General features: G+C 40.0%; 1 protein-coding gene and 1 pseudogene across 11 annotated transcripts; one reads left to right on the top strand and one right to left on the bottom strand.

The window, feature by feature from the left end:
- Positions 1–7,025: 7,025 nt before the first annotated feature.
- Positions 7,026–103,481, bottom strand: FERMT2 (FERM domain containing kindlin 2). Of its 11 annotated transcripts, XM_065548815.2 has the most exons (18): positions 103,318–103,481; positions 102,806–102,971; positions 71,627–71,860; positions 44,930–45,064; positions 32,725–32,757; positions 32,170–32,395; positions 31,963–32,065; positions 29,223–29,330; positions 25,577–25,711; positions 24,228–24,277; positions 22,887–23,011; positions 14,529–14,635; positions 14,175–14,396; positions 11,014–11,037; positions 10,456–10,476; positions 9,787–9,911; positions 9,331–9,472; positions 7,026–8,287 (listed from the first exon to the last, which is right to left on the bottom strand). In XM_065548815.2, the coding sequence occupies exons 2-18, from the start codon at positions 102,960–102,962 to the stop codon at positions 8,114–8,116; spliced, it is 2,121 nt and encodes a 706-aa protein (XP_065404887.1). In that variant the 5' UTR covers positions 102,963–102,971; positions 103,318–103,481; the 3' UTR covers positions 7,026–8,113. The 11 variants fall into 11 exon arrangements, with proteins under 11 accessions (XP_065404887.1, XP_065404889.1, XP_065404888.1 ...); XM_065548817.2 differs by lacking the exon at positions 32,725–32,757; XM_065548816.2 differs by lacking the exon at positions 11,014–11,037.
- On the top strand, positions 55,064–57,376 carry LOC102126576 (large ribosomal subunit protein uL6 pseudogene; annotated as a pseudogene).
- Positions 103,482–111,210: the final 7,729 nt, after the last annotated feature.

The raw sequence follows: 111,210 nt of genomic DNA on the forward strand, positions 1-111,210 counted from the left end.
ATGTTGGCCAGGCGGGTCTTGAATTCTTGACCTCATGATCCACCTGCCTCGCCCCCTCCAGCGTGCTGGGATTACAGGCATGAGCCACCGCACCCGGCCAAACCAGGGGCATTTGAAAAGCAAAACAAAATAGATTCTAGGTGTTTTCAAGATTCTTTGCTATGCGGCAGCAGTCTTTAACTTTCCTATACTGTTGTCTTCATGTTTATACATCTATAAAGCACTTTCATATAGTGAAAGTGTAGGATGATTTCTTGAGAATCAACATCATTTTTAGAATTCCTATTTGATAAAGTTAGCATTTATGGAAGGCCTGGGTCTAGAGTACAGGAATGCCTTTAATATCCAGGCTGCAAGAGAAGGTGTCTGGTAAGCTCCTTGACTCCTCAGCCATGACTTGGGTCATTTAGTAACATTCGTGTTGACCTTTCCTTTTCTTTTCTTTTTTTTTTTTTTTGAGACGGAGTCTCGCTCTGTCGCCCAGGCTGGAGTGCAGTGGCATGATCTCGACTCACTGCAAGCTCCGCCTCCTGGGTTCACGCCATTCTCCTGCCTCAGCCTCCTGTGTAGCTGGGACTACAGGCGCCCGCCACCATGCCCGGCTAATTTTTTTTTTGTATTTTAGTGGAGACGGGGTTTCACCGTGTTAGTCAGGATGGTCTCGATCTCCTGACCTCATGATCCGCCCGTCTCGGCCTCCCAAAGTGCTGGGATTACGGGCGTGAGCCACCGCGCCCGGCCGACCTTTTCATACAATGCATGACAATGCTGTGATCTGTATACTGACCAGATCTTTGAGCTTAGAGTTGATTTTCTAATAGAGCTGATAGGTCTGTTCTTGTCTATTGTCTCTTATGGGATTTACAGGATAGTGGTACAGCCTGTGAGTATGAAACAGAGAACAAAGCCAACTGGACCACAAGGGGACCGAACCCCTGACCCTGGGCTCATTACTCCATTCTTAAACCACGGCAGCTAAATAGTCAATTAGAGGTTCACTTGGCAGCAGAGGCCAGAGCCATGTGCTGATCTTATCCAGGCTCAGGAAAGCACATCAAAAGAGCAGAGTGGCAGCTGTCAAGAGCAAGACTCATGTCCATTAGGCTGCAGTGACTTTTAAAAGACACTAAGAGTCTTTTAAAATTACAGAACCACCAAGAGTCTTTTAAAAATACAGTAGTTTTCTACATAATAGAAAAAAATGTTTTTTTAAGAAAAAATTTAAAAATCTTGGACATTAAAATAGTTTAATCATATTATGTATCTTCTGCATCTAGATGTTTTCGTTCAGCATCAGATTGAGATTCATCCGTGTTGTTTTGTGCATTGGCATTTTATTCATTGCTGTTTTGATTCCATCTTAGGACTGGATTATAATTTAGTCTATTGTTGAGACATTTGATTGTTCCTAGTTTCTTCCTGTTATAAGTTGTGTGCTTTGCATATTCTTGTGCTTGTCTCCTGGTGTGTATGGGCAGGAGTTTCCCCAGGGTGTTTGTAAACCTTGCGGTGGAATTTCATGGGGGTAGGATAAATATAATTTTACCAGATGATGTCAAAGTGTTTCTGAAGTGCTCTGTTCCAATTTATACTCCCACCAACAATATGTATTCCAATGATCCCATACTTGATAGTCAGATTTAAAATATTTTACTAATATGGGTAGATCTGAAACTGTACTTTAATTGTACTTAAAATTTATTTCTCCCATATTTTCCAGAATACTAGTGAAGTTGAACAGGTTTTCATGTATTTATTGGCCATTTCAGGTTTCTTCTCTTGTGAAATAGCGAATGTTTTGTCCATTTCTCGTTTGATTGATCTGTGTGCGGGTTCATTTTCTGGATACCAATTCTTTGTCAATTATGTGTTGCAAATATCCTCTCAATTGGACTTGCCTTTTACTCTCTACAGCAGCTTCATAGTTCTCATTAATGTAATCAGTTTGTACTATTTGTGCCTCAACACAAAATATCTTTCCCCAATGTCATATAAATGATCTGTCATCTTTTAAAAGTTGTGTGGTTTTGCCGTTCACATCCAAGACTTTGACCCATTTGGAATCGATTTGGACTTCTACATATAGGTATGAGGTTGTAGTCCAAATTCTTGCTTTGTAAAGATAAGCACCAGCACCATTCACCCGGAAGCCCTTTTGTTTTGTCCCAATCTGCATGGCCAGCTCTGAGAAACCAAGTGTCTGTATGTGCGCAGATATATTCTGGAGTTTCTGTTTGAATTCTCTAGTTGTTTTATTGATCTCTGTGCCAACGCTACACTTTCAATATACTTTACACTACTTGTTATCTAGTAAGGCGAGTCCCCTCACCTATTGTTTAGGAATGTTTTGGCTATCCTGGCCCCTTGCTCTTCTGTTTTCCCAGTGTTCCTTCTAATTGGATTTATAATATGGCCAGCAAGACATAAACAAGGTTGTTTAAATACACCGACCCGTAAACCTGACAGTAAATGTGTTCACTTGAATCTCACTTGTCATAAAGGTCACAAAATTGAGATCTGAGATGAGAATTTTATGCTCAGACCTCCTCTTTATCATGCAGTATCTGCAAACCGTATTAATACAGATACGATTTTAAACTTGTTTGGTTGGCTGTGCCGTTTTTAATCACAAATTTAATTAACATTGAACTTGGACCACTTCCCTGAGCAGTAAGACAGATAATGCCTGGCCAGTGAAGCCACATGAGACTATAATTAGATTTCATGAAACAATGGTCTCAAATTATTTTAAGTGCTTGTAATTTTTAGTAATATGCAGGCCCATGAACAAACATCAAAAGGGAAACCCAATTGAGTGTGTGTGTGAGTGTGTGTGTGTGTGTGTGTGTGTGTGTGTGTGTGTCTGCTGATAACTGTTTCTTTAGGGAATTTTAATGTACACATTCAGCCTGGGAAACTTTGTACTGTTTATTAAATAAAGCAGAGAAAACAAGAGAGGATCAACACAGCAGGAAATAAGGTCACCAGATAAGGCTTTTTGGCTACTGCTTCCTGTTCTGGGTAGCTCTGCAATTCACTCTGAGAATTTTACTCCCTTTACCCAGATTGCAAATTTCCCATTTCCTGTCACTTATCTCTGCCACCTCCCTCATTCTTGAGCTGCCAGACCAAAACAGTTCAAACAGATAAAGGCACAGTTAATTTGTTGAAGAGAACAGAGCTCTCCAGTAAACAACTTTTTCCTGGATCTTACTTTGTAGAGATGACTGGAAATATATCAGCAGAGTAAGAGTTGGATCAGCTTATTGTACTATGTTCATTAGGTCTACACCAATGTAGCAAGTCAACTCATCCTTGCCTTTCTTCCACCATTTATAGGACAAAAAGAGGTGACGATGCAATAGCTCCAAAAACATTTTGTGAGTGATGGATTTTTAACTCAGTGTATGTTTTTAGAATTAAGGAGAGAGAAGATGGCAGCTATGCAGGGTTATCCATTCAGTATCAGTGATGTGTGGTATGTCACAAAGGGATGGATTTCAGAAAGCCCTATGCTCAGACTTTCTGAATTATTGAAGTGATGAGTGAAGACGTTAACATGTTTTAAGTGATGAGTGTAAAACAGCTGTATCATTTATCAAACTTAGTTATAAGGGTGGCTGTGCACAGTGGCTCATGCCTGTAATCCCAGTGCTTTGGGAGGCTGAAGAGGGAGGATCATCTGAGGTCAGGAGTTTGAGACCAGCCTGGCCAACAAGGCGAAACCCTGTCTCTACTAAAAATACAAAAATTAGTCAGGCGTGGTGGTGGGTGCCTGTAATCCCATGTACTCAGGAGGCTGAAGCAGGAGAACTGCTTGAACCCAGGAGGTGGAGGTTGCAGTGAGCTGAGATTGCACCACTGCACTCCACCCTGGGCGAGAGTGACACTGTTTCAAAAACAAGCCCAAAATGAAAAAACTTAGTTTTAAGGAATAGATATTATGATCTCACTGCATCACTAACTGATCATTAAAAGCATCTTAAATAAGATTCAACATTTTTTTAAAAAGTAGAAATACAGTATACAGAATAACAGTATAGTCTGTGACATACTTGCTTTTTGTCCTCTGTAAGAGTAGAGGGTCAAGAATGGCAAGTAGCTTTTCCTTGATAAAGTTCGTGTCTCTAGCTCCTTGACTTTGAAAGTTCAAGGCATGTAAAATACAATTTGTACTGAGTTGAGATTACTGATTAACTACGTCACCATCAGGGGCTTCCAGCAGGTTTTTTTTTTTTTTTTTTTTTTTGAGATGGAGTCTCACTCTGTCGCCCAGGCTGGAGTGCAGTGGCGCAATCTCAGTTCACTGCAACCTCCACCTCCTGGGTTCAAGCCATTCTCTTGCCTCAGCCTCCTGAGTAGTTGGGGCTAATTTTTGTATTTTTAGTAGAGACGGGGTTTCACCATGTTGGCCAGGATGGTCTCAATCTTTTGACCTCGGCCTCCCAAAGTGCTGGGATTACAGGCGTGAGCCACCGTGCCCGGCCAGGGGCTTCCAGCAGGTTTCTAACCTGCTGATCTAAGGTAAAAAGTTGGATGGGAGCTAGGTTGGGGTCCTGTCACCAGTGCTTTCATATCCACATGAGCTTGAGTCACATGGAGCAGAAAGCTGAACCTAGGTCTCTGAGTCCCAGCTGGTGTTCTCACAGACCTATGTTCTCTCTAGAGAGGTCACTACTAATGGTGTTCTCAGAATTCATGTAAGGTTTGTTTTTACTACTACTAGATAGGAAGATGATTGGCCTTGGCAGTAATCATAGATGTCTGACTTTAAACAGGTCAGTTGGCCTCCTCTAGCTTCATCTATAAAATGATGAGGCTGGACTGTATGCATCCTTGAGAGAATATGAGTACTTAGCATGCTTCCTATTGCATAGTTGGTGTCCAAAAAAAAAGAGTTAGTTTGCTCTGTATTAAACTATACTGAGGCTACACAAACTCTTAGTTCTAATAATAATTCCTTTGGTTATTTGGTTTGGTTAATAATTTTGTTATTTCCAAAATAACCATCATTATATTCAATAAACCCATGTGTAAGTGATCCTAAGTAGGAACCATAGCACTGAGATCCAGTCCTCAAGGATGTAATGATTTGGATACTCTAGTTCCACAGAAGGACCAAATTCAACCAAATCCTCAAACATGTAATAATTTGTTAGGGGCGACATGATATACTCAACCATAATAAGGATGATCACTCTTTAGTTCCGCAGAAGGACCAAATTCAATGGCAGTTCAGAAGAGGAAGAGAGTTTTTTGGCTGCAAGGAAACTTGAAAGTGTTTATAGAAGAAAGAACACTTGAGTTTTTTTCTTTTTTTTTTTTTGGGATGGAGTCTCACTTTGTCACCCAGGCTGGAGTGCAGTGGTGAAATCTTGGCTCACTGTAACCTCCGCCTCCTGGGTTCAAGCGATACTCCTGCCTTAGCCTCCCAAGTAGCTGGGACTACAGGTGCGCACTACCATGCCCGACTAATTTTTCTATTTTTAGTAGAGACGGGGTTTCATCATGTTGGCCAGGATGGTCTTGATCTCTTGACCTCATGATCCTCCTACCTCAGCCCCCAAAGTGCTGGGATTACAGGCATAAGCCACTATGCCTGGCTTTTTTTTTTTTTTTGAGATGGAGTGTTACTCTGTTGCCCAGACTGGAGTGCAGTGGCACAATCTCAACTCGCTGCAACCTCCACCTCCCAGGTTCAAGCAATTCTCCTGCCTCAGACTCCCCAGTAGCTGGGATTACAAGTGTGTGCCACCATGCCCAGCTAATTTTTGTATTTCTAGTAGAGACGGGGTTTCACCATCTTGACCAGGATGGTCTTGAACTCCTGACCTCGTGACCTACCTACCTCAGGCTCCCAAAATGCTGGGATTACAGGTGTGACCCACTGTGCCAGGCCCACTTGACCTTTTTCTAAAATGCTAGACAGATGAGGTGTAGACAGGTACAAACTGTACGAAGGTCCAGGACTAGACATTCCAGACTTGGGGAATGATAGGGAGATGGGATGAGTGCAAAGTGGAGAATGTGAGCTGCCCAGCTGGACTGCAATGCAGATTGTTGGGAGATAAGGATGAAAATGTGGGCTGGGAAACCATACAAAACCTCTGAGCACTTTACTTTGGCTTTTATCCTGTAGGCAATAAGAAGTCATTAGAGCTGAAATGCAGTCAGTGCTATGTTGGGGCTGGATTAATCTCAAAATCACTGGGAGGGCAGCAGGGCAAACTAGAAGTGGGGCAATCAGCACAGAGGCTATTCTCACTTGCGTGGAGGCCATGGGACTAGAAAGCACTTGAATAGGTGTGGTTTCAATGAATGTTTTGGGGCTTTCGGTAGGTGACATGCAAGTTGCTGAATATTCAAGTTGGTGACTTGCACAGTCACTTACTAAAGATGAGGAAAGGGAGTATATTTTAAAATGTTTAGTGGAAAGGTGCTCTTAAATTTTGGAGCAAGGCCTGTTATGGCTTTAGAGTGCAAAGAAAAGTCATGGAGAATGTGATCTCAGCCTTGTCTTAAGATGGTGCCACACTACAGCAGGCACAGGACAAAGAACTGAATTTGGATGATGGTGGCAGCAATAACAAAAGATGCAAGGCTGTGTGAGGGGAAAATCAGGAATTGGTCTACATGCAAAGGGTAAAGGACTAAAAAGTCTTGAGTCTTGAATGATGACAGCAGTAATGACTGGCAGTAAATTCGTAAACGTATTTTTTTTTGTAAAACAAGAATAATTTTGTTATTTAAAACAAATTCTGCCACAGCCAACTTCTATTTATAAGTACATTTCTAACATTTAGGTATTACACATTCATTTTTAAGTGTTAAGAAAATGAGGGCTTTTCAATTGAGGCGAAAGACTATCTTTGAGATAAAGTGTGTCTATCTGGCGATGATGTGGAATACTAACCCGTTGTTCTCACAAAATAACAACATGTAGGCAAAGCATTTCCAAAAGGCAGAAGTTCATTTCTACTAAATTGATACTATGTAAACATTAAAAACAAGTACAAAAATAACTATTAAATAAAAGTTTTGCTTTTATTTAAAATAAAATGCATTTATACAGTCTTTGAACCATGGATTATTGAACAATACTGGTAATCCACCTCTCCCTCGCACCCTTTTGGGCTATGTGAGCTAGGAATTTTCTGACTAGCACCAATACAGATTGTAACAGCGCAACAGACTAGAACATGGCCAGTCCAGGCATTAGAGTTAAGGACATTGTGGCAAATCATCATAATGAAGTCATTCTTAATTTAGTAGATATTAAAACTGCACATTAATTATATCTCTTAAAGGCATTTAATTAATGCAGAGATGCTACATTTAAGCCATTTGCTAGTTGTGAGTAGTTTTTAAAAAACTGTACAATTTTATAAAATTTGTGTTTGTACATTAGTTACACAAAATGCATACTTCATAGAACTTTACTTCATATTGTAATGCAAAGAGTTGCATATTTTAGGCAGACAGTGATTATGCTGGTGAATACTAAAAGTGTAATACAATATGGTGTAAAAATAAAAACACAAGACAATATACATAACATGCTTATTCAAGGACAAAAACAAATCAAGCACGACAGACTAATAGCATTTTCCTTCAAGGTCAAACACAATGACATTATTAAACATCAGGCCTCCTGCAGGCCTGATTTATTTGGGGGTGAGGGGAAGGAATTAAATGGCTACCAGAAGTAGGATATTTTAAAACATGATATCAAATTAAACATACATTAAAACACATGCATTAGACATGATAAATAGAGTTCATATAGGTTAAGGCCTGGATAGCTTTAAAATAGATGGCTTGTTTCTTACAGTTTGGCTAGCTTAAATCAGTGATGGTCTGTTCCTGATTTGCCCACTATTTCAGTTTTAAATTCATGGCCCTAAGGAATGTGTGCCAAATTCAAGTTTATTATATCCTGATAGATTAATAGTCGTGCTTGTTTAGTGCACATATTAACTGGTCTGGTAAGGCAAAGAAGTTTTCATGATAAAACGATAAATTTCAAGCTTACTTTATTAAGCAGCATATAACAAACAGCTTTTAAAGTTAAATATTGTTATGGCCGTGGAGTTTCATTAAACAGTATTTCTATTCACACCCAACCACTGGTAAGTTTGTAGAACATCTCTTCATCTAAACTCTCATTTTGGTCTTTTGCACGTGTTGAGAGAAATATGTAGCCACCAATGAATTCATGAACCACTTTGCAATCTACTTCAGTACAAATGAAGGACAATCGTACTTCATCTGCAAACTCTACGGTGACCTGGAACAAAGACAAGAATCATCAGTGCTGTCCCGAATGCCAGGTGGCGGGGTCCACACAAAACGACTCACACAACTACTGCGCTACTTAAAGCCGGTCCCATCAGAAAACACTTGTTGATCCTCAAATAATTAGTCTGTTTAAAACCTAAACTAGTAATGCCTTTAAGTCCCAAAGAAGAAGTTAAGTTTATTGCCCTTCCCCTACCCTTTTTTAAGTTTTCATGTTCTGAAAAGGAAGACTAGGAATGCAAGGGTTTTAGGTCATTCAGTTCTCAAATGGTCTCTGACGATTCAATTAACGAGAATGCCTCTCTTCAAGTCCTGGAGGAAAGCCTCCTTCCTGTGTTTTAATATTTGCTTCAGCTATTTAAACTTTAGGTATCACGTTTGAGTATTTCAGAAATATAAGATTCTTTGAAGTAACATGAATTGATACAATAAATCCAATATGATCCTAAACCAAATGACTTATTAGTAAAAGATTGTTCAATTTAAATGATATTTGTGTACTCCAAGACCAGGGGCAACATGATGTACAGTGGTAAATGTGCCAGGTTTTTAAGCCTAAAGCATCTGAGTTTGAAATGACTCTGTAGTTACTTTGTGCGTGGTCATAGACAATGGTGGCCCTCAAGCCTCTATATTGCAGTGTCTTCATTTGTAACGTACGGTAATCCAACTACCTTAAAAGGCTGTGATGAGGTTTTGAGATGGGGTACTAATGTAAGCCTCCAGTATCATGTCTGGCACAGGGTAGGCATTCAACAAATAGTAGTTGCTATTTCGGAGTAGAAGGGCTTTATCCATTACAGAAAGACAAAAAGGGCAACATTCTAAGCAAATTATATGCTTAGAATTTTAGTAACTGGGCTAATTATGAAATAGGCAAATTTAAGTGAGAAATGAATAGTCAACCATGGTCTGTCTGTACTTTAAGAGGTGGTGGTACAAACAATCATCAGAATTTATAGGCCTTTTTATTCCTAATATGCTAATTTGTATCAGAAGAACTATATTCAAGTAACATTGGGACGAGTTTACCATTTTGATTTCCCAGTTGACATTCCACTGTTTCATGTTGCTGAAACGCCATGTTTTAATTGCATCTCCGGTGCTGGCATCCATCCGAATCAGTCTGTTGTATGCAATTCCAATAAGTTCTTCTTTTTTGCCCCCTTGGAACCTATAATATTTAAGAAAAGAACAGTTACAACATGTCGTGGGGGAACATGTTGGACTGCTTTTCTTCAAGGTAAGTGTTCTCCAACCCTAAAAGAGTGCTATTCCCTTAGTAGTAAAACAAACACAATTATCTTGAATTTTTAATGTAGAAATTAAAAGCTTACAAAATACATTCTAACAGTCTTTGAATTCTACTGTAATATGAGTTAATGGGTCTACATAGGTATGCTTTAAATGTTTAATATCTAATTACATGACATAGATGAAGCAAAAATGCAGATTAAGGTTTACACATAGATGCTTAGAACCACTGACCTTGCAATGAAGTGTGTGATGCCAAATTCAGGTAATGACTGCCAAGCTTGAATAAATCTCATCTTGGCTTCAATTAGACTCATCTGAGCTACATTCTGATGGGCCTCCAAGATTCTCGCTGTTATCTAAACATGATTAAACATCACCTTTACCATTGAACATTATTCTCTCATGGGACAATCGAGACAAAAGATCAAAAGATTGAATTACGTACCCCGTACCCCAAAATCACATTGTAAGAGTTGAAATCAAAATATCTGAAGCTACATTTGGAAATTTTAATAATTATTATATAATGATTTTTCAAAATAAGTCTTAATTTCAGTTTTCATATATCAACAAAAAGTACTATTAGGAGTACACAGTTGCCACACTTGAGACATATTTCAAATGCATACAGATAATGGTACTACTATTATAGAACAGCACATTCTAATCCACATATAGATGAGTTTTAATTAAATTTAGCACTATGTCTATAATCAGAATGAATACCTGGAATACAAGTTTCTAGCAGGATTATCTGTTAGCAGCTTTAAGGTACTTGAAATCACCGTAATCATTTTTATTTTAAATTTCACTACGGGAGTAAATTCCATGAGGGAAGGTTGTGGCTATGAATTTTTTTTTATTCTTCTTTTTCTTTTTTGGTAAATATGGAGAACTTACCAAATCTCTTACATAGCCTGGCTGTAGATGGCAATGCGAGGAAAGAAAAAGGAAGCAGAAAGAAAAAAAAAGGCAATCAGAAAAAATGGCAATGAAGCAAAGAAAAAGTTGCGGTCACCTGCAAACCAAAATTCCAGCCAAAAGTCATGCAAAAAACTACTTTAGGTAGAAACCAAGCAAAGTAAATGCAAGAATGAAAAATGAAAATGAGGAAGCAGCAATTACTTTCCATTTAGAACACTGAGAAACACTCCACATTATTTTAGAATGTTAAATGTTACTAAAGAACCTAAGGGTAGAAATTTGTAGGGAGAAAATAAAAAGAGCAAATATTTCTTTCCCCCTACATCATGTACCCAGTTCTCACTGGTTAGGATAAAGCCAATTATTTTAGTAGCAAAATAAAAGTATTCAAAAGCCTTTAAAGTATTCTCAGATTTAGTCAGATAATATGATCCATGCACTGCTTTTCAGAAATAAGAATTTGAAGGCATAAAATAAGTGCAGTGCCCATCTGTTTTTTTTTTTTTACACAAGAAAAGCAAACCCCTCAGTTACCATGTGTTTTTTGCATCCTTTTTCCTGGAAGGGAAAATAAAGAGATGCCGTATACTACATGAGGAATTTCGGCTTTATGGCATTAGTCATTTCCATTTAGATTAACATAAATCAACATATAGAATAATTCTTCAAAATTTAAAAAGCCAGTTTGAGAGTCATATTTGTTTAAAAATACCCATAGAGTATTTAGTTAATATATGTATAATTGAAGGGAATTAAAGTAGGTTAAATACAACAGGTTATTTTGATAGACCCAAAAGAAAACTACCAGTCGATATGCCCTGGAAGGGAAGAATGTCCTTGTGGCCTGCACATCTTCCTACAGACTCCAGAATGCAACTGGATATAGCTTAATAATTACTGAGCACTACGTCCAGTGTGACTAGTGTGGTGTCTGACACACAGTAGCAACTAAGCTTCTGAGGATCACTACTTACTAGGCGCCAGGGCAGTAATATCTGGAAACAATTTTCTTTTTTTCCTGAGACAGAGTTTCACTCTTATTGCCCAGGCTGGAGTGTGATGGCTCACTGCAACCTCCGCCTCCCAGGTACAGGCGATTCTCCTGCCTCAGCCTCCCCAGTAGCTGGCATTATAGGCATGCACACCACCATGCCTGGCTAATTTTTGTATTTTTAGTAGAGATGGGGTTTCACCATGTTGGCCAGGCTGGTCTCAAACTCTTGACCTCAAGTGATCCGCCTGCCTCGGCCTCTCAAAGTGCTGGGATTACAGGCGTGAGCCACTGTGCCTGGCCAACAATTTGTAAGTCTATTCCAGCAAAGTGTGGTGGCTCACGCCTGTAATCCCAGTGCTTTGGGAGGCCAAGGCAGGCGGATCACTTGAGCTCAAGAGTTTGAGACCAGCCTAAGCAACATAGCGAGAGCTCGTCTCTACAAAAAATACAAAAATTAGCCTGGAGTGGCAGTGTGTGCCTGTGGTTCTAGTTACTAGGGAGGCTGAGGTAGGAGGATTGCTTGAGCCTGGGAGATGGAGGCTGCAGTGAGCTTGAGCTATGATGGTGCCACCGCACTCCAGCCTGGGAGACAGGGCAAGACTCTGCCTCAAAAATAACAAAATACACACCAAAAACCTAACCTATCACTCTGGTGAGAGAAAGTAGGGTTAAAAATGTGCATTTGATTAGATGGCAACATGAAAGGCAAGGCCAGAAGGATCTTTAACCATGGACCACACACAAACTGTCCTCCTGTCAGTTAAAGATGAATCCTCATCTTTGTTCTCAGGAGAATTTTCAGTTGATAGTTTCTAGTCAAGAACTATCATTTAAAAGGCCTCTGAGAAAACAAATAGTTGACAGTGAAAATAATGTGTGTGGCCGGGCGCGGTGGCTCAAGCCTGTAATCCCAGCACTTTGGGAGGCCGAGACGGGCGGATCACGAGGTCAGGAGATCGAGACCATCCTGGGTAACACAGTGAAACCCCGTCTCTACTAAAAATACAAAAACTTAGCCGGGCGAGGTGGCAGGCGCCTCTAGTCCCAGCTACTCGGGAGGCTGAGGCAGGAGAATGGCGTGAACCCGGGAGGCGGAGCTTGCAGTGAGCTGAGATCCGGCCACTGCACTCCAGCCTGGGTGACAGAGCGAGACTCCGTCTCAAAAAAAAAAAAAAAAAAAAAAAAAAAAAAAAAAAAGAAAATAATGTGTGGCAGTTCTCGTTTAAGCTCGTCTATCTCCCTGATACCTTACTGTGAAATGATAAAACTGGTCATAAAACAGGTTTGAAATTACTTATTGCCTTTGAAGGCAAATATATTCACTTTTAGAAACAAGATTCTGTATAATTTTAAAATGAAATAACTACGAATATGAAAAATGAAATTAGCACTTGCTTTACTTTCCCTTTTTAACTTACAATCTACATTCCACACAGTTCCCCAGGGCAGCATTTCCTCCATTCCTTACTACTCCCACATCATATGACCATGGGATAAACAATTTCTAGGCTTACACAACCTCTGAGACTTAAAGACAAATACTCTGTGATTAAAACCTCTGAACATTTAGGTAGAAATAATTTCAGACCCATATAATCAATATTATATTTAAAGTTAAGGAATTAATAAGTGTTCTGGGCATTTCATTGAGCCTTTTCAGTATGTTTTAAAATTACTCCTTAACAAAGATTAAAGCACAATTAGATAAAAACAAAATATTTATTTTAAAGGTCTTCATCCCCCCCACCCCCAAATTGAAGCCTTTTCCTTTTATGGCATGATGTTGGGTGCAGGGAATACCAGGGCCTATCCCAAGTGAAATTCCCCTGTAAAGGACTTTTATGTTGTACCAAAGAACCATTTTCCTAAGTAGCAACCCTTTTATGGTATTAATTTCCAAAGAAAAGAATTCTAAACAGAGTGGACAAAAGCAAATTTCAATGAAAATTTACCAAACTGTGTAACTATGTATAAAATTTTGGTTAGGTTCTGACTGATAATGTTAAGAAAAGACACAGCTAAAAATATACTCTTGTAAAGTTTCATTCTAAAGTTGGAAAAGCCCATTTCAACAATAGTTGGTATTATGAATTTTGTTGGGAAATGCTGGCTGCACTTTACGTCACATTTACTTAATTATATAAGGAATAAAATTAAATAAATTAAGGAATGCAAAGCATTGAGACCATATTCAATTCCCTAAAATGTCTGAAAGAACATCATCATGTTAACAGAATGATTTCTGCAAGTTGTTTAGAGTAAGTTCTCAACTATTCTGCCTCCTTATTAAAATGATAAAGATTTGTTTTAAATGACCAATTTAAACTTGACTAAAGGTTACTTTATTTCCTACAGGTTGAGTATCCATTATCCAAAATTCTTGGGACCAGAAGTGTTTTGGGTTTCAGATATTTTTGGATTTTGGAATATTTGTATTACACTTACCGGTTGAGGATCCCAAATCTGAAATCCAAAATGTGCCAATGAGCATTTGAGAGTCATGTTGGCACTCAAAAAGTTTCAGATTTTGTAGGATTTCAGAAGTTCCAATTAGGGATACTCTTATCTGTATTTTATATTCTAACCACCTGACACAATATTAAGACGAAAAAGTGTTGTTTAAGAGGGGAAAAACAAGGTTATGTATAAAATTATAAGAACAAACCAGCAGAAAACAGATGAAGTAAAATGAAGCAAGTACCTGCTTGTTCTTATACTTTTTTAGATAGCGGGGAGACACCAAACATTCAGGATTTATATCAGTCGTGATCTGCTCTGGTATTAACTGAGGATCTGGGTTTAAATGCTGCATCTTCAGAAAGGAAAGAATATTTTGAACTTCTAAGTTGTAAGAACTGTCCGCCATGGTCTTGCCTTTGGAGGCTAATCTGCAGGCTGCCATCCAATGTGCATACTGTTTTTCCTGGAGAAAAGAAATACTGATGTGTGCAGTGTATCACGAGACAGGTCTTTCAAGTATAAAATATAAGGATGACTGGTCAACTCATTTAGAAATCCAAGAAAATTGAAGTGTATTTTTAACTGAAAGACTTACATTGTCACAACGAAGCCAGATTTCATTCATGCCCTCTGCAACTGGAATCAGGAGTTTAATGTTAAATTTTTGGCCTGAAATGTTTACATCTGGGGTAACTTCACATCCTGTAACAAAAAATTTTTAATTATCAAAATGGCTAAATTTACTTTTAAGAAATCTCAAGTCAATATAAGCAGCTCTCATTTTGTGGCATCTTAACATGTTGGATTTTGCCATAGTATTTTATGAAGGCATCTGCTGCAGAAGGTAATATACACATTTGCTTGGGAAGCTGGAATGAAAATAAGCCGGGCATGGTGGCTCATGCCTGTAATCCCAGCCCTTTGGGAGGCTGAGGTGGGTGGATCACCTGAGGTCAGGAGTTTGAGACCAGCTGACCAAATGGTGAAACCATGTCTCCACTGAGTACAAAAAATGACTGAGGTCAGGAGATGGAGACCATCCTGGCTAACACACGATGAAACCCCATCTTTACTAAAACTACAAAAAACTTAGCGGGCACCTGTAGTCCCAGCTACTCGGGAGGCAGAGGCAGAATGGCGTGAACCTGGGAGGGGGAGCCTGCAGTGAGCGGAGATGCGCCATTGCACTCCAGCCTGGGCGACAGAGCGAGACTCCGTCTCAAACAAAACAAAACAAAAACAAACAAAAAATTAGCCAGGCATGACGGTGGACACCTGTAATCCCAGCTACTTGGGAGGCTGAAGCAGGAGAATCACTTGAACCCGGCAGGTGGAGGTTGCAGTGAGCTGAGATCGTGCCGTTGCACTCCAGCCTGGGCAACAAAAGCAAAACTGTGTCTCTTAAACAAACAAACAAACAAAAAAACAAACAAAAACTCTATTCAGAATTTCACTTTGTAGGAGGCTTTACAGAAGGCAGTGCAGATTTACTGAACTGGGTGTTAGATGATGGCATAACAGCTGGCATAAACAAGTAGTAACAGTATAATAAATACAGCAACGTAGAGCTCTGCAGAGAGACGTGGGTTCCAGACTTTTCTTTGTCACTTATTAATAATTATGGGCCATTTAACTTATCTAAGTCTACATTTCCTGACCTTGAACTCTACCTCACAGGGATGATTTAAGGATAAATAAGATAATACACATGTCGAAGCTTCCTAAAGCTTATTCCAATTGTCTGAGAATGACATGAACAAAGCACAGTGTCATACGATCATGCAATAGGCTCGATGAGGAAAATTTTAAACTGTTAGTAGGGCTTGCCTTTTCAATTCCTCTTGGCACAGAACATAAGAAGATCATACACACTCCATATCCAGAAGAACAAATGTTAAAATTGTCATTTTCCCCCTCTACATAAATATTTTAGTATTAAATAAAAACACTTTAAATAAAGGATGAGGCCCTCTTTATTCTCCTCCCTAGCAACTCGTACCATGAATTTGGTAGATTCCCCCCTGCCCTTTGTTTTCTTTTTAAAATATTTCTACACACAAATGTCTTCTTTTATATCTCCTTTTATACAGGCTTTAGAATGATGAGAACGTGTGTGACAAACTGTTAAACGTGCAAAGTTGAAACAGTTGTTTGAAAGTACACAATCTTTTGCACAAGTATCATTAATAATTCAAGAGGATTTACGTATACAATTCCATAATAATTAGGCCTCTTTTAAAAAAACAAAACTAAACAGGGAGAGACAAAGTGGGTGGTAACTCAGGCACTAGTGTAGGCTCAGAGGCCTACACTGGGCCACATCTCAAACACCCATTCCATGCCACCTCAGCTACCTACTTCCACGGCAACCACTGGACTTCCTCAGTTACCCAATTAGTGTACTTCTGAAAGGTGAAATGCAAACAGCCGATTCTGATCACAATCTCTAATCCTAACTCTCATCAAACTCTTTCAGGAACCCTATCCTGAAACCCCTCCACTTTCTCCCCAACAGCAACAGAAGGAAGCAACAGCTCCCTCCTTCCCAATCCAGCCTGGACCACATTCACTGGACATCAACTCCAACGGCCGAGACTCACTGTCTTCACATTATACATTCTCCTAGTAAAATCTGTCCCCTAGGTAAATAAATCCCTCTATCTCTTCCTTGCCTATACTCAGGCTGCTTAGCACTGCAAGACGGGAAGGAGCAAGTAAAAAAGGTTTCACTAGAGATTCATGGATACCAACCTCAACTGGGCCCTTTATGCTTGCATCCTTCTGTGCTTATACAGACATTTTCAACAATGCCTACTTCAAATCTTCTCAGACATCCTACAATGTCACCTAGTCTCAAGGGACAACTCCACCTCTTATGTCTCCAAGAAAATGAAAGCCACCAGAAGTTAAGTCCATCCATTTCCTGCCACCCTAGAAGATAAACTGAGCTGTCCTTGCTTCCACACAGTGCGAGAGGCATCCCTCCTCCTCCAGCTTTCCTATCCAAGTGGGCTGAGTTCATTACCATCCCAGGAACCCTGCTCCACCACCGAGATCCTCTCTCTCAGACACCAGATTTCCTTCTTCCTACTGCCACATTTCCATCAGCATTTCATTTCCTCGAATCTCTCCCATCTTATACCACAACATACCTCCCTTTTCTGTTACCTCTTTCCCCCTTCCTTGTCATAGATAAGGTTCATTAAAAAGCTTTGTCTCCTCTCTTTTTTTTTTTAATAGAGACAGCGGTTTCACCATGTTGCCCAGGCTGTTCTCAAACTCCTGGTCTCAAGCAATCCACCACCGGCCTTGGCCTCCCAAAATGTTGAGATTACTAGCATGAGCTACCGTGCCCATCTCTTATCTACTTCTCAATGATTGTACTTTGGCTCTATACTCAATAAACCACTGAAGTCTACTCAGTTTGTTCTTGTCAAGGTCACGAACCACATGGCTAGATACTATGCTGGCCTAACTACCTTACTTTACTACAATATCGGACACTGTTAACTACTCTGTCCTTTTGAAATGACTTTTATGTTAGCTTTCATCATACCTCATTGCCACAGTCTTCCTATGCGTTTTTTTTTTTCGTTTCCTTTGCAAGGTCCCGTTCTTCTAACCTGCCCTGTCTCTTAAACATGCGTGATCTGCAGGGTTCTGTTCTTCATCTTGTCTTCTCACATTTACAGACCACCATTCCAGTGGCTGCACTTACCATTACTGCTAACTGCTATCCTATCAGCATCTGGAGCATGTGCATCTTTCCCCAACCCAATGTCTACAGGCTAGCTCCAAACAGATATCCCATAGGCACCTCAAATTCAAAATATCCCCACATTAAACTCATGTTTTCCCCCAAACCCAGCTCGCTCCTCTACATTCTTATCTCAGTATCACACTATCCACTCAATGCACAAGTCAGAAAAATGACCCCACTTCGACCTCCTCCCAAATAAATCACCCAGACTATTGACCAAACTTCCTCAGTATCTATTCAGTCTGCCCCTTTTCTCATCTCATGTTGATTATCTTAATTTGGATTACTATCATCTCTCTAAAATGACTCCTCTGCACTGTAACTGGTATAAATATGGATCTTGTCATTTTTGTGTTAATATTTTCAGTGACATGTCACTGCTGCCAGTTCAAAAAACAATCTCCTTACCATTTTTATCATCTAATGTCTGCCAGTTTCTTCTGCGACTATCTCTCATGTTAGCAGGAATCACATTCAATAGCTATTAAGGAAGTATTCATCCTTTCCCTTAAATTCTATATTCCAGCAGCACAAAACTCTCTGCAGTTGCTGGTGCTTTTCTTTAGGCTTTTTTTTTTTTTTGAGATGGGGTCTGGCTATGTTGCCCAGGTTGGTCTTTAACTCTTGGGCTCAAGTGATGCTCCCACCTCAGCCTCCTGAGTAGCTGGAATTACAGGCATGTGCCACTGTGCCTGGCTCTCTATCCCCAATGAAGTCTCTCCATCTTCACTGAAGGTTAAGTTATAGAGCACCCTTACCCCTTGCTCCTTTCCTTACTTTCCAAAGTACTATTTATTACGCCAATTGCAATTTTATCTCCCCAACATGCTCTAAACCACCTTGAGGATTGGGAGTGTAAGTGGTTCTCCCTTGTATCTCTAGTACCCAGTAGTTTGTGGCACAGAAGTTCACTTAGTATTAGCTGAAATGAATTTTTAGAACTTTGCATTTTAGATCTCTATGAAGCCTTGGCATCCAGTCTAACACTCTCATTTCTCAGAAGAAGATATTATAGGCCCAGATATGCTATCTTTCCAAAATCACAGATCTAAACCAGGTGTAGTGGTGTACACCTCCAGTGTCAGCTACTCGGGAGGCTGAGGTGGAGGGATCACTTGAGCCCAAGAGTTGGAGATAAGCATGTACAACACAGTTTCAAAAAATGAAACAACAAAAATCACAGGGCTTGTTTAGTGGAAGAGCAGCATCTAGGCCATTTGATTCTTGGTCAAGGTGTTATCAGTGTGGTGGTGCCCGTGATGAGTGTGATGATCAGTGTGATGAGTCCTTTCAGAGGACTTGGGAACAGCGGGATGAAAACTGAGAACAACTTACACACTTATTATCTCCATGCCAGGACTTGACCTCTCAGTTATACAGAAAGAAGGTTAAGATGTAACAGGGACAGTGAGAACAGAGGCCAGAAGACAGATCTAGTCTCAAAGTCAACAGTGATCATTTATGCTGGTCCTGGGCCGCTGAAGAGGGAAGCAGGAGAAGGCTGCGGTGGATCCTGAGGGCAGCAAAGAATGACTGACACCCAAAAGTGAAATGCCCGTGACTGAGGGAGGAAGGCAGTGAGCCTAATTAAGAGTTTCAGGTAAATTACAGAATTCCAACATGTGGGAAGAGCAATTCTCTACCCAGCACTGAGTTTTTCTATTTTTTTTTTTTTAATTTGTGTAACTTTAAAAGCAACAGTTTAAGTGACTACTAGGCAGAGCTCACGTACTAGGGTACAGATTTCAACATTGTGTTGAAATACAGTAAATCTATCCTAATGTACGATATACAGTCATACACTGCATAAAAGCATTTCAGTAAACAACAAACTGCATATATGACAGCGACAGTGCCTTCATAAGGCTATAATGGAACTGAAAAATTCCTACTGCCTAGTGACACTGTAGCTGTCATAATATCATAGCTCACATCTGTGTAAAAACTATTCTGCTGCCAGTCACAGAAAAATGCAGCAAGTACAATTACAAATAGTACATAATACCTGATAATGATAAATGACTGTGTTACTGGTTTATGTATTTACTATGCTATTCTTTTTATCATTATTTTACAATGTACTTCTACTTAAATAAAAAAGTTAACTGTAAAACAGCCTCAGACAGGTCTTCAGGGGGATTCCAGAAGAAGGCATTGTTACCAGAGGAAATGACAGCTCCATGCTTGTTACTCCCCCTGAAGACCTTCCAGTGAGACAGGATGCAGAGGTGAAAGACAGTGATAATGATGAACCGGATCTCGTGGAGGTCTAGACTAATGTGTGTGCCTGTGATTTAAGCTAACAAAAGGTTAAAAAAAATTAAAAATCTAAATATAAAAAAAGCACATAGAATATAAAGAAAATATTTTTGTGTAGCTGTACAATGTTTAAGCTAAGTGTCATGAGAAAAGGGTCACGATGTTAAAAGTTGTTTCTAAAGTTACAGTAAGCAAAGATTTGAAGAAAGAAGATTACTGAAGTTTTAAAATAAATTTCATGCAGCCTAAGTATACAGTATTTATAAAGTCTACAGTAGTGTATAGTAATGTCCTAGGCCTTCACATTCACTCACCACCCACTCACACCCAGAGCAACTTCCAGTCCTGCAAGCTCCATTCATGGAAACTGCTTTATACAAGTGTACCTTTTTTTTTTTTTTTTTGAGACAGAATTTCACTCTTGTTGCCTAGGCTGGAGTGCAATGGTGTGATCTCGGCTCACTGCAACCTCTGCCTCCCAGGTTCAAGCGATTCTCCTGCCTCAGCCTCCCAAGTAGCTGGGATTACTGGCACGTGCCACCATGCCCGGCTAATTCTGTATTTTTAGTAGAGACGGGTTGGTCAGGTTGGTCTCCAACTTCCGACCTCAGGTGATCGCCAGCCTCGGCCTCCCAAAGTGCTGGGATTACAGGCATGAGCCACCATGCTCATCCAAGTTGTACCTTTTCTAGATTTAAATATGTTTAGATAACAAATACTACTGTGTTACAGTTGTCTACAGTATTCAGTACAGTAAAATGCTATACAGGTTGTAGCCTAGGAGCAATCAGCTAAACCATACGCCTAGGGTGCAGTCGGCTATACCCTACAGCCTAGGTGTGCAGTCAGCTATACCATCTTGGTTTGTGTAAGTACACATACTCCATAATACTCACACAATGACAAGATTGCCTGCTGACACATTTCTCAGAATGTATCGCTACTGTTAAATGATACACGACGGTACCAAGTACAATTTAGAAATATGAATCAGGAAAAGCACCTTTGTGTTTTAAGTGTTAAATGAAATTGTTTTGGGAGTCATTTTTGTGAAATCAGTCTGAAGCCCTTTTCCTTGGTGCTGTTGTCCACATCTGAGTACTTCGAGTTAGGCATATACGGCCTTACCTACAAAAATATGTGTATGTACAATGTACCTAAAGAAGAGATGGGCTGGGCCACTAGAAATAACTCTGAACTGGCTTGCCAAGGGTGGTGCAACCTTTGCTATTATCAAGCTGGTGAGAAACCAGGAGGCTATGGCTGCAGGTGTTAGCTCCAGCGCCTAGAAATACCTCCTTCCTTTCATTTTCTGTGTCTTAACTCTATTCCGAATTCAAGTCTCCCATGAATGCATCTGACTAGGATCTAAGTCTCACTGGAAATGAGTCTAGAAAGTGTATTTTAGTTTTTTAGTCTTTGCTCTAAGGGAAGATACAGTAAGAGGACTATGGAACAGACAGTGAGGAGCCAGCCGATTGACTGCATCATCCAAAAGGCATGCCAGGTGCCAAGGGTGTGTGCTCACGGGAGAGTGGTCCTCAGGGGATACAGCTTTCTGGAGGAAGTGGTATCTAAACTGAAGCGAACCAGGTGATTTTATTGAAAAGTATTACCCCAAGTGAGAGGCTCATTAGCGCTCTGCAAAGAAATTACAGCAGCAGAATGCCATCTATCTGCAGAAGAACCAGACTAATCTGGAGAGGAAATTCGCCTACCATCTGAGCCAGGCCATCATCAGATGAAAAAAGTGAAGGAGAAGTACAAAGAACCAACAGAAGAAATCAATGAAATAGGAAATTAAGCTGTAGCTCATAGACCTTACTGAAGAAAAGGAAAAACAAAATCCAAAACAAAGCCAATAGCTTAGCCTTCATCCAGGCTTAGCCCAGGCTGTAGGAAGCAGGCCTGCCACAAATGCCCTGAGGGAAAGGAAATGAGCAACCCAAATACCAGCCCCTAGTTCTGAGATAGCTTTGGATTTGAAAAGACAGGACAAGAGGAAACCAAGGAGACTCAAGGTGTCAGCTAGAAGCCTCCGAGGAATATCCTGGAGTGGCCTCAGAAGCCAGGCTGAGAGCAAAGAAAAAACTGTGTGAGGAAGAGGTGTTGGGGAAGGGGAAGAGGAAGGGAAGGACTTGCCCAAACCCTGAAAGTGTCAGCGACCCTACTGGCGAGCCAGGAAAATTCAGAGGCTGAGGACCCTGAGTGGGACCAGCCTGTCATCAGGGAGGGTGAGGAAGAGCAGGATGTTGAAGATGAAAGCCCAGGGATGACTACAACGTGGCTGAAAATAAGGCAGAATCCAAAACAGACAAGGAGGCAGTCCCTGCAGAATAAGGAAACTCTAAATGTCCTTAATGCTGAAGCTGGAAAGACAACATACGCTTACTTGACAAGCTAGAAATGCAGAATCAGCTGGGTGTGGTGGCTCACACATGTAATCGCAGCACTCTGGGAGGCTAAGGTGGGCAGATCAATTGAAGCCAGGTGTTCGAGACCAGTCTGGCCAACATGATGAAACCTTGTAGCTGGGTGTGGTGGTGTACACCTGTAATCCCAGCTACTGGGAAGGCTGAGGCACGAAAATCGCTTGAACCCAGGAGGCAGAAGTAACAGTGAGCCAAGATCATGCCACTGCACTCCAGCCTGGGCAACAGAGCAAGACTCCCTCTCAAAAAACAAAAAGAAAAGTTGAGTCATACATTTCAGGTCAGGTCTGCACAAACAGATTACAACGAAATATTTATTGGAATTGAATACTTCAAAACTGTGAAAAGTACTATGTAAAAAAGACATATCTAAACATTTTTAAAGTACCCAAAGGAGTAAAGAAATTGATTTTTAAAAAACCTGTTTATCCCAGCAAGTGGCTCATTGACTATGAGGCCAATGGGGATGCCACCATCAACAGCCGTGACAGGCTCTCCTTACCCCTGAGGTTCATCTGATGAGCTGGCGTGCCACTGGATTCTTCTTTGCTCTTATAACAAGAAATGGATGTGTCTTTGAAGGTGCACCAATATTGCTTGTAACCTTTCAAAGTCAGCTTTTTTGGCCTATGTATCAAACAGAATTAACAACAAAATCACTTTGAAGTAACTTTATTGACGCTATATTAGCAAAGTTTCACAATATTAAGTCTGGGGTCAAGTTTTACACGTGCTGACATCGATCCCCCTTCGTCAGTGTCTTAGAGTCAGTGCTGCTGTTACTGGATGTGAGCCTCCCTTCTCAATCTACTCTAGAAGATCACACAAACAGCGTGCCTGTGTTCCAGTATTCTGCAGCCGTAGTCATCACATCACTGACCAGGAGGTCACATGGGAAGGGCAGGAAAAGAAAGGTGAAGTAAATGTCAGTAATTGGAAGATTCCTAAATCCTGTAATTACCTGCAGGTTTATGGGTGTCTGCAGAGTTGCCTTGGGGCCTCTATAAAGATGCAAGTTTACCTGGCAGGACTGAAAGTGGGGGAAGTGCTGCTTTCTCCAGGGTAAATTCCAATGGTGACATTAACTTGCCACTCCAATGTCAAACACAGAAGGAAGATGACAGAGCAGTCATGAGGGTGTGTAAGGACCTTAAGGTGCAGGTAGATGAGAAATGTGTCAAGGGGGAAGGAGAAAGGGTAGCGTAGTGGCATCTGAAATCATGCCCTTATCTCAGAAATGTTCCATATTTTGAACTGTTGTTATGTTCAGCTACGGTAAATGTTTTATTCTAGAGTAGTTTTATCTTATATAGTAGAAAACAGTATTTTCCACGTCACCTCCTTTCCTTTTTTTCCTCTCTGCCTTAATGCCGAGCTCTCTTGATTCTGGGCAATGCAGCTGGATAGAGTGTTTACAAATCTTGATCAGATATACTAGAACTTCATATACAATGTTCCATGAACAAATGAACAGAGTTCAATAGAATCTTGCGCTCTGAACGAGGAAATAATCGCTGGCAGTAACACAGTTCGTTATGTACTGCTTCCAACTGAGGCCCAGAGGGGCTGTGCCACTGTATTACTGTTTCAGCATCTGTATGATGCAATCTAGGTTTCACAATCTTTTTTTAAAAGAAAAATGTTTATCTGATAAAAGAATGAGCATTGTGATTTTAATTTCGTAAAAGTGGTTATTTTCTCTCATGGTAATTTGGTGTTCACCTAACTGGTAAATCCGTTTACAGTAGATGTGTTAGTCAAACTTACAGTTAGTTTCAATGTGACCATAACTATAAAACTGACAGTCATTAATATTTGGAATCCCTCCTCTTTTTGTACTTACTTGAAAACTTTAATATAGTCAGCAAGTTCAGGAATGGAAGTAATGTCACCCTAGGAGAGAGTTAAATCCTTTTTTATTTTTTTTAAATATTTCAAATTCTTTCTAACATTTGGTATCTGATATCAAGAACTAGCTTACTTAATGAACAGAACGACATAAAATACAGATGATAAAGATTTTAACACAATCACATTACATGGTCTTATGGACCATATTCTTGGTACAAAGGCATTTTCAAATAGCATAAAAGGTTAACAAAATTTTCATCAAAATGGCAATTGATACAACTCATAAGAATGTTATCTTTAATACCGCTGAAACTAGCTGCATCTAAATCTGCACACTGTAAAAGGCCCAAAGTGTTTCTTCAGCAGTAACTAATCCCTATACTTAAAAACCAAACCCAGCATTTCACAATTTTCCCGAGATCTATTTTTTTCTTTTTGTAATATTTCTTTTTTTTTTTTTTTTTTTAAGGCAGAGTCTCGCTCTGTCGCCCAGGCTGGAGTGCAGTGGCGCGATCTCGGCTCACGGCAAGCTCCGCCTCCCGGGTTCCCGCCATTCTCCTGCCTCAGCCTCCCGAGTAGCTGGGACTACAGGTGCCGCCACCACGCCCGGCTAATTTTTTTGTATTTTTAGTGGAGACAGGGTTTCTTCATTGTGTTAGCCAGGATGGTCTCGATCTCCTGACCTCGTGATCCGCCCGTCTCGGCCTCCCAAAGTGCTGGGATTACAGGCTTGAGCCACCGCGCCCGGCCTCTTTTTGTAATATTTCAAATGTGCACATCACTAAGTGGATTTTTACCATGACTTGAGATTATTTTCCTCTGCAGAAATGTCTTCTCACCACTTGTAGAAGAATTTGCAGAGTATTAGAGTATTAGATATATTCTAACTGTGTTGAATGCACTAGAGACGAATACATTATTATTTTAGAAACAAACAAACTTCCCAGCGGTGGCAGGAGCACTGCTTAAGGCCAGGACTTTGAGATCAGACTAGACAACACAGTCAGACCCCATCTCTAAAAAAATTAAAAATTTAGCCAGGTGTGGTGGTGCATGCTTGTAGTCTCAGCTACTCAGGAGGCTGAGGCAGGAAATGGCTTGAGCCCTGGAGTTTGAGGATGCAGTGACCACTGCACTCCAGCCTGAGCAACAGAGCAAGACCCTGTCTCAAAACAAAACCACCACTTTCCTCAAAGTTCCTGAAAAATTAACATCTGATTTCTCTCTCTAAAGCATTAAATATTTCTCTCCACCACCCCCCAAATACTTTGAACCTAAATCCACAAAATGGAATGCATCAATTCAAGCTAAATTAATAGGTAAAAAAAAGATTCATCCTACCAAAATTGTTGACGTTTTACCCCCTTCCAAAGTAATCTCCAGGTCTGAAAGGGCAGCATCAACTTCATCAACTTCTTTGTCACTGTTGTTCAAATGATTCTCTGACGTCATGATTGACAGCTTATTGATATGATACTGAAACCAGAATTATTTTATTAAAATAATTGCTATAACTGTAAAACTCTAAGACGAAATTACTATCTGAATCTATATTTAATGTTTTTCAGTACCTAATTGGAAAAGACAGAAGCGTCTGGGAATAGAATGAAAGGAAATAAAGGGCATGGCACCTGAAATCAATATCCTAAACCTGCTAATATTTTTTTTTTTTTTCAGACGGAGTCTCGCTCTGTAGCCCCAGCTGGAGTGCAGTGGCCGGATCTCAGCTCACTGCAAGCTCCGCCTCCCAGGTTTACGCCATTCTCCTGCCTCAGCCTCCCGAGTAGCTGGGACTACAGGCGCCCGCCACCTCGCCCGGCTAGTTTTTTGTATTTTTTAGTAGAGACCGGGTTTCACAGTGTTCGCCAGGATGGTCTCGATCTCCTGACCTCGTGATCCGCCCGTCTCGGCCTCCCAAAGTGCTGGGATTACAGGCTTGAGCCACCGCGCCCGGCCTGCTAATAAATATTTATCCAAAAGACGTAGGGTCTTTGGACACATACCAATGAATTCATCGTTTGGGGGCCCTTAGACTTAAGGGAGTTAACTGTCCTCAACTCTATTTCACATTAACAGAGATTTGACTTTTTTTTTTTTTTTCATTGTAATCTTCCCTGTGTCTATAACAGGGCCTGTTATCAAGAAATATTGAATAGACATATAGAATATGCATAAGGTCTTTTGTAGAAACGGATGAACACTGAATGCTGTACATTGCTCCTATTACCCAGGAGAAAGTCATCATTACTATGTCAAAAGCTAAAGCTCCACCTTTTCCCCATCCTCGATTCAATGCTCTGTATTCTCATATGTAAGAATGTTTGTACATGAGTACGCACATGGATACCCACATATACGTGGGTGGGGAGGGGTGAAGAGAGAGCAGTCAGTAGTGGTGACTACTCATATGTAGGCAGGAAAATTTTGGGATACAGAATAGTTATTGATTTTAAATATACTTCAGTAAGTGACTTAGAACCAATATTCATAATCTAATAGATTTTTATGTTAAACCTTAAGTCTTCTACAAAGGTCAGCAGAACCTTTAAATCTTAATCAGTTACCTTTCAAAGCAACAAATGGTGCTCCAAATGTCTGAAGTATTCATTTAATACATTCATTTCATGGGAGCATTTAGTGAACTAATCTGAGGCCACTTACCAATGTTCTTCTGTGTTTTAAGGTTTAGTGACTGGTAATGAATAGTCTCTGGCTACTTCAATTGTGCTGAAATGAGATCTTACAATGGTAGAAATGTCCATGTTCATAAATTATGGAAAATGAGGTAGAGGTTGAGGTCCTCAGGTCCCAAATGTCAGAGTATATTAAGAACCAGGTGAAGAACTGGTCAAAAATACAGATCCTTAGGTTTACTCCAGAGATCCTGATTCAGGAAGTCTGGGGTCCAGCCTGGAATCTGCATTTTTACTCACTGCTCTGGGTAATTCTGATGCAAAATGTCCTTATGAGTCATACTGGAGAAATCCTGGCTGTGAATGGCACTTAAAAAATCCAGCTTTGCTTTCAAAAGTGCAAGGGATATCTTAAATTTCTTAATACATACTCTGACCTAAATGCTTTAAAAACAATGTGACTAATTCATCTACTTTACTTTTTATCCCCACCTTCTTGTTTTTATTATTTTGCTTCTTTTTACTATCGTAAATTTACTTTACACAATGATCCAGATGTCCCAAGGAGAGCATACTTCAGAGTACAGGCTCTGTCTGAAAGAAAAAATACTACGCATCTCCTCCTCACCATACTTTCAGTTTCCTTATTCTGATGCTAGATGGTTTCATACAACCTTAGGGTCAGTCTCTGAGAAAGCCTCTAACAACTCAAGGTATCTGTATGCCAAAATACTCTCATTAAATCTAGATTCTAAAATGGTCTTGGAGGGCTATGGTTTTGAGCCCATTCCACTTCCATGAACTGAAACCTATGGTCTTCTCCTGAGGTGTTCTTTCTGTACTGATACAGAATGTCCACGATACATTTGGTGAGGTGGGCTGCAGAATCATGTCATTCTTGTGAGAACACCACTGTGTGTACTCTCATTTTACAAACACGTTTTGAGCACCGACTATGTGCCACGCATATAACAGGCATCTGTTGGTTTTTAAAACAACCATAAACATGACTATTTAATACAAAAATAAAGCAACAGTATAAAATCTGTGGTCTTTCACACATATTTTACAGGTATTATTATTCTATCATTGGCAAAACCTCCACTAGAAAATCATGAGCCTGTATCAAAGTGAGAAGGATGCAGGAAGAAGGCCATAACCAGGTAAGGGGACTCCCAACAAACTGCTCCAGAATTTAATTCAAGAAATTCGCCAGAGAGTCAGAATTATCTGGAAACACAATACAGGATCCTAATTGGCTCATTAAGCAAGTCCCTAGAAAATAACTGAAAATATCTGTCACCTGGGATTTTCCTTGTCTACGCTTCTTTGCCACTCTTTTCATTACGTAAACTAAGGTGAAAATTAGCTGTTCTTGCTTTATTTATTTATTTATTTTGGCTAATCTCACTCCCCATTCTTGCTTTCTAATGGCAACTTTTTGAGTCACAACTGAAAACTTTTCTGGATGCCTAAAAGAAGGCATCCAGAAGACTGAGAGCATTTTTGTGTTCTAAAGAAAAACAAAATCCTTTCTACAGTGAAAAGTTCTTCAGCTGAATGTCAACTCTGCTTCCTGTACTTCTGTTATTTATAGAACACCAACTTCATCAGGACTTTAGGCTGAACCTAGAATCCCGTCATAACCAGGAATACTTGCCAAAGCATTACTCGGGTATCTGAAATTTAAGAAAGATAAATTAATTTGGTCACCAGACCTCAGTATCTGTAAGAATGTGGACGTGTGGATGCTACCTTAAAGTTATTAATGAAGTGGATAATTTTTAAATAAGCTCCCCTATAATTCTGAAGGAGGTGGCATGTAAGAACCACATATGAAAAAACTGGTTTAATCTAAGGAGGCTTGTCAGTTATCTACTTAAGAATTATCACTGTAGAAAAAGGTTTGGTTCCACTAGTCTCTCTAAATCTTATCACCTAAAAGTATTGCTGTGCTACAGCCCATTTTATCATGTGTTGTATCATCCCCAGCTATTTATGAAATTATGTAGGTAAGCTTCAGATTAGATTTCAGAAATCTGATTTTTAATAAATATTTTCTTTCCAAGGAAAAACTGAGGAGCTTTGAGCAGATATATATTTAGGGGTGAGAGGATAATTTTTTTCCTACAAAATAGAGAAAAGTACTTAAGTATACCACTAAACTCTTGGAAAAGATAAAAAAATCAAACTAAAATGTATTTGTTTTGCTTTCCTAAGTGTCTGCTCACTTTCTTAATGGCAAAAATTCTGTCTTGTGAATTGTTACTGGAATTACTATTCCACTTTACTGTTTAAAAATACCTCCCTACCCTTTACCCGAATAGGTCCCATTTCCTAGACCTTTCAACTACCTGCAGGGCTGCAAACATCATCATTTCTTCTTCTGTGCATTCAATTTCTTCCAGGAGAATGGCCCATTTGGCCTGCTCGTAAAGCTGATTGATTCTGATTGCATCATACTGCAGCAAGAGAAACAGTTATTTTGTAATATATAACCTTTACCATGGAAAAATTTCAAACTCTGAATATTCAATTGATAAGAAAAATTTAATACTTTTTTTTTCCTGGGATTTTAATTTACAACCAAGAATTTTTATTTACAATCAAGTATTATTAGAAGGATACCTATAGGGTCAGTCATGCATATATATGCCCACATCTAATTTTCTGTTAAAAATGACATTAAAGGCCAGGCACAGTGGCTCACGCCTGTAATCCCAGCACTTTGGGAGGCCGAGGCAGGGGGATCACGAGATCAGGAGATCAAGACCATCCTGGCTAACACGGTGAAACCCTGTCTCTACTAAAACTACAAAAAAAAAATTAGCTGGGTGTGGTGGCGGGTGCCTATAGTCCCAGCTACTCGGGAGACTGAGGCAGGAGAATGGCGTGAACCTGGGAGGGGGAGGTGGCAGTGAGCCGAGATCGCACCACTGCACTCCAGCCTGGGTGACAGAGCAAGACTCCGTCTCAAAAAAAAAAAAAAAAAAAAGACATTAAAATATGACAGAGAATAATTGATTTTCCTGTATTGAAAGTAGATCCTGTATGTTATTTTTCAGGGAAATAACCACTAGACATTATAGCCTTTAACATAAGAAATCTAATTTGATGACATTAAAGTAAGGCAGAACTACCAATTATTTTTCAGGGTCGTTACTGCAACTTGCCATACTAAAATGTAATCAGAAAGCAAATTATTTTGGGGAACATTTTGTTCACTGTGGAGAAGCATACCCAGATAAAGTGGCAAGTCCGTGGAAACAGCAGTTATTTTAAGTATGCAAAATACAGGGCAAATATACTTGTGGAAAATGTTTACTTATATGTTATTCAATTATCCATTTAATTATATAAATAAAAGTCAACAGTAATGCCTTAAGAATACTATAGATTTGAGTATTCCTTATCCAGAATGCTTGAGACCTTCTGTTTTGAATTTAGAATTTGTATAGATGTTGGAATATTCCATTATACCAGTTGAGTGTGCCTAACATAGAAATCCAAAATGAGCATATCCTTTCAGCATCATGTCAGCCCTCACAAGTTTTAGCTTGTGGAGCACTCTACATTTTCAAATTAGGAATGCTCAACATGTGTTTTAGAATGTTGACAAAATACATCTCCACTCCCCTCACAAATGTTAACTATTCCCAAAGTAGCTTTGGCTTTACTAAAAGTAGATAAGATGTGGCCTGAAAATGAATTAAAATTATTTTCTATAATTTTATTATAGAGATTTTACTGTTGTATAAAGAATTACTTAAGCATATAATAAAAGATGATAAACATAACATTAAAATCTAGACTACAGTCTAAACATGAAAAGGATGAGAGGGTAGCCAAGATAGGTTTTTACCCCCAGGCTGAAAGAGAAGTAGAAGATTCAAACCTCTGTGCCAAGTGTTTTCCACGGGGGAAAAAAGCTCCAGATATTTATAGCAAAGTTAAATCTTACCAGAAAAGTGAAGTACTATGGTAGCAGAGATAATACCAATCATAGTAAAGACAAATAACAGTGTTTGCCTGTTACAGAGGAAAAATATGTAGACCTAAGAAAAATTTGGCTGGGCATGGTGGCTCAGGCCGGTAGTCCCAGCACTTTGGGAGGCTGAGGCAGGAGGATGACTTCAGCCCAGGAGTTTTGAGACCGGCTTGGATGAAAAAGTGAGACTCTGTCTCTACAGAAAATAAAGTTAGCCAGGTATGGCTGGGTGAGCCTGCAGTCCCAGCTACTTGGGAGGCTGACGTGGGAGAATGGCTTGAGTCCAGGACTTTGAGGTTGCAGTGAGCCATGATCATGCCACTGCATCCAGCCTGGGGGACAGAATGAGACCCTGTCTCAAGAAAAAACCTTTTTTTTGAAGCAACATCTTTTGGCACATAATTAGTAATCTAAAAGTAATTGAAAAGGTAATCTTTCTGAAACTTTTCTTTTACTTAAATAGAGTTGAAGAGAGGTCTTAAATTTTAAAAATGAACTTTGCCAATTCTTTTTTTGTTTGTTTGTTTGAGATGGAGTCTTGCCCTGTTGCCTAGGTGGGAGTGCAGTGGCACAATCTCCGCTCACTGCAAGCTCCACCTTCCAGGTTCAAGCGATTCTCCTTCCTCAGCCTCCCGAGTAGCTGGCATTACCAGCGCGCGCCACCATGTCTGGCTAATTTTTGTATTTTTAGTAGAGACGGGTGGGCTCTCAAAGTGCTAAGATTACAGGCGTGAGCCACCGCATCCGGCCTAAACTTTGTCAATTCTATAGTACCAAACGAGTACCTTTAAAATACAAATCATGCCACACTAAGAGCTTAGAGATTAAAAAAAACAAAAACAAAAACAAAAAAAACCAAAACCAAATCAACCAAAAGTTTCATTATCTTAATAACAACAATAAAAAAGGTTTAGTTATGCTGCCAACCTACTAAAATAGAAGTACTTAAAATACAAATACCTTTGCCTAAAGGTTTGGGTTTTTAATAATTATTCAAGATTTCCTATATACAAATAATTCCTTATTCCACCAACTTCCAAAAACAAACATCCATATGAACAAAACAAATAAATAGGGGAAAAAAGATCCCTTTAAACCCTCGGTACCTTTGGATTCAAATCAAAAAAGCTGTAATACTTGAATCGGAGCAGTAAGGCCTCATTTTCCTTCACATCTTGTTCCATGAGAGATCTTGAGGAATCAAGCCATCTGGACAAATTAAGAATAGTGGAAGAAAACAACATAGAATTAAGACAACATTTCTACCTCTAGTTGGATAAGAAATTCAATTTTATCTATATCTTAAAACTTACCCTTGGTTGATTTTTGCTTTATCAAGAAGAGCTTGAGGTTTGAACATTTTTGCCAAGATTTCTGGTGACGTGATTGGTTGACTGACAGCAAGTATACCAGGATTGCCTTCTGACAAAGCACTGTCACCAAACCAAGCAGAAGTTGGTGACAAAGGGCTTCCATCATGAGCATCGTAAGTGGGGGTCATTGTTTTACTATACAGTCCTGGGCTTGAATATATACTTCCTGAGAAGTAACATGAAAAACAGGTAGTAAGTATGCAGTACAGAATCTTAGTTTTCAATAATAACACATACTATGACAGAAAGCACATTGTGAAACAAAAGTTTTATTCTGAAAGGAAAGCTTAGTATATTATTTTACCTGTTATGAGAACATGTGTAATTAATTCTCCTTTTATAACATTAAAATACGTATTAACAAAGCCTTAAGAATATAATTAAGTTGGCAGAAATTTTGGGGGAAAAAAATCAGTTCAAGAGAATTAGAAAATAAGGATATAGCTGAAGCAGACAGACCAACATTTTTTGTCTTTAAATTGTGGCAAGGCTCACCTTTCAGAGGGCCAATGTAAAGAACATCAGTGCCTACAGGAAAGGAAAGAAAGGAATTCAGAAGGTAAAGGAAAGGCAACAACAGAGGACAGAAACAAAAGAATGAAAAGAAAATGAGAAAAAGAAAAAACAGATTTTCCCTAATTGTGAATCATAAACTGAAATACACATTTCAAGTGGATTTCAGAGTACACATTTCAAGTGGATTTAAGAGAACCTTAGAAGCTACAACCTAAGTAAACCAGGTTTTTTTTGGTTCAACTTAAAAGAATGAAGTTGTGCTCTAGTCAAGCACATAGTGACAAACATGTCTACAACTTTTACCACCATTTGAAATCCATATAATTTTAAGGTAACACAATAGAACTGAATTCATTCATATAGATTAAAAATAATTTTATGGTAATGTCTTCTCAGTGAATAAACAGGTTTCAACAGATTTACGAATAAAGTATTTTTTTAAGTTCTAGGATACAACAAATAAAGTATTAATGCAAAAGAGTAGATAAAAGTTTGCCCTAGAAAGAGTCTAACAGAGATATATTTAATAGTCAAATCCCAAAAGGAAGGGATATTGCCTTATTTATCTTCTGATTTCTTAGTATTAGGGCTAGGCATATAGTAGAGGCTACATAAATAACTATTTGTTACATTAGTCAACTGATGGTATGTGCTTATTTAAACTACAAAAATTAAGGAGATGAATTTAAGGCATTTAAAAATGTTCAGAATGACATTAAGTACAAGCAGCTCCCCCAAGTCCTAGCTCTGTTAAATTATAATTTGTCCTGTAGTCATAATTTTTCAAAAGAAAATGTGTAATAGGTATAACACTGTTCAACAATGTACAGAAAATGGCTTTTCCATTCCCTAAATTTAGGGTTAAGCTTAGGAATCCATCTCCTTTACTACTTTTTTTTTTTTTTTTTTTTTTTTGAGACGGAGTCTCCCTCTGTTGCCCAGGCTGTAGTGCAGTGGTGCAATCTGGCTCACTGCAAGCTCCGCCTCCCGGGTTCACACCATTCTCCTGCCTCAGCCTCCTGAGTAGCTGGGACTACAGGTGCCCGCCACCACGCCCGGCTACTTTTTTGTATTTTTAGTAGAGATGGGGTTTCACTATGGTCTTGATCTCCTGACCTTGTGATCCGCCTGCCTCGGCTTCGCAAAGTGCTGGGATTACAGGGGTGAGCCACTGCGCCTGGCCCTTTCTTACTATTTTATAACTCTTCTCCCCATGCAATGATAGAAACACTACCTGTGAAAAAGTGGTGCTAATGCTAGAGATTTTTGTAGCTGTCATGACCTAGTCTAGGAAGCAAAGGCAAAGTTAAAAAAAAAAAGTGTTTACTGAAAATATGTAATCTCTTGCTAGACACAGGATATTTGATTTGATGTCCCTGACATGTGTTCTTCCAATGTTAGTACTAAAAACACTTGTAAAATCCAGGCCGGGTGTGGTGGCTCACGCCTGTAATCTCAGCACCTTGGGAGGCCGAGGCGGGTGAATCACTTGAGGTCAGGAGTTCGAGACCAGCCTGGCCAACATGGTGAAAATAGGAAAATTAGCCAGGAGTGGTGGTGCATGCTATTCGGGAGGCGAGGGCTGCAGTGAGCCAAGATTGAGCCAATGCATTCCAGCCTAGGCAACAAAGACTGACTCTATCTCAAAAAACAACAACAAAAAACCCTCTAAAATCCGAACACTGTTAATCCTAAAACACAAAGCAAAGCTGTGAATTCTTTATCAGCATTTGAAGAACACCGGGATAGTTAGTCCTGGGGCTTTAAAAGTTAGATCCTTAAACTAGACAGGTATTTTTCAAAATTAAAATTGTGTGACACCTTTTGAAAGGATTAATTGGGCACCCCACACTTATAAATGGGTTCAACACATTACTCCAACTCAGTTGGGCAAAGGGTATTTCTGCTACAGAGTGTGCGCATGTAGATAAAGTGTGAAAAAACATTAACTTCTAGGCAAAGTCTTGTTTATTTCAAAGATCTGTTAAATCTGTTACAAAGAATGTCAGAATACTGAAAATGTGCACCTGGTGTGCTTATAATTCCTATCCAAAACTGAGTCAAGTTAGAATGGACAATTTGCTTTATAAAGTTTCTAATATAGAAAAGATACTCCCCCTAAATCACTGATAATGGTTTGGATCTGTTTCCCTGCCCAAATCGCATGTCTAATTGTAATCCCCAATGTTGGAGGAGAGGCCTGGTGGGAGGTGACTGGCTCACAGGGGTGGAGTTCTCATAATGGTTTTGCACCATCCCCCCTTGGTACTGTATAGTGAGTGACTTCTCATGAGATCTGGTTGTTTAAAAGTACGTGGCACCTCCCCCCTCCTACCCCTACCTCCTGCTCCAGCCACGTGAAGGGCTGGCTCCTCCTCTGCCTTCCACTGTAATTGTAAGTTTCCTGAGGCCTCCCCAGGAACTGATGCCACTATGCTTCCTGGACAGCCTGCAGAACTGTGAGCCAATTAAACCTCTTTTCTTCTAAGTTACCAAGTCTCAGGTATTTCCTTATAGCAATTCTAGAAGGAACAAATACAGTCACACATTTAATAGAATCAGCCACCCTCCCAAATCTCCCTTTCAACTTCCTACAGTTTGTATCTTCTTCAATTCATACTTAATCACTTCATTGTTCTTATTTGTTCTGTAGGCACTATGTGATAATAACTCACTTAGTGTTCACAACAACTCTATTATTCTCACTTCAGAGGAGGAAACTGAGGCAAAGCACGGTTAAATAACTTGTTCAAGGTCAAGAGCAAGTAGGGTGCAGCCAAGCTATAAATCAGCTGGTCTGGGCAGGCGCGGTGGCTCAAGCCTGTAATCCCAGCACTTTGGGAGGCCGAGATGGGTGGATTGCCTGATGTCAGGAGTTTGAGACCAGCCTGGCCAACGTGGTGAAGCCCCGCCTCTACTAAAAAAAAAAAAAAAAAAATTAGCCAGGCGCGGTGGCGGCATGCCTGTAATACCAGCTACTTGGGAGGCTGAGGCAGGAGAATCGCTTGAACTCGGGAGGCGGAGGTTGCAATAAGAGATTGCACCATTGCACTCCAGCCTGGGTGACAAGAGTGAAACTCTGTCTCAAAACAAACCAACCAACCAACCAACCAACCAACCAACCAACCAACCAACCCACCCAGCCAGTCTGCCCGTAGGGCTACACACTGCCTCCATGTACTATAACGTATGTAAGCCATTCCCAATTCTGTTACTATTAAGGTGGCTCACGCCTGTAAATCCCAGCACTTTGGGAGGTTGAGGCGGGCGGATCACCTGAGGTCAGGAGTTCAAGACCAGCCTGGCCAACAAGGTGAAACTCTGTCTCTACTAAAAATATAAAAAATAAGCTGGGTGTGGTGGTGCATACCTATAGTCGCAGCTACTTGGGAGGCTGAGGCAGGAGAATCGCTTGAACCCAGGAGACGGAGGTTGCAGTGAGCTGAGATCACGCCACTGCACTCCAGCCTGGGTTACAGGGCGAGACTTTGTCTCAAAAAAAAAAAAAAAATTCTGTTACTAATGTCATTATTGCAAACCAATGCTTCGATAAACATTTGTGTAGTTATTTCCCAATTCTAGCAGCACTGCTGGGTCAGAGGGTATGGGTATTTTAAATTCCTCAGTCGCGGTTCAGAGAGAATCCCAACTAAGTTGTTTTCCTGAATGCCTGGTTTAAAATACATCTGAGGCAGAAAACTAGTAAAGACTCAGATAAAGTAGCAGATTTAGCAACAAAATATGAGCTTACTAAACAACATGGAAAGAGAACTTAAAAACTATGAGGAGGAGAAATAAAGAGTTCAAAAAGCACTACAGTCTGAGTCCACCTACTGTAGATATTTAAAACCCGATATAATCAAACTCCTAAATATTGCTATATTTTAACACAGTAAAATTTACCTGATTATAAATTACATATTTTTAAAAAGAGTACTAAAGCAATAAATTTTACAAAATTTTCACCAAAATACCTATCTTATACCATATTTTATTAAAAGGATTTTTATGGTATTATTTTTATATTTTGAGAAAATTTTCCCAAGCAAGAGTAAACCTAGAACTATAAAGTAAATGGCTAACAGATATAAGACCACATAAAAATGTAAAACAATATGGTTTTTTTTTTTTAAAAAAGGCCACAAACAAAATGCCAGTATATAAAGGGAAGTAACACATTAAAATTTTAATATCGGTAAAAACAAAAATATAAATTAAACAAAAAATCTATCATTTGAAAATAGAATAGAAATGGCTAATAAACATATAAATTACTAAACTATCCTAGTATTTATCAGGGAAATGCAAAATAACTGAGATACTATTTATTGTCAAACTGGCAAAATACAGATTTACAACATTTCAATATTGAGCAGAATGTAGGAAACGAGGCATTTTCATATACTGCTGATGGAAGTACAAACCACAGAAACTTTCTGGAGAGAGAGAGAGAGAGAGAGAATGTATGTGATATAGTATATAGATATATATGTATCTACACATACAGGTATTTTTTTAGAGATAGGGTCTCGCTCTGTTGCCCAGGCTGAAATGCAGTGGTGTGAGCACCCAGGTTGAACTCCTGGGCTCAGGAGATCCTCCTGTCTCAGCCTCCCAAGTAGCTAGGACTACAGGTCACACCACAATGCCCAGCTCTGGGATACATGTGACAGAAAAATTAGATACCACCTAGGTAGAAAAACAGATAAATACAGTTTTTACATAGGTAAAACTCTGAAGTCATTTATAAGAACTACGGAGACTTCTCTGCTTTGACACAAATCACCAAAACATTGAGCACCAAAAATCAAATTGCAGAGCATTAAATACATATTAGGATCTCATTTATGTTATTAAAATAAGACTAGATATGCAAATCTTACACCCGCATGTGTGTATAAACACACAGAAAGGGTATTGTTGAGCTGGACTCCAAACTTACAATCTCGTTATATGTAGTAATCAAGAAATGGCTCCCTCTTGAGAAGGAGTAGCCAGGGAATAAGTTTAAAAGGAACTCACCTTAAGTTTAATAAATTGTTTATATTACTTGAGTTTATGATAAAAGAGACTGTATTAATGTATAAATTTTGTAATTAAAAAATATGAGGTCCAGCCAGGTGTGGTAGCTCACGCCTGTAATCCCAGCACTTTGGGAGGCCGAGGCGGGCGGATCACGAGGTCAGGAGATCAAGACCATCTTGGCTAACAAGGTGAAACCCCATCTCTACCAAAATCACAAAAATTAGCAGGGTGTGGTAGCGGGCGCCTGTAGTCCCAGCCACTCGGGAGGCTGAGGCAGGAGAATGGCATGAACCCAGGAGGTGGAGCTTGCAGTGAGCCGAGATCGCACCACTGCACTCCAGCCTGGGCAACAGAGCAAGACTCCATCTCAAAAAAAAAAAAAAAAAAGAGGTCCATCAGCATGTATCATTGAGTAAGAAAACACAATGTGTGTATAACACAGTCCCACTTTTGTTAGAAAAAAAATACGTAATTATGTAATATTTGAATATTTAACCATGTGATACTTTTGTACTTAAAAGAATAGTTTTTAAAAAAATGTTTTGAGGCTAGGTGCAGTGGTCATACCTGTAATCCCAGCATTTTTTTTTTTTTTTTTTTTTTTGAGATGGAGTCTCGTTCTGTCGCCCAGGCTGGAGTGCAATGGTGCGATCTTGGCTCACTGCAAGCTCCGCCTCCCGGGTTCAACTGACTCTCCTGTCTCATCCTCCTGAATAGCTATCCCAGCACTTTTGAGAAACCAAGGCAGGAGGATTGCTTGAGACCAGCCTGGGAAACATGGCAAAACCCCATCTCTACAAAAAATACAAAAATTAGCTGGTCATGCTGGCATGCGCCTGTAGTCCCAGCTACTTGGGAGGCGGAGGGAGGAGGATCACTTGAGCCCAGAAGTCTGAGACCAGCCTGGACAACATAGCAAGACCCTGTCCCTTAAAAAGAAAGAAAGAAAAAATTTAGCAAACATTCCTATTATAATTCGTAAAATAAACATTATGGCCAGGCATAGTAGCTCACGCCCATAATCTAGCACTTTGGGAGGCTGAGGTGAAAGGATCACTCGAGGCCAGGAGTTGATGACCAGCCTGGGCAACACAGGGTCTCTTAAAAAAAAAAAAATGAATTGGAGAGATGGTGTTACTTAATGGTTAGAGGCATGAGCATTGGAGCCTGGATGTGAATTCTAGCTCTATTCCTTATTAGCTTTGTGACCTTGGAAAATTACTTAACCCTTGTAGAATTATTTCCTCATAAGTAAAATGAAGACATCACCAAAACTGCTGGTATTTTGTTTTGTGGCGATCAAGTGAAAGATTATGTATTCAATAATACTTATAACTTATTTACTTTTTTTTTTTTTTTTTTTGAGATGGAGTTTTGCTCTTGCTGCCCAGACTGGAGTGACATGGCACGATCTTGGCTCACTGCAACCTCCACCTTCTGGGTTCAAGACAGCCTCCCGAGTAGCTGGGATTACAGGCATGCGCCACCACATCCGGCTAAGTTTTTGTGTTTTTAGTAGAGACGGGGTTTCTCCATGTTGGTCAGGCCCATCTTGAACTAATGACCTCAGGTGATCTGCCCACCTCGGCCTCCCAAAGTGCTGGGATTATAGGCATGGCTACCGCATCCAGCCCCTATAACTTATTTACTATTTTGAAATTGTTGACCATGGAGGAGGGAAAACCTGACATTATATATGTTTATTTCTATGTGGCTAAATTTTCTCCTAGAATATAAATTCATATATTTATTCTGTTTATATCAACAGTATACACTACTCTCCAACCATTAAAAATCAGAGACAGCCAAGAGGAAAAACAAACCATAAGGCTTATTTGTGATTTTGGTTTGCAACCCACTTTACTACCAAACAAAAGTATTTTTAAAATATGGATTAGTATTCATATTAGCTGTGACTTCTAAAAGAAAAAGTATTAGTGGGTTGTTCAATCTAAATTACTATGTCTTAATCAAGGCAGCCCAGCTTAAGAATTCATTGAAAATACTGATGCTAACTCAATCATGATTATTCATTAGCTTAAGTTATATACTAATCAGCTTTCCTACATTTTGTCATTATCACCAAGCTGAAGAGAACAGAAGCAAAAATGAGTAAGTTCTGGAACTATTACAAAATTATCCAGTGCTTCCAATTCTACCAGTAGCTTCTTGTCGTTTTGTAAGATCTAAGCTGATAATTTTATTTTTCACAGTCACAGGGTTTGCTTCTAGCCATTTCTGTATGATGTAAAAATTTTAAGATTTCCTGCTTCCTAGACCAGCATACTCTCAAGAATTTCTATGCATACTGGTGTTCACCCATGGTTTCTGGGCAACAAAACCTCCTTAGCTTTCCAAATTCTAACTCTAAGACTTATAGAAACATTCAGCATTATCACTTCTATTGATATGGGATGATTCAGATTGCCACTACTCATGTAGAGTACAGTATTAAAGATTTGTTAGAGAATTTAAATTTTAGGCCGGGCGCGGTGGCTCAAGCCTGTAATCCCAGCACTTTGGGAGGCCGAGACGGGCGGATCACGAGGTCAGGAGATCGAGACCATCCTGGCTAACACAATGAAACCCCGTCTCCACTAAAAATACAAAAAAATTAGCCGGGCGCGGTGGCGGCGCCTGTAGTCCTAGCTACTCGGGAGGCTGAGGCAGGAGAATGGCGGGAACCCGGGAGGCGGAGTTTGCAGTGAGCCGAGATCGCGCCACTGCACTCCAGCCTGGGCGACAGAGCGAGACTCCGCCTCAAAAAAAAAAAAAATAAATAAATAAAATAAATTTTAACTTTTTTTTTCTTTAAGGTAAACAAGGCTACAAAAATTAAATAAAAGCTAGATTGTGGCATCCGTGGCCACTGACGTATTTGCTAAAATTATGGGTCTGTATGTACTCATGAGGGATAGAAGGGGGAAGGAGACGGGTGTGCAATGGTGTAAGCTCTAGCTTGGAAGCGGGATGAGCCTGGGCTTACAGCTCAGCTCTACCAGTTACCAGGGATCAGCTTCCAGACAAGTGATTTAGCCACTCTGGGTTTCTCTTCTCAGGCTACCGATTTCTCAGAATTACTCAATTAATATATTTAACTGTGTGGATTAAATATATTACATGTAGTGTTTTGGACAAGAAGTTGCTCAATAAATGTGGTTGTCAGTAACAGCAATGTTTTAATAAAAATATTTTTTTTTTTTTCTGAAAAGGATCTCTTACAAATAAAGAGGCCACAAATGTCCCTTAGGACATTCAAAGCTGTCCAAAGGTCAAGCATCTGAAAGGAAAGAACTGAGGAATGGTACACAGAGCAGAAATAAAAGCAGCTGCAGTCTGGGTGAAAAGGGAACTGGGTGAAAAAGAACAAGGGAGCCTAAGATTGGGGAGGGTAAGAATTGGTAAGGATGCTCTTCTTGGGCACAAGCTAGCCAAAAATTGGGCAGCACAGGAACAGCCCAATGATGCAATGACAAAGGTTAGTACAGTCATGAGTCTACTAACAACAGGGATAAGTTCTGCGAAATGCATCGTTAAGGGATTTCACTGTTGTATGAACATCATAGAGTGTACTCATACAGGCCCAGATGGTATAGCCTACTACACACCCAGGCTATATGGAAGGCACAGTCTGTTGCTCACAGGCTACAAACCTGTACAGCATGTTACTGTACTGAATGCTGCAGGCAACTGTAACACAATGGTAAGTATCTGTATCTGTGTATCTACACATCTCTAAACATAGAAGAGGTAGAGTGAAAATACAGGGCCAGGTGCGGTGGCTCACGCCTGTAATCCCAACACTTTGGGAGGCCAAGGCGGGTAGATCACTTGAGGCCAGGAGTTCGAGACCAGTCTGGCCAACATGGTGAAACCCCTCTACTAAAAATACAAAAGTTAGCCGAGTGTGGTGGTGTGCACCTATAGTCTCAGCTACTTAGGAGGCAGAGGCAGGAGAATTGCCTGTATTTCAGCTGCAGAGAGCCAAGATAGTTCCACTGCACTCCAGCCTGGGTGACAGAGTAAGACTGCGTCTCAAAAAACAAAACAAAACAAAACAAAACAAACACCGGGCGCAGTGGCTCACACCTGTAATCCCAGCACTTTGGGAGGCCGAGGTGGGTGGATTGATCACGAGGTCAGGAGTTCGAGACCATCCTGACCAACATGGTGAAACCTCATCTCTACTACAAACACAAAAAATTAGCCAGGTGTGGTGGTGCACGCCTGTAATCCCAGCTACTCAGGAGGCTGAGGCAGGAGAATCGCTTGAACCCGGGAGGCGGAAGTTGCAGTGAGCCAAGATCACCGCCACTGCACTCCGGCCTGGGCGACAGAGAGAGACTCCGTCTAAAAAAAAAAAAAAGACAGTATTATAATCTTATGGGACTACCATCATACATGTGATCTGCTATTGACCAAAACATCACTATGTAGCACATGACTATATATATTTCTTACTATGTCACAATATCACATGGACATAATCTTTTATTCTCTTTTTTTTTTTTTTTTGAGACAGATTCTTGCTCTGTAGCCCAGGCTGGAGTGCAGTGGCGCAATCTCGGCTCACTGCAACCTCTGCCTCCCGGGTTCAAGCGATTCTCCTGCCTCAGCCTCCAGAGTAGCTGGGATTATAGGTACCCGCCACCATGCCTGGCTAATTTTGTATATTTAGTAGAGATGGGGTTTCACCATGTTGGCCAGGCTGGTCTTGAACTCCTGAACTCACGTGATCCACCCACCTCAGCCTTCCAAAAGTGCTGGGATTACAGGCGTAAGCCACTGCGACCGGCCCCTTTTATTCTCTTTTACCTCTTCCTCAACCCACAGGCTTCCACCAGTATCAGCAACCCTTCCCCACATTCCCTCCTGTACAAATTACTGACTGGAAGTAAATTTGATACTCTTTCTACAATTATGATTTGATAATTTTGTAAAACATTCAGAAACCAATGGTTCTACAATGCCCTAGCCTGAATTCCATCGTCTGCTGTTAAATATGTTCCAATGTTATCCTGAAGGAGCTGGGAGGTCTCTCCCCCATAAACTGGCTCAACTCATTTATTCACATCTTGCGTTTTTGCAAGGATGTTCTTTCTTAGGATCATTCTTTCTGCTTGGACTGCCTTTTCCCATCAAAAACCTGACCACTGGAACTTAAAAGCTGAATTCACAAACTTTGTTTGGAACTGTTTTCTGAATTTCGAAAACATTATCTTCTATAAAAGTCATTTAATATTTACATATTACCTCCTTAAGTATAGTAACTGTTTTTCCACTAACCTATAAACTACTTAAGAGTAAGGATTGTCTTATTTCTTTGTATCTTTCAAAATGCAATCAGTACATAAATACAGAAAAGTTACAAGATTTGTGACCTTAGAAGACTTTTTACTGTGCCATAATTTCTTATCCTTATCCTCAAAATGTGGGTATTAACAGAATCTACTGCAAAGAGCTGTAGTGAAAATTAGATGGGTTTCCATGGGTAAAGTGGGCACTGCACAGTAAGTGCTCTGTAAGTGTTGCTTTCATTACTAGTATCATCATCATCATCTCAGAATTTAAAAAACCAGAATGAACTAAATTAGTAAGATTAATTTAGATATTTGCTAAAGGGACCCATCCTAAGTAATGGATTTATAAATTGTGGCTGATGGAAACATGGGAAACTACAATGTTCAGTCCAGGTATATGCCCACAATTAAAGAACAATATAACCTAATTAATTAGCCACTTAGTTTCCCAACAGATATTACCAGCATGCCTGCTGAATGCCATATGCTGAGTTAGATTCTGGTGACAAAAAGGTGAGACAGCCCCTTCATGCAGTGAGCTCACATTAGCAGGGAAGAACACAGGATAACAATACCAAACCCAGAAAAGTCTGCTGACTTATGACAGAAGGATTCCTAATTCAGATTGGAAAAGTAATGAAAGGCAATCTAAGAAAGCTCCTCAAAGGAGCAAAACCTTTAAGGAAAAAAGGTAGGAAGGCCAGAAAACCAGAATATGCAAAGCAGAGAGAAGGCTGTTGTGTGTGTGTGTGTGTTTTTTTTTGAGACGGAGTTGTCACCCAGGTTGGCTCACTTTAACTTCCGCCTCCTGGGTTCAAGCAATTCTCCTGCCTCAGCCTCCCAAGTAGCTGAGATTACACGTGTCCACCATCACGCCTGGCTAATTTCTGTATTTTTACTCAAGATGGGGCTTCACCACATTGGCCAGGCTGGTCTCAAATACCTGACCTCAGGTGATCTGCCTGCCCTGGCCTCCCAAAGTGCTGGGATTACAGGTGGGAGCCACAGTGCCCGGCCTGCTTTTTTTTTTTTTTTTTGAGATGGGAGTTTTGCTCTTCCTGCTCAGGCTGGAGTGCGGTGGCATGATCTCAAGCTCACTGCAACCCCCACCTCTCAGGTTTAGGTGATTCTCCTGCATCACCCTCCCGAGTAGATGGGACTACAGGTGCGTGCTACCACATCCGGCTAATTTTTTTTGGTATTTTTAGCAGAGACGGGGTTTCACGGTGTTAGCCAGGATGGTCTCGCTCTCTGACCTCGTGCTCCGCCTGCCTCGGCTTCCCAAAGTGCTGGGATTACAGGCGTGAATCACCACGCCCGACCTTCAGTAAGGTTTTAAGGAATAATGCATTAATTAAATAGTGGTGGTTTTCATGATCTAAATACTAAAAAGTTTCCAATTTCTGCCTGAGTCCAATTCTGATACTATTCCTTTTTGACTCTCTGAACAAGAGAAGTGGGCTTGCTCTTTATTGATTCAACTATTAACACTGGACATGACGATTTGTACATGAGAGAAACCGACACTGGATAGCGATTTCAGGACAGAGAAAAATGCTGAAGGAGAGTTTTTGTTTTTTTTGAGATGGAGTCTCGCTCTGTCGCCCAGGCTGGAGTGCGGTGGCGTGATCTTGGCTCACTGCAACTCTGACTCCCAGGTTCAAGCAATTCTTCTGCCTTAGCCTCCGAAGTAGCTGGGACTACAGGCACGCGCCACCATGCCTGGCTAATTGAAGTTTTTGTTTTTTTAACTTGACCACTCTTCCTGACCTACATGATCCATTTACCTACCACCAGAAAGACAAAGGTACACAGTCCACAGTTCTTACTTTGAGCCCATTGCTTGGTAAAAGTCTTACCTGATCCAGGAGTGATAAGAGGCCCCTCTAATTCAAGTGCCTCATCTTCAGACTGGTCATCTAGCTTCTTCTTTTTTTTCTTTGTTGGATCTCTGGGTTTCTTTAAGAGAGAAAGTTCTTCGGGGTGTCTGATATCTGTTAAAAAAAATAGATTGTTTTACTAGAACAAAGGAAAATTTAAACACTTTACACTTAGCAAATCTACTGTTTCAAGATAAGAATTTGTAACTTCCTTCTGTATGTCTGAGTTGTGTCCGACACTGATGTCATGCAAAATACTGATTATGACACGTAAACTACCCAAAGCATTCTTAATTCCTAACTATATAATAAATGTAATGACCTCAAAGTGGAGATAACAATCTACTAGGGTACAGAAAGAAAATATTAGAAGCCCTTATTTATATACTCATTTTTTATCTAAAACTGGAAGAAAAATTGAGATTTATATGTCCTTCACTCATAACGTACACATGATAAATGAAGTAAATGTCATGATACTTTTAAATCATTACCAAACCCCAATATTTTTTTTTGAGATGAGTTTCACTCTCATTGCACAGGATGGAGTGCAATGGAGTGATCTCGGCTCACGGCAACCTCTGCCTCCCAGGTTCAAGTGATTCTCCTGCCTCAGCCTCCCGAGTAGCTGGAATTACAGGCATGTGCCACCATGCCTGGCTAATTTTGTATTTTTAGTAGAGATGGGGATTCTCCGTGTTGATCAGGCTGGTCTCGAACTCCTGACCTCAGGTGATCCACCTGCCTCGGCCTCTCAAGTGCTGGGATTACAGGTATGAGCCAACGTGCCCGGCCCCAAATCCCAAATTTTAATTGATTCAGATATTCTGCCCTGTATGAAATGGCTGCAAGTTTCTGATCTATTTTCATTTGAGGAGTCTGATAACAAGCAAAATGGTTAAATGAAAATAACAAAAGAAATTTAAAATGACCCAAGTAAACACACACACACGCATATATTACATATTGCACACCATGTTCACAAATTGCAAGACTCAATTTTGTTAAGAAGTCAATTCTCCTCAAATTAAGCTAAAGATTTAATGAGATGCCAGTCAAAATTCCAATTTGCTTTTCTGTAGAAATTGACAGATTGTAAAATTTATATGAAAATGAGAACAATCCTAGAATAGTCAAAGACATTCTTAAAAAGAACAAAATTGGATGACTTGCACTAACTGATTTTAAGACATCATAAAGCTGTATCAATCAAGATACTGCACTTACTGGCTTTATGATAAGACGTACAGATGAATGAAACAGAAGTGGGCCCCCAAAACAGGCCTACATATGGGTGATCAGAATTTTTTGACAAAGATACCAAGGCAATTCAAGGCGAAGGAAAAACCTTTTCAACAAAGTGCTGAACAATGATTCATATGTATATTTTTAAAGACCATTAACCCTTATAACAATATGCGAAAATTAATTCTAAATGACCACTGATCTAAACACAACAGCCAAAATAATGAAACTAGAAGCATAAGACGACAAAGATTTCTTAGATAGGACACACACAAAAAAGGAACCACAAAAAAATTGCCCTTTATTTAAAAACCAAAAAAACCAACCTACCTACTCTTTAAAAGACACTGTTGAGAAAACAAAAAGACAAGCATATAATGGGACAACATATTTGCAGCGCATATATCTGACAAAAGACTTGTATTCTGAATATATAGAGAGCCCAAACAACTCAAGAAGACAAATGAACTAAGGATCTGGACAATCACTTCATCAAAGAAATATGACCAAACAGCACATGAAAAGATACTTGACATTATCAGCCATCAGGGAAATACAAATTAAAACCACAGTGAGATAGCGGTATCCACACATCAGAGAGGCCAGCATTAAAAAGACATACTACCCAGTGTCAGTGAGGATGTGAAGAGGAACTTGAACTCTCGTAAGCGGCTGGTGGGACTATTAAATGAGACAATTTTTTGAAAACAGCTCAGCAATTTTGTATAAACATACATGTACCACACAACTCAAGACATTCTACCCCTAATTATTTACCCAAGAAGATGAAAAGCACATTTGTAATAACTTGATTCATAAAAGCCAAAACTGAAAATAACCCAGATGGATAAACAAAAATGTGATATTTGCAAACCAATGGTATACTACTTAGACAATGGAACACAACTCATCAATCAGTAAAAAGAAACAAACTATTGACACATGCAATAAAATGAATGACTCTCAAATTTATTATATTAAGTGGAAGACAAATTAGAAAAGAGTATATGTGATTCCATTCATAAAATTCCAGAAAATGCCAACAAATCCGTAGTGACAGAGAGCAGATCAATTTGCTGGGAGCTGAAGTTTGACAGGTGACAGAAATATTCTGAATGTTGATTGTGGTGGTTTCAAAGGTATAAGTATCTGTCACAACTCAAATTTTACACTTTAAACAGATACAGTTTATTTTATCTATTATACCACAACAAAGTTAATTAAAAAACAGTGTGAAACGATGAAGAACCCAAAAATTAACAGTAAAAAAGAAAAGCTGCAGAAAGGAGAAGCAATAGGTCTACAGTCATGTGTCACTTAAGGATGGGGATGTGTTCTGAGAAATGTGTCCTTAGGCAATTTCATTTTATTTTTTGTAGAGATGGGGTCTTGTCATGATGCCAAGGCTCCATGAGTTTGGTCTCCAAACTCCTTGGCCTCCCAAAGTAATGGGATCTATTATAGATGTGAGCCACTGCACCTTTTTTTTTTTTTTTTTAAGATGGAGTCTTGCCCTGTGGCCCAGGCTGGAGTGCAGTGGTGCGATCTGGGCTCACTGCAAGTTTCGCCTCCTGGGTTCACACCATTCTCCGGCCTCAGCCTCCCCAGTAGCTGGGACTACAGGCACCCGCCACCACGCCCGGCTAATTTTTTGTATTTTTAGTAGAGGTGGGGTTTCACTGTTATTAGTCAGGATGGTCTCGATCTCCTGACCTCGTGATCCGCCCGCCTCGGCCTCCCAAAGTGCTGGAATTACAGGCGTGAGGCACCGCGCCCGGTCGCTGCATTTATTTTTAAAATTTATTTTAAAAATAAAGTAATTGCACTATGATGTTACAAAAGCTACATCATCACAAGGAGACAGAAAATTTTCAACTCCATTATAATCTTAAGGAGCTATCATTGGATATGTGGTTCATCGTTGGCCAAAATGTTGCTATGCAGCCCATGACTGAGTATCACAATGTCTGCAGCACTACACTATATGCCAGAGTATGAAGAAAACAGACAACACAATTCATATCACTACAAAACTTGTAAAGCTGTAGACTGCTAATTACTGGATCAAAATTTTACATGTGGCAGTTTACAGCTTTAGGAGCCCATGACATCCACTAGATTCAACCCAGTATTATAAATTCAGAAAGCTTTTTGTTTGTAGGGGACCTGAAACTAGGATCCTACCATGCTGCCACAGAGTTGATGAGGCACAATTTAAGGTGGAAGCACACAGCCAAACTACCTAGATTCAAATCCTAGTTCCACTATTTATTAGCTGTGTGACTCTGGGCAAGCTACTCAGCCTGTCAGTGTCTGAGTTTCCTCATCTCAAATGAGAATAGTGCCTCAGGAGGTAGTTGTATAAATTAAATGATACATAACAAATGCTTTGTAAGTATTTGTGTCTTAATGTTTTTCCTCTAATTATAAAACGGCTAACAAGAGAGGCCGGGCAAGGTGTCTCACGCCTGTAATCCCAGCACTTTGGGAGGCCAAAGTGGGAGAACTGCTTGAGCTCAGGAGTTCAAGACCAGCCTGGGCAACATAGGAAGACCTTTTCTCTACAAAAAAAAAAAATGTTTTTTTAAAATTAACCAGGCATAGTGGTGCACACCTGGAGTCCCAGCTACTCGGGAGGCTGAGGTGGGAAGACTGCCTGAGCCTGGGTGTCCAGGCTGCAGTGAGCCGTGACTGGGCCACTGCTCTCCAGCCTGGATGACAGAGCAAGACCATCTCCAAAACAAATAACACACACACACACACACACACACACACACACACACACACACCCACCATGGTAGAAACTTGGAAGTTACCCCCCCCCCCGGCAAAAAAAATATAAATAACTGAATCATTTAAAATGTGTTCTTTCAGTACCGTAAGACAGGGCAAAAAAAAAATGTGCTTATAAAAGATGAAATATGACTAGTAAATGATCATTTTAACAACTGCGTAATATTCTATGTAAATAAATCATAATTTAATCATTCTTCTAATATTGAGCCCATTATAAATAATATTTAATAATTCTACAAACATCTATGTCCATCTTTGTCCATATTTTATTTCAGAATTCACTGGAGTAGAATTACTGGATTAAAGGTTATAATATAATTTTAAGGCAAAGATGGAAGATGGATATATGTTCTTGTTTTATGTATTTGATTAGTAGTAACGTACATCTTTTCATGTGTTTTTAATAATTTATATATATTTTCTTTTCTCATTTTTCTGTAAGATTTCTTCAAATCAAAGTTAATTTGCACGTAAAAAACTTTCTTTTTTTTGTCCATGTTTAAATAACAAGCCCAAATAAATTATTTTAATAAGTATATGGGTTTTGGTCTGGTTTTCTGTTAGAAACACTCGGTCAGGCACGACAGCTCACGCCTGTAAACCCAGCACTTTGGGAGGCTGAGACGGGTAGAGCACCTAAGGTCAAGAATTTGAAACCAGCCTGGTCAACACAGTGAAACCTCGTATCTACTAAAAATACAAAATTAGCTGGGTATGGTAGCGCATGCCTGTAATCCCAGCTACTCGGGAGGCTGAGGCAGGGGAATCACTTGAACCCAAGAGGCGGAGGTTGCAGTGAGTTGAGATCATGCCATTGCACTCCAGCCTGGGCAACGAGAGTGAAACTCCATCTCAAAAAATAAGAAAGAAAGAAAGAAAGGAACACTCTGGGACATAAATAACTAGGTTTTCATTTTGTTCTGTATTTTACAAGCTATTTTCTGATGGGTTTTCTGAAACCTGAAAATGGAATTAACAGAAGAACTATCCTGAATGAATATGTGACCACAGAGTAGGTGACTATAACTGCTCTTCAATTATTAATAAATTTCGGGTAAGTATATCTAGTAAAGAGCAGAAATCATGTTAACAAGTAAATACTTGCTCCTTAAATTCTGCCACTTTCTTGAAAGCATCTAGGCATATCTGATTTTTTTTTTAAAAACATACTACAGCATTTTTCAGCTAAAGTTACACAATTAAAAATCAAATATTTTCTTCGTTCTTGTATATTTAGGTTATAAAGTTAACCCGCTTATCCTCAAATGTAATTCTTGGGGTTTCATGGATTAGCAATGATTGCTATAATTAGGTAGGTTCAGAAACTCAGAAGTGATTTCAAGTGTATCTTTTGAACCTAAGATTTATCTAATACAGCTGCATCATGATTTCCTAGAGTTATTTTTAAAGGAATAAGATTTAACACATGAAGAGATCTAATGGTTTATGAATTCTACTTTTAATTCACAATGATTCCTCAGCTTTAAATGCCAATGGGGTCATATGGGGATAAAATAAAGGCATTAGAAAATTCCAAGCCTCTGAATAAGCAGTTGTCTATACTGCTTCAACATTAAGTGGAGGTAGGGTGGTGGTGGGGTAATCTCTCTCTCCACCCATTCATTTCTCCAAAGTAAATGAAGTACTAGTATGTGATGAAATATCTAAAAAGTATTGAAGTATAAATAACAAATCCTTATATAACAAATCTCATGCCTTAGATATGATATGCTTCTATCAAAGTCACCACAGGCACTATTTAGTGGGAGACAGTAAAGCAAGCATTACATTTCGAAAAGTTCTCCCAAATGTTTCCGGCATATCCCCGAGGTTTGAGAGTCACCGTACTCCATGATTCAAATGTATTTTTGTTCCTAGGTCATTTTCTGTCTGGCTCACAAACCAGGTAGTATTAAATGTATAATAATATGCATATTTACATTAGTAAAAGATTATTAAGTAGCTTTTTCATCAGTCTTAAGTAGATAAAGCAGTTCTTAACTAGATGGGCCCATAAGAATTGCTTGTAAAATCAATAATAACAATATTAAAAATACATGCTGGGGCCATATCCCCAGATTTTTGCAGTAGCTCAGGGCTCCAGCAGCTTGTTTTATAGAAGTTCTGTAGGCAATTCTGATTCCAGCTCTTTTTTTTTTTTTTGAGACGGAGTCTTGCTCTGTCGCCCAGGCTGGAGAGTGCAGTGGCGCGATCTCAGCTCACTGCAACCTCCGCCTCCCGGGTTCAAGCAATTCCCCTGCCTCAGCCTTCTGAGTAGCTGGGATTGCGGGTGCCTGCCACCACACCCAGCTAAGTTTTTGTATTTTTAGTAGAGATGGGGTTTCACAGTATTAGCCAGGATGGTCTCGATCTCCTGACCTAATGATCAGCCAGCCTCGGCCTCCCAAAGTGCTGGGATTACAGGTGTAAGCCACTGCACCCAGCCTCAAGCTTCTTGATAATCACTAGCTTAGGGAAGGGAGAGAATGAAGGGTAGGAAGAATGACTTCTTATTTTTCTAATGGTAGGTAGTTCCATATTGGAAGTGGGTAGCCATTGGCTGCATATGAAGTGTGAATAAGTGGTTTTCATTTCATTACAACAATAACGAAGTAAACCTAACTCTCCACATTAAGATACTGATTATTTCATTGACATGAGAATTTAGGACTTACTGATTTACTGTATGCCTTGTCTCAAGAAGTAATGAATAGATTTAGAAATCTGTATAAGATTTCTAGATGCGTAAGAGTGGGGCTGGAGAAGAGAATAAATAATTAAACAGAATTTATATCAAAATAAAACATACCCAGAGGACTGTGAGACATGAAAACTTTAAAATGGCCATACCAAAATACTATACTAATTTATGCTCAATTTTACATTTCAATAAGGATAAGCTAGCATTTATGAGGCACTACACAAAGCAGTGCTCTAGAACCTCTATAACAGAATATACAGAAATGAATTGACAGGGGCTCACTGTCACGCAGGCTGGAATGAAGTAGTGTTAGTGTGATCACAGCTTACTGCAGCCTCGACTTCCTGGGCTCAGGCAATCTTCTGGCCTCAGCCTCCCAAAATACTGGGAATGCAGGCCTGAGCCACTACACCCAGCCACAGCAATGAAATTTAATGTTTATTATAATTAGCATATTACCAAACAGAAGACAAATCTAGTCTAATCTATACAGGCTATATAAATACTATACATATAAAAAAGCATGAGGGTGAGGAATTGAGAAACTGAGATAAAGAAGGGTTCTCAGGGAAGATAAAGCTTTCTGGTTAAAAAAGCATATTGAATATGCGCATTTATTTTCACTCCTTTTTAAAAACACGTAAACAATAAAGAAAACATAAACCTATAAGGGCCCCCAAAATGGAAGAAAATATTGGATAATAAATCTCAGAAAAGTTTTGGGAGGCAGAAGTCAGATGGAAGAGTAACTTTGTAAACTGGATAAATATAAAACCAAGGTGTTTGTAGAAGGAGGTACAAATGGGAAATACCCTGATTCACTGTTCTAATCTTCAAACCGAGGCACAGAAAACAGACAGACTACCTGAAAAAATTTAGTCCGCCCCAACGTCCCTTTCCTGTTCCATTACTGAATTAAACTCAGGTAACCTACTCCACAGACACACACCCTTTAGGATCCTTTACAAGCAGAACCTGAACAGCCCTAGGGAAAAGATCTTTTAGATACTGATGTTTGAAAAAGCTTGCTCAATTTGTCTAAATACCTTACAGAGGGATGATGAGCTAAAATCCATACAATATAGAGCTTCCTATAAGGCAATGATAATGCCCCAGGCGGGCGTGGCTCCTGCCTGTAATCTCAGCACTTTGGGAGGCTGAGGTGGGCAGATCATGAGGTCAGGAGATGGAGACAATCCTGGCTAACATGGTGAAACCCCGTTTCTACTAAAGATACAAAAAAAAAAAAAAAAATTTAGCTGGGTGTGGTGCCAAGTGCCTGTAGTCCCAGCTACTCAGGAGGCTGAGGCAGGAGAACGGCATGAACCTGGGAGGCGGAGCTTGCAGTGAGCCGAGATTGCGCCACTGCACTCCAGCCTGGGCGACAGAGCGAGACTCCGTCTGAAAAAAAAAAGTGCCCCAGCATTAAACATATGAACAGACAGCCAATGATTACTAGACACTTGAGAAAGGCTTCTGTGGTGGGCAGAATACTAAAGGTTTAAGATCCCTACCCATGGTTACACAAGCACCAATCTAGGTACCGCTGTGAGGAGTTTTTGCAAATGAATTAAGATTACTTATCAACTCATTTTAGGGAGATTATCCTGGGTTATCTGGGTGAACCCAATGTAATGACATGAGGCCTCAGGAACAGAAGAGGCAGGCAGAAGAGAGATGAGACAGGAGTGGTCAGATAAATTCCCAGAGAAGACCTTGACTTGCTGTTACTGGCTTTGAAGATAGAGGAAGGGGGCCACAAGCAATGTGGAGAGCCTTTAGGAGTTGAGAATGACCCCTGGCAGACAAGCCAGAGGGAACCTTAGTCTTACAATCACACAGAACCAAATTCTACCATGCAAAATTCATTATCAGAGCCTCCAGGAAGGAATGCAGCCTTGCTGACACCTTAACTTCAGCCACTCAAGAGTCTACAGAGGACATGAGTGAGCCACTGTGTATACATACACCTTTAACCTACAGCGACTGTGAGATAAATTCGTGCTGTTTCGGGCTGCTAAACTTATGGTAATTTGTTATGGCAGCAATGCAACACTAACAAACCTTCCAACAGGAAAGACAAGAGACCAAACAAAAAGAAAAATAACTTATGAGAAACAGACACGACGCAGACTACAGAGAACAAAACACAACATGCTTAATGAAGAGGCTGAGAAAAAGACAATGACATCTACAAGAGATAAACAGGATAATATAAAAAACAATGAGAGGTGGTGTTCACACCTGTAATCCCAGCACTTTGGGAGGCCGAGGTGGGTGGATCACCTGAGGTCAGGAGTTCAAGACCAGCCTGGCCAACCTGGTGAAACCCTGTCTCTACTAAAAATACAAAAAATTAGCTGAGCGTGGTGGAGTGCGCCTGTAGTCCCAGTTATTCGGGAGGCTGAGGCAGGAGAATTGCTTGAACCCAGGAGGCGGAGGTTGCAGTGAACCCAGATCGCACCACTGCACTCCAGCCTGGGCAATGACAGCAAAACTCTGTCTCCAAAAAAAAAAAAGAGATTAAGAAAGAGACTTTAGATATTAACAATGGAGGGGGAAGGGTCCTTTCCATTTATTTTCACTATTCTGTTGAAGTACAACTTATATAAAGTCCACAAATCTTAAATATATTTAAGAATACCTGTGTAACAAACATCCAGATAGAAATACAAAACACTGAAAACTGGCCAGGCGCAGTGGCTCGTGCTTGTAATCCCAGCACTTTAGGAGGCTGAGGCAGGTGGATTACCCAAAGTCAGGAGTTCAAGACCAGCCTAGGCAACATGGTGAAACCCTGTCTCTATTAAAAATACAAAAACTAGCCAGGCATGGTTGTGAGTGCCTGTAATCCCAGCTACTTGGCAGGCTGAGGCAGGAGAATCACTTGAACCCGGGAGATGGAGGTTGCAGTGAGCTGAGGTCACACCACTGTACTCTAGCCTGGGTGGCAGAGTAAGACTCTGTCTCAAAAAACAACAACAACAACAACAACAACAACAACAAACAAAAAAAAAACAAAAACCCAAAACCCAAAACACTGAAAATTAAAATGTGATAATCACCAAAAAAAAAAAAAAAAAGGTCAAGCAAGTGGATCCATCCAAGAACAATGTCTGACTAACAGTAACAGAGAGAACAGAGAAAACAAAGAGGAGGAAATTATCAAGGAAATAATATTATGAAACAACTCCCCATAAATACAAGCAATATCCCCTAGTCAGAAGTCTCCAGCACAATGAATGAAAATAAAACCCTAATCAGGCAGGGCACGTTGTTACAAAATTTCAAAATGGCAGGGAAAAGAACAGATCCCAAAAGTTTCCAGTGAGAAAAGGCAGTCTACAAAAAAGATTAAAAATAAAACTCAAGCTTTTTTTGCTGTGTCTACTGCAAGAATGAAGACCATTCTCAGCAATCAGACTGTCGACATTACAGAAAATGTTGACATTACTCTGAAGGGACGCACAGTTATCGTGAAGGGCCCCAGAGGAACCCTGGGGAGGGACTTCAATCACATCAATGTAGAACTCAAGTCTTCTTGGAAAGAAAAAAAAGAGGCTTCGGGTTGACAAATGGTGGGGTAACAGAAAGGAACGGGCTACCGTTCGGACTATTTGTAGTCATGTACAAAACATGATCAAGGGTGTTACACTGGGCTTCCGTTACAAGATGAGGTCTGTGTATGCTCACTTCCCCATCAACGTCGTTATCCAGGAGAATGGGTCTCTTGTTGAAATCCGAAATTTCTTGGGTGAAAAATACATCCGCAGGGTTTGGATGAGACCAGGTATTGCTTGTTCGGTATCTCAAGCCCAGAAAGATGAATTAATCTTTGAAGGAAATGACATTAAGCTTGTTTCAAATTCAGCGGCTTTGATTCAGCAAGTCACAACAGTTAAAAACAAGGATATCAGGAAATTTTTGGATGGTATCTATGTCTCTGAAAAAGGAACTGTTCAGTAGGCTGATGAATAAGATCTAAGAGTTATCCAGCTACAGAAAGAAGATATCAGATGACTCCTAAGACCTACTTGTGATATTTAAATGATGCAATAAAAGACCTGTTGATTTGGAAAAAATAAAAAACAAAACAAACAAACAAACTCAAGAACATTATTAGGAGGCCAGGCATGGTGGTCATGCCTGTAATCTCAGCACTTTGGGAGATGAAGGTGGGAGGGCTGCTTGAGGTCAGGAGCTCAAGACAAGTCTAGGCAACACAGTGATACCCCGTCTTTACAAAAAATTAAAAGATTAGGCAGGCATGGTGGTACATGCCTGTAGTCCCAGCTACTTGAGAAGCTGAAGCAGGAAGATTGCTTGAGCCCAGGAGTTAGAGATTAGAGTGAGCTGTGAATGTGCCACTGCAGTCCAGCCTGGGCAACAGAGCAAGACCCTGTCTCTTAAGGAAAAAAAAGAAAAAGAAAAAAAGAAAACTATCAGGACTATTAATAGCAACATTGGAAGCCAAAAGATAATTTAACAATGACTTCCAAATTCTGAGGGAAAAATAATTTTTGATCCCACAATTCTATTAAAGGGCAGAATAAAGACAAACACAGTATCTCAAAAATTTACATCCCATTCACCTTTTTCTTACTATCCTGATGGAGAATTCCACCAACATGAGAGAGCAAATTAACACTGAGGAAAACCCAAAAGATAAAATACAAGAGAGAAAAGAAGATAATGCTGAAGGTAAGTCCTAGGGCTGTGACTTTCCACCTTGGCCAAGAAAATATCCACCCCAGAGTGCAAGAGGATGTCTAGGAAGAAAAAAAGAAAAGTGGGGAGATTGACTATAATCTGAAAATGTATTTGATCATGTTGAAAATTAAGGAGAATAACAGAAAGTAAACAAATCAGCAACCGATACATGTTGCAAAAGCAGCAAATAGTAAAAAGACATAGGACACTTTGGGAAGCAAAGATGGGAAAACTGCTTGAGACCCCAGGAGTTAGAAACCAGCCTAGCGCCTGAAATCCCAGCACTTTGGGAGGCCGAGGTGGGTGGATCACCTGCAGTCAGGAGTTTGAGACAAGCCTGGCCAACATAGTGAAACCCCATCTCTACTAAAAATACAAAAACTAAGCTGGGCACAGTGGCTCATGCCTGTAATCTCAGCACTTTGGGAGGCCAAGGTGGGCAGATCACCTAAGGTCAGGAGTTCAAGACTAGCCTGGCCAATGTGGTGAAACCCCACATCCACTAAAAATAAAAACATTAGCTGGGCATGGTGGCACGCACCTATAATCCCAGCTACTAAAGAGGCTGAGACAGGAGAATTGCTTGAACCTGGGAGGTGGAGGTTGCAGTGAGCCAAGATCGCGCCATCACACTCCAGCCTGGGTGACAGATAAAGACTCTGTCTCAGAAAAAAAAACACAAAAAAACAAAAATTAGCCAGGCGTGGTGGCATGTGCCTGTAATCCCAGCTACTCGGCAGGCTGAGGAATAAGAATCTCTTGAACCCAGGAGGTGGAGGTTGCAGTGAGCCGAGACTGCACCACTGCACTCTAGCCTAGGTGACAGAGCAGGACTCTTCCTAAAAAAAAAAAAAGAAAAGAAAAGAAAAGAAAAGAAACCAGCCTGGGAAATATGGTGAGACCCCATCTCTAAAAGGAGGGAAAAAAAAAAGGCATACGAGATAGGAAAGGTAAAAATACACATTTTGGCTCGGAAAGTAAAAATGTCTGCTTTGTTAATGTCAACAATGACAGTGATTCAGCCAAAAATTATAACAGTTATAATAAAGAAGAAAGGGTTGAAGCCAGGTAAGGTGGCTCACGCCTGCAATCCCCAGCACTTTGGGAGGCCAGGGCAGGTGGATCACTTGAGATCAGGTGTTCAAGACCAGCCTGACCAACATGGTGAAACCTCGCCTCTACTAAAAATACAAAATTAGCTGGGTGTAGTGGAGTGCGCTTGTAATCCCAGCTACTCAGGAGGTTGAGGCAGGAGAATCGCTTGAACCAGGAAGGTGGAAGTTTCAGTGAGCCAAGATTGCGCTACTGCACTCCAGCCTGGGGGACAGAGCGAGACTTAATCTCAAAAAAAAAAAAAAAAAAAAGGGGATTGAGTAGAAAAACATCAACAGATATCTAAAATTGATAAGAAGTAACAGTATAAGCACATATTTAGAATTATGAAAATAAAAGCCAGAAACAGTAAAATAGTAGAAAGTGGTAGGGAATGCAACCAGGCACTGGGGAGAAATCAGGCAGGAAAGTAGTTTCATGGTACAAGCCTTTTTTACTTTAATTCTGCATTTATTGCTTTGATTAAAAAATAATTTAAAAAAATCTTTCTGCTTACTGAATAAAGAATGCATTGGAAAGAACAAGAATGGATAAACGAGACTGCTTAGGAGGCTCCTGGAGCAGGAAGAGGTGGTGGCTGGAATACCGGAGGAGTGGAGGGTGGAGATGGAGAGAAGTGGAAAGACTGAAGACATACCCTCGAGGCAAAACAAACATTTGGAGGTGATAATGAGATGTGTAGGTGAGGAAGAGGGCAATGCTAAGGATGACTCCCATGTGTCTGGTATGTGTACCTGGGATGGAGAAGCCTTTTACTACTATGGTGATTGCTTGGGGGAAGGCGGACAAGAGGGAGGAGGGAGCACAGAGATTTGGAAAGGAATACCATGAGTTCAGCCTTGAGTGTGTTTCAGTTTAAAATTTTGGTTAAAGAAATGGTTTTGTTATTATACGTAATGCTTCAATGAGCATATGATGGCTTTCTAAGAAAGATGCAAGGCTAGAAGAATATCTAGGAAGAATTAAGAATGGAGGATTTCAAGTAAGTTGGGGTAACAGGAACTTGATTTACTCTCCTGTTTTATTTAAACAATAAGAAATAAAGGAAAAGAAAAACACTTTCAGACATTAGGCAACAAGATATACAAAAGAAAGACTAAAAGGATGAACTGAGTGTACCAGCTTACTGCCCAAGGGCAGGGGAGGGGCGCATGGGCCCTGGTCTTGCAGAGTTGAGAGATCTGGAATGGCATTCAGGTATGACAAGGTGGCTAGAACGTGTGGGGCAGGGGACAGGAGAGAAGGGAGCTCCACGGAGAGTGCTCTGGAGGTCTGCAGAGGTGTTTCCTGGAGTCCAGCTGAATCCTATTTGTGCATTTGTTAAGAGGAAGCTACCAGAGACTGCAGAAAGAACCAACGGCTAAAAGAGTTAATGTTCCCATCACGGAGAGCAGAAAGACCTCTACACAGAGTACTGAGAACCACCCTCAGAAGACTATGACCTCAGTAATGAGGCTAAATTAGTCCTAAGGCTAATGTTGCCTCTGGTCTACCCTAATAAAGCTTCAAAGCAAAAGAATCCAACTAATTCCAAGTAATTTGGTGACCAGAAAAAAAAGTCAAGACTACTCAATACAAAAAAATCCAGCCACTATGACGCATAATGACACACAGCCAGGAGTAAAGAGTGGGGGCGGGGAAGCACAAATAACTCAGATGATAGATAAAAAATACTGAAATAGCTATATAAAGATATTCCATGTTTAAGAAACTAGAAGAAAACAAACATAATAAAGAAAAAAATGAAAAATCTATATAAAAATGAAGCCAAAATCAAACTTCTAGTGATGAAAAATACATCTCAAATGAAAAAGGCACTGGATGGGATTAACAGCAGATTAGCAGCAGAAAGACCAATAGACTCGAAGATATGAATAAACCTTAAAAACATGATTTCAGGACACATCATAATCAAACTGCTGATAACCAGGGTAAAGATAAAATCTTCCAAGGCAGACACAAAACACAGAGGAACAATAATAGACTTCTCTGAAATTATGCAAACCAGAAGACAACTGAGGGACATCAATTACTGGGGGGTGAGGGGAAGTTTAGAATTCTTCTCCCAGCTGCAGTATCTTTCAAAAATGAAGGCAAAATCAAAACTTTTTTTTTTTTTGGAGACAGGGTCTAACTCGGTTGCCCAATTTGGGGTGCAGTGACACAATCTCAACTCACTACAACATTTGCCTTCCAGGCTCAAGCGACCCTCCCTGCTTAACCTCCCGAGCAGCTGGAACTACAGGTGCATGCCACCATGCCCAGCTAATTTCTTGGTATTTTTTGGAGATGGGGTTTCGCCATGTTGCCCAGGCTGGTCTCGAACTCCTGGGCTCAAGTGATCTTTGGCCTCCCAAAGTGCTGGGACGACATGTAGGCATGAGCCACTGTGCCTGGACCAAATCAAAACTTCTATAAACAAAAGGTCAAAACTTCATCACCAGTAGACTTGCACTATAAAAAGAGAGGCGTATGAAGTTCTTAAGAAAAAGGAGACCACATGGAAAGGATACTTATAAAGAGCACTGAAAAACGGGAAATATGTGATATGAAAGACCATTTTGCTCATTTTTAAATACTTTACTGCTTTGGGGGAAAATAACATTGTAGGGTTTAGCATATATAGGAGTAAAATACATGACACAAAAAGGACACGAAGGAAGAAATGAAACTAAACTGCTGTAAGGTTATTATACTATGTGTGAAGTAGTGTATTATTTGAAGGTAGACTGTGAATAAGTTAAAGTCATATACTGTAAACCCTAGAGCAACCACTAAAATGGCAAAATGAAGGTCGTAATAGCTAGTAATTCACAAGTGGAGATCAATGTAATCAAAACACCTCCCCCCCAAAAAAAACCCCACCAAAAACCCCTTAATGTACCAGAAAGGAAGGAAACAGAAAAGAAATGGGACAACAGAGATCACAAATTGGTCTTCACCAAAATGAAAACTTTTGCTCTTAGAAAACACTGTTAATGAAATGGTAAGCCACAGATTGTGAGAAAATATTTGCAAAACATACCCAAAAAATTTCCATATCTGGGATATGCAAAGAATGCTTACAACACAATCAGATGGCAGCCTAATTTAAAAGAGAGGCAGGCGAAGGATTCAGACACCTCACCATTATATGGGTGGCAACTAAGCACATGAATAGATGCTCAACAACATTAGTCACTAGGGTAATGTGAATTAAAGCCACAAGGAGATAGGCTCTGACACCTGCTAGAATACCCCAAACTGAAAAATGTTTCAAGGAACAGAGCAACTGAAACTCTCAAGTACTGCCAGGCAGAATGCAAAATAGCACAGTCACTTTGGAAAAGAATTTGGCTATTTATTACAAGGTGAAACATCCACTTATCATATGACCCAGAAACCTACTCATAGCTTTTACTGTTCTTGAGTAAATACCTATGTTCACAAAGACCTGTAAGTGAATGGTCACAGAAGCTTTTTAAAAAATTAAAAGCCCCAGCCCTTCCACTGGTGAATGGATAAACAAATTATGGTATATCCATACAACAAAGTACTATTCAGTAACAAAATGGCATTGATAACACACAGTAATATGGATGAAGGTCAGAAGCATTATGCTAAGTAGAAAAAGCCATACAGAAAAGACCAAATACTGTAGGATTCCATTTATATGACATTTTAGAAAAGGCAAGACTATAGTGGTAGAAGGCAGGTAAGTGGTTGGCAGAGGTCAGAAGGGTAAAGAGGACTGCCAGCAGAGGGGCATGAGGGGACTATCCTATATCTTGCTGGTGGTCCATTAGTCAAAATGCACTGAATTTTGCCATTACGATTATTTTACCTTAAATTATACCTTAACAAAACTGATCAAAAGGATAAATAAAATTAAAGGACACAGCTTATAAGATGTCCCTTGGGTCCTCTCCTTAATAAAAATTTCATTTTTTATTTCTTTAAACTCCTGGCTCTATTGCTCAGTTCGACTGACTAGATACTAAAAAGGGCATTTGGCAGGTCTGCTGATCGGCTAACTGACTTGCCATTTCTCAGCCCTCTTGCTTGCGGTTAGTATACGGAAACTGGAAAAGTTAAGTGATATTCATGTTTTCCCAGTCTCCCTTGCAGCTAAGGGCAGTCATATGACCTAAGGTGGGCCAGTAGCATGTGAGGGGGGCTTCCGGGATGTTTTGCTTTGCTGTTAGGACACAGGTGTGGAATGCAGCTATAGGTTGAGCACCCCTAACCTGACTAAAATGCTCCAATGAGCATTTCCGTTGAATGTCACACTGGCAGTCATAAAGTTTCGAATTTTGGAGCATTTCAAATTTCAGATGAGGGCTACTCAATCCATGTATGCCTGGAGCTCTAGGAAGCATCTTACAATCATGAGGCCAACCTGACATGCTGAGGGATGAGGAACTGAGGGATGGAAAGAGTTTGTCCTTGAAGACACAACTGAACAATGAATCCAGTTCCAGCAACCACTTCATTTTCTCAAGTAACTTCTTCTGTGAAAAAGAAGGCTCTTAATAGTTTAACGCACTGTTAAATCTAGATTTCTGGCCGGGCATGATGGCTAACGCCTGTAATCCCAGCACTTTGGGAGGCTGAGGCAGGTGGATCACTTGAGGTCAGGAGTCCAGGACCAGCCTGGCCAACATGGCGAAATTCCACCTCTGCTAAAAATACAAAAATTAGCCGGGTGTGGTGGTGGGCACCTGTAATCCCAGCTACTCAGGAGGCTGTGGCAGAATTGCTTGAACCTGGGAGGTGGAGGCTGCAGTACAAAAAAGCAGCTTAAGTAACTCGTTCCATCTTTATTTAAAAATCCCCTCATGCCTGTAATCCCAGCACTTTGGGAGGCCAAGGTGGGCAGATCGTGAGGTCAAGGGATTGAGACCATCCTGGCAAACACGGTGAAACCCTGTCTCTACTAAAAATACAAAAATTAGCTGGGTGTGGTGGTGCACGCCTGTCGTCCTAGCTACCTGGGAGGCTGAGGCAGGAGAACCGCTTAAGCCCAGGAGGCAGTGATTGCAGTGAGCCGAGACTGCACCACTGTACTCCAGCCTGGCAACAGAGAAAGACTCCATCTCAAAAAAAAAAAAAAGGGGGGCCAGGTGCGGGGGCTCACGCCTGTTATCCCAACACTTTGCGAGGCTGAGGCGGGCGGATCACGAGGTCAGGAGATTGAGACCATTCTGGCTAACACAGTGAAACCCCGTCTCTATTAAAGATACAAAAAATTAGCCGGGCATGGTGGTAGGCGTCTGCAGTCCCAGCTACTTGGGAGGCTGAGGCAATAGAATGGTGTGAACTTGGGAGGCAGAGCTTGCAGTGAGCCGAGATCGCGCCACTGCACTCCAGCCTGGGTGACAGAGGAAGACTCTGTCTAAAAAAAAACAACAACAAAAATCCAATCTTTATTGTTACCACTAAGACAAACCTTTTGTACAGAGTTCTTACATACAGCTTATTTACCTAAACCACTTCAATAATTATAAAAATTTTAAAGCCCATTTGAGCTTCAGTCAGTCTGAGTTCTATTCCACTAGCATTTTGTGCTTCTCTATCCCTATCAGATAGATTCTTCTTCACAAGGCTAGAACAGAAAGAGAAAAAATAGGAATGAATTAGCATGTATCTAATGCAGAAAGACCCAAATGCCATGTCCTATTGATAATATAGAATGGTCACAAGCTCTAAACACAAAATATGTTCTTTTATAGTAGTTCTCTGTCGATTGTCAGATTTTGGGAGAAAAAGTTTCATTTCCTCTCAATAAGGCTCTTCATTTGTGAAGCCTGCGTGCCAGAATACATGACATTAAAAAAAAGACTTTCTTTGCCAACAGTCTTTCTGTCCAAAAGAAAAGGAAAATGCAACAAAAACTTCATTTAATTATTACACAGAAGCACTGATCTGAAAGTACGTTTTTGGAAGAAAAAAATTATTATACAGAAGCATTTTCTCAAGAGTTAAATTATAAAAGATAATTTTTACCAAATTAAAAGCTTGGAAATGTCAGTGTTCAGCAAAAGTAGGTATTTCCCTTTAAATGGTGTTCTGTTGGTCTTGCATCACTGTCCTTTTTCAGTGGTTGGCACACCCTTCACATTTACTTGGTGATCTTAGGTAACAATGTATTTTGGTAGCAATGGAAATGTCCTCATCTTTCTTAGTTTTAATTCTACTGCTCATACAGTAAGTAAGCAAAAGCCACAAAAGTAGACACAAGAGAGTTAAATTAATTAAGTCACAATGACCACTACTTAGTGACTTCATTTTAATTTGGGGGAAATATTTGATAACGGGTTGAAAATTAAGTAATCTAAAATAATTAATAGAAAGAAACCCTAATTATTCCTGGGAAGAGGTATACACTGTCACTTCAGTGTTTCAGTTTCAGTGGTGAAAAAAAAAATAAACCGCTAGACTAATGTTTTCCATAATGTAATTCGGGGGTTGGCAAACTTTTTCCATAAAGATAGTAAATATTTTAGGGTATGCAGCTCTACTCAACACTGCTGCTGTAACGCAAAAGCAACCAGACAATACCTAAGCCAATGAATGTAGCTGTATTCCAACACAACTTTATTTATGAACATGGGAATTTGAATTTTTATAATTCTCACAGCATAAAAAATATTATTTTAATTTTTCTTAACCCTTAAAAAAAATGTAAAAGCCTAATGATAATTAGTTCCTGAGCTACACAAAAGCAGGCTGCAGGCCGGAGTTTGCCAACACAATTTAATCACTTGGCAAATCAACTACCCTTCCCTCTTTCCTAACACACATATGAAAATTTTATAGACTTCCAAGGAATATTTTATAGCAATAACAGTGTTAAATTATGTATTAAATATGCATTTATTAAATATATATTACACTATTATCTAAGGCCAATTAGCTGTTTTCTTATTTATTTCTGTAGCCAAACCTCAACTGTATAACTATTTGACTGGATCTTTATGCCCTAGTTTTTCTCCCGGTTTCCTCCAAATGGGGACCCCATCTTAGGAACCCTGCTCTGTGATACTGACTCCAACCCTACCCCGAATTCTTCATGATGTTAAGCAGACTGCAGCATAGAGCCTGCTATCAGATAACCCTCTTCCCTGTCATGCTGCCAGCATGTGAAGACATCTATATATTCACACATGTCAAGTACTTGGGCTCTCACCGAACACTGTGATCATCTAAATTTTATGTATCTCCTAGATTTCTGAAATTTGTGTCCTTGGTATCTGCTCTTTCATGTAAACATGACTAGTCTGTAAAGCACAATCCCTTTTGTTTCAGACAATTTCATAATCAAGTGCCTTAGTTCTTGGAGTATTCTCTAATATATCCACAAATAAAATTACCACTCATTAAGACCCTCTCTTTTCTGTAGAAAAGACTTTAGTCTTATAACTTATCAAAATCTTATGTAAATTTCTACCCATTAATACTGACAGTGCACAGACCCTTAACAGCTGTTAAGACTGTTTAGAGGAAATATAATGTAACTACCCAATGGAGCAGAAATTCCCTGAACATCCTGTAACAGATCACTACTTTTTTTTTTGAGTCAGAGTCTTACTTTGTTGCCCAGGCTGGAGAGCAGTGGCGTGATCTTGGCTCACTGCGACCTCCACCTCCCGGGTTCAAGTGATTCTCTTGCCTCAGCCTCTCAAGTAGCTGGGACCACACGTGCCACCACGCCCGGCTACTTTTTGTATTTTTAGTAGAGACGGGGTTTCACCATGTTGGCCAAGCTGGTCTTAAACTCCTGGCCTCAAGTGATCTGCTTGCCTCAGCCTCCCAAAGTGCTGGGATTATAGGTGTGAGCCACCATGCCAGGTCATAGATCCTTACTTTCCATTTGATCCCAGTGATAGGATTAACTGATCCTTATTTCTTTATTCCATCATTTTTTCCTCTTATTCATTCAATTAATGTTCTCTAAGGCCATGCCCTATGCTGAGAACACAAAGATGGAAAGGCATGTTTCTGACTTTAGAAGTTTACATTCTAGAGAAAAACAAAAACATAAAAAGCTAAAAGTGGTTTTGATCCTTGAATGAAAAATAGCTTTCTTGTTTATACAAATATTACATATTAAATTGTTAAAAACAGCAACAACAAGAAAACAATTGGGGATAAAAAGTACATACTTGATATATCACCCTGAGATAACCTCTGTCAACATTCTAGTGAAATACTTCCAAGTATATCTCTAGGTGAATATTTAAACATAAATGGGATAATGTAGATATGCTTACTATATAGTATCTTTTTGTAATCTAAATTTAAAACATTGCAAACGCAAAATTCTAACACTATGAGATCCCCCAGGAGTAAACGGGCCAATATACTCAATGCATGGATGAGTGCTCTCACTGGATATGGCTTTGTCCTTAGAAGCTGGATGTTGCGGCCATGTATGCCACTAGAATGAGGTATTTGCCATCCTGGCTTGAGTCACGAGTTCCTGACTCAAAGTTCTAGGAGACATTTCTGATGTGCATGTAACCTAGACCTGGCCAACTGCCTGCACTCTATGAGGAGGGTTGGGAAACAACTATCTGGACTTTATGGTTTCTCTAAGAGGGAGGTGGGCTTTGTCTCACACAACTCATAAGGTATGACATTTCCAAAACACAGAGCCAGAGGTTCAGATGCCATGCAGCCAAAAACAGTAGTAGTAGTAGTAGTAGGAGGAGGAGTAATAATAATGGAAGACCAACTACCCACTACAGATATATTTAGGAAGGTGGAGCAGTATTAGTGTAACAACCTGAAAATCTTCTCAACATCTAACTTCATTCTACACAGCAGAGAGTAGAATGAAGAATGAACGCATAAAACATTTTATAGGAAAAAATCTATGAGATTTGATGACAGCATGAGGCCAGTGAAGATAGGCATAATGAAGTAAGGTATAAGGAGCTCTAGATTCTTGTCACAGAGAGTGACAAGAACCACTTAGGTGACAAGAACCACTTAGGTGGGTTCTTGTCACTCTCTGTGTGATCTTGGTCAAGTCACTCCCTAAGCTCCATTTGGTTACATGCATTCTTGAGTTAAAGGCACTAACAATTAAAACAAAAAACAGGCTAGGTGTGGTGGGGCTCCTGCCTGTAATCCTATCGCTTTGGGAGGCAGAGGCAGGTGGGCTGCTTGAGCACAGAAGTTAAAGACCAGCCTGGGTAACATAGCAAGACCCTGTCTCTACAAAAAAATACGAAAATTAGTCAGGCATGGTGGTGCATGCCTGTGGTCCCAGCAACTTGGGAGGCTGAGGCAGGAGGATTGCTTGAGCCCAGGAGGTCAAGGATGCAATGAGCTGTGTTCACACCACTGCACTCCAGCCTGGGTGACAGAGCAAGACACTATCTCAAAAAGCAAAAAACAAAACAAAACAAAACAGGAAAAGATTTCCCCCCAAACAACAACCAATATTAAACTCAATGTCAAATGTTAAAAGCATTTCCATTTAAGTCAGGAACAACACAACAATAGTCATCATTACTGCTATTATGCAATACTGTGCTAGAGGTTTAATCGAATACCATAAGATAAATAAGATGTATAAAAATGGGAAAGGAAGAGAGAAAAGTTATTATTTAGAAGAGATATGATTGTTTACATATAAAATCCAAGAGAAGGCCAGGCGTGGTGGCTCATGCCTGCAACCCCAGCACTTTGGGAGGCTGAGGCAGGCGGATCCCCTGAGATCGAAAGTTCCAAACCAGCCTGGCCAACATGGCAAAACCCCATCTCTACTAAAAATACAAAAATTAGCCAAGTATGGTGGTGCGCAACTGTAGTCCCAGCTACTTGGGAGGCTGAGGCAGAAGAAGTAGTAGAAACCAGGAGGTGGAGGTTGCAGTGAGCCGAGATATTACCATTGCACTCCAGACTGGGTGATGGAGGGAGACTCTGTCTCAAAATAAATAAATAAATAACAAAAAATAAATAAAAAGTAAAAAATAAGCATATCCAAGGGAATCAATAAATTATCAGAATTTATCAAAGAGTTCAGCAAGGTATCAGATATTAGATTATAAGAAAAAAATATACAGCATTCCTAATAGCAGTATCCAATTAGAAAAAGTATAAAGCCCCTGGAAGAAACCTTTTTTAAAAAAGTACAATATCTTTCTAGATAAAATGTTATTTAAGGACAAAAAACGTAACTTCAACAAAAGGAGATTTTATTCATGAATGGAAAGACCTACATAAAATTAATGCATGCATTTCCAATCAATTACTATGGAATTTTCCCTGGAAATTAACAAACTATTTCAAATTTCATATAGAAACATATAATTCCAAAATCAACTCACGCAATTCTGAAAAACAGCAAAGAAGGGGTACTTGCCCTACCAGATACAGAGATTTATTATGAAGCTACAGAAATTCAAACAGTGTACTATCCATGTAAGGACATATAAATGGATCGATGGAAAAGAATAGAGCATACAAAAACAGATCCACACAACATGGAATTTTGGTTTATGACAGAGCTGACATTATGCTTATGTGGAGAAATAACAGACAATTCAATAAACAGTGTTGGCTAGCATTTTCTCCTAAAATATGCTATACTACATCTCTATTTCACAAAACACACAAAAGTAAATTCTAAGTAGATAAAAGTGGTAAACGTGAAAAACAAAACTCTAAGAGTACTAGCAGAAAATACAGATACCTGTAATTCAAAATAGGAACAGCTTTTTTAAATACCCCAAAAACACAAACCAGCGTTAACTTCTACATGACCAAAAAAGACAAAAATAAAAAGTAAATAAAATTAATCATGAACAAAGATTTAAGATATTAAACAGACCAGGAGAAATTATTTGCAGCACATATTAGAATTTATAAAGAACTACAAATCAATGGTGAAAGATAAAAGAAGAATGGATGAACAGACACATGTCCACTTGAAAGCCTGCATACAGATGTTTACAGCAGCTTTATTCAAAACAAAGCAACCAAGATATCCTTCGGTAAGTGAGGGGATAAATAAGCTGTGACACATCCAAAAGATGGAATATTATTTAGCACTAAAAAGAAATGAGCTGGCCTGGCGTGGTGGTTCATGCTTGTAATCCCAGCACTTTGGGAGGTGGAGGTGGGTGGATCGCCTGCGGTCAGAAGTTCGAGACCAGCCTGGCCAACATGGTGAAATCCCATCTCTACTAAAAATACAAAAATTAGCCTGGCTTGCTGGCAGACGCCTATAATCCCAGCTACTTGGGAGGCTGAGGCAGAAGAACTGCTTGAAGACGGGAGGCAGAGGTTGCAGTGAGCCAAGATCGTGCCACTGCATTCCAGCCTGGGCAACAGAGCGAGATTCTGTCTCAAAAAAAGAAAAAAAGAAGCAGCAGCAGCAGCAGAAAAAAAAGAAATAAGCTATCGAGCCACAAAAAAACACGGAGGAAAGTTAAATGCCTATTATGAAGTGAAAGAAACCAATATGAAAAGGCTACATACTGTATGAGTCCAAGCATATGATATTCCGGAAAGGGCAAAATTAGGTAAAAGGATCAGTGGTGGCGATGAGGAGAGAGGGGTGAATAGGCAGAGCACAGGAAGATTTTTTGGACAGTCAAACTATTCTGTATAATACTACAATAGTAGATACATATGAGTACGTATTTTTCCAAGCCCAAAGCATGTACAACACCAGAAGCGAACCCTAACGTAAACTACTGTCACTGAGTGATAATGATACGTCAATGTAGGTGCACCAGTTATAATAAATGTACCACTCTGGTACAGATTTTGAGAGTGGGGAGGTTGTGCATGTGTGAGGATAGAGGGTATGTGGGAACTCTCTGTACTTTTGCTCAACTTCGCCGTGAACCTACAACTCTTGCAAAAACTAAAGTTTATTAATTTCTCAAAAATGGACAAATGACATAAACAATTAAAAAAAGGAACTTAGATGTCCAATAACGATTTAAAAACATACTTAGCTTTGTAAACTAAAACAAAATACTGTCTTTTTCTCTTGGAAACAAAAACAATAAAACAGACCATAATCAAGGGTTAGTGAGGATTTGAGGTAATGGGTTTTCATACATTGCTGGTTGGAATACAAACTGGATAACCAACTGGAAGACAATTTGATAGTACTTTGAAATGAATTATGTATATATTTAAAACACAGCAATTTTACTTCTACTTCTAGGTGGATACTCAAGAGAAATTCTTGTACACACATACAAAACTGAGTAAGAAAATACCTACATGGTAATGGCAATAACACATACCATTTATGGATATATACACACAGAGATACGTGTCTGTGTGTGTGCGTCTGTGTATTTTACTAGATACACACTGAACTTATGATAGTAGTTGCTTTGTAAAGGGAAGTTAGGAGAATGAGACTCAAGAATTTTACCAGTATTACTTTGACTTCAAGTCCTATTTGTCATTTGGCAAAATGACAAAATATCAACAATCATTAATTCTTGATAACGGGAATTTGGTATTCTTTGTACTTTTCTCTATTTTAATAATAATAATAATAAACCTGTTTCACATATAAAAAATTTCAAGGGCATTAGATCAACAAGGCAATGTGAATCTACCTGTATCTCCCCTCCTATATCCCAAATCCCCTGAAATGACAGCAAAAGATCTTTAAAAATTGTAGGACAGGGAAGATGAACATTTGTAACGTTGCTAGGAGACAGGAAACTACATAAAAGGGTAAAAAAATGAGTGATTCTTGAAAGACAGAAAAAAAGTTGGTATTAGTTTAAGGGAAGCCACAGCCCAAACTAACACAACAAATGGGTGAGGATTCGGACTCCTCCAAGCTCCAAGCCTACAGGCATAAGCAACAGTCAGGGCTCTGGGTTAAGAGGCAGGCAGTCCTGGCACCTCCATATTGTCCCCAGGCCAGTGCTTGAGACATTGTACAGGAGCAGCATTTGCCCACAGGCTCTAGCAGTGGGTGTGGGTGCTGACACCAGCAAGGAAGACTGGGTACGCTGGCGCTAGCCCAACTAAAATATTTTCAAATGTTTTCGGCAACATTTAAAACATTTGAAAATGTTACAGCATTTGCCCTAAGAGTGAAGCAACCTAACTGATCATTAACAGGGAAATGTGGTTATAAATTATACTTGATCTTAGCCAAAAAGGCCAAGAGGTGATTGGATGTAAATTAATAGTACGTCTATACTCTGAATTACAGCTTAAAAGAATGTATAACACATAGAAAAATCTCTAAGACATTACTGAGTTTAAAAAATACACATAAAATGCTCCTATTAAAAAACAATCCGGTATGTATGGATAAATAAATGCATAGAAAATCACCAAACTGTCAAGAATGATTACTTAGGGGAAAGGGGAGCTTACTATGTATGTCTATATTCACTGATTCTTTTACAACAGAATATATTTATAAATTACTAGTATAATTTAAAAATTTAACATGAATAAAAAACTGTAGTTCTTTATTGGAATTAAAATACGAAGTCACTAAATGTATCTTTAACCAAGAACTTCTCAAATAGGAAAAAATACAATAGAGTTCTGCACTAGTGGTAGTGACAGCAGTTCACATTTTCTCAGATGGTTGAATACTTCCTGTCATATGACATAACTGGGTCAGCCAAAGTAACCCACATCTCATTTCAGAATGCATAAATAGAAATACTACAGGGATGTTCAAATTGTAGACTGGTGAAGGAAGACAACACTCATAGTCATTTCCTTAGGAGCTGTGTCAGGCCTTCAATGGAGGAAGTGACACAACCTGCCTGAATCACTAAAATCAAATAGTGACTTATGTGAAGGAAACATTGCAAAGTCATGTATGTTCCCCTGAAAACAGTGCCTGTTTCCTTACCCTCCCCACAAAAACAAAGTATTAAATAACAAATATCAGATATAATTCTAGTAAGGAAAGAATCTCTACTAGGTTCTTCCTGTTCCACCTTCACCCAGCATTTATCTTAATAGAAAAACTTGAATGAAGTAGAAATTTCACACACATACATGTATACATAGACAGTTCAGCCCTACACCCCATTCCTTGGGATAAGCTATGTCAGTCATTGGTCATATGTACGTCACATAATTCGTATTTTAAGAATTTATGTAATACTTACTAAAAGTCTTACAGATGTCAGAAACAGCTTTGAAGACTCTATCAGAGAAATTCACTTTCACCTTCACATACTTCATGTTGGGAAGCTGCAGGCGGAGCAGTTTGTGCTGAGGGGTGAACTGAAGCTTAGCATCTGCCTGAATACCATACTTATCTAAGGTCCAATGTGTCTTCAAAAGCCAAGTTCTCTTCTTTTCCCACCAGAGAGCATGGTCAGACCAATCTTTTTTTACATCTATAAAAAACAAACAAGAAAGAAACAAATCACTTAAAAACCACCAAGGTTACTTTGAGAAATTAAAAGCAGAAAACTAGATAATTGGGTATTTAACAGAAATAATTAACTACTAAGTTACTGTTATGTGACAGGTACAAAAGAAACACTAACAGCTGAGAAAACATGCTCTGTCCTGAAAAGCCAGTACACAAGGTGGCTGAGGCAGAATATATAAGGGCATCTAAGAATGTTCGAGTCAAGTACAAAATGGGACACATGGATGACGGAGAAAGTACTCTCTTGATCTCAGAAAACAAACAGAACCCTGAGAGCTAGAATAGGAAGGATTAATAAAGACAAGGAGCTGGTGGGCTTGGAACTTGTCCTACAGGAATGGACAATACTATTCTAATGAGAAACTGAACAGACTGTGGTTTATGTAGTTGCAGAAGTATGTCAAGGTGAATAAGGGGTGGTGAAAAGATGGGGAACCAAAGTGAACAGAAACCAATATCCTAGGTGAAGAGCAGGAACAGGGAAAACACCCATGAGAAACACTGTAACTTAAGAGAAAGCTCCAAAAATAAAAAAACTACATTCTGGCCACATACACTCTCCCAAATAGATCCCCGAAAATGGATCTAAAGTCACACTGTCCAACATTTTTCTCTGAGCACGTTCTGGTACAAGTATAACAGGAAACATTAATATCTGTTCAACTATTTAACAGCCTTATGCAACTAAATGAAACCAAATAAAGAAAAGAATGTAATTTACACAAGATTTAGTTACCCCCAGATAAGGCAGGTCATAACAATAAGCTTGTAGCAGTAAAATCCAACTTCAGCTAGTTATTTATTTACTTATGACTAGGATAGGAAGTTGGTTTTTAAAGCCGCAATCAAAGTAAAGGCTTTTGGGATCAATTGTATGTTAAACTTACTAAGTGCCAACAAAAGGGAAAGTGATGTTTCAGAAAACAAAACAAAACACACACAAAAAGAACAGGCCCAGCATGGTGGCTCGTGCCTGTAATTCCAGAACTTTGGGAGGCTGAGGCTGGAGGATCGCTTGAGCCCATGAGTTCGAGACCAGTCAGGGCAACATGGTGAAGTCCCATCTCTACAAAAAAATTTTTTTAAAATTAGCCAGGTATAGTGGCATGTGCCTGCAGTCCCACCTACTTAGGATGCTGAGGTAGGAGGATCACTTGAGCCCAGAAGGTCAAGGTTGCAGTGAGTTGTGATGTGACACTACAATCCAGTCTGGGCAAGGGAGTGAGACTCTGTCTCAAGGAAAACAACAACTTCCAGGGGAAGGAAAAACATGTGAATGCTGGGCACAGTGGCTCACGCCTATAATCCCAGAACTTTGGGAGGCTGAGGTGGGCAGATTGCCTAAGCCCAGGAATTCAAGACCAGCCTGGACAACGTGGTGAAACCCCATCTCTAGAAAAAATTAGCTGGGCATGATGGCATGTGCCTGTAGTCCCAGCTACTCAGGTGGCTGAGGTGGGAAGATTGCCTGAACCTAGGAGGTAGATCGAGGCTGCAGTGAGCTGTGATTGCACCACTGTACTCCAGCCTGGGTGGCAGAGTGAGACCCTACCTCAAGAAAAACAAAAAAAGTGAGTAACTTTTTGCAAATAAAAATTAAAAACCATCATGCTTCTGAGATAAAGCTCATTTTAATAAAGTCATACCTTTAAAAAGAGTTCATCAACTTAAAGACAATTAAAAGTATGTATTAATCTAGAACCTGAAACACACACACACATAACTAGTCTATCCCCAAATAAAAACCAAATTCCCATATTGATTATATGGCCGAAACACCTTCTACAATGGTGAAATTTACTTGATACAACTGAAGTTCTCATTGTGGAAGAAACATGCCACAGGTAGAAAAAGACTTTCAATTCTCCAGACATTAAAAACTTATTTTAATCAGTAAGTACTTTAATGGGAGAATTACGGCTATAGCTCCTTGTGATCGTATTACCATTTTGAAATTTTAACATCTGTGGTTTTCGCAAAGTCCTGCCAATCATGTTATTTGAAGTTTGGCAAAAGAAATGCATGTAACTGCTATTTTATGACCACTTGCTTAATTGTGATACTTAATTGTATGTAGTACCCTACACCCTACTTTCTAGCACAGAATCTGCCAACTAACTTTTGGAAACAGAAAATTCTGATCTACCTCATGGAAGACAACCAAGGTCACATATTACTTTTCTTTCCAGAAATAGAAAATTAAGGGCAGAAAAAGGTAACCTGCAAAGAACGCTGGTAACCCAGCAGAGTTACTGCTGAGCTGAACTGAATGATCGGCAGGTGGTATATACCGGTTGAGCCTTCCTAATCTGAAACTCTGAAATCCAAAATGCTCAGAAACTGGGGGGGGGGAAAAAAGTTTTAGACTTTGGAACATTTCAGACTTCAGATTTTTGGATTAGGAATGCTCAACTGGTAAGTACAATACAAATATTTCAAACTTCAAGATCAGAAACACTCTGGTCTCAAGCTTTCAGATAAGGAATATTCAACCTGTAATACTTCCTTTCCCACATCTAGTGTCAACGTCAACCACTAAGGAAGCTACTTCATATACTCCCAGTGGGGAGGAAAGGAGAAAAAGAGCTGTAAGAGTAATAGGAGTCCACCAGCACATGTCATTTGGGTTCCTCCAGAAGGCATCCCTGATCTAAGAACTTGGGTGCAAGCAGCTTATTTGCGGGAAGGAAATCCCAGGAAGCACACTTGAGGGGATCAGTGAAAGTGAGACGGGGAGAAAAGCTGACTGGAGGTTCCTCACTGCTGTGAGCACCTGGAGTTCAGTCCCTCAGGGCATGCCTCAGAACTCTCCCACAGGAGAAAGACCAGGTATCTCTCCACTTCCTTGTTAAGGGTTACTCCTGGGGCCATGACATTAAAAACTCTTAACACTTCTTGGCTGCCAGCATGGAGCTGGCTGCCCCGCACTCAGGCAGAGCAACCTCAATCCCTGCACCTAAGGAAAAGAGCTTGTCAGCATGTTGGGGATCTGGCCACCAGGAGTGCAGGTGAACTGCGTGAAAGAGGGGGGCCTCCATAGCACCTGTATACAGCCTGAAAGGAATGTTTATTAAATTTAAAAAAAAATAGCTGTTTTATTGTAGAAGCAGAGCAGAAGCAAAGCTGCAAAGACATAATAAAAGGCTCAAACATTGTGGCCCAGGAGTAGGTGCTAAAACATAGGAGGCAAAGACACCAACGTGATAAGGAGCTTTTGGGGACAAAATTTACATATGGATACTAATAAAGAGGTCATGTGCCAACAACCACAAAATCTAAAGAGTTTTTATAACGTGAGGTATGAAAAGGACTACTGGTCAAGAACTCGACTTTCCAAGTCAAAACTACATAAATGTGAAGCTGGATGTTAGCAAACTATGAATGGCCCAAGGACCAAATCCTGCCTTCTGCCTTTTTATGGCTCACCAGCTAAGAACAGCTTTTGTACAGTCATGAGTCACTTAACAAGGGGGATAAGATCTGAGAAATGTGATGTTAGGCAAGTTCACTGTTGTATGAACATCAAAGAGTGTATTTACAAACCTAGACAGTACAGCCTACTACACACCTAGGCTATATGGTATAGCCTCTTGATCCTAGGATACAAACCTGTACATGTGTTACTGTACTGAATGCTGTAGGCAACTGTAACACAGTGATAAATATTTGTGTAGCTAAGTATAGAAAAGGTATAGTAAAAATAAGGTATTATTAATCTTATGGTACCAGAGATGTATAAACAGTCTGCTGTAGTTGACTGAAATATTGTTACATGGCTCCTGACTATTTTTAACTGGTGGTGGTGGTGGTGGTGGTGGTGGTGGTGGTGGTGGTGGTGGTGAGAGGGGAAATCCAAAGAACAGTATTTTACATAATTTTATATAAAGTTGAAATTTCAATGCCCATAAACAGTTTTATGAAACACAGCCACACTACTGTGTTCACACACTGTCTATGACTACTTCTGCACTACAACATTAGACTAGAGTTATTGGGACAAAGACTGCATAGCCCACAAAGACCAAAAGCCCAAAAGACCTACTATCTATATTTAAAAAAAGAAAACTTTGCAGGCCCCTGCTGTAAGCAGGGTTAACAGTGTAATAAAACGTCAATTTTCCATCAATTAGGCTTCCAACTGTGGCCTCAGAAACATGGGTATCTCCCCTGATACCCATTCTTCCCTTTAAAACCTGACCCTCCCCCATCAATTCCACCTTGGCTTCTCAAAGGAGCTACCCACCTGCACCTAGCAAGAGAAAGGGACAGGATCCAAAGATTACGTACTGGACATCCTATGAGTGGTCTGTTTACCCACAGAAAAAAATAAGCTCTCTTACTGATTGGCAATGCTGGTAAAACTAGTCTTTTTCACCCAGAGAAACTAGTGGATGAATAACAATATAGGGAAAAAAAATTAGACAAAATAAAAGCAGAAATAGGAGACCAGAAAAAAATCAGAAGTATCAATACCACTCATGGCAAGAGATAAAAACAGAAAAGTAGGTGTTCTGACAGCAAAGTAGAAGACAGTGTTAGAAGACAGATAAGCTGGACTGTGGGGGCTTGTGACTTATGTTCACATACCGGGCTTTCGGTAGCATTCCTAAAGACTCAACACACTACCAACCTAGACAGCATTACTTGCAGAGTAATCACTACTACAGAATAAGAACATCAAACAGTGTTATAAAAATATTTGTGGATTCAACAAATATCTGTTGAACATATACTGTGTGCAAGAAGGCACTACTTTAGTGCTAGAGATATAATGATGAACAAAACAAAGTTCCAGCATCACTGAGGGAGACCAAGGTGGCTAGAGGAGAGGAAACGGAGATCAGTAGGAGGTGGCATCAGAGAGACAGGCAGGAGCCTTGTAGGTCACACTACATGGTTTAGGTGTTATTATGTATGAGATAAGCCCCTAGAGCAGTAGTTTTCTGCCTGATTGGCATTAGAATCATCTGAGCAGCTTTTTAAAAATACTGATGCCTGGCCCCACCCTAAACTAGGGCTATTTTGGTTTGTGAACAGCTGTCTGTTATTTTTTTATGGGCAGATGAAGGCTGGTACTTCCTATTCCACCATCTTGGTGACATCTCTCAAACCAAATATATCAGAATCTCTGTGGGTCTAGGAAATGGTTTTAAGTAGGAGTCATCTGTTTCAAAATCATTACTGATAATTTTGAAGAAGTGTGGTGATGGGGGTATGTAAGACTTCACTCTTGCAAGAGTGTGTGCAAGAAGTTAATGTGAGAGTGGAAATGACAACCATTTCAGTTATAATGGATGGGAGGTGAGGAAGCACAAATAAGAAATACAGGCAACTTTTTCTGGATATTTTACTGTAGCAAGGAGAGTAATAGCAATAGAATAATAGCTGGTAGAATCACAGAATAATAGCTAGTAGATAGATAAAAAGGAAATGGCAGACCCAAGGAGCATTTTTAGCTTCGTTTTTAAAAAGGGAAAGCTATTATAGCATTATTTTAAAAGCAGCTGAAATGACTTCATATTTCAGATCATTTATAATTCTAATTATCATTCATTCATTTGCCCTTCAGCAGAATATCACTTCAAAACTCTCTAAAGACCTGACTGAGCCCTCTCGAACAGGCAAAGCAATATTTTCCCAACTTCCAGAAAATCAGCTCTTTCTTTGGTGCTGGCTTTATATTACACTCCCTATCTTATTTTGAAAATAACAGTATCTCCACATCAAGTCACACAATTGGCTCTCCTCAGAATATCACAAGAACATACCTATTCTATTCATCAGTAGCAAAAACAAATTTTATACACTGATGAAAATCCTGAGAAAAATGATGGTACACCAACTGAGAAGCATTTGCCCAGGCAAGCATAAAAGCTAACTGCACATCAGAAAGTACTTAAAGGCCGGGAGCGGTGGCTCACTCCTGTAATCCCAGTATGTTGGGAGGCCAAGATGGGAAAATTACTTGAGGTCAGAAGTTGGAGTTTGAGACCAGCCTGGCCAATATGGTGAAACCCCATCTGTACTAAAAACACAAAAATTAGCTGGGCCTGTTGGTGCACACCTGCAATTCCAGCTACTTGGGAAGGCTGAGGCAGGAGAATGGCTCACACTCGGGAGGCAGAGGTTGCAGTGATCCAAGGTTGTGCCATTGCACTCCAGCCTGGGCAACAAAGCAAGACTCTGTCTCAAAAAAAAAAAAAAAAAAAAAAGCACTTAATGGCACAAATTGTGTGCACAGGTGTGTGTGTGTGTGTGTGTGAAGTAGTATATCTCGATGCAGTAACTCTTCTTTCGTTTGAGATGGAGTTTTGCTCTGTTGCCCAGGCTGGAGAGCAGTGGTGTGATCTCAGCTCACTGCAACCTCCACTTCCCGGGTTCAAGTGATTCTCCTGCCTCAGCCTCTGGAGTAGCTGGGACTACAGAGAGGTACCACCATACCCAGTCTAGCAAATTTTTGTATTTTTAGTAGAGGTGGGGTTTCACTATGTTGGCCAGGCTGGTCTTGAATTCCTGACCTCAAGTGATCCAACCGCCTTGGCCTCCCAAAGTGCTGTACAGGCACGAGCCACCGCACCAGGCACGGATGCAGTAACTCTTGAAAGCACTTAGTTATCAAGTGTATTACAGCACAGCTTATCTCTAAAGTAGCCAGTTAAATCATAACAGACTATGCAACTCTAACTTGAAAAACCCACTGTGTGCAGAACAGATTTCAGACATCAACACACATTTAAGTTTTCCTCTAGCTGAAGACTGAATAGAAGCATGAACACATTATGATGACTTTAAAAGGAAAATGGTTATCAACAAATACTTATAAATAACAGCAAGCAAATGAACATACTACTGGATCACTAAAGTAGCGGTTTAGTTTCCTGTGTGACATCAAAATCCATAAGGAAATAACGTTGAAATTCCCTGAATTTGCATAAACTAAAGCTTTGGGAAACTTTCCATACATGAACTCCCTTACACGTTCTAAACTAGACTCTGGACTATGTTCTAAATAAACATTTCTGCTGTCCAGAATGGCAGGCTTGGTATTTCAAACATTAGATGACTGAATGTATGTGCACACGCGCGCGCGCACACACACACACACACTATCAGCCTGGCACTTGGCCAGAAGTTAGCAAACATCATCGGAGTAGATTCATTCATCTGCATTATAAAACCATTCAAGGCGTAGACCACGCTCAAAAACTTGCTCTGACAGTCCATTTCCCCAAGGTCATGATTTTCAGTTATCCTCCAGGTATAGGTCAACTTTTATTCGGTAAATCTTATATTTCAAATTTCGATTTTAAACTTTCAGAAGTAACCCATCACAAATACAAGCTTTCACAGAAAGGCTCGGGGGTGGGGAGTTGGGTAAAAAGTTATACTATTATGAAGCCATCACTTGTTTTCCTTCTCTGGGAAAGAAAAGGGATTTTATGATTTACTCATAAATTTGGCTTGTTTAGTAATTCTTTTAAGTCAAGCACTACTTATAGTTTACTATACCTAGCAAAATTCTTACTTCTATAACAAATTTTAGTAAAATACGTTAATTCTTCAAAACACTTCGCCAGCATTCTGGAAAGAGTTATTTCTGTGTCCCTCCCTTATTTAACAGATCCCATCACCACCGTATCACGTGCGCATAACAGTATCTGACAGACACTCAAACTCCTATCATTAACACTGCAAACTGCTACAACATTGACTGAATCAACAAAAATATCCTCCCTCAACTGTAACAGAATGCTCCTCAAATTCAGGAAGTGGTCATACACTTGCTTTACAAATATAACATCTGTGTATTCTAAGGAACAGAAGGCTTGGGTTTCTCATCATTAGAGGCTGAGAAATACTGCTTAGTCTACCAAACAGCTTTTGGTATCACAGTGCTCTCCCACTCCATGAGTCACCAAAAAAAAAAAAAAAAAAAAAAAAAAAAAGGAAGGAAGAAAGAAAAAAAATACATATTTCTTTTTTTTTTTTTTGGAGACGGAGTCTCACTCTGTCGCCCAGGCTGGAGTGCAGTGGCCGGATCTCAGCTCACTGCAAGTTCCGCCTCCCGGGTTTACGCCATTCTCCTGCCTCAGCCTCCCGAGTAGCTGGGACTACAGGCGCCAGCCACTGCGCCCGGCTAGTTTTTTTGTATTTTTTAGTAGAGACGGGGTTTCACCGGGTTAGCCAGGATAGTCTCGATCTCTTGACCTCGTGATCCACTCGTCTCGGCCTCCCAAAGTGCTGGGATTACAGGCTTGAGCCACCCCGCCCGGCCAAAAAATACATATTTCAAAGCTTTTTGCTAGAGAATATTATGCCCCACTTTATGCAATTCCAGCTCGCTTACACTCTAGAAAATATGAGCTCAGAGAAGGGAGACATTATTGAAAACATCCTATTTAATGTTTTCCTAATAAGATTACGAATTCCTACTTGACTGTTTTGATACAGGCTACTAAGATGCAATTATTGGCCAGGCTCACGCCTGTAATCCCAACACTTTGGGAGGCTGAGGTGGGTGAGTGGCTTGAGCCCAAGCATTCAAGGCCAGCCTGGGCAACATAGCAAAACCTCATCTCTACCAAAAAAAAAAAAAAAAAAAAAAAAAAAAATCCGGGCATGGTGGCCTGTGCCTGGGGTCCTAGCTACCTGGAGGCTGAGGTGGGATGATCCCTTGACGCTGGGTGGTCAAGGATGCACAGAAAGTTGACCAAATCTCACTCCTGTTGTTTCTGCACGAGAGTTGGAACCTATGCCTTACCACACATCCATGCACATGCCCAGGATTTGACTTGGGCTTTCAAACTTTGCACAGTAGCTGTTACTAACTTTTTGAGATAATATTCACATTCCTGGAGACTCAGTTCTGCCTCATCTAAATTACCAGAGACCAAACAAGGACCAGCCCAATACCTCCTGGACTTTATTTAATGCCATAATGTTGTCAGACTAAAGAGAAAAATGAAAGTTGATCAAATAACTTATTTTTTCTTACCTTAAGTAACCACATCTTAAAAGTAAGTAAGCAACTTAGAGTTTGGAATGAAGAGGAGGTTAAGATGTTACTTTTGGGGGGCGTAAATTTCTAGTTGCATATTTTTAAAGTATTAGTTCAGGAAAGAAATGCAAAATTTGTTTAATATTCTCATATGTCCATAAACTAGAAGCAAAGCTTACATTAGATATTCTTTGCTAAGGCAACATGTCATTGTGACTTATAAGTACAGATAACGTTTTTGGGCACGTGACTTGTTTCTGATAAATATATATTTTTGTATTCTGCTAATACTGTAATACTCTGTGCTGTTTCCTTTTGTTTTAGGACCCTCTTGAGACTCAAATGAGATACAACTATTACCATAATAAAGAGCTGACTGGAGGTAAAGAACACTACAATCCCAGTGTGCTAGTGACAAAGCCACTAAACAAGCTGGTCCTGACCTACTGTAAGCAAGCCATGCAGACTAAGCAGACCAGAAAACGTCCTTCTCCTGCTTTTCAGGTTACTTGCTCATACCATTTACCTACATCACTTAGTCGTTCATCTATTAAACTTACAAGACTTTTCCCTCTTTCATTTCACAGCCAGGCAGACTGAAACAATTACTGTACGTTTGCCCAAGACACCCTTGGAGAATCCTACTATGTTTTTTTCTGTCTACCACTGTATCTCAAACTTCTCACATTTCTGAGAATCCTTCTCCTTTGCAGTAGACAACCATGGATTCTACGGCAGAAAACTCAGAAGCCACAGATTCAAACTCTTTCACCTTCACGCCAACCCAAGCCTTCTTACATTTGGACTCAGATGGGCCTCCTGTCTTTGTGTTAACATGAAAAGGTCCCTCTTCCTGTCTATCTAAAGCTAATCCCACCTCCTATGCTCCGCTGCCCTTCCTGTCTTCTAGGAACCATGTGCTTCTCTCCTTACATTGGTTCTCCAGGGGTCTCATCCATTCTCATGGCTTTCAAAGACATTTACTTTCATCATTGGTGTCAGCAGCCCAACCTTCTGCTCAGACCGCCAGCCTATACACCCTACTGCCTATCTCACATCTCTTCTTGATGTCCCTCAGATAACTCAATTTGTCTAAAATGTAACCCAATTTTTTTTTATCCCTACTGTTATTATACTAATTAGCACCAACTGTCAACCCAGTTGCTCAAGCTAGGAATCTGAAAGTCATTGATACTCTTTCCCTCTTTCCTTACATTTGACAGTAAACTGTCAGATCCACTTCCAAAAACGTCCACTCCAGTCTCGACTGGCACCACCCTACTTCAGGCTGCCATCATCTCTTGCACTGACTACTGCCACAGCCTCCTAACTGGTCTCCTGCATTCCACTCAGCACTTTCCACACAACAGCCAGAGTCATCTGTTCAGCACTTTCATGCCACTCCCCTGCTGAAAATCCTTTGCAACTGCTTCTAACTGCAATAAAATCCAAATGCCTTATCAGGTCTACAAAGCTCCACACAATACGGCCTATCTACTCCTCCAAATGTATCCTGTGCTACTCTTCCTTTGCTCCAGCCACACTGGCCTTTTTTAGTTCTAAGAATCATGTAACTAAGTTCTTTCCTGCCTCAGTGCCCTTGCACATGCTACTCCACTCCTGGAATGTCTAACTCTCTCTCATCTTCCAGATTTTAGCATTAATTCCAAATTCTCAGAGAAGCCTTTTTGAGCTACCCTAGCCCTCCAATGTTCTATGTCCCTCCATACTGTTCTATTTCTGTATCCTGTGATATCACTGATCAAAACTGATATTTATTTTGTTTGTTGTTGGACAGGTGGGGGAGGAGAGTGCCAGCTTTCTTTCCTAATAGATTATGAACTGTCTAAGAAGACAAAGGTAATGCCTATTTTGATCACCATTATATTTTCAGCACCTAGCACAGTGCTGGGCAGGCAAGAAATATTTGACAAATTGAATGAATCCTCATTTTGAAAATTTTAAAGATCTCTCATTACTCAAAACAAGTTCAACAAGAAGCTTATTTTTAAGCCATCAATAAAAGTAAATACAAGTTTTACTAATTTAGGTGTATGTCTGAAAAATCCATTTTATCTTCAACTTCAGAAAACATACTTCAATCCTAACTAGAAGAGTGGCAGAGATTCCCCTAGAAAAAGGAAATAAAACTGAACAGACATTCTGTTCTCTCTCACCATCTTCTAAAAAGAATGAATTTCTTTGCTCAAGACAATCCCTATTGTACAAAATGATTATATTCCAAAAGGCCACTCGTAAGTCTGAGAATTCAGATTCATCATAGAAAAACACTATAAATAGTTAGGTTCCAAATCATACGATAAGTTACCCAACCAAAAATAATGTGACCTATACGACTAGCAATACTCTACCACACCAATTGTATCATAAAGCCTTTTGCAGAATGTATGGTCAGTGTTTCAACTTGAGAAGTAAGAAAAACTGCAAGCAATGGCACCTGCAGAGTGTGTGTTGGATGGGGGAAGAAAGGAAATGCTGCTGCCCAACTGTGAGGGAGACAATGGCTTCCTGAGGAATATAAAATTGCAGGGTACCTGGCTACTCCCTAGTCATCTTTTCCAGAATGCCAAGAATTAACCTGTTTCCCAGATACAATTTGTTGTCTTAAGCCAGGGTTTCTTTTCTCTACTAAACGAATGACAATAAAGAGTTTTTAACTTGCTTTGCTTTCCAATGCCTCAAATAAATAGACAACTCCAACTCTTCTGATGTTTCTACTGAGATTATATTGCCAATAATGTGTAAAGACAGGGCCTACAAGTAAAATCAATGCTTAAGTTTGTAAAAACAACGTCTGTAATATTATCCCTAATATTGACTGAAATGTAAAGGACACTAGGCATTAATCTCAGTATTCAATCACACACTCTCCTTACTCTCGACCCCTTTAGGTCTTTCTCCTCCCAAATTTCTCTTTCAATTTTAGAGTTGAGGACGATGGGGCATCCTGCTTTAGGATGTGCCCTCCTGTTCTGATCTCTTTAGTCACTCAGACCTTCAAAAAAGGGAAAGATGAGGCAAATGGATGAAGAGTGTGGCTCTTCAGGTGTATAATCAATGCACTAATTAATAAATATTTTCCAAGTAACTATCATGACAGGCACTAAGTTGGGCAATGGGATATAAAAATTAGTAAGAATTACCATCCCAGTGGCACTTACACTCCAAGTGAGAGACACAGACAAATGAGCTAAAAAGATAAACAAAATGTCACAGAAGCAACCAATGTTACATGTGAAAGATTAATTAGCTTAGCCTGGCATTTTCACCTGGGTCTTAAAAGATGTGAGAGTTCAAACGTGCTGAGAGAAACCGTCCTGTAGGCAACGGAGGCTCTCAGATTGTTTCATTAACATGACTTTGATTTGATTATGAGGCACAAATTAAGAGTCTGGCAGCAAATTTACCGCAATATTCTATGGAGCAGTGCCTGACATACGGCAGACGGTGAAGAGGAGGCAAATGTGAGGGAGTTGTCTAAGCTAGAATCATGGGTCTCGAGGATACTGATCTCAGATGAGAGAGGACAGCTGGAAGGTGAAGAGGGGAAGCCAGAAAGCTCCTAACTTGATAATTAAATAGATGATAATAATAGCAGTAAGATTTGTTAAAAGGGACGGGCACGGTGGCTCACGCCTGTAATCCCAGCACTTTGGGAGGCCAAAGCTGGCGGATCACAAGGTCAGGAGATAGAGACCATCCTGGCTAACATGGCGAAACCCTGTCTCTACTAAAAATACAAAAAATTTGCTGGGTGTAGTGGCGGGCGCCTGTAGTCTCAGCTACTTGGGAGGCTGAGGCAGGAGAATCGCTTCAACCTGGGAGGCAGAGGTTGCAGTGAGCCCAGATTGCACCACTCCAGCCTAGGCGACAGAGCAAGACTCGGTCTCAAAAAAAAAAAAAAAAAAAAAAAAAAAAAACAGAAAAAGAAAAAAATAAATGTTAAAAGATAAATACCATTATAATCTCTTTGTTTTATAGATGAGAAAATGAAAGGAGAGAGAAGTTCCATAACTTGGCCAAAGTTCATAAAGTTAGCATATGTAGGAATTAGGATTTGACTCCAGATCAGTGTGATTTCAGAGGTGGCACTCTTAAAAATAACACTCCATTAGCCAAGATAAAGTTACGCAGAAGAGAAGCAAGTCTGGGTATGTTGCATATGAGGACAAAAGACTAATGTCAGGACTCATTTACATTTCACAGTAAAATCCTGATGATTATCCTGCTCGTCTCTTATAGGAAATAGGTATTTAGGAGAAAGAAGATAGAACATCCACAAGGAGGCAAAGAGATTATTAAATAAAGGAATATTTTTATTACGCATGTCTTTCACTGATTTAATAATGGCAACCACAGACAATAAAACTCAAAAAGGTTATGGTTAGTAGCCATATAACTACTTGAAGAATGCATATACTAATATGCAAAATTAAACTGATTTTGAAACAACCAAAGAACACAGATGGCTATGAATGCAAAGAAGCAATTAAGAATAATAATGATGTACTCACTTTTGGTTTTATACTGGAAATTAAGACTTCTACTGTCCAAAAATAATTGGAATAACTTCTGAGTCATTCCTCTCTTCCTTAAGACTGTTCATTGGTAATTAGATTATTCTAGAAAGACCAGAAGCGAATTCCTAAATTACTCTTTAATCTACTTCTAGAGGGACAATCCTCCCTTCCGGAACTACTCTGTATTCTAGAGGAACAGAATTCTCAACAGTGCAATCTACAACACTATCATCCAGTACCTAACTTAAGTTTTTATAATGAGTTTCCACAACCATGAAAAACAGGAAAAGAAAGCTTTAAAAAAAGCCCTAACTCTAACTTACCCAACATATACTTTTGAACTCTGCTGAATCTTATTCTCTCGTATGGAGTTATTAATCAACAAAATGTAAAACAACAAACAAAAAACACTGGCAATGAAGCATGTAAATATTTCCTCCCTACATTTCTGCCCCATCCCAGAGCAAAGTAAGGAAAGACCTACACCAAGATCACACAACAGTCATTATAGTAATCTAATCTTTGTATCTTTGAAATTAGATAGTTGTATTTTACTTTTTCCTCTCCCTCAGCTTTTCTTTCCATCCAAGTAATATGGAGTCTATCCCTTAAGTAGCTGCTAATGTGCCCCTTCCTTTCCTTCTACATCGCCTTAGTTCAGGTCCCCAACATCTCTACCCTGAACTACTATAACCCCATTTTCTACAACACTATCCAGAGTTATCTCTTAAAATGCAAACTTGATCAGTTTATTTGTCCACTTAAAAATTTTCCAAGTCTGAGCCAGGTGTGGTAGCACCTGCCTATAATCCCCAGCACTTAGGGAGGCCAAGGTGGGTGGATCACCTGAGGTCGGGAGTTCGAGACTACCCTGACCAACATGGAGAAACCCCGTCTCTACTAAAAATACAAAATTAGCCGAGCGTGGTGGTGCATGCCTGTAATCCCAGCTACTTGGGAGGCTGAGGCAGGAGAATCGCTTGAACCCAGGAGGCGGAGGTTGCGGTGAGCCAAGATCGTGCCACTGCACTCCAGCCCGGGCAACAAGAGTGAAACTCCATCTCAGAAAAAAAAAAACAAAAAACCAAAAACCTTTCCAAGTCTGTTTACTGAATGAAGTATCTTATAATCCGTTAACAAGTTCCACAAATCTGTGCCCCACATTGCCTTTTTCTAGGGCTCTTACCACACCCAGATGCAGCTTTTGTTCTGGCCTGGTTTGTGGAACAAGCTGGTGTTTCAGATCTCCTTGATTGGCACCTTTTCCTTTCCCCCTTTATCAAACTGGCAAAATCAGACACCAGTACCAGCTCAAATATTACCACCTCTGAATCTTCAATGACCCACCTGTCAAAGCAGCAAAGTATACCTTAGCACTTTGAATGATATAATTCATTGTAATTTATTTTATGTAACTAATTTCCCCACTAGATTAAGAGTCTTTGATTTTATCTTGTGTCTCAAAAGCAGAGACCAGAGCCAATAAACATTTATAAACTACTTGTAATATACAAATGTTTGTAATATACAGGCAGCATGTAAAGCATTCTTAATAATCTACTGAAAAACTGTAATTGTTCCAAGACAAAAGTTCATGTCAAACATTAAAAACTCTGTTGATTATAAATGTACATATGGAAATGGAAAAAATAGCAAAACTAATGTTTATTTAGTGTACTGTAATTAAAACATTAAAAACATTGAGAAGTGTTACATTTCTTTGTGAAAACTTAAGAATAGCTTAAATAGTGCTTGTCTTCTCCTCATAGAACTTATGAAGTGGAGCAAGTATCTCTTATGCCTTTGCAAGCTATCACACTCCTTTCTGAGTCTGGATCAACTTATAACATTTTATCCTTTGCTCTTTCAGTATCATGAAGTATCTCTGACAGCTCCTTCAGTATGCAAAGTTTTTGCTAGTGTCACTACCTCTGGGACATCTTCATCCTTTTTATCATACCACTTGTATCATGTATGTAAGTTTACCTTCACCAAATTCCTTTGGCTGTATATCTATAGTCTTTCAACTTGTGAAAGCATCCACATTTCCAGGGTGAGCTATTTCTTCTTTAACTCCATTTATATTTGATTCAACTATCACTTCTAGCATTTCGTGATCACTTTTGTTAATTCACTGCAGTTTTATCTTTGTTGGTCAACTCTTTCAATTACCCATTTTTGTAAAACATCATGAGTTTCTCATGGGGGACAAAGAGGCAACACTACATACTACTGTTCTGTGTGTGAACCGTATGCACAGTGGCCAATGACAGATAGACTTTGAAATAAGTGACATGACTTGTCACTGATCATGATGGGCTTCTGTCATTTACATAGTGTTTGTGGACTGAAAAGATAGCCAGCAAAAGTTTTGTACTTTATGCAGTTACATTTTAGTTAATATATAAAACTAAAAGATAAAGTATGGTAGCAACTGAAATGTGAGCCATGTTGTCAGACAACTAGTGTTATTTAAAAATTGCAACTGTCCAAAGTGCAACTGTCCGGTATGTCGTATTTCAAAAAGAAAGTTTTTAATCTGCTACCAGAAGCTGTAAACTGCTTCAAAGTTTACATATCATCTAAACTGCAAACACATTTCAATTGAAGTACCCCATTCCATTTTAGATTAAGAAAATTATTTTACATTAAGGCTCCAATGGCTAACTGAGGCAGTGTCCAATTACAGGAAACATTTAGAAACTGCTATGGACTAAATGTTTGTGTCCCCCCAAATTCATATGTTGAAACCCTAATCCCCAATATGATGGTATCTGAAGATGGGGCCTTGAGGAGGTAAATCAAGCCATGGAGGTGGAGTGCTTCTGGTGGAACTGGTATCCTTAGAAGAGGAGACAGGAGACAGCTGGTTTCCCATCTCTCCTCCTTTCCCTCCCCCATGTGAGGACACCAGGAATAGAGTCCTCACCAGAAACCAATCATGCTGACACTCTGATCTTAGATTTGGCAACCTCCAGAACTGTGAGAAATAAGTGCTTATTGTTTAGGCCACCCAGGATATGATATTTGTTATGGCAGCTCAAGCAGACTAAGAAACTAAACCTCTAATGAAAAATGACAAACTGCAATTCTTCTACATAGCTAGTTGAAAACTGGGGAATTTATTCTTCAAAATAAAGAGATCAACTAAGTTTACAGATAGCCTTTTGAAATTACAAATCCGAAATAATGTCTATCAATTTCAATTTATTATCTGATACTACAAGACATACTAACTCAAAGCAGTTAAGAAGCTTTTTCAGATCACATAAGCCATGCAAGCAGTTACAGAGTGCACAAACAGAAAGCATGCCAATTATTCATTTCCAGAGGGTGGGTAACTTTCTATCCAATCCTGAAGGCTGGCTTATTGCTAATTTGGTTCAACCTGGCTTCATTTCTAGAAGACAGGACTCGGAGTCCATGCAATGAAAATGTCTGACAAATTCTAAGAGTAACATCAGGGCAAAACTCACCAGTGAGTATTGGACTTATGGAAGTATTAGTTGCGTTTGTCTCTTAAATGTGATCAATGACACTAGCTATCCTAAAGTTCAAAAGAAAAGCAATTTAGTAAGAATATTTAATTGGCTTTTACACTGTAAGTTTATCTCAGAAAATACTAACAAATTCTAATACAAAACTTCAGTGTATACTGGAAAAATTATTTCTTGAAATCCAAGAGGATTATCATTGCTTATACCTTACATGCAAGTTATTTTATATGAAACTGATGAATTTCCAATTCGTAAAAATCTGATGTCTCCCCCTATTTAAAGTCTCTTACGGGCATCTCACAGCTCTGGGGATAATGCTAAATCTTTTAAACCTGGTTCAGAAAGCACTTTAGCATTATTTCTTCTTAAGCCTCATGTCAAGCCACTGGTTCCCTAGGATTGCTCCCCCATCATCACTAGACTTCTTTCAGTTCAACTGGCCAACCTCCCTTCCCCAACTTCCCATGCTGGGAATTCTCATCCTCTCCCCAGCCTGTTGTTCTGTCATCCTATCCCTTAACCACATTTCCCCATTTTTCACCTAGGTAATTCCTACTCTCAGGTCTCAGCTTAAAAGTCATTTCCCTCCACAAATACTATCCTATATGCTTGGTGCCGGTTCTCCAGTACAGAATCCTGTAAGTATTTCAATCACCATACTACTGACTACATTATAGTAATTACTATTTAAGGATTGTCTTTAGGTCAAGAGCGGTGGCTCATGCCTGTAATCCAACACTTATGAGGCTGAGGTGGGCGGATCACCTGAGGTCAGGAGTTGGAGACCAGCCTGGTCAACATGGTGAAACCCCGACTCTACTAAAAAAAGAAATACAAAAAAATTAGCCAGGCATGGTGGTACACGCCTGTAATCCCAGCTACTCGGGAGGCTGAGGCACGAGAATTGCTTGAACCCTGGAGGTGGAGGGTGCAGTGAGCTTAGATCGTGCCACTGCACTCTAACCTGGGCAACAAAGCAAGACTCTGTTTAAAAAAAAAAAAAAAAAAAAAAAAAACCAATAATAATAAAAATAAAGACTGTCTTTACCTTAAGACTGCAAGTAGAATGAGGGTAAGGAATGAGTTAATTTTGTTCATACTAGTTTGTAGTAGAGTCTCTGGCATTCAGCAGGCTCTCATTTAAAAATATTAACTGGGTAAGTTAAGGAATAATAGAGTATCATTTCACAGTTAACTATGTCTTTCTTCTCTATAAGCTTTTCTTCTATTTCTCTAAGCTAGTCTAAAATACACCATGAACACTGCAATCCCCAACCTGGAATGCCTTTCTTCCTAACTATCCACTCTATCTCCCCTTAAATAAGGCCGGTTATTACTCATGACTCTAAATCTCTGTCTTCCTGTATTCAAGGGCTACTTATTTGGCACTTCTCAATCAGATCATCGACTTAAAGTAATTTTCTTTTTTCACTTTGTTACTAGCAAGCTGCTCATATTGAGAGCCAGGACTATGCCTCGCTATATAATAGTTGGCTATCCATAAGTGTTTGCTGCTGCTACTACAGTCCAGTTTATGTTTCTCACATTCCTACACACGTCTCATGCTATATACCTCTATAACCTACCAAAAACAGAGCATGAGTATATAGATTTATCTCTATGCAGGAATGTTTACATATCAATGTCCTCTCTCACCTAAGGCCCTTCTTTGTATTTTAAGTTCTTTAAGGAATTTACTGCCTAAACTCATTGAGGATCCTCAACAAATTTACTGGTCAAACTCCAAAAGGATCCTCAATAAAACAATTATTAGTCTAACTACTACTTACTATGTGCCGAGAACTGCTCTAAGTGCTTTACACATGTATATGCATTTAATCCTTACAACAACCCTAAGTGGTAAGATTACAACCCCATTTTGCTTATAAGGAAACTAAGTCACAAAGATGTTAAATAACTTGGCACAGTGTCACAAAGCTTGTAAGTAGTGAAGCTAGTATTTAAACCCAGACAGTCGGACTTCAAGGAACGTATTCAGACACTTCACAACCATTAAACAGAATTTACAAAGGCAAGAAAAACTGTTAAAATGGTTTCAACAAGAGATTAAATAAGAAGGGGTTTATGGTTAACTACTACATAAATAAAATGAAAACAAGTAGAATACTGAAAACCACAGTTGAAATTTATATTTTAAGTTTACGTAGTATTTGAAGGATAACTGGAGATTACATTTTATTGAGCTCTTAGTACAGTCATTCTACTAATTATCAGGAATTGTTAATCCTTTAAATACCATATTTAGTCAATACATTAGCCCCCCCCAAACAAATAAACTACAGCTAAGTGAGATTAAATAATCAGAAGTTAAAATAACTTGCCCAAGGTCATATGTAACTAATAAGTTGGCCACATCTTACAGTAAGTTCTTAGCCACTAACAAAGTTCACTTATTTATTTATTTATTTTTGAGACAGAGTCTCACTCTGTCGCCCAGGCTGGAGTGCAGTGGTGCGATCCCCGGTCACTGCAACCTCTACCTCTACCTCTACCTCCCAGGTTCAAGCGATTCTCTTGCCTCAGCCTCCCGAGTAGCTGAGACTATAGGCATGAACCACCACGCCCGGCTAATTTTTGTATTTTAGTAGAGACAGGGTTTTGCCATGTTGGTTGGGCTGGTCTTAAACTCTGGCCTCAAGTGATCTACCCACTTCAGCCTCCCTAAGTGCTATAAAATTCACCTTTTAAAGAAGGTATTTGTCTAACCAGAATATTGAATTTATGGAAACACTCCCTATCTTAGCATAGTGAGTCTGTAATTTCGTGTATGTGGAAGAATAACATCTGCTTCTAGATGATCTTCATACTTAATTCTTTATAGTATTACTAATAATGACGCAAAGTAGCACAATAAACTTAAAATCAATTTCTAACATGGTAGAGAATAAGTCAGAACTATTTGGCTTCCGGCTGGGCATGGTGGCTCACGCCTGTAGTCCCAGCATTTAGGGAGGCAGAGGTGGGTGGATCACTTGAGGTGAGGAGTTCAAGATCAGCCTGGCCAACACGGTGAAACCCCATCTCCACTAAAAAAAAATAATAATACAACAATTAGCAGGGTGTGGTGGTGTGTGCCTGTAATCCCAGCTACTCGGGAGGCTGAGGCACTAGAATCGCTTGAACCTGGGAAGTGAAGGTTGCAGTGAGCTGAGATTGCACCACCGCACTCCAGCCTGGATGACAGAGTGAGACTCTGGTCTCAAAAAAAAAAAAAAAAAAAAAAAAGAGCTATATGGCTTCCTTTTAAAAGACACATTCTCAATCTTTTATAAAATGCTGTTATTTATCTGGCTCAGTATAAGGAGAAAATCTACAAACAGTAAAAGAGCTGGGACTGTAATCATCATCATAGCTACATTTATAAAAGCTAAACACTTCATGTGTATTAACATAATCCTTATAATAATCCAAATATACTGTTATTATCCCCATTTTCCAGATGAGGAACCAGAGACACAGACAGGTCACACAGCCCAAGGTCACACAGCTAGTATATGGTCAAGTCAGGATTCTGACAGGGAGGGCTGCCTCTCAGTCTATGCTCTGCTTAACAAGAGCATTCCATCTTGGCAACAGAAGTCACTGCCACCTTGCATAAGACTTTTAAAATTATACAGGAATCACTTGCTTTTTTCAAGTTATTTTTAATTTCAAAGGTTATAAAATTCTTAGATCTGAACCCAGGAACTACATTAAGGAACACTAAGCTGGGAAGCACTTACCCAGTAGACAACTTCATCTACAATCAATAATGCTAGCACTTTACTGGTGTTTTATTCATAACCCTGAGTGTTCCATTAAGAAAAAGATATCAAAAACATCATTACACTGATGCTTTGAAATTACAATTGATTTTTAAAATACCTAATGTATTTTTTAGTTACAACATGATGTAAAAAATAAGACAGTTAAATATCTGAGAAAAGACTCCCTTCCGATTCTAAAGTAGATGTCACCTTCTCTGGGCTGGAGGTTATCAGTCCAAAAACCTTGATATGTGTAGAAAGGTCACCCCAAGGACCTTTCTGACTGCACTGACACTGGCTGGTCCTTATGTATCTAAATGACAGATAACTGAGTCTGAAACCTGAATCATGGAAGGAAATCAAAACGTAAACTTCAAATTGTAATCATTGACTGCTTATCTCTTTTTCTCAAATACACGAATTCACTTCCAAGCAGAATTAATGAAGTTGAGAGAAAATACCATAAGACATCACTTTCAATTAACGTTCAAAACGTTTTACTGTGTAACCCTAGGTGAGTTACTATGAACAATTATTTGTAATATTCTCAAAGGGAAATAGACCAGGATTTGTATACTGACCCTTTAATCCACAAGAGTATGGCTGTAGATATCTTATATTTAAAGACATTTAGATATCTTTAGATACTGTTTATGTATCTTTTAGTTTAGAGTTATCACATTTGAAGAACCATTTTCAAAGAATCCTAACACATTACACATTCCAAAGACACGGGAACAAACTTAAAGGATAGTTTACTCTGTGTTATCTATACTGAGATTCTAGAAATTGAAAAACCGACTTAGCCAGTAGGTTAGTCATTAGGGAAATGCAAATTAAAATCACAATGAGACAGCACTACTTACTTATTAGAATGGCTAAAATTAAAACAAACGACACTAAATTCTGACAGTAACAGGGGCAGGGGAGACCTGAGAGCAACTGGAACTCTCATACAATACTGACAGGAAGGTAAAGTGAAGGTATTTGTCTAACCAGAATATTAAATTTATGGAATATTAAATTTAAAGGTAAAGTGACATGGCCACTATGGAAAAGTTTGGCAGTTTCTTCTAACATTAAGCATATCCTTACTATACTACCCAGCAATCCCACGCCTAGGTAGTTACCCCAGAAAAATGAAAATATGCATTCAAACAGATGTTTATAGCAGCCTTATTCATAATCTCCCCAAACTGGAAGTAACTCAAATGCCCTTCAATTGCTAAATGGATAAAATGTGAAATACATCCATTCAATGGACTGCTACTCAGCAATAAAAAACTATTGATACAAACACATGAACGAAGCTAACATGTATTATGCTAAGTGAAAGAAAACAGATTCAAAGAGCTAGACAGATACTGAATGGTTCCATTTACAGGCCATTCTAGAAAAGGCAAATTATCGGTGGTTTTTAGGATCTGGGTTTGAGGAGATGAGATGATTACAAAGAACACAAGGGAACTTTTGGGAGTACTGTAAAAGTTTTCTATCTTGACTGTGGTACTTTTACATGTCAAAACTCAGAATATTATACTAAGAAGGATAAATTTTACTATATGTCAATCAGACCTCAATAAGCCTGACATTAAGAAAAAAAAATTAACAGGAAAAACAATTATATAATAATTATGCAAGTAATCTGTTAAAGAATGAATTATAACGAATTATATTTGTAACAAATATTTGTAACAAATATAATTACATTTTGTAACGTCATATTCATATACATATACATATTTGTAACGTCATATTCATAACGAATATGAATTTGTAACCACAAATCCAAGTGCAGAAGTCACACTTCTTAATTACGAAATAAAAGAATTATTTAAAAATATAGTTTCAGGGCCGGGCGCGGTGGCTCAAGCCTGTAATCCCAGCACTTTGGGAGGCCGAGATGGGCGGATCACGAGGTCAGGAGATCGAGACCATCCTGGCTAACACGGTGAAACCCCGTCTCTACTAAGAAATACAAAAAATAGCCGGGCGAGGTGGCAGCGCCTGTAGTCCCAGCTACTCTGGAGGCTGAGGCCGGAGAATGGCGTGAACCCGGGAGGCAGAGCTTGCAGTGAGCTGAGATCCGGCCACTGCACTCCAGCCTGGGCTACAGAGCGAGACTCCGTCTCAAAAAAAAAAAAAAAAAAAAAAATATATATATATATAGTTTCAGATGTATCTGTTTACCTCTCACTGGGCATATATCCCATTTTTAAATGTTCCATGGCATAAGCATTAATTTTTCAGTAAAATAATTATTTAAATAGAAATACTGCATACATCAGCTTTTTTCTGAAACTACTTTCATTAGTTTCTAAACAGGCCCAATGTTTTCATGTGCCTTTGCTATAAATGAACTAAAAACACTGCTCTTATAGAATATATTAAATAGAGAATTAATATACTACTGATGCTTTCGTGGTTTTAAATTTTTCAAATCCCTGGAATACCATCATCCACTTATTGGTCCACTGCATTTCACAAATCTTACAAAAATGGTACTTAAACAGTTCTCTGTTACACTGCAGAGGCAGGTGTGTGTTTGGAAGTTGGCGGGAAAGCAAAACGATAGCTGTTTTTTCTTGTTGTTTAGAGGGTAGGAACAGAAAGCAATCGCGAACTAAGCTTTTTTTGAGGAGTGCAATTCCCCACTAGCAAAGCTGGAACTTACTAAATATACTAGATTATATTTTAACCTACTTTTCCTTTTTTTCTTTCCTACTTCATATACTCAAGAGACTCAATGCCACAGAGAAAGTGGCCACTCTCATTTGTATAACACAAATAGTTTATATAAAGTATATATATGTAGTATCTATATATATATATTATCTCACGTAATTCTCACCAAAACCTATGAGAAAACTTTTTTCAATTTGTATTTTATAGAAGTCAAAACCCACTCAGGTTGGATTCATTGTCCAAGGGTCATACAAACCAGTAAAGTAGCAGACAGAGCCAGAAGTTAAATCCAGATCTTCCAACACACTAGGCAACCTGTTATTTTTTAATAATCTGTGCCTCCATTAGCAACTACTACAGTCTGAGAACAGCTGACATTATGGGAAATCTACATCCAATGATGTCTAAAACTATTATTAACAGTTTATTTAATAGTAAGCTAAGAAGTAAACTAAATTTTAAAAATAAACTATGTGAAAAAGAAATTATAAAAATATCACTCTTGGCCAGGCGTGGTGGCTGATGCCTGTAATTCCAGCACTTTGGGAGGCCGAGGTGGGCAGATCATCTGAGGTCAGGAGTTCAAGACCAGCCTTGTCAACACAGTGAAATCCCATCTCTACTAAAAATACAAAAATTAGCGTGGTGGCAGATGTCTGTAATCCCAGCTACTTGGAAAGCTGAGGCAGGAGAATCACTTGAACTTGGGAGGCGGAGGTTGCAGTGGGCTGAAATCGTGCCACTGCACTCCAGCCTGGGTGACAGAGCAAAACTCTTATCTCAAAAGCAAAAAAAAATCACTCTGAAGTGAAATTTGCACTGATACTAAGAACCTTATTTTAAAAAGGTTAAACAATGTCTTTAAAGACCAAGGCTGATGAGGAACTGTTCTACAGGGTGGCCATAAAGTTTACAAACAGACACTATCATTTTACGTCTATCTTAATGTAATATCAATAAGGCATTTATTATATACTCCCCTGTAGTTCCACACTTGGTGGCTGTTCTGTATATCAAAGGAGATTAAGAAGCCCTTTCAACTAAATGTGAAATGAGATTCTAGATGGAAAAAAACAAAGGCCATTATTGGGACAACTGGCAAAATTTGAAAATGGATGCATATCAGATGACAGTATTGAATCAATGTTAAATTTCCTGAATGTGATCACTATACTGTAATTATGCAAGAGAAGTGCCTTGTTCTTAGGTGATACATATTTAAGTATTTAGGAATCAAAGGTTATAACTCTGAAACTTCATTCAGCTGCTCCCCAACATGTATATGTCTGTATAAAGAATTCAAATGGCAAAATACTAACTGGTGTCTAGATGAAGATTACAGTGTTCACTGAATTACTCTTGAACTTAGATGTTTGAAATTTTTAAAAATTAAGAGCCAAAGATAACAGGTAGAATTTTAAATATTTTCTTTCCATTCTCTTCAATAGCGATTAGACATTTCCAACAAGGCCTTTTATAAGTAATCGAATAAACATATTTTTAGCATCTCTATAAATAAGTTAACTCTAGTTGGAAACAAACAGTACTTTTTTTACTTTAAAAAACTGGGTATAAAACATAGCAGCAAAACAAAAACAAAAGGCAGCAAATAGCACATACTCTAAGGAATAGCTCATACTTTATTAGCTGCCACAGGATTATAGTAAAACTTGAGTACTATCCTCCACTTTTAAAGAGCTTAAAATTTGCTAAGAAACAGATACAATTTAATTCACTTCCTATGGATCATGAACAGTGTTTTAAACACTGAGTAAACTTACTATCAGATTTAACTAAAACTTAATTCACTTGTAAGATTTTAACATTGTTTCCTCTGCCCCAAAGATTTAAAAAATTATCTTATAATCTTTTTTTTTTCTTTTTTTTTTTTTTGAGACGGAGTCTTGCTCTGTCGCCCAGGCTGGAGTGCAGTGGCCTGATCTCAGCTCACTGCAAGCTCCGCCTCCCGGGTTCACGCCATTCTCCTGCCTCAGCCTCCCGAGTAGCTGGGACCACAGGCGCCCGCCAGCTCGCCCGGCTAGTTTTTTGTATTTTTTAGTAGAGACGGGGTTTCACTGTGTTAGCCAGGATGGTCTCGATCTCCTGACCTTGTGATCCACCCGTCTCAGCCTCCCAAAGTGCTGGGATTACAGGCTTGAGCCACCGCGCCCGGCCCCTTATCATCTTAATATATTTCACTATGAATGCAATGAGGTTGCATCATGTAGGCATTAATTTCCATGAATTCAATTGTGAGCCCTCAAGGGGAAACACTGAGGATTTCAACTGCATAGGCACCATTCCACCAAATAAGCACACACCTTCCCCAGGGAGCATTAAACCAGGATATAAGGGAGCCGTCTAGTTACATATACCTCTTTCCCAGTGTGCATCTTGCCAAGCTCTAATCCTAGTGTTTAAAGTATTTTTTTTGTGTAATGAAGCCCGTAATGTAAGCCAGCTTCTTCATCTGGTGCTCAACTAACGAAACTCATTTTTGGAGTTCCTAGAGGAAAAACTAGCTATTTTCCACTTCTGTGAGATGCAACGATCACTTTAAGGGAGTTTTAGCGGTAACTTTATTAAAATATATTTCTTTTTTTGGTCACATGTGCTAACTTCACAATCTAACTTGATCCTAACATGCAACTCCAACATAAATGAACTTTCTTCATTATTATATAGCAAGAACATGACACACTTTTAAAGCAAGGACTTCTTTCTAAAGGCCACATTCAGAAACATAATCCTCAAGTTTTCTTTTTCTTTTTTTTTGGAGACAGAGTCTTGCTCTGTTGCCCAGGCATGGAGTACAGGGGTGCAATCATGGCTCACTGCAGCCACAAACTCCCAGGCTCAGGCAATCCTCTTGGCTCAGCCTCCACAGTAGCTGGGACTACAGGTGCACACCATCATGCCTGGCTAATTTTTGTATTTTCTGTTTTTCTGTAGAGATGGGATTTCACCATGTTGCCTGGCTGGTCTCAAACTCCTAGCTTAAGCAAACTCCTGGGCCTCGGCCTCCCAAAGTGCTAGGATTACAGGCGTAAGTTATTGTGCCCAGCCAATCCTCAATTTTTCTTTTTCTTTTTTTTTTTTTTGGCAGGTTGGGGGCGGGTGGGACAGAGTCTCACTCTTGTAGCCCAGGCTGGAGTGCAGTGGCATGATCTCAGCTCATTGCAACCTCTGCCACCCGGGTTCAAGTGATTCTCCTGGCTCAGCCTGAGTAGCTGGGATTACAGGCACCTGCTACCACGCCTGGCTAATTTTTTGTAATTTTAGTAGAGACGGGGTTTCACCATATTGGCCAAGCTGGTCTCGAACTTCGACCTCAGGTGATCCACCCACCTCAGCCTCCCAAAGTGCTAGTATTTCAGGCGTGAGCCACCACTCCAGGCCTAATCCTCAATTTTTCTAAAGCAACTTCATATGTTTCTTTTTAGTTGCTCCTGAGTCCTCCAATTTGCATTTTTTCCCCTGTAGATTATGTGACTTGATCTAACCCAACTGCTACATTCTCCCTACTCATAGAATCAGAGCTAGAGGAAACTTAGAGATCACCTATTTTTTCCTCTCTGCTCACAGAGCTGGTGGCTGGAGATTTCCATTCAGTGAACTCCAAATTATAATAAATTCCTTATTCTCCATTTAAAATGAATTTTTACAGAAAGGTGGAAATTTAATTGTACACATAAGTTTTAAAAAGACATTTTAAAAAGTGATACTAAAACTCAGTGAACAGATCTACTTGCTATTTCCAGTCCGCCAGGCTGGAGTGCAGTGGTGTTAGCTCAGCTCATTACAACCTCCGCCTCCTGGGTTCAAACGATTCTCCTGTCTCAGCCTCCTGAGTAGCTGGGACTACAGGTGCCCATCACCACGCCTGGCTAATTTTTGTATTTTTAGTAGAGACAGAGTTTCACCATATTGGCCAAGTTGGTCTCGAGTTCCTAACCTTCTGATCCGCCCGCCTCGGCCTCCCTAAGTGCTGGGATTACAGGCGTGAGCCACCATACCCGGCCTAAACTGGATTTTAAAAAAATAAAAGGGTGTTTTTCACTTTCTGGATGAAGTATAAAAACTGAGGGGATCAATTATGAAGCATCAGCCTAGACTAAGTCGCAAATGCAAAAACTTTGTCACATTAGGATATAATTCCCTAAAGCCCACTTCATGGCATATGCTTTTGCTTTCTTTTAAAAGAATAGCGAATGACAAATGTGTTTTATATTAAGATTTAAAAGAGACCAAGGCCGGGCATGGTGGCTCACGTCTGTAATCCCAATACTTTGGGAGGCCAAGGCAGGCGGATCATGAGGTCAGGAGATCAAGACCATCCTGGTTAACACAGTGAAACTCCGTCTCTACTAAAAATACAAAAAATTAGCCGGGCATGGTGGCGGGCGCCTGTAATACCAGTTACTCAGGAGGCTGAGGCAGGAGAATGGCATGAACCCGGAAGGCGGAGCTTGCAGTGAGCCAGGATCGTGAGCCTGCAATCCAGTCTGGGAGACAGAGTGAGACTCCCGTCTCAAAAGGTTAAGAAATAAAAAATAAATAAATAAATGAGATCTTTCAGATATTTGAATTAAAGTCAAAATTCTAAAAATTGTGTTTTAATGGCCTTAAGTGTCCACGTTATTTATAATAAAAGTCTAAATACAAACATATTGCTGACATATACTAAGGAAGCATTATTTACATTTATGTCTTGCTTAATTAAAATGCCTCACTCTGGGATGAACACTAGCTTCAAGATGAACCTGACATGCAAGGGCCAAACCATAAAATTGTATCATGACTTTTTTTTGTTACAGACCTCTTTGAGAAATTAAAGTGAAGAAGCCTCGTCCTAGAAACTTCCACATGTGCACACACACAATTTTAATACAATGTTGAGGGAATAGGTCATCCTGAGATCTATCGACTTCAGGGAAATAATTGCCACTACTGAAAGTTATCTGGGAAAATCACCTTAATATAATGCTTTTAGTATTCATATACCCTCCAAGAGATTAAAAAGGATATCGGAGAGTCTGGAGTTTGAAAATATAAGTGAATGCTCTGGTGCCTTCTGTTCATAACTGCTTCAAGGCCACAGTAGCCTGAGTCTGCTAACTGTCCATCATTGCTCTGCAAACCTGAGATAACAGACTCTGTACCATCTCATCCCTACCACCATCTCCACCTTTTATCTAGACTCTGCAAGCTGCTTTGATCCTCTCTAGCCACTGTTGGCAAGTCAGTCATCCAGTCTGCCCTTTAATACCTTCAGTGACCTAAGTCAGGGCTTCAGAAGGCAGGTCATTCCAGTTTTAGGCAACTCTGAAAAATTACAAAGTTCTTTCCTAATTTGACTAGTTTGATTTCTGGATGTTTTAAATGTTGCCCTAACGAATCTCTCCTCTATTTACTTGCTGACAGGCAACAAAATAGCTTACCATTCAAAGTATCTAATCCTAAAAACCAGGGGCATCACTTAGCTCTACATTTACCAAACAGGAAAGTCAGAGGCACTTTCTATTTGGAATTCAAAATACAAGAGGAATCAGTATTAGTTCAGTTCAAAAAAGATGTAAGGTTTCCATATGCACAGCATTTCCTATCTTGTTAGGCTTCTTTTCTCTGCATAAAAAATTAAAAATGCATCAGCATTAAAAGATTAAGATTATAGTCACAACATCATTTCTGTCTGCATATTCTCTGTATTTCTATTTATTACTGTAATTCTATAATAAACAGTCCTAAGCAATGCAAAATAAATATAGAAACCATTATTTATTCATTAGCTACAGCCTGGCTTTCGAGAACTACAAGTTGTCTCAGTCACCTTCAACAGCTTCTTTTCTTGCAATATAAAAAAATCTCCTATTGAAACCAATGTATTAATAAGGTCCATTTACCATAAATTAGAAAAGCTATAATACAAATGCTTGTTTTCTTTGAAAACAAAATATAATATCCAAATATTTGCTATTTTCATTCTTAAATAATCTCATACCAGTGCTGGACAAAAAAGGTTCATAAATATTTTGCAAACAGTGACTGATTTATTCAAATCAGATAAAAATACTGTTAACTGCCAGTTAAATGGTTAATCAATACAGCAAAATCTAATTTTCACTGGGCTACCTACCTGGGAGGATTTTCTTTCCTGAGCTGTATCTCAGGGAGACAAACAATACACAGTCTTAAGGAAGAGACTACCTTGTAAGGAGCTTCTCTTTGGTTCTTCAATAATAAAACTTCCTGAAGGGGTACAAAGCAGGTCCACCCAAATGAATTCTGCCTTATTTTGCAAACTGCATCAGAGTGCTATTTCAGTATCTTTACATACAATAATCCTTAGATTTCCTGACAAATAAGCACTTCTCTACTTTCCCAGTGTAGCTTGAAAATGAATGCTGTATCAAAAAAAAAAAAAAGACGAAAAAAACCCCCAGAAAGTCCCCAACCCCCCTTCATTAAAACAAAAAATTCTAGACTGAAAAGACAATGCCACACATATATCACCTTATCACAACTGCATTATGTACAAAAGGCACTTTAAAGTTCAGGAAGATAGTTTTCCGAGCATTTCTCTTATGATCAAATCATCTATTTAGCTGATTCTTCCAAATGAAAATGCTTTAATTCATCACAAACCAAATGTGTACTGCACACTCTTCATACTGTAAGATACCTTATTATTTCAAATCGGGTATCAGTCCAGTATATATTTGTACTCAAGCAAATACTGTCAACCTCAAATTAGCTTAACAAAGTCTGCTTTTTAACACAAAGTTCTTTCATTGGCTTGTTATTAATATAAAACCCAACGCTCGAAATGGCTTACATCGAGCATGGACTACGGATACCAAGTTTGTCAAGTACTGCCCCACCCCTTGTAAGAGTGGATGACTGGAACATTTTAATGCACTCCACCACGTAGAACAGCCACAGAAACTTCACACTGGCGCCAGTAGTTGCACATTTTCCAGCACAAATTTTTCTTAAATTGATTTTGCATCGTTCTCTACACCAAACGTCACTAACATTCAGGTATGCTGAAGAAATAACCACTGACACTAATATCACCCTCCCCAACACACTTTTCTCATTCTTCTATCGTTCTGTCACTAAATGTTAAGAATTAACGAGTTCCCTGGCACACATCCCCCGTCCCCCGTAACTACGCAATTAAGGTTATAATTGGGAGGTTCGAATCACTACATATGAAAATTCAGAGTCACAAAACAAAGTAAGACACAAAGGGGAACAAGTCTATCTGCTTAAATACTGAAAGATTTTACATTTCTAAAAAGCATTTGCGAGATGCCAAGATTTCTCAAATGGGCCCCTCCCCCGCCGTGAGCCTCTTTCCTCCCCCCCACCAATTCTGGGAAATCGTTAGTTGGACGCGGCTGGGATGCTACTCACCGAGTTTCTCTACCAGCTTAAGCATCACCCCTCCAATGTGCACCTCGCCAGTCACTCTCAGGGTGACATCGCGGTTCAGGTCCGTCACATGGACACTCAGTTCCCACGTCCCGTCCGCGTAGCAGCCATCTGGCATCCTTATCCCGTCCAGAGCCATGGCTCCTTCCTGCGAGCGTGGAGGAAATGGCTCTCGTAAGCGTCACTCCCCCAAAGGAAGGCGAATCCCACCGAATTCGCAGCGCCGGCCACGGGCTGGGTGGTGGTGGAGGACCCGAGGCTTTCCGCGCGAACTCGGGAGGGCGGTGACGGCGGCCGGGGCTGCGGGAGGACCCTGCGCCCCGCTCGCCCAGCAGCGCTCCTCGGCCCCGGCACCGCCCGCCCCACACCGTCCTCGCCTAGCGGACCGCGGCGGGCTTCACCTGCCGGCCGGCCCCGAAACACGGCGCGGGCTAACTCCCTGTTCCCCTCCCCGCCGCGCCCCCTCGGGTCCCGGCGGGGTCCCGCTCCCTCACCGCGCGCTCCTCGCGCTCCGGGCCCGGGGCTCGCGCGGCAACAGGCGAGGGGCTGGAGGCTCGCGGGGCGGCGTTGTCCGCGTCCTGCTCCTCGAAGGGCGAAGCGCTGCCTGCGGCCGGAGCGGCTAATGGAGTCCCGTCGTCGCGGCCCCTCGCCTGGCTCCTCGCGCTCCACCCTCTCCCCGCCCCCTCTGTCCGAGCCCGGCTGGGCTGGGCGCGCTGGCTCCCTCCTTCGCCGCCCGCAGAGCCGCCCCGAGCGGGTCCGGCCGGCCTCGCCCCTGCCCCCGCCCTCCCGGCGCCGCGCTCGGGGGAGGGGGCTGCGGGTCCGGGGCGGGGCGGGGCGGGGCGGCGCGGGGGTGGCTGGGGGCGCGGCGGGACGGCAATCTCGGCCCCGCGGAGCGCTGCCCTTTTATGGAAATGAAGGACCCGGCTCAGGGATTGAATCCAACATCCGGGCTTTAGGCGGCGGGCCCTGAGGAGGGGGAGCGGGGGAGCGAGGGCTGCCTTTCCCGGGGCGCTGGTGGCCGGCAGGGCGTCCAGAGCTCAGGCTGGACTGAGGCCCCCGCGGCTTGTGTCCGCGCTGGCAGCCGTGGGAGGGGGCTTCTCTGTGAGTAACGGCCCCAGGAAATTCCCAGGGCAAGATCGTTTTCGGAGAACAAAGTCCTCCCGCCCCCTCTCCACGCCTGGAGCGAGACAAAAAGCCTCGGGGCGGTGAGAGGTGCCGCACCCCGGGAGCTGGAGAGAGGAGTCCGGGATGGAGAAACTTTAAAAAGTAAATGCCCAAACCAGCTCCTTGAATGTCCAACAAAAGAATGAGAAAACCCAGAGGGAGGTGAACCACAAAAATTGCTTTGCAAGCAATGTCCGGCACCATCAGCAACTCCTACTGGACTCCCAGGAGTTTGCAAGCGTTCTTAACCCCTTCGGACGCTCCAGCCAGATGCCAGTCAAACAGATGATGCTCTTGCTTGAGGGGAAAGGAAAGACACAACTTAGTGCCACCAGTTTTACTCGGAAACCGTTTCCCCAGCTTCTCCAGCTCTTTGTACTTATTTGCGTGTTTTTACACGCAATTTAGAACTAACAAGTCTATTAAAGCTGTTAGATGGAGATACATGCTCCACCCCACCCTCAGCCGCACCTTGGATTTTAATACTTCTGGAACGGTGCCTACAGGTACCAGGAAGAGCCAAACAACTTCACCTGTTGAAGACTGACTAGTGATGGGGAACGGTCCTCCTGCTTCCCGCTTTTGTTTCCACTTCCCCCATTAACTGTTGTACTCTGTGGAGGGGACTCCTTTCGGAAACAGCAAACCAGGGGAAAACTGCCTTGCTAGCAAATTCACGGACTCAAAAAATAAATGTCAAGAAGGCTCAGATTAAAATACCTTTTAATGATAAAAGACTCCAGTTCGCAGTCTCATCGTCTTGTCGAACGCTTGGAAAAGGAACTCACTAGGCAGATAACCTTTTGTTCGTTAACATTACGGGGAAACAAGATGAGAGGCCTCAAGAAAGGGGTGGAACTGAGAAAGGAGTGAAAGCAGCAAAATCTAGTCAGATGCCAAAGGCTTGGCAGAAAAAAAAAACCCAGGGAAAACCACTGCAGTGTTTTTAGCTAGTTATCGTGGAGAAATTGATGCCTTGAGTCTCTTATCTGTCTACTCTCCAATATTTCTACTCATGGACATTCCAAATAGTTCACTTGGAAGCAATATGAATGTCCGGAGATGAGGGAGTTTATGTAAATTATGGTGTTGAAAATATACAGTAAAATGTTTTTAATAAAATAAGCAATTGCTTGTTAGGGCACAAAACTGGAGAACTGGATATGCAGCTATAAAATTACGAGCTTAATTATGTTAAATGTTCAGAGACAAAGACTGTAAGGAAATACAACAAAATGTTAAGAAGTTCTCTGAGTCTTGAGATCATGGGAGTTTTTTCTTTCTTCTATTCTTTATTTTCTACAAACTCGAAAACTTTACACCACTATCTAGAATTGCATCCAGCATTTCAGTTTCTCTTTACATGCCATTGCATTCATGATGATAGACACTGGATAGAGCAGCTACTGACTGAACTATGGGCAGGATTTTTCAGAGGTTTCCTTTGGTGTTTTTAAAAATATTTCCAGATAAAACTTGAGTTCTTTAAGAGCAGAGACTTCAAATTATTTTCATTGTCCACAAATTCACAATAGCTTGGCACAGAGAAAATGGAAAACATGCTGGTGTCAAACCAACACAAATGTCAAAGAAACAGTGGGTCTGTTCCGTGGAGAAATCTCAGGGGCCAGGTACAGTGGCTCATGCCTATAATCCCAGCACTTTGGGAGGCTGAGGCAGGAGGATTGCTTGAGCCCAGGAGGTGGAGGCTGCAGTGAGCTGTGTTCACACCACTGACCTCCAGCCTGGATGACAGAGTGAAACTCTGTTTCACTGTATCTCAGAAAAACAAAAAACAAATCTCAATGGGAAAATCTCCACTTTAAAAATGTACTTATTTATTTCCCCCACCTTATCCCCCAAAAGATTTATGGCAATGTATAAGGATGCATAAACTGTGAGATAGGATACGTTATAAGTGGCACAAAACAAGAAAAAAAAGGTGGGTGGGGGTTGGGAGACTTAGAGGGGTGGAGTAGAGATTTATTTATTTATTTTAGAGTAGAGGTTTAAAATGGAGCTGGGAATGAAGCTAAGAATTGTATCTTATGACCTTTGCACATGCTCCAGTAAGCTACAAAAAAATTATGGCTTCCTAAACATGCCATTCTAGAACCTAAAATATCTATGCCCTTTCTGAATATTCCCTTTCCTTCAGGCAAAATTGTTGAAGCCGACTGTCATGGTTTAGAAACTCTTTTAATACAGATGGTCCCTGACTTATGATCTTTTGAGTTTATGATGGTGTGAAAGTGATATGCATTCAGTAGAAACCGTACTTTGAATACCCTAGGACCATTCTGTTTTTCACATTCAGTACAGTATTCAATAAATTACATGAGATAGTGAACACTTTACTATAACATGGACTTCATGTTGGATCATTTTGCCCAACTGGAAGCTAACATAAATGTTCTGGGTACATTTAAGATAGGCTAAGTTAAGCTGTGATGTTCGGTAGGTTAGGTATATGAAATGCATTTTTGACTTACGATATTTTCAATTTACAGAATGTAACCTCATCATAAGTTGCAGAGTGTCTGTACTCGGTTTCCACATTCTAGTTATTTTCCCGCTTTCCAGTAAGAGTTACTTTCTGAATAACCCCCAGCACAGCACCGACTGCTCTAACTACCATGCTTTCCTGAATCCACTTCTACACATGTTCTCTACATTTAGTGACAGAGAGTGGAGCGGGGAATTTTAATATTGTGAATAACTGCCCTGTTTCTTAACATTTGAAATTGCTTAAGTATAGCTTCATAAGACACTTTACTAGCTTTAGAAAGTCAGCCGTATTTGTTTGAGCAATTAATGCACAGGAAGGCAAGGACCTTCGGTTAAGTACTAGTGGAAGAATAATTAGATTAGGATGGGTGCAGCTGGTCCCTTCAGGCCTTCTTTTTGACTATTTCAAGCTGTCGTTTGCTTTGAAGATTAAAGAGGAGTCAGCCTCACCTCTCTGAAACTGGGATTTTTTTTTTTTCCAGTTTATCAAGTGAGGCTTTCAAGTGCATTTCTTAAATATTTACTTCTACCTAAGATTTAGAATGTATTCAAATATAGAATCTTATCTGAAATCCCCTGCTAGAATCACTAGGACAATGCAATGCTTGTGGTACTTACATCATACTGAAAAGTAGCTGAGTACGCCAGTGTTTGGAAGAACAGCTCAAGCATTGAAAGCAGCAATATCCAAATAAGGTACCAAGCACTGGACTTAGATTTAGACCAAGCGATGCCTCACAGATCTGCCGTCAAATGCAGCCCTCGGGCTTGGTAATGCTCAGGTTGACTTTAGCTTTTTCTTTGTGCCTACTTAACACTGTGCTTTATATTTCTCAAAGGTCATTTCAAAATATAACCACTGGGTTTAAAAGAAGGAGAGAGGATGGGGGTAGGAGAAAATAAGAGAGGGTTTATATGAGTGTGAATGTGTAAGGGGGGACTTGAAAATGTGACATGAGGCCAGCAAGATGAAATGTAATGAATTATTCTTGTCAAATACCAGGTGGGTAGAATTCTTTCTTTGTCTTGGGGATTGCCAAAAATGGCACACACCAATAACGTTACTAAAGAGATAGAAATTGAGGGGTATGGAGTGTGATCTAAATGGGAAGGGAGGTTGCAAAAGCCACGTTTTTTATAGAAATGGGCAGTCACTGTAATTAGCAAGAAAAGGACTGGCAAACTGAGAAACAAGGAAGATTTGCCAGGAATATGGCTGTTTTCACAGACCAAAGAAGGGCTCTGAGATAACAGTGAAATCTTTAAGGGGAAAGAAATGTACTACTTACATTTATTGCTCTAGTTACAGAAAGTTTTATGTAGAAAACCATGCTCAGGGATACCTTCCCCCCTCCGACTTAAGTTTGAACACCAGGACACCTTGTCAAATATTCCTCACCTCAACAAAAATATCAAATGTTCACACATCCAAACACAGTAACTATGTGTCTAGCACAGTGTAGGACACTGAGACAGTCATGTAAATGTATAACACGTGTCACACATTCTTAGGGAACATCTATCTAATCCAGGAGGCTTATATTTAACACATCAGAAAGGACACTCACACACAATATATACCAAAATTAACTAAAAATAGAGCATAGGCTTAAATGTAAGGTCTAAAACTATAAAATTCCTAGAAGAAAACATAGGACTAAACCTTTATGACCTTGGATTAAGCAATGGCTTCCTAGATGAGACATCAAGGCATAAGCACCAAAGGAAAATATAGTTAAATTGGATTTTATCAAAGTTTAAAATAGTTATGTTTTAAAGGACAGCAACCAAAATGTGAAAAAGCAACTTATAGAATGGGAAGAATATTTGCAAATCATATATATTTTCAGTGACTTGTATAAAAAGTAAATAAAGAGCTATTACAATTCAATAATAACCCTAGACAAATAACCTAACTAAAAATGGGCAAAGAATATGAATAGACAGTTGTCCAAAGAAGACACACAAATGGCCACACAGAATATTCTCAACATCATTTATCAGCAGGGAAATACAAATTAAGGTACAATGAGATAACACTTCACATCCTACTAGAAGGACTATAATAAAAAGATGATAACAACAAGTGTTGGTTAGGATGTGGAAAAATTGCAACCTTTATAGGTTGCTGATGGAAAAGCAAATGGTAAGTTGCTTTGAAAAACAGTTCAGCAGTTCCTCAAAAAGTCAAACATAGAGTTACCATGTATATGGTTACCACATATATATAGTTATAGTATATATAGTTAGCATATACATAGTTACCATGGTCTGAATGTTTGTGTCCTCCTGAAATTCATATGTTGAAATCTAAACCCCCAATGTGATGATATTAAGAGATGGGGAAGGCCTGGCACGATGGCTCATGCCTATAACCTCAGCACTTTGGGAGGCCTAGGTGGGAGGATCACTTGAGCCCAGGCATTTGAGACCAGCCTGGGCAACATGGTGAGATCATGTCTTTGCAAAAATAAAAGTAAAAAAAATTATCTGGGCATCGAGGTGGACACCTGTAATCCCAGCTACTCAGGAGGCTGAGGTGGGAGGATTGCTGGAGCCCAGGATTTTTTTTTTCTTTTTTTTTCTTTTCAAGACAAGGTCTCACTCTGTCACCTGGACTGGAGTGCAGTGGCATGATCTTGGCTCACTGCAGCCTCCACCTCCTGGGCTCAAGTGATTCTCCCACCTCAGCCTCCCAAGTAGCTGAGACTACAGGCACATGCCACCATGTCTGGATAATGTTTGTATTTTTAGTAAAGAAGGGGCTTCACCATGTTGCCCGGCTGGTCTTGAACTCCTGACCTCAAGTGATCTGCCTTCCTCAGCCTCTCAGAGTGCTGGGATTGCAGGCATGAGCTATTGCGCCTAGCCAAGCCCAGGAGTTTGAGGCTGCATTGAGCAGTGATCATGCCACTGCACTCCAGCCTAAGTGACAGAGTGAGGCCCTAAAAACGAATTAAAAAAATTTTTTTTTGTTCTTTTTATTTGTCTCTAAAAATAAACTTAAAAAATTTTTTAATTAAAAATAAAGAGGTGGAGACTTGATTAGATCATTAATCCCCTTAATAAGGGAGTAGCACACTTACAAAAGAGGCCTAAAGGAGCTTGTTCACCCCTTCCACCATGTGAGGACACAGCGAGAAGGTGCCAACTATGAACTAGAAAGCAGCCCTCACCAGACACAAATCTGCTGGCCTCTTGATCTTGGACTTTCCAGCCTCTAGAAGTGTGGGAAGCAGATTTCTATTGTTTATAAGCTACCCAGTTTGTGGTACTTTGTTGTAGCAGCACAAATAAATTAAGACATCACATAACCCACCAGTTCTACTGTTAGGTATATACCCAAGAGAAGTGAAAACATATGACCACATAAAAACTTGAACATACATGAATATTCATAATGTCTAAAGGATGAAAACAGCCCATACGTCTTTCAAGTAATGAATGGATAAACAAAATGTGGTATATTTATACAATGAAATATACATTGTCTGGCCGGGCATAGTGGCTCACACTTGTAATCCCAGCACTTTGGGAGGCCCAGGTGGGCAGATCACCTGAGGTCAGGAGTTGGAGACCAGCCTGACCAACATGGTGAAACCCCGTCTCTACTAAAAATACAAAAATTAGATGGGCGTGGCAGCACATATCTGTAATCCCAGCTACTCGGGAGGCTGAGACAGGAGAATCCGTTGAACCCAGGAGGTGGAGGTTGCAGTGAGCTGAGATCGCGCCACTGCACTCCAGCCTGGGCAACAAGAGTTAAACTTTGTCTGGGAAAGAAAAAAAGAAAATAAAAGAAAGAAAGAAAGAAAGATTGTTCAGCCTAAGAACAATCAGTACCAATACATGCCACAAAATGGATAAACTTGAAATCATGCCAAGTGAATGATACCAGACACAAAGTTAGGTATTGTATGATTCCACTTATGTGAAATATCCAGAATAGGCAAAACAATAGAGATAGAAAGTAGATTAGTGTTCTTGGGAACTGGGGGCAGTGGGGAGGGTGGTGAGGAAAGAATGGGAAGTACTACTAATAGGTGCAATGTTTATTTTGAGGGTGATAAAAATGATCTGAAATTAGATAGTGGTGATGTTTGCACAACTCTATGAATATACTATAAACCAGGGGTCCCCAACTCCTGGGCCACAGACCGGTAGCAGTATGTGGCCTGTTAGGAACTGGGCCGCATAGCAGGAGGGGAGTGGCGGGTGAATGAACATTACTGCCTGAGCTCCACCTCCTGTCAGATCAGCAGCAGCATTAGATTCTTATAGGTGCGCACACCCTATTGTGAACAGCACATGCAAGGGATCTAGATTGCACGCTTGTTATGAGAATCTAATGCCTGATGATCTGAGATGGAACAGTTTCATCCCTTAATCATCTCCCCACCCCACCCTGCTGCACCTCAGTCTGTGGAAAAATTGTCATCATCTATGAAACGGTCCCTGGTGCCAAAATGGTTGGGGACTGCTGCTATAAACTACTGACATATATCCTTGAAAATGTTGAATTTTATGGTATGTGAATTATATAATAATAAAGTAATAAAGAAATCAGAAGGGAGAAAAGGGAGCAAAAATAAAAGGCTACATTGTGAAGTACAGATCCATTTTGAGGACTGTGATAGTCTAGACTCTGTAAGAAGCTGATTAACGAAGTCATGATACGTTTTCTGGAGACGATAAAGCTAAGCGAAGGAGTAGAT

This window comes from Macaca fascicularis, chromosome 7, assembly GCF_037993035.2.
Source record: "Macaca fascicularis isolate 582-1 chromosome 7, T2T-MFA8v1.1".
Classification (NCBI taxonomy): Eukaryota; Metazoa; Chordata; class Mammalia; order Primates; family Cercopithecidae; genus Macaca; species Macaca fascicularis.

Excerpts from the sequence above, each read along its gene's own strand:
- FERMT2 (XM_065548815.2), bottom strand. The coding sequence starts at position 102,962 with ATGGCTCTGGACGGGATAAGGATGCCAGATGGCTGCTACGCGGACGGG. Across the intron at positions 32,066-32,169 it reads AAAGCAAAAATCAACCAAGG|ATGGCTTGATTCCTCAAGAT; the intron begins GTAAGTTTTAAG and ends TAATTTGTCCAG. Across the intron at positions 10,477-11,013 it reads AAGGATGCAAAAAACACATG|CCAGGCTATGTAAGAGATTT; the intron begins GTAACTGAGGGG and ends TGCCATCTACAG.